The sequence below is a fragment of the Lampris incognitus genome, chromosome 2 (assembly GCF_029633865.1).
Source record: "Lampris incognitus isolate fLamInc1 chromosome 2, fLamInc1.hap2, whole genome shotgun sequence".
Lineage (NCBI taxonomy): Eukaryota > Metazoa > Chordata > Actinopteri > Lampriformes > Lampridae > Lampris > Lampris incognitus.
In genome coordinates this window covers 123954569-124098747 of record NC_079212.1, presented here as the reverse complement: position 1 = coordinate 124098747, position 144179 = coordinate 123954569, and the positions used below count along the sequence as shown (strand labels likewise).

Below are 144179 nucleotides of genomic sequence, written 5' to 3'. Positions count from 1 at the left end.
ATAGACGAAGACCGTCTCCCAAACCAACTGTACAAGGTAATTTTTTTTTTATTGCTAATAGTCAATCTTGACTCCGTGACCTACAAGTATATGGATTTTTACTACACCTGACCCAACACTGCCCATTTGAAAACTCACACATGCGTACACGTACTTGCACCTGATCCTTAACCTTACAACGATTTGGATTCTCCCTCTACACACACGCAGCAGTTCTATGAATAAGTCGGCGAATGAATGATTCTGAAGCGGATGCTGGATCAGCAATCCAGCTGCAGTCAGCCTGGAAGGAGGGTGCATAGTGAACCAGCATACACAGTAATAGTATTATGCTTTCTTATCTGGCTCAGAGGCTGTATTAACTATAACCAGCTAGGTAAAAGGGTAGACAAGACAAATGGTTTACCCCTTTAGACCACTAATCAGATTGTATGTAGGTTGTAGTTAAAGCGTGAAAGGCTTAACCTTATTAGTCAGCCTCCAAGGCTGATATTCGATGAATATAATGAGCCAGATCACATTCTGACTCCCTTTATGAAATACAAGATGTCTAGCTTTAACTATAATCTTCATATAAACTGTATAATGGACTGACACAACATGTACCCTCACTTTATAATGTTTGTGCATTGTGATGCTCTAATGTTACTGAGCCACCGGTCCGCAAGCAACTGTTTATAAATCTGTTTATACACGCAATCCACATATTTTTGTGAAAATATCAGACGATAAACCAGACTTGTATGCAAGGGATCACTGCATTTATGCTACCTAGATCTGTTGGCAAAAGTGATAATAGAATATGCTTTGGTTGAGTACTGGAACTGTGAAGGGCTTTTCCTTTTCTGATAATTACCTTTGACAATGTCCTTTCTATTAATGGAGGACAAAAACATGCTGAGGATGCCAGTGGAAAAATATCGTTTTGGCTGTTATTTCTGATAACCAGTATTAGGTATAAAACACCCTATAAAGCCAGAGGATCATTATCATATTGACACCATCCACTGCAACACGGATGAAGATTATGATGAAGCCCCTTTTAGCACTCATGTATCAGGCTGCAGGGCATTCATTATTTGACTAATTACCTGCCGTGAAAATGATCAAAATGAGCCGTATCAGCCTGTAGGAAGGGTGCACAGCGAACGAGTATACTTTCTTATCTCATGAAGAATTTATTATTTTTCCATATGCTCATGCATCGAGTTACTGCCACAGAAATGGTGACTTCTTCAAAGGCTAGTTATAATACGCAAAATGAGGCCTTATCAGTCAGTGATGTTGAGATTAAATAGACAACTTCTCGCAACGGCTCCTACTCTCACAATTTCTTTGAACACATAAACCCCAAAAAACATGGAGGAAATTATCACCCAATGCGAAAATCAAAAGAGGAAATGGTAAATAAATTACTTTATAGTCTACTACTAGGGAACATGCCAAAATGAAAAAGAAAATAGCAAAACAAATATCGATATTGTAAATGACAAATGGATATCATGAAATGGCAATTTGAAAATGAAAAGTGAAATCAAGTTGAAAACCCGAAAGAGGAAATAGAAAAGCTTGAATTGAAAATAGCAGTATAAATGCCAAAAGAAAACGTCTGAAAGAAAACGGAAACCGGAGAATGACCTGCAAGAAACAAAGCAGCCTTTTTTTTCATTTTGCACCCTCCCTTTAACATTTTCGCTACAAAAATTGACTTAATAAAAGTACAAAAGTATTAGGATCAAAATATACTTAAGCACCAAAAGTAAAAGTACTCATTATGCAGAATGGCCAATTTCAGAATAATAAATATTACTTTATTGTATTATAATTATTGATGCATTAATGTGTAGTTAATGTTGAAGGTGGTAAAGGAGGGGCTTATTTTAAGTGTCGTGTAAGTATTATTTTAAGATTGTGACCCCCCCCCCAATCAATATAGTCCTATTTTATCTTAAGCTATAATAATACATCCTATTTTTTTTAATTATATTTCATATTGTTAAACTCAATCTGCAAATTAATTAAAGGTATCAAATAAATTAAGTGGAGTAAAAAGTACAACATTTGCCTCCAAAATGTAGTGGAGTAAAAGTATATAAAGTAGCAGAAAATGGAAATACTCAAGTAAAGTACAAGTACTTCAAAATTGTACTTAATTAGTTGAGTAAATGTATTTAGTTACTTTCCACCACTGGATTAATCCCACAGTGAAACTAACTTTAAGGTGGTGTGACAGAAAGGTGTGGTCTTTGTCCACCTGGTTGAACACAACAGGTATCATTGACTTGGACACTGTCAGACTGAGTCAGATACATGTCGCAGTTGTAAATGGAGGAGGCTCATTGATGACACGTACGCACACATGGACCTTGACACAATATAGCATTGCAAGATGTGCGATAATTCTCGTATTTGTACAGTGATTTTGACCTTTGTAAGATAGTTGTAACAAAGTCCATTTGTACGTTAATTTTGCCCTCCCGACACACACACACACACACACACACACACACACTAAAATACTGTTTGTAACTGAGAGTAGCAGTGAATTCAGTGCATGAGGCATATTTGAAACCAACTGACAGTGCTCACATTCAAGATAGAGAGATTGCAATTTGATTTGGTAAATCAGACTCTAGATCTGCTCTGAATCACCAAATCAGAGACTTTGGTGGTACTTGCATTGTCCAATTACATTTGTGTGTAATGACATTGTAGTCATGAGAACTAAGTGATAGTGAGATCAAGCCGAGTTGCGATCTAGTAAAATTGCAATTTAAAAAGAAAGTGAAAAACATAAAAAATAGATGTGGGAAAAGGAGCAAGGACTCCATTTTCCATGGCTGTTTTCAATTTAAGCTTTTCTATTTTCTGTCAGGTTTTCAAATTACACTTTAAATTTTAAAATTGCCATATCATGATATCTGTTTGTCATTTCAGTTTCTATTTTAGTTTTTCTATTTTAATTTTCATTCTGACATTTAATTATGGGTTTATTATCCCTTGTAGTAGAGTAAAAAATACGTGATATGCCATTTTCTTTATGAATTTTCACAGTGGAGGAAAATTTCCTCCATACAAATGGGGCCAATGGTAACAATTAAAAATTGCTGCCTCTTGATCCATCAATTGTTACTTCAGTGTAGAAACACAAAAGTTCGATAGAGATGAGGTAGCAGCTTCCAGTTTTTATTAGTTCCCTTGAATAAATACTTCGTACTTACGTGTGGTTCTGTAGAAATTATATCCTCCATCCCTGTATTTTACAGGCAGCATTGTTGAACTCCCCCAGACAGCGGAGGAAAGGACAGAAGGGCACACCAACAATGAAAGGTACACTCAATTATGCTCTTTCATTCATTCATTATCCAAACCGCTTATCCTTACTCAGGGTCGCGGGGATGCTGGAGCCTATCCCAGCAGTCATTGGGCGGCAGGCGGGGAGACACCCTGGATAAGCCACCAGTCCATCACAGTGCCAACACACACACACGCACACGCACACGCACACACACACACACACTTAGGGACAGTTTAGCATGGCCGATTCACCTGACCTGCATGTCTTTGGACTGTGAGAGGAAACCAAAGCACCCGGAGGAAACCCACGCAGACACGGGGAGAACATGCAAACTCCACACAGAGGATTACCCGGGCCGACCCCCAAGGTTGGACTACCCCGGGGCTCGAACCCAGGATCTTCTTGCTGTGAGGTGACTGCGCTAACCACTGCACCACCATGCCGCCCCAGTTGTGCACTTACAATACAATAATGCTTTATTTTCTGAGTACTACAATTTCCCATAGTTACCAATATGCAGAAAACCACTATAAAGATGCAACTTGATTGATCTACATATACTTACATAACGTACACAGATAGGCGCGATTATCACCTCCCCCCTCACCATCACAGAAGTCAAGCGCATTGCACATCCTTATAGGCATCTGTGAACTACATCTTTGCTATGCCTATCTTGAACACAGCGCAAAAAATGAAATCAACATCCAGACACAGACTGTCGCCAGCTACACAGTGCAAAAAATGAAATCAACACCCAGACACAGACTGTGGCCAGCTGAGAGATGGTTCACAGCTGTGCCATGCCCTCCTTAAAGCTGTTGAACACCTCTTCTACTCTCCTCGTTGTTGTCATGCTCGCTTTAGTCAATCTTGATGTAACATCATTGTTAATGATGTCTTGTAGTTTATGCTGACAAAAATAACTCCAATCAAAATGTCTCTAAATGTCATTGTATTCAGCAGCAGCTCATTGCAATAAAGAAACTGCCTGCTGACCTGTAACTTCTTTGTTGGAGGGAAATCAATTAGGAATTTGAATTCTGTTTCATCGAATATTCTCATTTATCTCTCATTTTACATCATACAAGAACAGCAACAATAGGCGTGCAAGCACAAAATGGATGCTTCAAGATTTATCCTTGGCAACAAGGGCAGCACGATGGTCCAGTGGTTAGCGCTGTCAACTCACAGCAAGAAGGTCCTGGGTGCGAACCCTGGGGTTATCCAACCTCGGAGCATCATCCCAGGTCGTCTTCTGTGTGGAATTTTCCTGTTCCCCCTCGTGGTGGGTTTTCTCTGGGTGCTCCAATTTCAATTCAATTCAATTCAATTCAATTTTATTGTCATTAAAACAATGTGCAGGCACATGTTAAAAATGAAATGAGGGCTGTGGCTTCACCAAACAGTGCTAGACAGACACAGACAAACACAGCAAACACAGTATAAGATATACACACATGAAGTCCAAAAGCTAAAAACAAGTTAAAAAAGAGCTGGAGTACAAAATATTTAAAAATATCTACAGACTTTCAGTGGGTAGCCAGGTTCAGGTGGGCAACAGCTTGTGGAAAGAAGCTGTTTTTGAGCCTGGTAGTGCGGGCTCTGAGGCTCCTGTAGCGCCTCCCAGAGTGCAGGGGGGAGAACAGTCCATGGTTGGGGTGGGTGGGATCTCTGCTGATGCTCAGACCCCTTCGAAGGCAGCGTTTGTGATAAATGTCTTTTATGGCTGGGAGCTGGGTACCGGTGACATGCTGGGCCGCCTTGACGATCCGCTGCAGAGCTTTCTGGTCTACTGAGGTGCAGTTGCCATACCATACTGAGATGCAGATGGTCAGGATGCTCTCTATGGTGCAGTGGTAGAAGTTGGTGAGAATTTTGGGGGGTAGACGGGCGCTCCTCAGCCTCCTCAGGAAATGCAGGCTTTGTTGGGCCTTTTTCACAATGGCCTGGGTGTTTAATGTACACGAAAGGTCCTCGCTGATGTGGACTCCAAGGAATTTAAAGCTGGAAACACGCTCCACTTCCACCCCATTGATGTGTCTGGGGGAGTGGCTGCAGCTTCTAGATCTCCTGAAGTCTACAATCAGCTCCTTTGTCTTCTGCACATTAAGGACAAGATTGTTGGTAGTACACCATGATGTGAGGTGCTCAGTCTCATCTCTGTAGGCCGTCTCGTCATTGTTGGTGATACGGCCAATGTCTGTGGTGTCATCTGCAAACTTAACTATAACATTTGAGGGGTGAGTTGGCAGGCAGTCGTGGGTGAAGAGGGAGAAAAGGAGGGGGCTCAGAACACAGCCTTGAGGGGCACCTGTGCTGAGGGTCAGGGTGGAGGAGGAGTGGTCACCTAACCTAACAGACTGAAGTCTGTTGGTCAGGAAGTCCAGGATCCAGTTACAGAGGGAGGGGTTGAGGCCAAGGGAGAGGAGTTTGGTGGTTAGTTTGGCGGGGATGATAGTGTTGAAGGCAGAGCTGTAATCTATAAACAGCATCCGGATGTATGTGTTGTTAAGTTCAAGGTGGGTCAGAGCAATGTGTAGGACAGTGGCAATGGCATCTTCAGTAGACCTTTTGGGATGGTAGGCGAACTGATGTGGGTCGAATGTGGGGGGGATAATGTTTTTGATGTGAGCCAGAACCAGTCTTTCAAAGCACGTCATGGCAATGAGGGTGAGTGCTATGGGTCGGTAGTCATTCAGACATGTGGATGTTGGTTTCTTGGAGACAGGAATGATAGAGGTGGTCTTAAAGCATGCCGGGGCTTTAGATTGGGACAGTGAGAGGTTAAATACAGGTGTGAAGACCTCAGCCAGCTGGTCGGCACATTCCCGGTAGACCCAACCCGGTAAGCCTTCCGTGTGTTCACTCTGCGCAGTGATTCTCTGACCTCTGCAATATCCCCCACCAACAGGAAGACATGCATGTTGGTGTTTATACTCCTGTATGTGCCCCTGACTGAGGCGTGGCAAAATGAATTGGAGTTGGTCCCCGGGCGCTGCACGGTGGTCGTCCACTGCTCCTAGCTACACAGCTACACAGCTAGGCTGAGTTAAATGCAGAGCAGAATTTCCCCATGGGGATTAATTAAGCATATCAAAAAAAAAAATCCCAGTGACATATGGTATCTTGAGCAATACCAGTGGCATTAATACCATCAATGGTAGCTTAACTGCTTGGTTAAGTAACTAAACACATGTAACAATATGATGACTGATTGATGACAATGTAATAATGGTGTCAAATACTTACCTGTCAGGGGAGATACCATGATCAAGTAAGTAATGGTGTCAAATTTTCCACTTCCTTGTTAAATGCTAGTATCAAACTGCATCAGACCCTTGAATCAGTCATAGTCTCACGCCAGCAGAGGTGTTTCAGCAGAGTTGATTAAAGCATATACATGGTTTAAAATCAAACAATATCTCTAATATCTGGGTATACATGGATCCATTTGACAACTGGTCTGAGAGCTACTCTCCCAAACAACTACGAGTTCACTGCATCTGGTCTGGTGAGCTTTCACTTCCATTATTAAAAAAAAATAATCTAAAAAACCCCCCCCAAAAACAACAAAGTCATTCACATGCACCAGTTTGTAACACTGAGCAAAAATCTAAGTGTCTGAATTGTGTTTAGCCAGTTTTGACAGTACTTACATAAAGATAATTAAATAAAGGCATTCATAGTAACGTTTCTAACTTTGGAGCCATGCTTGTATAGTATGTTTATGATGGTATTGTAATGTGACATGAGAATCATGTCACATTAAGGAAGGCCCATGGCAAATGTAAAAATGGTACCAACGTGGCGCATCCATGAAATGTTTACAATACCACAAGGCAGTCCTCTAAAAAGAATCCAATCATAAATGAGTTTTTTAGAACCTCCATTTTTTGGATTAGGAGAGGTAAAAAAAACTCTGAAGGAGGTGATTAAAAAAAAAAGAAAGACATAAGATGTGATTGGACTAATTCCCCCCCAACCAAAAGTGTTTGACTTGTCCCCTCACGTGAGACAACTCTGTCTGACACTCTCTTCACCTCCAACACACTCTTGACATACTTATCCTTCAGAATTACCCCTACACTGGGGCATCTGTGTAGCATAGCAGTCTATTCCGTTGCCTACCAACACGGGGCTCACCAGTTCGAATCCCCGTGTTGCCTCCGGCTTGGTCGAGTGTCCCTACAGACACAATTGGCCGTATCTATGGCTGGGAAGCCGGATGTGGGGGTATGTGCCCTGGTCACTGCACTAGCACCTCCTCTGGTCGGTCGGTCGGTCGGGGTGCCTGTTCGGGGGGCGAACTGGGGAGAATAGCGTGATCCTTCCACGTGCTGCGTCCCCTTGGTGAAACACCTCACTGCGACTCCACATGTATTGGAGGAGGCAGGTGGTAGTCTGCAGCCCTCCCCGGATCAGCAGAGGGAGTGGAGCAGCGACTGGGATGGCTCAGAGGAGTGGCGTAATTAGCCAGGTACAATTGGGGAGAAAAAGGGGGAGGGGGGAAGAATTACCCCTACCCTATTTCTCCTCCCATCCGCACCATGGTAGAAGAGTGTGAACCCACCTCTGATGCTCCTCCTTACTGCCCTACCACCTGGTCTCTTGCACACACGGTATATCTACCTTCCTTCTCTCCATCATATCAGCCAGCTCTCTCCCTTTACCAGTCATAGTGCCAACATTCAAAGCTCCGACTCTCACCTCCATACTCCTACCCTTCCTCCTCTCCTGCTGCCTCTGGACATGCCTTTCCCCTTTCCTTTTACTTCGCCAACAGTAGCATAGTTTCCACAGGCACCCTGCTGGCCAACTGTACTGGTGGCGGTCATTGGTAACCCGGGCCTTGACCCATCTGGTATGGAAATCTGATTTATGATCCACATATTTGATTTGGCAAAGGTTTTACACTAGATGTCCTTGCTGACACAACCCTCTCCATTTGTCCAGGCTTGGGACCGGCACTAAGAATGCACTGGCTTGTGCATCCTTAGGGGCTGGGTTGTGGGACAACATCCAAGTGTTAATTATTTGAATGTTTCTAGGGTTTAATAATGACATTCTCTCAGCCCACAACATCCTTTTATGTGCTCAATCTATCCTCCTACTCTGACACCAATTCCCTCCAATCTCCCTCTTTCTCTGTATCATTTCCCTTAGGGAAAAGAGCTGTGTGTGTGTGTGTGTGGTGGGGTTAATTACTATGTTGAGTAGGAAAGAAGGGAGAGAGGGGTAAACATTTTAAGAGGAGAGAAGAACATGCATAGGGTTTCAGATTCACTTTACAAAAAGTTGGATAAATTACCACCGCCAATCTGTTATATTAAAAGAAAAACAATCTTCACAAAAATCTAATCTTCACAAAATCTCGATATGAACCAATTTAAATTCAGTGAGTAATTAAACGAGTGAAAGGAAAGATAAATGAAGTCAGAAAGCACATTTCCTTCAGACTTTCGTATCTTCATTCTTCCCTCACTTTCATCATCTCCCCATCTCCTTCTTCCTCTGACCTGTTTAACCTGAACTCACCTGTTCATCCGCTCTTCCCCCCATTTATCCATCTTCACCTCTAGTCTGTCCTCCTCTTCCCTTCCTCTCTCTCTCTCTCTCGCTCTTTCTCTGAGTTTTCTCTCTCTTGTCTCCCCCTCCATTTTTTCCTTTTCCTTCACTCCTCTCTCTCCTCTGTCTCTGCAGAGTTGCAGTTCCTGGTGGAGCACCACCTGTACAGGCAGCAGCAGGGGGCGGCAGGGGACGAGTGCTCCTCAGAGAGCTGCCTGTCAGACCGGCCAAGCCCTGACTCGGTTCCTGCAGGGGAGGAGCTCCCACATGATGATGAGGTGACTGCTGAGGCCTTTGAGAAGCTTCGCTCCCAAATGGAAGGTAGGCCCGGCAAAAAGAGGGAAGGATGGATGTAGTCACGAGTTCACAACTTAGGTCAGACACATGCTCTGTCTCGTTCCTCCTCTCAACCAATGAGATCTGTCACAACTCTGAACTCTCACAACAAAGCAGTGACTTTTCCTTTATGAGGAAAAGTAAAAAATGTCTGGTTCACAATGTTTTCAGGGTTCCCAAACATCCTGGGAAGCCTGGAAATGTATCAACTAATTTTCCAGTCATGGAAAACAACTGTAAAACAACAAAACTCATCAACTGTCCTGGAAATGTTATTTAGGTCATGGAAAATTGAGAAGTTAGGGCATAAAATTGTATTTTTACCTGCTGAGATTGCATATTTCCAGCATTTTTGTTGTTGTTGCTTAGATTGCATATTTTTAGGTATATTCCTGTTTTATCTGTGGGCTTGGTGATGCACTGGTGACCTGTCCAGAGTTTATCCCTGCCTCCTGCCAAATGGCAGCTAGGATAGACTCCAATCCCTCACAAACCTGACTTGGATTAAGTGGATATAGACACAGATGGGTACAAATACATCAAAAAGTAGCTTGTTACAAATTACTAATACTTTCTCATCAAATGTATCGAATTAAAATACAAAATACTGGTATGATAAAATGTATTCAATGAAAATAGAGAAGTAATTTGTAATTTGAAAATACAAAAATACATTCTATATAAACTGATATCACATTTTAGGCATTTTATTTGCCTCAGTATGAGTCTGACCTTAACCCCCCCCCCCCACACACACACACTGAAAAGATGAGCTCTGCTAATTTCCCCATTTCATATATTTGAAGTGGCCAATCAGGTTATCTTGGAGGTGGGAACCTGTGAATTCAGGGGTGAATGCTGGGTGGTTTCTGTCAGTCAAAGCGACCACTGACTGACTGAATGAACAGCCAATTGAAATGCAACTGGGGGAACTGAACAGTTAGGCCACAGTGATGCACTAGTTCTTTTAGAAGACAATAAGACTGGGCATTTAGTAGATGCTTTTTTCAAGAGTGATAAATATAAGTGCAGTTGAGTAAGTAAATTTCTGAGATCTCCAACTTCATAAGTAACCAGTTGAACGAGTGCAAAAGACACATAACAGTACCATTACAGCAGAGTACAGTACAAAATAGTAGAAGAGAAAGAGAAGCAACCCCTCTTCCCCCAATTCCAACAACAACCTAAAAAAGAGCATACTCTTTTGTGTACCTAACACTACAGTCCTTCCGTTTCCGTTATAGTTGCTTTTCAGCACAACTAATATCTAACATTTTTTTTACATTTCAGTTTTAGTTGTTTTTCAGCACAACTAATTTCTCCATCAGTTCAGCTGTTAATCACCTTCTGTGAGGGTGGTAAACCATGCCTGCAAAGGAGAAGAGACACTCAACTGGTGCCAATGATGGCAAAGTGGCATTGAATCTCACAATGATCAGTGGATATGAATCCAGCAAGGAAAGGTCCTTTCTGGGGTCCTCCAGAAATTGAAGGGTCTCCAACATTACTTTGCTGTGGCTGGGCAACATCCCAACTGGCTCTCAGTTCCTGTTGTTGGGATGGGAAACAGTAGAGACAAACAGAGAATCAAGGCTGTTATAAATTGACATTAAAATCAAGATTTTTAATATCACTAAATATTTAAAAACATGACATATAACTAGCTAGTCATTTATTTTTTAATTGATGAATATTCATATTTGATGATTAATTCATAAAGTTGCAGTTTAACCTTAAGACACTGAAGTGAGAGTAGTTTACCAGTACCCTGGTCAGAGAAGATGAAAAAACCATCTTCATTCTCTTCAGTAGTGTTTGATGAGGCATCTCACTTTCTGACATAAGGCCAAGCTCTTCAACTGAGTGCAGAAATAGGTGATGTATCATCTTCTTCTCTGCAGTTAATTTGGGAGGCAACCACCTCATCTTGAAAAACGGGTTGGTTGCTTTAGCCAGGATGGCTTCATTGACATGAGTCTTCAGCTGTAAGAAGCTACTGAACCTTTTCTCAAAGCCAGCTATGGTGGCTTGCAAGATATGTGAGCAGTACTGCAGGTTTGAAGCTTGCAGGTCATGTAGTTTAGCCTGAACAGCAAAGAGGGTAGGTATGAGCTCACCATAGTAGCATGAGGTCTGACCTTGAAGGTGGTCAATTGCAGTGGCAATGGGCTTGAGGACTCTGCAGTATTCCTCAAGGAAATCAAGCTCTACCTCTTTGAACGGTGGGGGTTGCAAGGAGGCATGATCTCAGGAAGCTTCTTCCAAAGAAATGTTAGCTGACTCAAACAGTCATAAAGACAATTCCAGCTACAAACGCAAGGTGTCTTGAGTTGCTGGTTGGTCAAGTCATTGAGTATTTCCGCATATTTTGGTCTGCCAGAAGCATTCCATAGGGCTGAACAGTTTGCCATGGATGACTGATTCAGTCTGGACAGAGTTGAATTGTCTTTAATTGCCCTTTTGGCATCAGTGGTTGAAACCAAAATCAGTGTGTGAGTGGAACACCTGATGTGAGGAGATAGAACGATAGCACACTCGGACACTTCTCCCTCTGGATCTATTATTACAAATAAAAGATCCTGTTCCTGCTCATCTGTCTGATCCTGTTCCTCTGAAATGACTGTGATATTGTACTCTCTAAATGCTTTTGAGAAGTTTGATGCATTGTCAGTTACAGTAGCCACAACAGTGTCAGTTGTGAGTCCACATTCTGAATGGATTTCCTCCAGTAGCTCTGCAATGCAATTGTAGGTATGTGGAGCAGCCAATTCACGTTGTAGCGTATCTATTTGTATCCAATGTACAGTGACTCCCATGTAACTTGTTTTTTTTTAGTTGACCAGATAACTGTAATGGTGCAAACATGTCACCATTACAGTTACATTACATTACCTCTCCTTCAAATTTGCTGTTTTATTATTAAAGTCTTCATCGATTCTTCTCCCAAGTGTCCTCCTGGACATAACTTTAGCACCTTGGCAAAGTCCCTGTGCCAAGTCTATAAATTCTTTATGCTCAAAAGTGGCCAACAGGTATATGCCTTTAGTGAGAAAGGATGTGACAAGAGAGTCAATTTTATTTTGTGTCACTGGACCACGTTCAAAGGAAGTAATTTGTCTGAGGTCCTGGTTATTTTTTGCTTTTCCCACTGGCAAATTCCTTTTTATTGCCTTCAAATTCCTTTATTTTGTCTGGGTGTCTTCGTTTCAAGTGGCTTTTAAAATTTGATGTCGCTGCAAGAGAGCCACATATTATGACCTTTTTGTTAGTGCACAGCTGACACTCAGCCTCTATCTTTCCCTTTGGATCTGCTTCACTATTTGGAAGTATTTCCTATTCCGCATTACACATTTGAGCATTGGTGTGACTTCTGCAGATGTGGCAGATGATGAGCCAGCCTGGCCAGGCTCTGATGGGTCATTGTCACTCATCCCCTGAGATGACTGATTTCTACCTAAAGAAAAGAGTATAAAAGTACGATTAAATTGATTATGCCTACCAGTTGCATCTTAAAAGCAACAGCATTCAAAAAGCACTAACAGCTCACATAATAGTTACTAAAGTGCAGTCATTTATGTGTTACTTAAGCATTATACAGGAATGAAGTCAATTCACTTTGAATTGTATTAACTCTCGATACTCCATATTTTAAAATGTTTTGTACAAAAAAAATGAACAACATTTAGCTTTAGAGTAAAGATGAGAATGAAAGATTTTTAATTGATCCATGACTTGCTTTCTTAAAATCTGTTTTTTGTTTTTTTTTACCTGAATATTAACCTGACCATCCCCTAGCATAGCAAACACTGTAAAAGGTTATCCTTATCCTCAAGAGGACTGCATAAGCTATTTCCTTGACAAATGGCCACTGTAAAACGCCTAATGTAGCAATGCTAGAAACTAATTTTGTCCTGAGTTACAGAAGTTGTTTACAATTAATCTCACTAATGAAGCTAGCTTCCCATATGATGATTAACCACGATATGCTAATGTTCCAGGCTGCCTGAGCGTGTCTGTGGCATTAGCTGGTATGCTAACGTTACTAGCTAGTAAATATATTTACCAGTTGTAGAGCACATGTGTTTGCTAATTGCTCTTTTCTTCTGTCGTATTTTAGAGTCATTCAGAAAGCTTGCTTTAGCATGCAATATCCAATCATATTTTGATTACATACCTTTATCTTAGGGGAAATTTGCACCAAACACAAAAGCAGCTTCTTTCCTCAAGCTACTGGTCACAAGGAACACAAATGAAATACAGTAGTTCACAATGAGTCTGTTACTGGACCTGACAGAACATGTCACGTGAGTCACTTGCATTTAACCAAAGACTGTGATTAGGCTAATTGTTGTACAGTTTTGTTTCGTTTGTTTTTTTCTAGACTTTAAACCTGGGGATGAAAATTTGCCTTATTTGAGAATAAAATGACATATTAAATATTAAATGTATTTTAAGTATTTCAAATACACAAATACAAGCTCTTGAAATTATTTAGTTACAAATTACATTTTATTTTTTTCTGTCCAGCAAAATACAAATTACAAAATACTCAAAAGTAATTAAATGCATATTTTAAATACATTTAATTGAAATACTGCCCATCTCTGGGTGTAGAGAATAAGGTAATGCACTTCTCTACCAGATATATATCATAAGAGAAAACCAACACCATTATTTGAAAAAAAGAAAAAAAACGTATTTTTGAAAATATGCTAGTTTGCTTGCAAGATCTTATCTTCCTACAACTTACATCAATCAGTAAGATAAAATACAGTAATTAACTGATGAGTTAATATATTTTACATTTTAAATGGACAGGTGACGAATTAGGGGAAAATCCTGAATGCTTGACCCCTACATTGAGGGGGTCCGGGGGCTCTGTTATGCTATGGAGGTGGGGGCATTTTCCTGGCATGGTTCAATTGTCCCCTTAGAGGGAAGGGTCACTTCAAATCAATACATAGTTATCCTGAGTGATCACCTTTATCCTATGATGAAACATTTCTATCCTAATAGGAGTGGTCTCTTCCAGGATGACATTGCCCCCATCCACAGGGCACGAGGGGTCACTGGATGGTTTGTTGAGTATGAAAATTATGTAAATCATATGCTATGGCCTTCATAGTCAGATCTCAACCAATTGAACGCCTATGGAAGATTTTGTACCAATGTGTTAGACAGCACTCTCCACCATCATCAAAACATCAAATCAATCAATCAATCAAGTTGCATTTTATGTAGCGCTTTTCTAGTTGCAACCGCCACTGAAGGAATACCTTTTGGAAGAATGGTGTTCATCCCTCCAGTAGAGTTAAGAGACTTGTAGAATCTATGACAATGAGCACTGAAGCTGTTCTGGAGGCTCATTGTGGACCAACACCTTCATAAGACACTTAATGTTGGTTGTTCCTTTCATTTGTCACCCATCTGTGTGTGTGTGTGTGTGTGTGTGTGTGTGTGTGTGTGTGTGTGTGTGTGTGTGTGTGTGTGTGTGTATATATATATAGTATATATATATATATATATCCATCCATTATCTTAACCGCTTATCCTGCTCTCAGGGTCGCGGGGATGCTGGAGCCTATACCAGCAGTCATTGGGCGGCAGGCGGGGAGACACCCTGGACAGGCTGCCAGGCCATCACAGGGCTGACATGCACACACACACACACACACACACACACACACACACACACACACACACACACACACACACACACACACACACACACATTCCTTTCTAGGAACAATTTAGTACGGCCAATTCACCTGACTGATATATATATATATATATATATATATATATATATATATATATATATATATATATAGATGTAGATTTTTTTTAATACATAGCAGTACACACACACACACACACACACACACACACACACACACACACACACATAAATATATGTATATATATATAAATATATATTATTTAAACATTTGTAAAACTATTCCAGTAAAAAGCTGGGGTTAAATTATTTTTAGTGGGTTAGCTCACATTTACATCTTTGGACACTTCAGCTGTAGGTCTCATAGATGGATGCACAAATGCAGCCTCTCTATAGTTATATTTCTTTTGACTCTTTCTTTTCAGGATAAAGTAGAGAAAAGAAAATAATTTACCTTAATAGTTTATTATTATTATTATTATTATTATTATTATTATTATTATTGTTGTTATCATCATCATATTTTTAAATTTCTTTACTGCTACCACACTCTTGTTCTATCAATAATGAGATGAAAGAAAAAGGCTGGGTGGATGGAGGACAGAAGGTATTTCTGCTAAGATTACCGCGATATAAATGGGTGGCGAAAGGAGGAGGAAAAGCTGCCAAATGGAGGAGATGTTGGCAGAAGAGATGGGACGGAGGAGGGGGGATACTGAGAAAGGGAGATGTGAAAGAGAGTGCGGACAGATAAGGTCAATGTAAAATGGAAGGGGGGGGGCATTGCTCATACTTGGAGTGAGATCGGAAGACTGTGACTGGCCATCTAACATGTATAAATTGGTGGCCTTTACTACAGTACTAGCTCAGTGCCTAATACTCTTAAATTGGAAGAGCTCAAGACCCCCGTCCCATGTCAGATGGATCAGGGATATTATGTTTCATCTCAAGTTGGAAAAGATAAAATTTACCATAATGGGTAACAGGGACAAGTTCAAGAAAGTTTGGATGCCTTGTCTGACTTACTTTGACACTTTAACCAGTATAACAGACTGGGATGTCTCTTGACTCGAGTCAGGAACGGCCCAACTAGTATAGACTGTAAACCGAGATATTTTTTTGTGCATAGGTGAACCATGCTGATTGTTTATTTTTCTTGAACTTTGTTTTTGTTTTTGTCGTCGATTTAGTTGTATGTAATTTAATTATTTCTTTAATCTGTATTTCTCCTTGAGGATCTGGGGATGTCGGGTGGGGGGAGGTGAGGGGTTTATTGTGTTAAATTATCCAATATGTGACTTGTTTAATATGCTAAAATTGTAAATGCCAATAAACATATTTTCAAAAAAAAAAGTATAAGGGCAGGAGGAAGCCAAATAGAGCTTATTAAGGGAAGGGAATCAAAAAGATTGAAGGAAGAAAAGAACGGGTAAATATTGAATAAGGGGAACAGATCCTGAATAAAGAGAAAAAGATTAGAGGAGAGAGAGCTGAAGGAAGGACAGAGGAGGGTATGGAAGGGAGGTATGCACATGCATAATAGTCTTGAGTAAGGAAAGACACAAGGGATGGGGTGCAGCTGATGACAGAAAAGGAAAGAAACAGATGATGACAGAGAGCATGACCAGACTAGAGACAGAGCTAAATGACGAAAGGAAAGATGAGCACAGCATGAGGCTGGAGCAGAAGCACAGGCTCACTACTCATTTACAAAAACTGCAGCAAACAAAAAAGAAAGTCATTGCAAATAAAGGCTACCAGAGGACCCTGTATGGGAAATGACAGCAGGCTTAAATACACTACTTATTCAGAGGTTACAATATTACAGTTTCATTTAGCAGATGCTTTTATCCGAAGCGACGTACATCTGAGAGTTAATACAACACAAGCAAGGTTCTAGCCAAGAGACAACAACGCAAGTAAGTGCCAAAGAAACAAGTTCAAGTCCAATAAGACATAGGTGTCAACAGGCAGTGCACAAAGGCAATGCATAAGGTGCAATAATAATGATAATCATTACATTTATGTAGCGCTTTTCTAAACACACGAAGTGCTTCACATTGAAGGGAGTAACTCACTTCAGCCACCACCAATGTGTAGCACCTACCTTGGGTGATGCATGGCAGCCATTTTGCACCAGAAAGCTCACCACACATCAGCTTTAGGTGGAGAGGAAGGAATCATTGAGCCAATTAAATAGGGGGATGATTCGGTGGCCAGATAGAGAGATCCAGGTTGGGAATTTTGCCAGGGCACTGGGGAACCCCCAACTCTTTGTGATAAGTGCCATGGGATCTTTAATAACCACAGTGAGTCAGGACCTTGGTTTAAAGTCTCACCCGAAGTACGGCATCTCCTACAGCACAGTATTAGTCCATGGGCCAGACGATATTTCGGCACACTCAAGGTGGCAAAACTTACTTATAATTTTTGAAAGGATCTATGTCTGTAGATGATATTTTGGTATGATAACCATTCCTGAGTGGCAGCTGTATCACAGTTATCAGCTCATGAAGTTAACCACCCGCTAAACTAAATTGCATTTTAGACGCTGGTGCATATCCTGGTTTAGCCTCATGGTCAGGACATTTTTCAATGTTCTATAATATTGTCTTTGGTATCATTTTAAAGGGGACCTTCTTAGCTTTCATTCAAGCCCTGTTGTGGATATTTCTCACAAATATAGAGGTCACTTGAGCTCTTCAACCCGTCAATAACACACATCTTTCTGCAATTTTCGCCTAAACTATATACTTTCTTTTAGCCCTGTGGCATCTAGGAATATCAGGGACACAAAACACAAAAACTGGAATACTCACAGGACTGTAACGATTCAGGAAATGTATAATATACCCATACTATTTCATTGTGTGAGGTGATTGTGAGCCTTAAATGAGAACTAGACCAAAGCCAGTTAGGTCACAAACTGGTCTCTATACATTTGTTTAAGTACACAATCAAAATACATGATAAAAAGGAATACCATAGTGAGGTAATGAACTATTTTAATATTTTAAACAACATTGACATTTACATATACTTAGTCAATGATACATGTAATCCCATATCATTAGTGGGTATATGTAATGGTAATGGGTAGGGTAATGGGTATATGTGAATATGGTTACATTATTGTTATCAAGCTCTGGGTAACCAGGTCCAGAATCAACATCCTGTGCATCAATAGACTACTACCACAGTAATACCATCAGAATCATCACACTGTCATTCATCAAACTGCTCGTTTCTCTCATCATCTGACTCCCCAAGTTCAAAGTCCAGTTCTGGACCATCCTGCTGTTTTTGGTTACTGCAGGTCTGTAACCTGCACATGTCTGTGCATGGAAGTCCATTCGACAGGCACATGCAGCTTGGCATTTTGTATGAATGCACACACTTGCATGTTAGCATTTCCAAGACCACATCTGGTGCAGGTGGGGAGCGCATCCAGTAAATGGCCAGCTTGCCTTCATCGTCTGTCCATCCATACTCAGTAGGGCTTGGCACAACAGGGTTAGCCTGCAGACAGCACTTCCATATTGCTGCCTGATAGTTGGCTCGTTGAACATGCATAAAGAGACAGTCTCTACATGGTGGCAGCTGGCTGGACTCAACCTCTCCCCTTTTGGTGCAGAAGAGCTGGTAACGCAGTTTGTTCACCCCAGCAGTGCTGCTATTAGCAACATACATCCGACAGGTGAACTGCTCAATTTTCTGGAACAGCTCATCACTCACATTCCATGTCTGTCCCAGTTGACTAAAAGTCTCTTGGCAGGAAGTGTGCTTTCTCACTATCTTCAGGGCATTCAGCTTCCCTCGACCAGCGAATGCACTGACAGTGTCGCAGCCTGTGAAGGCATGTAAGCCAATTAGGCTGTCACAGATGCTGTCTCCAAGTGAACTTGCCATTTTGGTGATGTCGACAAACCGTGTGCTGTTCTGAGTCCCACACTTCTGGTAGATGGGACAGGTGATGTCCTTCTGGAAGCCAAGACAAAGCACCATGACATCAGTGTCCTCAGCTGTGATGATAACTGACTTTGAGCCCGCATTTGCTGCATGCAATGCATGCAGGAGCAGCCGGGTGTCAGCTTCTTCATGTGTGGAGTGCAGTTCTGCTGCTTCCTCACACCCAACTTCTGTCAACTTGTAGCAGGTTTCCTCACAGGTCATGTACAACACCTTGCCATGCAGCATAGCTCTGTATCGTGGGAGTTTCCACTCTTCCACCAGAAACTTGATGAGACTGGTCTTGTTGGAGGAACTGCACAGAAATTTTCTCCACTGCTGGACGTGGTGTCCCCCTGCAAGATTCTTGTACTGGAGAGTGATGTCTCCACCCCGGTTCAGTCGTTCAGCATCTTTGATCGAAGTCTGGTGATAGACATCAAAAACAACATCAATCCTCCCACTCTGTGCTCCCTCATGGAGGACCTGGGTCAAGGCTGACTCTGCCACCTGTGCAAAGGTTTTGTTGTTGCCATTCATTTTTTGGACCAGGCTCATCCCATCAATGATGGAAGTAGATGGGATTGGGATGTCTTCTGCAGGAGATACATTCTTTTCAAGCTCTCTGGCAAGTGCAGCCTTGTTTGTTTTTCGTAAGGACCCATCAGCATTTGCCAGTGCCCATGGTAGTGGGCCCAATGGGTAGGCAAGGACATCCTTCAGATTCACCTTCCTGCTTTCAGCCACCAGGATCATGTGACTGAAAAGGTTTCTATCTGCCTTCAGAACCACATCCTGTGCTTTCTTTCCATGAGCTTGTTTTGTGCTGACATTGGAGAATGTTTTCAGACTTTGCTTGGTCATCTTGTCGTGGAATTTCACAGGTGGTGGGTCTGCATCTAACCTTGTTTGCTGGAATGCTTGGTAGGCCTCTTCTCCTTTCTCAAGAGCTCTCAAGAGATCTATGGTCACATCAGGTGGAGCCATGTTGCCAGTGGAGAGGCTAACCAAATCAATCTCATCAGGGGACATAGGATTGAGCCAGTTATTCTCCATAAGGTCCATGAGAGACTGGACATCTGCTTCATCTCTCTTGATCCTTGGACTCGGTAGATCTGGATGAGACCATTTGCACCTGCCTTGACCTGTCAGGTCTCTCAGCTGTCTGAGGTACATGCTTCTATACTCAGCTGTGAGATAATATTTGGTCACAGCTCCTGGCTTCAAGCTGAATCCCTTTGTCCCTCCAGCTGTTTGGGTGTCTTTGTTCACCGTTTCTTCTATAGCTTGGTCAACAGGGATTCGGCCAAAGGGATTGGTGGAGCCCAGTTGGACTGAGAAGCCTCCTTCCATGAATTCTGTGTACACATCTGGGTGTGTGATGGGCAGCTCAGACATCTGGGCGTAGTAGTAGGGGAGGTAGCGTGCATAATTCATCCTGTCATAAGCAAAGCACCATGGGATCATTGCTCGAATGCTAGCCAAGTGTAGCATCCAGTCTCCCTCTCTGGATGCTCGGATGAGCCCCAACAAGATTTCAACCATGTCCAAATAGGACATCCAGAAGTTCGAGAGGCTGCCGTTTCCACCTCTAAGGAACTCACGGTAGACTTCAAATAGATCCATGATGCGTGTACAAGAGCTGTTCTCGAGGACCTCCTTCAAAGCATGTTGTGAGACTTCTTTCCCAAGGCTGTCAATGGTCTTCAGTGTCTCATTCAGGTGAACCATGTCATTCCTGTGAGTTTCTTCCAACCAGGACAGGAAACCATTCAAGGTCAGTCGCATGAGAGCCTCATACAGGAGCTTGTGTAGTCGCACTGCCCTGTTGTACTTGCGGCCATCCATAACACCAGCAATTGAGCCTTCTGCAATCATGCCAGACTCAATGCAGAGGTCTTTGAGTCCAGCATCTTGGAAACGCTTTCCTATTATTGCCAGCAGTGTGCAGATGGTGTGGAATACCCCAAGCCTAACGATGATATCATGGAACTTGTCATGGTGTTTCCATGTGATCTCGACAGCCTTCGCATACAGGGCTTGGTCAAAGACACAGACAATCTTCCTCAGGCCTAAGCACTGCATGATGCTCAGTGACTGGTTAAGCACCTCGTTGACAGTAGACATTTGTGTCGCTGGAGCATTGATGGTAGGCAGATAGCCTATATTGTCGGGGATGACCGTCATCTCTCCTCGAGTCAGGATGTTGAAGCCTGTCCAGCTGCTGACTGACTGTTCTTGTTGTGACATGCGTGCTAGGACCCAAAGAAGGTTTTTCTCTCTGGCAAGCTTAGTATTGGCTGCAGTATCGGCATCTGACTTTTTGCTTTGTGGTGGCCCTACCCGTTGTCCAGCATTGTAAGTTGGTAACATTGGTGGGGGTCCATCAATGCTTCTCTTCTTTGTTTTGGGAACAGTGGGCATGGGTTGGACAGGAAGTGGGTTGACTGGCTTTGCTTGCACAGCAATCCCATTGACTCTGTGAGATGTTCCCTCACCACTGACAGTTTCTTCAAGACGGTCGATATTGTCCCAGGCTAAAGTTGTGAATATGCCAGGATGGATGTTAGCTGGAAGGGCAATGCCACTCCCTGATGATGAGAGTTTCTGGAGACACAGGGCAGTGTTGATCTCTTCCATCTGTGAATAGGACACACTGTGACCAAGTCGGTTGAGGATGTTTATCAACTCTACATTTCCTGTCAACGATTTGACACTGAATGGCAGAACAATGTGCTTGGAAGGCTTGGTATTTCCACATGTCACTGCATATACTATGTCATGGCCAAATGACTGCAGAAGGCACTGCACTCTCTGGGATGCATGATCAGGATCATTTGAGCCTGTGAGTAGAGAGTACAGGAAGATAATGAGCGACTCTGGAATGGTAGGACATTCTGCTTCTGGTTTGACTTCAGGCGGCCAGGTTTGAGGAACATCTTGACTTTTAATGTCTGCTCTCAATTTGATGGCTGCTTTGGCTATAACATCTTGTGCACTGACACTTTTCAGGGTCTGCAGCTCCCTTTTGAGAGACTGATTTTCTTTGGCAAGTTCCCTCATGGACAAGTTATCGGGATAGAGGAGGAATTTTCCTTTCTCATCAGGGAATATCGGCAAGGCTCCAGCAAACTCACTCTCCAGGTTTCGCCTTATGTGCTTCTTGGTTGATTCCTTGACTTGGGCAATGCCTTGGGAGTTCATTGAAGCTACCAGTCTAGAAGAGAGATCAGTCATTGTCATCACTTGAGGATTGCCAAAAAGCTCCATCCTGATGAAGAGGAACAGCTCATTGTATGCCTTATTCACAGCAGCTTCATACTGGGCTGCAGCATCATCATCTTCATTGCTGGCAACCTCTCCTTTGGAAACCTCTTCTTTGGTGTAAAGTCTATAGCATGACCTGTGGTAGTGCCCTTCAGCTGCTACAAGGTCTCTACTCACAATGGCAAGGATTCTGCTGTCCCTTTTCTTTGTGGCTGCACTCCTGATCTTTGCATCAGCTCGCAGTTCTCGACACTGCACCAGTACTTCTCTCGTATTCTGTCTCTTGGAATATTTGCTGTTTTTCTGACAAAATATGCACTCTGCATCATAAGTCCTAGATGTACTTGGAGCATGTCGAGCTACTCTCTTAGATTGTTTCTCTTCAGCAGAGACACAACTTTTCTTTTCTTTTGCAAGGAGGCCATCAAGAATTTGCTTCATAGTGAAGATACTGCGACACTTTCTGTGGTAGTAGATTGCTGGAATCTGTCCCTCAGGAATGTCTTTTGCCAGTTTCAAAACTGGTGCATGATTTCGTATCTGAGCTGCCCTGAGCAGAGTTCTCCATAAGTCGACACTTTGTAGTGAAACCAGCTTATCTCTATCATCAGAACAGTGGATAATGCACTCCACCCGTGGGCGCTTTGGTATTGGGTAAAAACTTGCTTGTTCACCAGTGGCCATATTCAGTCAGTTTTCACCTGCCACATACAAACAAATACATGTAACTTAGGTGTATGAACACTACTAAAACAAAGTTTACTTTGCTTCACCAGCGTCATATTACCATTATTTATCTTACATAGCCACAAATAGATACATTACCTAATTGCTATGCAACAGCTGTATTTTGTCCACATGAGGCCGCTAAAATCAACACAAGATGAAAGTTCCTCGTAGCCACTTTAACTAATCATATTAACATATACATTAAAAGAACATGCTAACATTATGGGAAATTAGCTTACAATCTTCTCCAGAGTGAGACAAGAAGATAGATACCAGTTTCCTCTATATGTGTTTAGTAGAAAGCTATCTGGCTTCACGTTAGCCTAGCTTAGCACAATGAATGGAAGTACACAGTACTGGTTATCCTTGGTTGTTGGCCAACTAAGAACTGTCCCAGAGTTTAAGCTAGGCTAATCAGTACCAGGGGTGTTGAAATGCTATATTTGTAAAAATCTGGGCAAATACACAATCGTGAGAGGCACAGAAACAGGTTTCCTGAAAGAAAAATGAAATAGCTGCTCATTTGGAAAGGTTATCATGTATTATTTTACTTCTGTTAGTGTACCAAATAAAATGGCACCAGTGAAGTTGTGTCACCTTGGGTGATATCGATATCTGGTCTGACCCATGGACTAACTGGCTTTGGTCTAGTTAGTTTCTTAGTAATAATGCCCTTCTAATTTAAGGTTCACAATCACCTCACACAATGAAATAGTATGGGTATATTATACATTTCCTGAATCTTTACAGTCCTGTGAGTATTCCAGTTTTTGTGTTTTGTGTCCCTGATATTCCTAGATGCCACAGGGCTAAAAGAAAGTATATAGTTTAGGCGAACATTGCAGAAAGATGTGTGTTATTGACGGGTTGAAGAGCTCAAGTGACCTCTATATTTGTGAGAAATATCCACAACAGGGCTTGAATGAAAGCTAAGAAGGTCCCCTTTAAAATGATACCAAAGACAATATTATAGAACATTGAAAAATGTCCTGACCATGAGGCTAAACCAGGATATGCACCAGCGTCTAAAATGCAATTTAGTTTAGCGGGTGGTTAACTTCATGAGCTGATAACTGTGATACAGCTGCCTCTCAGGAATGGTTATCATACCAAAATATCATCTACAGACATGGATCCTTTCAAAAATTATAAGTAAGTTTTGCCACCTTGAGTGTACCGAAATAGGAAATTTTGGGCTCTGGCCCATGGACTATATCCTCGTCACTGCACTGAGGCATTGGGATTTGATATTTACTTTTTAAAAAAAAAAAATAGAACCAGAGAGAAGACTGCCCCCTACTGGCCCACCGACACAACTTTTGGCAGCAACTCAAGTTTTTTCAGGAGTTCTTCCATCCAAGTACTAGCCAAGCCCATACCTGCTTAGCTGCCGTCATTTGGCAGAGCCAGGGTACATGTTGGTATGGCTGCTGGCAGTTTCGATTCTATTATATCACTGACAGAGGAAGTCAGTGGCAGTGATTTCAATACCACACAGGTGTGGTATTGAAATCACCAGACCTAGAAACATTGGGTGTGCTAACTCTTGAGGCTATCTTGGGGTCATCTCAAACAATTTTTTCAAGTTGTCGACAAAGTAGTTCATTGTGAATGATGGTCAGTGAATGATCGTTCAGTGTGACATGGTTAAGTTAAGCCGACAGAGTGCCAGTTCACAGTTGTGGTCTCTGACCAGGTTCTAGCAGTTTAAGAAAATTTGGGCCGTGATTGTGTTGTGTGGCAGGGGATACGACTAAAAACTATGGCTATGACACCATCCGGGTGAGTGACCAATAGGTGCATGGTGGAAAATAATGACATCCTAATGCACCAGCTTTGGACAGACCATAAATATATCAAATGGGTCCAAATCCTCCTTTTCTTTTTTTAATTTTCCTTGAGGTAACAAATTGCTGTCATTAATGCAATTGCATATTTTTTCTGCAAGTCCATTTTGAATGTCTTTTTTTTTGCATCATAGGGCACAGTTGGCTTGCCATTGGCTGACAAAGGTCACAGCCTTGTTGTTTAACAAAGTGCCCAGTGTGACAGGTATCACACAAGGGAGGCTGTATCAAGAGTTTACTTTTTTCCCCTCATCTTTTTTTTTTCTTCTTCTTCTTTTTTTTTTTGATTTTGAGATATTTTATTGATCTTCGTGAGGAAATTACGCTCTGCATTTAACCCATCCTAGCTGTGTAGCTAGGAGCAGTGGGCAGCTGCCGTGCTGCACCCAGGGACCAACTCCAGTTCATCTTGCCATGCCTCGGTCAAGGGCACAGACTGGAGTATTAACCCTAACATGCCTGTGTTTTTGATGGTGGGGGAAACTGGAGCACCCGGAGAAAAACCACCGCAGACATGGGGAGAACATGCAAACTCCACACAGACGACGACCTGGGATGACCTCAAGGTTAGACAACCCCGGGGTTCTAACCCAGGACCTTCTTGCTGTGAGATGACAGTGCTAACTAACTACTGCACCACCGTGCCGTCCATCAATCGTACAATTTGATTTACTGTAAATTTTCAAGACGACAGCAATCATGCAGTCTGCGGGGGCCAGTAGTGAGATGCTTCACCTTGCATGCTTCAGGGGCATTTTGCCAGTCGATTGAGACAGGCCCCAGGTAATTATTCACTTCACGTCAGATCGAATAAAAAGGATGAATGATTATGTTGTTTGGGAGCCCTGCTATGTAAGCAAGCCGGTAGAGGAATACTTCAAATGAAGAGACTCAGATGTCCAAAGTGCCACCTTGGCAGTTACAGCCCCCTTCAGTGCCAAGTACTGTACACATTTAGAGACAAAAGACAGAGCTCAGCTCCACAGCCGAACCACATTATTCACTCTGGTGACAGACACATCGCACATTCACATTACTCTGTAACTACCCGGAGCTAATGCACCTTGAGTGGATTGGGCAGAGTAGTAGCACTATGGATTTTTTTTTTCTTCTAATTTACTGGAACAAAAAAAGGGCTTGGAGGTGTTTACAGTACATCTGTCAAAAGGTCTATAAAGGCCGGTTCTTTGTATTACAGGGTAGGAGATGGAGATGCTTCTGTGGTTTGTTCAAAGGAGGCACAAATTAATTTCTCAAGTCCAGAGTAAAAGCATAGAGCAAACTGGGGGAAAGAAATCAATGGTCATTAACACCAGTAGTCCAGTGGGATGTGGTCTTTCGTTAAAGACCAGCCTTTTAAACCTGCTCAGCATGAGTAAATAGCACGTAACCATAAATGTCAAATGGGATTGACTGAGGAGTCAAGGTGGGGCGAATTGGATGCTATGCTAACAAAGAAAACAGTAGAGCAGACAGGCCGGTGATAGAGCACACAACCAAAATATTTTCTCGAGGACACTGTTCAATGGCAGAAATGTCTGTCTGTCTGCCTGCCTGTCTTTCTGTCTGCCTGTCTGTCTCACTCTCAAGGCTCACCTGGATCTAGCCACAGCTATTCTATGTTTGCAGGTTGAAATTTTAGTGCAGTAATTTATTGTGTCCAAATTGGTTTGTATATTTGATTTGTTAAAAGTATAGTTTTAGGGGTCTGGGGGAGGGTTTTTCCTCTAAGTTATTTGTGTTTGATCCAAAATATTCAGCCAGGAAGAAGAGTGTCCATACACTAATGAATTTCATATCTGGGACTGCCATGCTGGCCATCTGATGAACATGAAAAAATGAGACACAGTGTGTGAGTTGTGTGGACCCTGTAGACTTTAAAGGACTGGTGTTGGCTCACCTCGGGGTTGAATACACCTATTACAAGATGGTGGATAATCATATGGGCTGTAAGAAAAGTATTATGCATTGTGGGGGGGATGACTGGGATTTGATCGTTAACCTGATAAGTGTATGAAAAAAAGCAAAAACGTTTTGTGCTTTCCTTTTTTAAGCTGTGATTTTGATTAGATGATTTTTGTGTATCCTTTGCAGAAAAAGGGGTCTGTTTAATCTCAGTCTCTCACCTTCTTTCTAATTGTCACTCTCTCATTCTCTCTCTCACCCTCAGCAGAGTTCTCTTGGGAGAGTCAACTTGAAGCTGCGAGTGGAAGCGAATGCCCCGTCTCCAAAGAGGAAGTGGGATGCTCCGGTGTCTCCATGGCAGCGGAATCCACCTCATTGCAGCTAAACAACATGCCAATGGGTACGTCAATATACATACATATGTCCATAGGAAGTGATGCGCTCTCCCTTCCTCAGCATCCCTCCCTGGCCTCACCCCTGGGGTAGCAGTCAACATAACCACACAGTGTTAGTTGTTTTGGAACTACCAGGTTTAGTGGTGTGTAATCCGAATGTCTGTGACATGGCTTTGATCCTCAGTGACTGGAATATCCTGGGAGGCTGCCACGAGTGTGAGTGTGTGTGTGTTTGGGGGGGGGGGGGTACATGCCACTGAAACCAAGACCAATATGTTCAAAGATTTGAATTTTTATCAGTGCTACATAAGATTTTACTGGCGATGCTTGTTTGAGGATGTGTCTGTTATTATTGCCCCTTGTTTTTTATTATTTTTGCTGCCCTTCTTTTCAGCTCTTTGCCTGTTAATACATTTTCTTTCTCTGTTCCTTTTTTTCTTTGTCTTTGTTAAAAAAATGTATTCTATGTTTACTTCTTTCTACACTGGACATAAAAAGTTACATGCCTCTGTTAAAATGGCATGTTTTTGTGATGTAAAAAAGTGAAACCAAGATAAATCATGTCGGAACTTTTTCCACCATTAATGTGAAATTGCACCTTATAAAATTCAAATGAAAAACAAACAAACCTTTAAGGAAAATAAAAATAAAAATCTTACGATAACTTTGTTGCATGAGTGTGCATGCCCCTAAACTAATACTTTGTTGAAGTACCTTTTGATTTTATTACACCACTCAGTCTTTTTGGGTAAGTCTATCAGCTTGGCACATCTTGACTTGGCAATATTTTCCCACACTTCCTTGCAAAAGCCTTTTACATCTGTCAAATTGTGAGGGCATCTCCTGGTCAGCCCTCTTCAGGTCACCCCACAGATTTTCAATTGGATCCAGGTCTGGGCTCTTGCTGGGCCATTCCAAAATGTTGAGCTTTTGGTGAAGCCATTCCTGTGCTGATTTGGATGTATGCTTAGGGTCATCGGCTTGCTAAAAGGTGAAATTCTTCATCTTCAGCTTTCTAGTAGACGCCTGAATCTTGTGCACCAATATCGACTGGTATTTGGAGCTATTCATGATTCCCTCCACCTTGACTAAAGCCCCAGTTCAAGCTGAAGAACAGCAGCCCCAAAGCCTGATGCTGCCACCACCATGCTTCACCATGGGTCTGCTGTTCTGGTGATGTGCTGTGTTGTTTTTACACCAAACATACCTTTTGGAATTATGGTCAAAAAGTTCAGCCTTGGGCTCATGAGACAATAACACATTTTTCGACATGGTTTTGGGAGACTGGCTGTATTTCTTTGCAGAATTTAGCCAAGCTTGAATATTTTTTTCTCATATGAAAAGGCTTCCTTCTTGCCACCCTACCCCATGGTCCAGACATATGAAGAATACTGGAGATTGTCATCACATATAGGGATCAAATAGAACTTGCCAGAAATTCCTGCAGCTCCTTTAATTTTGCCATAGGCCTCTTAGTAGCCTCTCTGACCAGTTTTCTCCTCGTCTTCTCATTTTGGCAGGACATCCTGTTCTTGGTAATGTCAGTTGTGCCATATTTTCTCCACTTGTTGACAATTGTCTTCCCTGTGTTCCATGATATATTTAATGCCTTGGAAATTATTTTGTACCCCTCCCCTAATCGATAGCTTTCAACAATGAGATCCGCTTTTATGCTTTGGAAGCTCTTTGTTGACCATGGCTTTTGCAGTTGGATGCAACATAGACCATGTCAGGAAAAGCCTACTGAAACAGCTGAACTTTATTTAAGGTTAATCACAGTTACTTTAATTGATGGCAGGTGTATACTATTATTGAACATGAGTTTGAATGTGACTGGTTAATTGTGAACACAGCCACATCTCCAATTACAAAAGGTTGTGCACACTTATGCAGCCAGGTTATTGTAGGTTTTGTTTTTGTTTTTCCCTAAAATGTTTGATTGTTTTCCACTTGATTTTTACAGGTTGTAACTTGTAATTTCACAGTGGAAATTTTTTTGACATGATTTATTTTGGTTTCAGTTTTTTACATCACAAAAGTCTGCCACATTAACAGGGGTGTGTAGACCTTTTGTAGCCACGGTATATGTATATATGTCAGTTTTATTCTGCTCATATATGTACATTCAAACCCCTCTGTTCTCCACCCTCCATCCCTTCTTTGTCCATTTCATGTGGTAGACACAAAAGCAGCAACATCCAGCATGGCTCAGTTGGCAGAGGAGAAGACGAAGGAATCCAGTTTGGATACGCAGAAATAGACCCAGCCTTCAGTGCAACATAATGCTGCTTAGATCTGAGCCAGCGCTGCTCGGTGACTGAAGATTGTGTCCACAGTTTTAGATACAGGACCATCAGGGTATCTTTATTTCTCTATGGTCAGGCCTTAGCTACCACCTCAACAACAATGGGAAAAAAAAAGGTTTGTAACACTTATTTTGCCTCAGACTCTTTAGCGAAGTTATGACGGTTTCATTATTGTTAATGTGTTTTCTATAGCTGTCCCTGCACTAAAACCTTAACTAAGTATGAGGCATAGTCTAACAGGCTGTTTGGTAGATTGGGTGGAAAAATGAGAGAATATTTCTTATATCACAATTGTACACAATCATAATGCTAAAGAAAAATGACACACATGCCTAATGTCCCCTTTGATGTCCAAAGACAAGACATGCTCTTATCTGCTATCCTTATAGATTTTTTTTTTGTTATTGTTAAATATGTGCCATGACTTTTGCATTATTGTTCCATATCACAAAGCAATAACATGACTCACTTCATATATCACCATAATTGGATGTGTTGCTTATCAAATTTATTTATTCATATTCAATTTCAGTACACAACAATCTAATTTTGCTCTAACCATTTGAACTAGACTACTCGCTTGTTTGAAAGTTGAATTAAATCCGTTGTGTTTCTCCAAAAATAAACTCAAGAGGACATTATTGGGATTGTATTACGAATCAGTTAATTTTACTCTTATCACTGAGGGTGATGTGGCATGGAACTTTACAGTAGTTCGGCAAGTAGGTTTGTCTATCTATTTAAACCTACATTTTCAGCGTAATGTAGGTTTAAATAGATAGACTGATGAAATTTGGTTAAACTTGTAAAACTCTAATAAACTAGTAGGAGCCACTGAATGTTTTCATTAATCAAGGAAGATAAACAACCCTGGGCCATCTTGCAGTTTCACACCCAAAATGCTTTTGGAAAACTCAGTCCATATCATTGTAACACCTCTCCTACAGTACAATATCTCCCGTCTCGCCAGTCATCACTGTACTTTGGATGAAAACGGAACTAAAAAATACTCAGTAAAACACTTAAAATAACAGACACAAATAATTATCTTTTAATTCTGCTTTAGTTGGTATCAAGAGCAGTCATCATTGTGAACTTCATAAGCTGTCAACACATTTTATCTCCACTAATTAACTATTATTGAAATGGCATTTGTAAGTAGATTAAAGAATGTGACAATCATTTCGAAACCTTCACAATTATATTTCAGAGCATTTTTAAAGAAATAAATAAATGTAAGCCTCACTAAAACAAAACTTGAGCCACCTTAGGGTTGATGTCACTTTACAAGTCTTGTACCTTACAGGAACACTATGAGCAGTCTAATTCCTTGTTGCCAACAAAGACCACTATGTCCACTATCAGCAAAAGAGAGTAAAACATTCCTATGTGACTTTTTTATTTCTTTTTATTTCTTTTGCAGTGTATTTAAGTCCTATATAAAGTTTTTCCTGTTTTGAATAGTGTACATGAATTAGACCTGGGGATTTTTGTTCCAAGTTTATTTGAAATGATTATTGATTACATCTGTAATCTAAAGTTGTTTGATACAATAAAACGTTTAAATTGGTGAAGTGTTTGTTTTGTTGTTGTTGTTTTGTTTTGTTTTTTTGTCACGCTAATCCATTGCATATCTTTTCCCTTTTCCCTTAGTGCCAATGCTTGATTAAACTGATTTTAAAAATGTTTAAACACGTTTTAAAAATGACAAGATTATGTTGGGTAGTCAGTTTCTTAGTGGTGTCTGCATACTTCTATCTTTAGGAAATGGTCCATTTTCAAGTTCAGGACAGAGCATAGCACTTAGTATTGAGTTTAACAAATATGAACAGAAGATTGCAGTTTGACATCATTGCACCATCTGTCATGTGCTTTGTTGATTGTGGCTTCGATTATACACCTCAAATAGCCACCGTGCTGATTAATAATTCAACAGACCAAGGGCCTTATAGAAACATATTCATATTTCATAAATGGTACCAGTTTCTGCAAATTTATTTTGTAATACTCTGCTAGTATGGATAAGATAAGGTGAGCTGGCTCTAGTTACACTTTAAGGTGGCTTGTGTAATAATGTCAAAGCTCTCATGATTGCATAACAGTGGGTATTACAGTGGAAAGCATATTGACATCAATGTAGACATACTGTATATCTCTTGAAAATGTCTTATCTTTGAGACTGAAGTTGTAGTCCTGTTTCTTTTTTAGTGAACAGAGAGAGAATTTCTGTATAAAATAAAACATACAGTCTTACACTTTACCTGATTATTTGTGCAATGGCGTAAGTATGTCTAAATCTACATACACTAAAGATTTTTTTCTGTGAAATGACCCCAGAACTTCACTGTTATTCTACAGTATTCACTCACTCCACTGAAACTGCTGTAACTCCACTGAAACTGCTCAAACCAGAATCGTAAATGATCTTCTACTTGCTATGGATGCTGATTCCACCTCTTGTGCTTTTATGACTGGACCTCACTGCAGCCTTTGACACCACTGATCACAAATTGTTATTTTGGTGACTCTTGCCTAGCTCTCTCTTGGCTTAAGTCCTACTTATCTGAAAGAACATGATGTGTCTACTATAGCAATATTACATCGAAATTATCTGAAGTTAAATATGGCATACCTCAGGCTTCAGTTCTTGGATCTCTACTTTATATTTCACCTCTTGGCCAAATTATACAGTCATGGAATAAATTTCCATTGCTATGCGGGTGATCCTCAGCTTTATGTGCCTATAAGGACTGATGATGGTACTCAAATGACTAATTTAGAGGCCTGCTTAGCTACTGTGAAAAATTGGATGTAACTAAATTTGCTGGTTTTAAATTTGAATAAAACTGAGATGCAGGTTGTTAGCCCTGCAAGACACAGTAAGTAACAGTAACACTCGACAACTCTGTGATTTCGCAAAGTGTGGTAGCCAAACATGCTATGTTACGTTTGATCCCAGCCTTTCCTTTGATAAACACATTAAGGAAATCACCAAGACTGCCTTTTTTCCCCCACTTACATAACATAGCAAAAATTTGGTCTTTCTTGTCCATGGCTGACGCAGAGACTCTAATACATGCATTTGTTTCATCCAGATTTGATTACTGTTATGTTGTTTTCAGATCGGCCACATGCTAGTACTAAAAGTCTTCAGATGGTTCAACATGCTATAGCTAGAATCCTAACTAAAACTAGAAAATTTGACCATATTGGCTTCCTATCCATGTTGGATCAGACTTCAAGGTGCTCCTGCTGACTTATAAAATCCTAAATGGGCTTGCCCTATCATACCTGTCCGATATTCTTAAACCATATATTCCATCTCGAGCTCTCCACTCTCGAAATACAGGGCTCGTAAAGAAGTCAGCTGGTGGTAGGACCTTGTCCTATCGAGCCCCGTTCTTATGGAATAACCTGCCTGCTGCCGTCAGACAATCAAAGTCTGTTGAGTCCTTTAAATCCAAACTTAAAACATCTTTTTTTCTTAACCTACAATTAGTTGCCTAATAATAACAAAAGGGGCTGTGACAGGCCGGAACTAACCATTGCCTGGACTTTATGCTTTTTTCCCCGATATCTAATTTCAATGGCCACCACCGGATACATGTGAATATCCCCATGCACACACCAAATTTCCACCCGCAATGCCCCAGGTCGAACTAGGGTTTGGTGGATCAGCGTCTGCATGCAGCCTGTATCCACCAAAGCCTGATACATACCCCCTTACATACGTACCAGTATGCTGTACCTCCCATCTGGACTGGATGAGGGGGCTTACGGACAGCATCACCTGTCCTATCTCCATCAGTGGACAATGCTTCCGCCAGTTGCCCAGCTTTCCACACTGCCAGCATTCTTGGCGTGATGTCTGAGGCCCTTCCCGACCCACAGCCCCCTGTGGGCTGAGGAGGGCAGAGGCTGGAGCTGGGCCCTGTGGATTAGGGAAGAGGGAGGGGTTAGATCGGGGATGAGGTGTGGGGTGTATGGGCTGCTGCGTGGGAGTGTGTGTGTCTGTGGGGTGCATACTATGTGTATGTGTGTGGGTGCATGTGAGTGTAGTCTTCTGCTTGGGGCTGGGATGGGATGACCTGGCGGCTCGCCATGTCGGTCCCAGGTGGGAAGAGCAAGGTGGTCCTCCACCAGGGCAATAGCCCTGGCCAGGTCCTCAGGACGGTGGCACTGGACCCAGTCGGCCATCACAGGGGGCAAGCAGGTAACAAATTGCTCCAGTGCCACTTGGTGGATGATGTCGTTGATGTCCTGGGGACCTGGTGGTAGCCAACGTCTTGCCATGTCGAGGATCTGCTGCACCAGGATGAAGGGGCAGTCGGGGTCCTACCAGACTCAGTGTCCTGAACTGGCACTGATTTCTATCTGGCATGAGCACCAGCCAGTCCAGGACAGCTCGCCTGATAATTTTCCAAGCCGGTCAGCTGTGCACGGCAGCTTCAGCCTCGTAGGTGAGCAGAGGGGAGCACACGCACAGCCCATGATGATATTGTGGGGATGACTATTGGTACTGTGATGTGATGTATCTGTGCTGTGATGTGATGTATCTGTGATAGCCTGGCGGCCTGTCCAGGGTGTCTCCCCGCCTGCCACCCAGTGACTGCTGGAATAGGCTCCAGCACCCCCCCGAACCCTGACAGCAGGATAAGCGGTTAATACCACCAAGAATCAGATTTTTGATAAATAATCATCAGTAATGCCTATATGATAACTAAATGGGTAAAGGAAAATAATAACAGCTAGAACAGTCATGATAAGATCAGAAAATTACATCACTTTACTGTAATGCAGCCTTTACAACCAGGAAAAGACAACACTTATGCCATACCACGATATTACGATATCCAAAATCCCAGATGATAGCTAGTCTCATATCACAACATCAATATAATATTGATATATTGCCCAGCCCTACTCAAGTTAGCCATTATTTTGGAATAAAGAGTAAGAATGGTGAAGAATTATCATTGCCATGGACAGTGTACTCAGGCAAGGGGTCGTAATCTACCAGATTCTCCTGATTGAACAACAGTAGCTTCTCTGCATCATTGTAAAGCTATAGATACCCATGTCAGGAAGACGCATGGCATGCATGGCATGATATTTTTCAGCCGTAAAATATACTGCTGGGGTCCGGGTAGCATAGCGGTCTAGTCCATTGCCTACCAACATGGGGATCACCAGTTCAAATCCCCATGTTACCTCCAGCTTGGTTGGGTGTCCCTACAGACACAATTGGCCGTATCTGCAGGTGGGAAGCCAGACGTGAGTATGTGTCCTGGTTGCTGCACTAGCGCCTCCTCTGGTCGGTCAGGGTGCCTGTTTGGGGGGAAGGGGGAATGGGGGGAATAGTGTGATCCTCCCACGCACTACGTCCCCCTGGCGAAACTCCTCAATGGCAAGTGAAAAGAAGCAGCTGGCGACTCCACATGTATTGGAGGAGGCATGTGGTAATGTGCAGCCCTCCCTCGGCAGAGTGGGTGGGGCAGTGAACCAGGATGGCTCGGAAGAGTGGAGTAATTGGACGGATACAATTGGGGAGAAAAAGGGGAAAATATATATATATACACTCACCGGCCACTTTATTAGGCACACCTGTCCAACTGCTCGTTAACGCAAATTTCTAATCAGCCAATCACATGGCAGCAACTCAATGCATTTAGGCATGTAGACATGGTCAAGACGATCTGCTGCAGTTCAAACCGAGCATCAGAATGGGCAAGAAAGGTGATTTAAGTGACTTTGAACGTGGCATGGTTGTTGGTGCCAGACGGGCTGGTCTGAGTATTTCAGAAACTGCTGATCTACTGGGATTTTCACGCACACCCATCTCTGGGGTTTACAGAGAATGGTCCGAAAAAGAGAAAATATCCAGTGAGCGGCAGTTCTGTGGGCGAAAATGCCTTGTTGATGCCAGAGGCCAGAGAAGAATGGCCAGACTGGTTCGAGCTGATAGAAACGCAACAGTAACTCAAATAACCACTCATTACAACCGAGGTATGCAGAAGAGCATTTCTGAACGCACAACACGTCGAACCTTGAGGCAGATGGGCTACAGCAGCAGAAGACCACACCAGGTGCCACTCCTGTCAGCTAAGAACAGGAAACTGAGGCTACAATTCGCACAGGCTCACCAAAATTGGACAATAGAAGATTGGAAAAACGTTGCCTGGTCTGATGAGTCTCGATTTCTGCTGCGACATTCGGATGGTAGGGTCAGAATTTGGCGTCAACAACATGAAAGCATGGATCTATCCTGCCTTGTATTAACGGTTCAGGCTGGTGGTGGTGGTGTAATGGTGTGGGGGATATTTCCTTGGCACACTTTGGGCCCCTTAGTACCAACTGAGCATCGTGTCAACGCCACAGCCTACCTGAGTATTGTTGCTGACCATGTCCATCCCTTTATGACCAACGTGTTCCCATCTTCTGATGGCTACTTCCAGCAGGATAACGCGCCATGTCATAAAGCTCAAATCATCTCAGACTGGTTTCTTGAACATGACAATGAGTTCACTGTATTCAAATGGCCTCCACAGTCACCAGATCTCAATCCAATAGAGCACCTTTGGGATGTGGTTGACCGGGAGATTCGCATCATGGATGTGCAGCCGACAAATCTGCAGCAACTGCGTGATGCTATCATGTCAATATGGACCAAACTCTCTGAGGAATGTTTCCAGTACCTTGTTGAATCTATGCCACGAAGGATTAAGGCAGTTCTGAAGGCAAAAGGGGGTCCAACCCGGTACTAGCAAGGTGTACCTAATAAAGTGGCCAGTGAGTGTATATATATATATATATATACACTACCGTTCAAAAGTTTGGGATCACCCAAACAATTTCGTGTTTTCCATGAAAAGTCACACTTATTCACCACCATATGTTGTGAAATGAATAGAAAATAGAGTCAAGACATTGACAAGGTTAGAAATAATGATTTGTATTGGAAATAAGATTTTTTTTACATCAAACTTTGCTTTCGTCAAAGAATCCTCCATTTGCAGCAATTACAGCATTGCAGACCTTTGGCATTCTAGCTGTTAATTTGTTGAGGTAATCTAGAGAAATTGCACCCCACGCTTCCAGAAGCAGCTCCCACAAGTTGGATTGGTTGGATGGGCACTTCTTTGAGCAGATTGAGTTTCTGGAGCATCACATTTGTGGGGTCAATTAAACGCTCAAAATGGCCAGAAAAAGAGAACTTTCATCTGAAACTCGACAGTCTATTCTTGTTCTTAGAAATGAAGGCTATTCCATGCGAGAAATTGCTAAGAAATTGAAGATTTCCTACACCGGTGTGTACTACTCCCTTCAGAGGACAGCACAAACAGGCTCTAACAGGTACTATTTAATGAAGATGCCAGTTGGGGACCTGTGAGGCGTCTGTTTCTCAAACTAGAGACTCTAATGTACTTATCTTCTTGCTCAGTTGTGCAACGCGGCCTCCCACTTCTTTTTCTACTCTGGTTAGAGCCTGTTTGTGCTGTCCTCTGAAGGGAGTAGTACACACCGGTGTAGGAAATCTTCAATTTCTTAGCAATTTCTCGCATGGAATAGCCTTCATTTCTAAGAACAAGAATAGACTGTCGAGTTTCAGATGAAAGTTCTCTTTTTCTGGCCATTTTGAGCGTTTAATTGACCCCACAAATGTGATGCTCCAGAAACTCAATCTGCTCAAAGAAGTGCCCATCCAACCAATCCAACTTGTGGGAGCTGCTTCTGGAAGCGTGGGGTGCAATTTCTCCAGATTACCTCAACAAATTAACAGCTAGAATGCCAAAGGTCTGCAATGCTGTAATTGCTGCAAATGGAGGATTCTTTGACGAAAGCAAAGTTTGATGTAAAAAAAATCTTATTTCAAATACAAATCATTATTTCTAACCTTGTCAATGTCTTGACTCTATTTTCTATTCATTTCACAACATATGGTGGTGAATAAGTGTGACTTTTCATGGAAAACACAAAATTGTTTGGGTGATCCCAAACTTTTGAACGGTAGTGTATATATATATACTGCTGAATCCTTATGAACGAGAACCACTTTGATTTTTCCAATTACAAGCCCTTCATCGTCATCATTGATCACAATGAACATGTTCTTTTTGTATTTTGGACCCTTCATGGTCACTTCATGGGCTATCAGTGTTTACAGCCTCAAATTTATGATTTACAACCGCCTCTCTGATGTGATCATTGTAGTTGACTGAGAAAAATGGTGTGCCCTTCTCCACTAAAACAGCTGGAGGGAAGAAGTTGTCAACACTCAAAAATGCCTGTAGAAGCTGATGTCTCTCTGCAAGCGTAGCACATGGATTCTTAAAGTTACCCAATTTCCTCAAACACTGTTTAAACATACGTATGAGTGTTTCGGGGCACCCCAGCAGCTCACCTGGTAGAGTGCGCACCAAATATAAGGTTGAGTCTTTACCGCAGCGGCCTGGGTTTGAATCCGGTCCTAGCCCCTTGCTGCAAATCATCCCCTCTCTCTCCCCTGCTTTTCTTGTCCCTCTCTACTATCCTATCAACAACAACAAAAAGAGCAGATAATGCCAAAAATAAAAAAAATGTTTGTTTGTTCTCAAATCTTAATGTCCATAGAATGAGCTCTGGATAATGACAATGAGCTCTGGATAATGACTGATATCATGATGTGTGGGCTTCAGTGGGCGGCCAGGAAAGGCTTGCTTTCAGCAATGCAAATATTCATTACTCAGAACTCTCAGATATGTTGTCTGGCCAGTTGAAATGGCTGGTGCACAAATGAGCACCACAACTCTTAATTTGTAAAACCAACTGCCATTGTAACATTAACCACCTATTCTTCTGAATAGGTGGTTAATGTACAATGCCAGATCAGAGGATACAATGACTTCAAATAGATCATGGCCAAGACATGGAGGTAACCCTGGCTGACATACATGGAAGTATGTGAGCATATTAAACACAGTCAAATTTAACAACTCCACTTGATGAAGACTGTCCTTCACTGCTCTGAACATGATCACTGCATGACTGCATTGCGCGGTTATTGCCCTGGATAGGAGAATCTGCATTGAATGCCTCTCTGTTTATATCACAATATCTGCAGAAGTGTGAACTCTTGCTGAAATTCTCAATGAAGCCTCTTATGTTATGTGAGCCTAGGTTGTCCCCTGCAATGGCACACAAAGCTCCCTTGTAGACCTTTCCACCAGACAGGGTAACGCCATTGAGCTCAAGATCTTTTAAGGTCTTTGACCAGGGAGCCCAAACACAAGTCTCGACCAAAATACTTTGTCCTGTTCTCTACAGAGAAAAATAAGTTGCATGTGGTCAGTTCTCGGTCTACTATTGTGTGGCATTAAATCTGCAAGCATGAGATACACTGCAAGTATCTTGTGTTCTTTTCTTCCCAGATCCCACTGGGTTTACCACTTCCAATGCATCCTGATATAGGATCAAGCTCAATGATGAGCCCTCTGTCTGGAAGAACACTTTCTCTGCAATATTTCTGCGATCCCACACATCCCAAAGAATATCCTTAGAACCAATATTGGAGTGAATTTGCTTATATTGTTCCCACACTGACTCACAATGAAAGATTCAGTTGTCTAATAGGACCATACTGAGCAAAACACTCTTTGCCTGGCTCATTCTGACCTAGACAGATCTGAACTGGCTCAGCATAATTGAAGCTGTTCTTGAAAAGTTTTCCTTTTCTGGTCAGTTTTCAATGACATTTCAGGACATTGATCACATTGGTTTTGTCAGCTTCTGAAACCCCATGTGTAACCAACTTGTCTTTCAGTTTGAAAAGCAAATGTGTCTGGCTTATGTCATGTATTTCCTGAAAATCTTCAACAGCTGTCTGAATGACAGAGGACAGAAGCAACAACTTTGCTTAGATAGATAGATAGTTAGTTTTTATTATACATGGACAACAACAGACACACCACATATCATCATGAACAATACAGTTACACAATAACAGAAACAAAAATTTCAGGCATAACAGGTGAATGGTGGTATTTATGCCAATGGTGTGCGAGGAGGGGACTATAGGGAGGAATTCAGAGTCCTGATGGCTAGGGGAAAAAAAGCTGTTTGTGAAGCGTTTAGTCTTAGTGGACAGTGACCTGTAGCGCCTCCCTGAGGGAAGGAGCTGGAAGAGGTGATGAGCAGGACGTTAGGGGTCGGGGATGATCTTCTTTGCTTGCTTTACAGTCCGGTTAGTATGTAGAGATTCAACTGAGGGGAGTGGGTTGCCTATGATTTTGGATGCCTTGTTGACAAGCCGCTGCAGTTTTTTTCTGTGTTTGACTGTCTGTGCCGCCGTACCATACTGTAATAGAAGATGTTACGATGGACTCGATAATGGCTGAGTAAAACAGAATGAGCAGGTGATGTTTGATCTGGTATTTTTTAAGCTGCGTAAGAAGGTAAAGTCGTTGTTGAGCTTTTGCAATGACATGTTGTTCAGTGTTAATTTTCCATTTCAGGTATTGCTGATGTATGTTCTAAGGAATTTAAAAGAGTCGGTGTTGGTGTTGGGGTCTCCATTCATTTGTATGGGTGTTTTAGGATTCAACATGCATCGCAAGTCATTAATGAGTTCTTGGGTTTTGGCTGTGTTAAGCAGAAGATTGTTGAAGATTGTCTTGCAATTTCAAATAAAGCAGGACTACATTTTTCAAGAACAGGGATTCATCAACATTTTCTGCATAAACCTCTGATGGCTCATCATCACCTGCGTCACTGGGAGGATCAATATGCATATCAGACTGCTCTTGTTCACACTCATGGGAGATGCCAGGTTTCACAATTGAATCAACCAGATTTTCCTCAGCACCACTGTTATGTTTCCTACTCATGTGAGACGTGAATCTGGATAAAACAGTAAAGCTTTTGTCACAGTGTCTATAAGGACAAGCAACCGTTTCCCCCTCTCTGATGTGTATTTTCAAATAAGAGTAAAAGGATTTCCAAGTTCTCACACCTTGTGTAACTGACTAACAACTGTTTTCTGTCTCTGCGTTGAGTAGTTGAGTGAGACACATACACCATCTTATATAGCAGGAAAATATAAGAAACATAGTGTGGTAGTATTTAGTAGCATCGACTGTTATTTTGCGGATAGCAAACTGCGCTTCCGCCTGGGCGAACCACGTCGTTGCCGATGACTCCCAGAACTCTGGCAATTTGAGAGAAACCGCGTTGATTTCGTCAACCATGTTCGTTCGAAAGATTGTCTCTGATAACTACCAAGAGACAAACGTCGGGGTCACCAGTGTAGAGGAGCTCATGCAGGAGTCGTGACAACTTTCTCTTTCGGCTACACAACGTGCACCATTTATTCCTTCCACCATTACAACAAAAAACCCGCGCAGCGGAAGTGTGTCACTGTAAACCCGAACCGAGGAAACAGCAGCTGTAAACTAATGTTCCTACTAGCTCAATAAGGGGAATTATGTATCCCCATAACCACTACAATAGGCTAAATATTTCAAACCAGCATACCTTCACAGGAAAAAGAAAGAAAAGAAACACGGGCAACAGTCACATATCTTTTCCTTAGCATCTCTCCATACTACAATAATAATGTAACGTGCATGGATAAGAAGACACGCTGGCCGCTGGCTCGCGGGTCTGACCCTTTAGTCGAGCGGTTAGCGATGTCTCCTGCGGCTGTGGCGACGGTATCTCGGACTGCCCCCCGAATTCGCTACATTGGTGTCAGAAGTGGGATGGAGCGACCGTAAGGCCATCGGAAGCGTAGGCGCCCTGAGGCGTGAAGGAGCTGATATGCTTAAGCGCGGGGACGCGCTTCCCGAAGGAGGATGGTAGTGTAACGTGCATGGATAAGACACGCTGACCGCTGGCTCGCGGGTCTGACCCTTTAGTCGAGCGGTTAGCGATGCCTCCTGTGCGGGCGATATGGGTTCGCGTCCCGGCCGCGGCAGTTCCTGTGGTTACGTTGTCCCCCGAATTCGCTACAATAATAATAATAAAACTACAAAACTCACGTGAAACACGCTACAAAACATCGCATCACCTACGAGGAGATGCTATTAAAATCCAACCATTGCATGCTGCCTATTAACTTAAGAGACCAACGTGCACAAAGCCCCGTTGAAGCTAGCACTATGCTAATTAAATTAGCCAAATTTACACACACACATGTATAATATGGTCTAAATCAAAATTACAAGTTATTTATACAATGAAGGATAAACCAATAAGCTCGTTAGCACCTCACATTACTGTGTGTAGCACCATAATATAAATGTAAGCAAAAAAAAAGTAATGTAGCCGGTTATTTTCTTACACGGTGCGGGATTCGGTACGGGATGTACTGCACCACAAGGCGACATCACAAACCGCTCGGCTAAAGGGGCAGACCCGTTACCTAGGGGCTAACGTGTATTATTAGTAGTTTACAGTAAGATAATTGAGTGGGCATTAGAAAATGTTACCCACCAAGCATACGCGCTCACAGAAGCTAGGCTCAGAGGTGTCACACCAGAACAGCGCCCCCAGGGCAACAAAATGTGTGCGATGAAAACCGCTAGGGTAGAATCTAGTATTTACAGGTAGGAACTAATTTGGGGGACGTTCACAACAATTAACAAATATTTCAGGGAAAATAAAGAAATTGAATAAAATAAGAAATTACCTTCGGCTGCTGCAATGAACGGCGACTTTTATTTTGACACGGAAGGAAGTTGAGTTTGGCAGTTGTCCATAGGCCACGAAGAAGAAAAAAACAATTCACGAGGAAGAAGAAAGACGAGAAGGAGCTTATTTAATTAAGATTTTAGAATTTTTATTTTTATCCATTTATTTATTCAAGAAGAAGAAGAAGAGTGTGGCGTGAGCTGCAGATGCGTGCTAACTGAGAGCCAACTAGTCGCAATTAAACCAAAATTGGAGCGGGGAGGGCGTCATCCGGCTGGCCGTCTACAGGGATGCTACTGGTGGGCTAATTAATCCTTTTGTGTCGTTAGAATTCATTGCTGGTTAGCGTTACTATTATAATTCACTGCTAGTTAGCATTCTGGTATTAGGCTAATGTTTAAACGGTTAGCTATTCACTCAGATTGCCTTGCTGTGTAGTTTATCTCGTGTAATTCAGTTAGCTTGAGGTTAGCCATGTTCTGTGCAGTTAAGTGCAATGTGTATGGTTATAGATCGATTTAATTTGGTAAAGGATGTAGAATATGAGAGATTCATTTTGGTCATACCCTTAAAAAGAACAATTAAGTAAAAAAATCAGTTTTTTTTCTGTACTTGTGGAATGGAATTAGCAGTAATGGCAGAATTTCCCCCCCACTCTCCTTGTATTGTAAAGGTTTTCAACCTAACAATACGATCATCAAAAAATTTGAAAGTTGAAATAATTAAATTAAAGCAAGACTAGCTATTGCTGTTTGAGTTGTGCCATAAATTCCCTGTGGTTGGCCAAAGCCTTTTTCAAGTTTGGGCAGGAGCTGAAGCAAATTCCCTTAACTTGACAGCTACACTTGCTCTGCAGAAGTCAACATGTTAGTTCAACAACGTAGGTCCTAGGCCTAACCACATACTTTTCTTTATGTCTGTAAATGTGACACTTAAAAGTTGAAAAGTTTTGAAAAGTGCAACTGCAATCTGGCAAAACACATAAAAGTTAAATTAGGTGTATTTTTGAATTCCCATGTGCCTTACATAGGCCAATATCGTGGCACAGTTAGGACCACAGACCTGACAGGGGAACATTTTTGCTGCCAATGTGGGAAAAATAAAGCAGCCCACACAATTGCCAGATTTAAGCTCCAGACTTTCAATTCCATTTTATCATGAGCGTGGGTTTGGTTAGGAGGACATAGTTTCAACTGCTGACATGACACAATCATATCACATGCACAAGCTGTGTTTTCACATGTGAGGATGTGATATATGGGGGTTAAATGTCCTGTTGTCGACTCAAAAATGTTCTAAGTCTCTCATGTGTGAAGGTGTTTGTAGGCCCAATACAGACAATTGGTCATGATTATTAACTGGTAACAGTCTTTTTTTTTGTCAACGAATGAGCAAAAGACAGCATATGTAATACAATTCCAACAAAAAAGCAACAGAGTGAAATTATTTTATGAATGTCAGTGACGCATCACATTTGGTCCCCCCCCCTTTTCTCCCCAATTGTATCCGGCCAATTACCCCATTCTTCCGAGCCGTCCCGGTCGCTGCTCCACCCCCTCTGCCGATCCGGGGAGGGCTGCAGATTACTATATGCTTCCTCCAATACATGTGGAGTCACCAGCCGCTTCTTTTCACCTGACAGTGAGGAGTTCCCACGTGCTACCAGGACGTAGTGCGTGGGAGGATTACGCTATTCCCCCCAGTTCTCCCTCCCCCCTGAACCGGCGCCCCGACTGACCAGAGGAGGCGCTATTGCAGCGACCAGGACACATGCCCACATCTGGCTTCCCACCTGCAGACACGGGCAATTGTGTCTATAGGGACGCCTGACCAAGCCGGAGGTAACACGGGGATTTGAACTGGCGATTCCCGTGTTGGTAGGCAATGGAATAGATGCCATGCCGCCGTCAACACCCCATTGCTCTCATTGACCAATAGAACAAGAAGGAAACAGTCCATTATTATGACATAAGAATGTATTCTTAATTCTTTAAGTTTTTTAGTCTAAAATTTTACAGCGACCAGGACTTAAATTTCACTTTAATGCAACTCCATGTCTAATAATAAGATAGAAAAGCTGAAATCCACAGGCTTTAAATTGGTGAAAGAAAACAATCCCTCTTTACACTTGCTGATGAAGTTCGTTCAGAATTAGAATTTTCTCCTCCCTCATTTTCTTTAAAGAGGTAGTAAACCCTTTTTTTGCGCTGGAAGCTTGTTGGTATGACTCTTGGGTGGAAGGCCTGGTTGCACTGGTGAAAAATAAATTCAGCAATAAAAAAAAAAACCCCATCACATGGCCACTTTGAGGGTGGAAAACGCACATTACAATCAACCCCCTTTGGAGATTGCGTACATATTTCATTCATTCATTATGCAAACCGCTTATCCTTACCCAGGGTTGTGGGGATGCTGGATCCTATCCCAACAGTCAAGGAGACGGGGAGACACCCTGGACAGGCCGCCAGGCCATCACAGGGCCGACACACACTTTCACACCTAGGGGCAATTTAGTATGGCCAAGTCACCTGACCTACATGTCTTTGGACTGTGGGAGGAAACCAGAGCACCCAGAGGAAACCCACGCAGACACGGGAGAACACGCAAACTCCACACAGAGGAAGACCCGGGATGACCCCCAAGGTTGGACTACCGCTGGGCTCGAACCCAGGACCTTCTTGCTGTGAGGCGACTGCGCTAACCACTGCGCCACCGTGCCGCATTTAGTATGGCTGATTCACCTGACCTACATGTCTTTGGACTGTGGGAGGAAACCGGAGCACCCGGAGGAAACCCACGCAGACACGGGGAGAACATGCAAACTCCACACAGAGGACGACCCTATGTAATATGAGGGCAAAAACCCAGAGGCTCATATTCTCTTGTGCTGGCGTCCAGCATGCTTGACTGATGAAATGTAATTGTAATGAGTGTTTTCCATGGTTTTCTCCCTCAAAGCGGTCATGTTAAGCCGTCTCTTTATTGTTGAATTTATCGCCAGCACAATTGTATCTGAAAACAAACATTTGTAATGTTGCGCTAGTGTGCATACAGTATGAACCCATCAGTCTACCATGTGTGACCTCTTGCTTTTGCCCTGTAGATATTTGTATCGCCACTCTAATTGGAAGACTCAAATCAAACTAAAACACACACAGTGGAGGAGAGGGCAACCTGGGTACCAGAGGGACAACATCCTCTTCAGGGGTCCCCTTCTGGTTTCAGTTCTCAGGGTGTGTCTTGTGTGGAACTAGAGCTGCTTCAGCTTTTCATGGTGCCTGGGATTTTTGCTCTCTCCAATCAGGGCAAATTGTATCAGCTGAATGTAGCGGTCTATTCCGTTGCCTCCCATTACGGGGATTGCCAGATCGAATCCCCATGTTACCTCCGGCTTGGTCGGGCGTCTCTCTACAGACACAATTGACCTTTCGCAAAGTCCCACCCCCCTTAGTTACTGTTGCTATGCCTGTCAAGCATTTTAGAACTATCCAGGAAGTAGCCGGAAAACACCAAAACATGAAGGAAGAAATCAGCGCATTGTGTGGGTAAAAGTAACAGTAATAATACGTTAGCTGTATTAGCTATCAATAATAGCTAGTAGCAAGCTTAGCTTGGAGCAGACAGGTGTTTTTGTTGATTTTGGATGGATTAAGCTGGCCATGGGGTTTGCTATACTGCGAAATCTATTGCCGACATTGCGCTTCTTGTGTTCTGGATTTCGGGAAGGGAAAGAAAATTACACCCCCTCCAAACCTTTCAGATATCTAGTATCCGATTTGCAGATCCCATAGGCACACCGTTTCAGCATTTTGTTGTGTGTTTGAAAGCTTGACGGACCGTTGCTAAGGTAGGATTGGACAAGCACCGTTCTGGGGCGTTACTTTGCGAAAGGTCAATTGGCCGTGTCTGCGAGTGGGAAGCTGGATGTGGGCATGTGTCCTAGTGTTCATGTTTATGCCACTATCACACCAAACTAAAGTTCTGCATTCTGTGATCATCTTTAGTGTGACCAGGGCTCAAACTCCTACAGTATTGGCCCTGGGTACAGCACAGCAATGTTCTCAGGAACTGGCACAGCATTTTCCCTAAATTGTGCCACTGTGAAAGGGCCCCAGAGAATCCCTCCATCCTAAATTCAGTGTGAATTTTTTGACACGCAAGTTAAACATGCAACAAAAGAAAATATAAATGCTAAGATGCATTTGCATTATGACCAGATGTTGTTTGTCCCTGTTCTGCTGCACTGCAGTGTGGTACTGATAACATGGCCTAAAGCACCTGCGTGTTGTCTGAATACTATCAACTATGAACTCTAGCAACTTCAATAGTCAAGTGCACACATTTTCTCCAAACTCAATATAAACAAGTAGGTGACTAGTACTGGATCAGAGAATAGGCCAGGGTGCGACATAACTAAAATGCCGGGATTAGATGGATGCATGTTAAAAGGGGATTTTCTAGGAAGAAAATGGAATTGATTCAGCAGTTTGAAAGTGGAATTTATCAGCAAACCCACGATTTGAAACCCAGGCAAATGCCAGGATTTTGGTGTAAAAGACTAAGGAAATTAATGTTGATGTGAAGGGCATTTCTCTGACAAAGACTTTGATGTACCCTCCCATAATGCTTTCATTTATTTACTCTCTCTCTCTCTCTGTGTGTGTGTGTGTGTGTGTGTGTGTGTGTGTGTGTGTGTGTACACATACATGTAGTGGTAGACCAAAGCATTCAGCAGATATATAACTAAACATGTCATTAAAAAGGTTTGAGTCATAAGACATGACAGTTGTACAGGGGCAGACAACTCAGCTTCAGCTTGTCTATTCCTGTTTGCTCTATAGTCCCTTCTGCTGGTGGAGCAGAGAACTAAATCGAACAGCCAGCTCTCACAGAAAAATGACACAGAATTTCCCTTTAATATTTACATAGACAAGGCCTTTGCTGATTGTTAATAAGAGGCACTTACAAATAACAAGCAGGCATTGATCCTGTGTCTTGCTCAAGACATGACAGTAAGGACAATTTTAGTTTAACCCGTTATGATGCCCCTTGATTTCTTGGCCAGAAAGGATGTATTCATCTTAATTTAGCTGTACATTTTTAACACTTTTGAACATATGAATAATCAGAAAGGTAACTCTTTGTAGTTTGTTCCTGAGGTGCCAGATGTAACCTGACTTTTGTTGAAATTGAGTTGCGGAGGCTCAAAACGATAAATAAAAATGTATCTTTGTAGGGCGTCCGGTCTATTCTGTTGCCTACCAAGACGGGGATCGCCAGTTCGAATCCCGGTGTTACCTCCGACTTGGTCAGGCGTCCCTACAGACACAATTGGCCATTTCTGTGGGTGGGAAGCTGGATGTGGGTATGTGTCCTAGTCGCTACACTAGCGCCTCCTCTGGTCGGTTGGGGTGCCTGTTCAGGGGGGAGGAGCAATTGGGGGGGAATAGCGTAATCCTCCCACACGCTATGTCACCCTGGCAAAACTCATTGTCAGATGAAAAGTAGTGGCTGGCGACTCCACATGTATAGGAGGAGGCATGTGGTAGTCCGCAGCCCTTCCCAGATGGGCAGAGCGGGTGGAGCAGTGACCGGGAGGGCTCAGAAGAGTGGGGTAATTGGCCGGATACATTTGGGGAGAAAAAGGGGGAAAAAATCCAAAAGTATCTTTTCCATATAACAGAAATCCTTATTTGAGTGAAGCCTTAATTTAATGGAACTACTGCCATAAGTCTTACCAGTTACCTCTTCAAATTCAAATAATATGCTACCAGAATATAATTTGCATTGTTTTTACTATGTGTTTATGATGAAGATAGTATGAGTGTATGGGTATATACTATGGATACTGTATATAGATGGATCTCCAAAATTCCCATTTGGGGCCACTTTGTGACAAATCATGTTATGGGGTTTTTGGTGTGTGCGAGACAACATATTTATGTGCCTTTCATATATAGGTACATAGTTAACACAGTCTCATTTCTGGACCCACACAGCCAACTGAAATATTAATACCATGGTTTTTTGATAAAGTGAAGGTCTCATGAACCACTGGTTGATATCTAAAGCAAGTGTATATGTGTGTGCACATGCAACACGTGCATTCGTTTACTTTTATGTTCCAGAATAAGGAATAGCAAATCAGTCCCAACCCAATGACACAAAATATTATATTATTGTTTTTTTAAGAATAGCCTTTGTGCTAGAAAAAAATTACTGTGAAAATGTCAATATTAATAATTATACTCCACAATATAAAGCTAGACTTGTTGAGAGTTTATATGACTCTAATAACACATATATGACACACCACACAATACATAAGGTTTATTACAGTACACAGTTAAATGATTGGTGCACTACAGGTAAAATGTTTCCTACAAGTGTTCAGGTGGCAAATTAAATTACATGACATATACTACAACATGGCCAGCATGTAGGTTTTGCATTAAATATCATAGCGTACTCGGCATCATATAAGACCTGAAAACATAACTGTGACTATAGAGTCTCACCTTGAGAAGATGATCACTTATCCCTGACCTCAAGCAATACCTCCCCTTTCTCCTGTCTCAGTTTCCTATCCTCTCTCTCTCTTCTCCCCCCCCCCTCTCTCCATGACCTCCCCCCACCCTTGCAAGATAAACACATGAATAAGGCATCATGTTTTACTGCAAACAGTGATGTCAATATTAACTTCTTTTGACCACTGTAGATTCTTCAGGAAATAGCACATAGGCATCAGACAGCAACCTGGTCCCCGTCTACTGTTTCGTGTCATCAGTGGGGGATTGCATGCGGGTTTCAGACAGCTCCTCCTGTCTGGATCTCTGCTCTTTTGTCAGGGCGGGATCTGAGAACCCTGGATAGCATAAAGAGGATTGGAGGAAAAAAAAAGGACTGGAAAATTCAGGCAGACTAGAAAGGAAACCTTGTGTGCGGCTGTTTATCTCTGTGTAAGATCACTGTGAAATAAATGGAGATTAAAAAAAAAGAAAAAGAAAAATCAAAGTGATTGAGAGAGTTTTACTGGAACAAAGAGGCTTTTCTTGGAGCAAATCAGCAAAGCATACCAAATAATCCACTTATAGTATGTTAACGGCAGATGTCAAGCTTATCATAGATTATCAGCATAAATCAGAATTCTTCAGCTATTCAAGAGATGACAGAAGAAGACACATGCTTAGGCTCTCCTTAACTGATGTCAGGCTCCATTTATCATCGTAAGATGAAACGATAGCTGACAACGTGGTGGTTTAATGCATTGCTATGTACGCGTTGCACTTCTAAAGCATTTTCTACCTATTCACAAATGTAAAAAAAACTTATCTGGCCATTGTGCTGTCCATGTAACGCCATAGGGACTGCATGCCACATTGAAATATGTGTTACAAGTACAAGATGAATCAAAAGAATCAGAATCATCTTTATTTGCACATGTATGTTTACACACACATGGAATTTGACTCCGGTTTAGTGGCTCTCAATGTATTTACATGGAATAACGACACAATAATCTCCAGGAATATATACAAGGAATGACTATACACAGGTGAAACAGCAAGACCATAGTGAAATGGTGCAGAGCGCAAAGATGCTGGAATAAATATGTTAGGAGGTAGGTGGACATGATTGAGTATGCATGTACAATATACAGTATATGTTGTATGTATTAAATGTATTAAAATACATCATCGTACCGTTGGAGCCACTTTCCTTCCATTTAAACTTGTTGTCCTCAGTGTGTCGTGTCCAGGTGGAGCGGAAGCTCACTAGCTCCGCTGTTATGTGGGCCAGGCTCCACTGAAGACCTCTGGAGCTCTCCTTCCAAAGATTACTAAGAAAGAAAGAGAAAAAAAACCACAAAAGGAATGATTTAAGAGTAACTTTTATTGATTTTTACTTTCCTTATTTGAATTCTTCCTTTGTTTTCCCAACACGGGACTACCTGTGTCTACTGCTGGGGTCCGGTGGGCCTGGGTTCTCCTCTACCAAAGGAATGACTACCTTTTCAGCCATGTCCGTCAGCAGGCTGAAGGTAGGATCCACAATGAAGTCGATGAAACCTGTAGGAGCAAATGGCACCATTCTGGCAAGTGAAAATAAGCTTTCATTGGAAGTGTCAAAGTCAGATTCCCTCCATTTACCCACTGAGACGACTTACGGCTCTCCCTGAGGACAGCTAGCACACCAACTATTTTCAAATCCATACTGGAAACGAAAACCCTTTTGCTTTTAAATTTTTTTTTTCTTTAGTTCTATTGTTCTTTTTTGTGAATCCCCCCCCTTTTCCCTAATTGTATCTGGCCAATTACCCCACTCTTCTGAGCTGTCCCGGTCGCTGCTCCACCCCTCTGCTGATCCGGGGAGGGCTGCAGACTACCACATGCCTCCTCTGATACATGTGGATTTGCCAGCTGCTTCTTTTCACCTGACAGTGAGGAGTTTCGCCAGGGGGACATAGCGCGTAGGAGGATCACGCCCCTCAGTTCCTCCTCCCCCCCAAACAGGCACCCCCGCCTGACCAGAGGAGGCGCTAGTGCAGCGACCAGGACACACACCCACATCTGGCTTCCCACCCGCAGACATGGCCAATTATGTCTGTAGGGATGCCCAACAAAGCCGAAGGTAACACGGGGATTCAAACCGGCGATCCCTGTGTTGGTAGGCAACGGAATAGACCGCCATGTCACCCGGATGTCCTTCTACTATTCTTTGACTCTGTTAATGGTCCCTGAGCACCACAAAGGCGCCATATAAATAAACTTGTAATCATCGTTAGAAAAAACAAACAGTCATGCAGTTTGATTGTTTATAATGTCACCAAAAAAGATGGATCAGCAGAGGGAAGTTGTATTTTCCCAGAGACCTACCGATCTGCGACTCGGCGATGAGAGTGCTGTTGCGATCACACAGTGGAGAGAAGGGCAGGCCCAGCTCTGCCTCTCTATCACCCTCACAAAGACATGGAGAGAGAGCGAGAGAGAGAAGACATCTTAAAGTTCAACCCACACATCAGCCGAATTGAGCTTTTCAAACACTATTTAAGTCCATCCGGACACCTATAGATTGTTAAGACTTTTATTTCAGACTACAGCACAAAGTTTAAAAGGTATTTTTAGTGTTTTCTGTTTTTCCCCCAGCAGGATAGAAAAAGAACAAGGACGTCCTCAGGCACCCACTTTTCCTTTTGAGAAGAGTTGGATGTCCGCTGCCTCCCCCCTGCGCTATTTATTTCATAAAACAGCACAGCAAAAACAAGGAGGAATGGAAGAAAGAGAGGGAGAATGGCAGCATAGAAAGAGTTATAAGTGGATTCGGATGCATTTAGTCACAGTGCTTGCCTCCCATGCAAACACGAGTCGACTGAACTGGAAGCACACCCACAACCTCTTTTTCCTCTGGTGACTCCATCCTGAAGCCATTTAAGAGTTTATGTAAAAAGTTCTTCTCACCAACTAGCCCTCATGGGGTGTGTGTGTGTGTGGGGGGTGGAGGTTGTGTCTTTTAAAATGTCCAACTCCCCCTGTCAAACTGGGGTGAATTACCTATAAACCTGCAAAATTGTTATCAGGCCCCAAACCCACTAGCAAGTGGTTGTTAACAAAAGGAGAAGACAGCAGATTAGAACAGAGTATAACAGAACTAGACAGTATGTCTAGATGGGACTACGTAACATGACTGGAGAACAGTGTAGGGCTGCAAGGAGAAGAGAAGACAAAACGAGGAGAGGAGAGGGAGAAGGAGAGAAGAGAGCATGTCACATAACATAACAAACTGGCTTTGTCAGGTTCATTAGTGTCCTACCTGTCTGAAGAACTCCTCCATCAGAGCTTTGGTCCAGCGGGAGTGCAGGGCCCAAGGTTTGGATGGGTGGCTGATATCCGCCGTGTGAAGTAATAAGGACAGTGCTTTTGGTTTGTCAATCCTATTGAAAAGAGAGTTACTGATTTGCTAAAGCACACTGTGCAACTTGAAACACGTCACTTTGAAAGTCTACCCCTTTGTATGGGGCATTTTATATATATATATATACTACCCATAATGCAACTGAAGTACAACACAGTAAAGAACAGTGCAATTTGCATTACCGTTCCTGTTGCTGTAGGCAGGATTTCATAGCTTTTACTTGGAGGAGGTGAGAAGACATGTCTGTGGCCAGCACCATCTCTATTACCAGTGATCGCAGCTCCCTGGCAGCATGCACACACACACACACACACACACACACACACACACACACACACACACACACACACACACACACACACACACACAAAACATACAGAAAAGGAAAATCAACACATACAGAAATGTGCTCAAATGATGATGGGAATAAAGCACAGTGGTGTTGATTAGTAAAGATGGCTGGCAGGAAGAGTCAGGGAAGTCATCACCCATTTAGATTTTCTGATGAGTTCTCTTGTTCCCATGGTAACACCGATTGCTATCAAACCCACTTTACAGCTAGCAGTGTTTCATGGTTTCTGCAGTGCTGTAGCATGCACAATAAAGACCCTTCTCTGTTAATGCATCAAACAACAACATGGGTTACAAAATGACATGAAGTAGTTGAATTTCTATCTCAAGCTCTTACAGAGTATACAGTGGAAAGTTTAAAAATGAGGACAGTGAGCTACAGTATTTTTTTAATCATCTATAATGAAATGTATTTCTTATTCAGCTGCCACTACTGTTTGAATGTGCGTACTAACAAAAGCATATTTCTGCTTATGCTGATATTGAATGTAGCTGAAATTTCCTTTCCATGTTGTAAAATATGGTCAGTGGAGGGTAACTGTCTCTGCAGATTACAAATAGCCAGGGCGTTGGGTAGCGTAGTGGTCTATTACATTGCCTACCAACACGGGGATCGCCAGTTTGAATCCCCATGAATCTCCAGCTTGGTCGGGCGTCTCTACAGACACAATTGGCCGTGTCTGCAAGTGGGAAGCCGGATGTTGGTATGTGTCCTGGTCGCTGCACTAGTGCCTCCTCTGGTCAGTCAGGGCATCTGTTAGGGGGGCAGGGGGACTGTGGGGAAATGGAGTGATCCTCCCACATGCTACGTGCCCCTGGTGAAACTCCTCACTGTCAGGTGAAAAGAAACAGCTGGCGGCGACTCATGTATTGGAGGAGGGTTGTGGTAGTCTGCAGCACTCCCCAGATCGGCAAAGGGGGTGGAGCAGTGACCGGGGCGACTCGGAAAATAGGGTAATTGGCCAAGTATAATTGGGAAGAAAAAGGGAGGGGGGGTTGCAAATAGCCAAGAATTTACATTTTCTCAGATTGGAAAAAAATCACTTACTTTAGCTTCTTTTGTTTACCTTATATTGTTCCTGCAGTAAAAACTAATTTTAGCTCACTGCATAAAATTGTTTTTCTGCATGTTGCCTCATTGAAAAGCTGCACTGCCAAATTTGGGAAAATTTTTGTACTTCCTGACAAAGCTTCCTTATTAGCCTTATTTTAAAGACAGACACAGTAAACATTATATGGCACCCACAGTATGTGGATATTGATTTGAATGATAAGCTATTGCATACAAATCAAGTTGTTTGATCAAAATTTTTTTCCTAAGTTCCTACATTTTTGGGCTGGACCAGCTAGCCCTGCAAATATGAATGTCCCTGAGTGATCACTGGGTGATCATGTTTGGAGTGATTATGTTTGACATGATTGGGCTGTTGGATCAGGTGACCAACAATGTCACTGAAGTTACACAATTGGTTGGCTGAGCACCGAGAGGCATGAGGGAGAGCGCACAGTTACATTTTTGAGTTTTTAAAAAAAAAAATTCTTTTGAGATACTTTATTGATCCCCGTAGGGAAATTACACTATGCATTTAACCCATCCTAGCTGTGTAGCTAGGAGCAGTGGGCAGCTGCTGTGTAGCACCTGGGGACCAAATCAATTTTGTCTTGCGATGCCTCAATCAGGGTCACAGACAGGAGTATTAACCCTAACATGCGTGTCTTTTTTTTTTTTTTTGATGGTGGTGGAAACTGGAGCACCCGGAGAAAATCCACCGCAGACATGGGAGAACATGCAAACTCCACACAGAGGACGACCTGGGATGACCCCCAAGGTTAGACAACCCCGGGGTTCGAACCCAGGACCTTTTTGCTGTGAGGTGACATCACTAACCACTGCACCACCGTGCCGCCCAAAGTGCACAGTGAAAGCGCCCCAAATAACAATCACTGACAAAACACTCACTGGCAAATTCACAAAAGGATTACACGGCTTTTTTGGCTGCTAAACCTGTACAAAAAAGACAAAAAGAAACCGTGTAATTCTCAAAGCATCCACAAAGGTTGATGTGCACCCCTAACTGCACTGCCAAGAAAATTTCTATGCAAATGAGCCTCATTGCAAAAAAAAAAGTTTAATTCATAAGCATCAGCACTAACAGCCACTCACAGTTAGAGCAAAAATTATTAGCGTCTTCCGAGACTTGCTGGTAACTCACGCCCAGACTTCCCAGTGATCATAGCAGCAATGATTGTAGCCGGGCGAAGACATCATCATGCTAGGTGTGCTCGTGAGTGGATATATTGAAGGAGAATATCACTTTTTTATTTAACTGAGACCGAAATCCTTTGCAGATACAGGTTGCCAGTTCAAACAATTCTTGCTATACTTGATGACATCAAGGATGACATTGAACCTGCCTACTGTGTTCAAAGCCACAATTGCAATTAGATGCAAAACAAGGGCAAATTGCACTTGGCTGCAAAACTTTATGGGCGTGTTTGCACTGTAATATCATTCGCGCAATATCTTTTGTGACCTTGAGATGGGGTAGATAGCAGTTTCAAGTGACGCACAATTCATGGTGCTACCAGACGCCAAAATCCATTCTTTGTGAATTCAGAGTGAGTCTTAGAAAAACGAGCTATATCCACAGATAGAAACAGATGAAAGGGGAGGGGGAGTTAACAGATAATTAGAATAGGTACGTATACTTACAATTAAATTAAGCTCTCTTTCAAATCAAACATCCCAAGATATGAGTGGAAAGTACTGCTCTTGAACGTAGCTTAGCCATGTCATGTGATGTGCTACTACAGTATAGTTTAAAAACAAATATAACATTAAATATCCAGGATTTCACATTTTAGACACTACCACTGACTATCCCTGTAACAAATTTGCCACAATTCCAAAAATTAATCATACACGGTCCAGCCATATACTAGGTTTTGACCTAGTTTTGTTTGATGTCAAGGATGCTGTCACATACAAGAAATATGACTCGGTGTGATGTTCAAATGAAACAAGAGACCTGACGTAACATTCTGAAATTAGACAGACTAAGACTATCTAAGTATATAAAGAAAAGAGGATCTGACAATCTGTAAGTTTAAGAGCATTAAAGGTGAACAAGCATTTCAAAAAAACTGATATGTGGTAGATGGTCTAAAATACTGCAACTTGCTAATGCATGCACATTTTGCGTGGGTGCTCCAGGAAACCAACAGATAGATGGCAGCGTCATCACCGTGAAAAGCAATGGCCTCCCGATAGCAATATGACTAGAGTATTGAATTTCAACAATAAACATGTCACCTTTTGACGCTCTTTTAAGTATTTACAGTTCCAATGTGAATCCATTAGAACAAGAAATCCATAACAGATTTTCTGCGCATGTCCTTATGTTCAATGGCATCTAGTTCCCATATGTTGAATAACTTCATCTAGCTAAGTTCATCCAAATAGAGTACTTAAAAGAGATTTAGAAGGCTTGTTAAAGAGTATGTTTATTAGAATTGCAAATATTGTTAACATTCTATATATCATTCATATCACCATGGGAGGAGCTGCTGCTGTTAATGGTGATGATGCTGCCTGCCATCTGGTAGTTTTCCAATGCCCCGGCACTAAATGTGCATACAAAAGCAGGTAGCAGAATTTTATCTTTAATGTTTTATACACTCCAGAATAATATTATTTAAAAAAAAAGAGGCTGGTGTTACCCTTTAAATATGCTGGATATTAAAGGACTTTAGGCAGTAATAAGTATATTTGTGTAGAGAAAAATAAATAAATAAATAAAATAAAATAAAAATAAAAAAATGATAGCACATCCCCAAAACAGAAAATCAAGTGAGTCTCTACAGTACATTATTCACACATTAAATATTGTACTTTGAGTGAATTACATTGCGCTAATAAGAAAACAAGAGTGACAAAGTGGAAAGGGAAAATGTTTAGACATGCTAAAAGTGTTGTTAAGGAAGGCGGCTAGTACTAGACGTGTGCTAGAAACCTGTAAACAGCCAACCAGAAACATCCTACAATGCAAAAATCCATGTCCACATCTTCTAAAGCACATGAATGAACAGCTTTTACAGTTTTACACATTTTACACATGGACTGGCTAGAGTCCATAGATCTTCAGGGGAAATGATGAAGAGAAAAAATAGAAACAACAACATGTGTTTACTAGCTTTCAGATAACTGGCCCACTAATGAGTACACATTGCCTGAGCTGAAGGGTAAGAAACAATCATCTTACATCCACTCCTCTCGTGTCAGGTTGGTGAAGATGTTCATCTGGTCCTCCTGCAAAAGGCGAAATGCAGCACTGAGATGATGGCTCTCCTGTACTGCCCGGTCATTGTAGATCATTGCAAACTCTGACCTGTGACAGAGAAAAAGGATGAGGGATAGAGAGAGAGAGCGAGAGAGAAGAGAGATGGATACGAGAGCGAGAAAAACGAGAGGTGTTTTGATAATGCAATTAAATCTGGAATTTGAATCTCGGCAGGAAAAGCCCTCTATTTCACTCTCATTGTAGTAGATTTAATTTTCTTCCTGTTACTTGTTGTGTCGGTGCTTACATATATTTGGGTTTATTTAGAAAAACTTTACTGCGGCTTCCCTCTTTTGAGTAAATCTGATTGTACTTAGTTATTTCTAGATGTGCCATTACTGATTTAGCATTATTGTCAATAAAGCAAATGCCAGACTGAACTGGGAGGAAGGCTGAGACGTATAGAAAGAAAAATCAGTAGTTAGGTCTTTGCCCCTTATCACCAAGTGCTTTCATGAGAGAGAGAGAGAGAGAGAGAGAGAGAGAGAGAGAGAGAGAAAATAATACCTAAAGAAGTTAAAACGTGTTTAAAAATGAAGGATGAAGGCAAGCACAACAAGGGGAGGAAAAAGAGGGTGAAGTGCTCCACCGAGACGAGTTTAATCTACATTTCTGTAGGTGTGCTGAAGAAATTTAATAGTAATGAAGGGGGTGAGCGTAAGGTGATTAAAACTGAGGACATATGGGTATTAATGACTTAGCAGAGGTGAGTTAATAAACTAATTTCTCCATCATGGCTTCCTGTCTCCACTCATTTCCATAATCTACTCTACTAGACTCATAAGAACGAGTAACAAAGTACATAATGAAAAGTTTTCCAATTAGCGATTATGGAAAAGCCTCCGCATTATGCCAAAATCTCCCCTCGTGAAATCCTTGCAGTGGAGAAGCGCAAGTTGTGTTCTTATTACACAAAATAAAGTATATGCTAACTTTGACCGCTAGGACTTGTGCAATTGTTTGCCTTACGAAAGCACTACTTGCTCACTAAATGTCATCCTATTGTAGACAGGCATTTATGTTTTGTTTTTTTTTGTTTTTTATTCCCAAAATAAAGCATAATGATGATGATGATGGGTGCCAAGAGACTGCGTTCTTCAGTGCTCCTGTGTGGAAAATTTGTGTCTAAAAATATTGTGTTCCCGGGCCACCATAAAGACATGTTTGCTTTTGAGCACTCGTTTTAGGCAGTTGAACTAAAACCGATCTCAGACTCTCTCTCTCTCTCTCTCTCTCTCTCTCTCTCTCTCTCTCTCTCTCTCTCTCTCTCTCTCTCTCTCTCTCTCTCTCTCTCTCTCTCTCTCTCTCTCTCTCTCTCTCTCTCTCTCTCTCTCTCTCTCTCTCTCTCTCTCTCTCTCTCTCTCTCTCTGTCTGTCTATTTCACGTTGTCTATAAATTGTCCAAATGCCTTTAGAGGTAACTTTACAACATTCAATGACTTCTCTAGCTATTTTACAATGTCACAGCAGGATGTGACATATATAGTTTGAGCGGCATGTTACTGTCACACAACTTACTTTGTGTGAATGTGGAAGTTGTTTGTGGTTCCTGTGTGTTCGTAGTCATGGATAGCCGCTGCAAACAGGGACGCCATGACCTCCAGCTCAGACAGCCAATGCTTTGCAGATACAAGAGATCAGAGCAAATAAACGTGAATACAAAAGCACGCATTTAATCGTGTAAACACAAAAACTGACACATACCAGTGTTTTTGATGCTGCTGGTCATTATGAGTCAACTAAAATTATGTGGAAAATATTCATTTGGGAACAGACCACCCGACTGGGCTCAACTTTCCGGATGGTGCAAGGCCGGCGGTAATGCTAACGCAGATGTAGTGACAATTTGGTTGGGCGCAGGGTGTTTTTTCTCTTGCCTGGGCACATTTGCTCATTTCTGGACTCGTCATGACATTGTTTACACTGAAATGGGCCTGGGGTTGCAGTAGAGGGTGTATAAGTCAAAATTAGGTGATGCAATGCTAGTTTGGTGTCAAATAAAACCAAATATTATGCCTGGGTCTCCGCCTGGTCAGACCAGGTCTTAACGCAGATGCAGGTATTGCGTGGTAATTTCCGGACTTAAGATGAGGGTGAACGAAGCATAGACTTATCCAAAATCACACACACAAATTTTGAGTATGTTATGTTGGCCTATTTAGTGAATAATTTAACTAATGATGTTTTAATGTCCTTAAACTTTTCAATGACAAAAGGAAAAACATCTGCACGTGTAGCATTGTCTTCCAACATAAAACAATCAACGTGCACCATTACGCATGGAAAATAACATGGTGACGAGGATTTCAATACTTAAATTAACCTCATTTGACCTGATAGTATTGTAGTGAATTCAGGGGGCAGCCAGGAATCTGCTGCAGCCGGGATGCGGTAACCAGTCAAGTGAAGGGTCCGACCCGTTAGCCAAGGGCTAGCGAGTCTAGTCATACGTGATCGTTACCCCCCCCCCCTTCGCGAAGTGCGTCTCCGTGCTTCAGCAAATCAACTCCGTCACGCCTCTGGGTGCACACGCTTTCGGTGGCTTCACAGTCTCACCATCCCACTTCTGACACCAATGTAGTGAATTCAGGGGGCAGTTGAGAAGCGAACCCGGGTCGCCCGCAGCACGGGTAACTGCACTAACCAGTCAACTGAAGGGTCCGACCCGTTAGCCAAGGGCAAGCGAGTCTAGTCATACGTGATTGTTACACTACCCCCCTCCTTCGGGAAGTGCACCCCTGCGCTTCAGCATATCAGCTCCCTCACGCCTCTGGGCGCACTCGCTTCTAATGGCCTGGTCTCACCATCCCACTCCTGACACCAATGTAGCGAATTTAGGTGGCAGCCAGGAAGCAAACCCGAGTTGCCGACTGTGCTAACCAGTCAACTAAAGGGTCGACCTTTTAGCCAAGTGCTAGTGAAAGCGAATCTAGTCATACGTGATCATTACACTACCCCCTCCTTTGGGAAGCGCGTCCCTGCACTTCAACTCTCCTTCATGCCTCTGGGCACACATGCTTCTGATGGCCTCACGGTCTCATCGTCCCATTTCTGACACCAATGTAGTGAATTCGGGGCAGCCGGGATGTGAACCCGGGTCGCCGTGCTAACCAGTCAATTAAAGGGTCCGACCCTTTAGCCAAGGGCTAGTGAGTCTACACATCTGTAGCCGTTACAGTATAAACTGATTGCCTAGGCTAATTGATCCATGATCACAACTATTCAAGGTCTCCTGCTGTGTTCATAGAATGCACAGGTAAGAGAGTGATATGCTGGTGAGAACGAAGACACGTTTAACAGTAGCCTGTCAATTAATCATGTTTGCGTGTTGTCTCATGTCACATTGTAATTGGTGTTAATGTCTGTTGTATGCGCACTTGGCAACTCTGCATCTCCCAATGAGGACAACAGTTTCCTCCTGAGAGAAGCTTTCCTGCCTTAGCCGGTCTGGACGTCCACCGTCCATTACGGAATTGACAGTCCGCCATGACAGAGCGCGCGCTGGTTTTAAAGGGAATGAGAGGAGCAGATCTGATTGGCCGTAATAGAAGACAGCCCCAACCACCCCTACTGATAATGTATTCCTTCTAATCCAACCCTTTTACAACTGGGCCTCCGTTGTGCCCGATTACCGCCAGTGCAGCATGCCCCAAAATTAGAAAAAAAGTATTGGCCACACCTTAGATCGACATGCTCCGTCAACTAGCACCAGCACCTTCGACTGTGCTATGACATGGAAACTAGAGCCTACTGAGGTAGCAACACCTCACATCCATTATTTTTCATCATGGGAGTTCATTTATGGGCAAATAACTGTTCCCTGCCTTATATGTAAAAAAAGAGATTGGAAAAGGAGTGAAGCAGCCAGATAATAAAGGGAGAAGTGGGTAATAAATTCAAGTCAACTGTACAACTAGTCCGGTGCGTAGGAGCAGGCAGTGTAACGTCTGCGTGACATCGGCAGCGTGCACGTGACTGTGGTAGGGATTGCTGTGTTTGCAGTAGCCTCTCTCCAATGCAGACAGGAACTCAGTTAAACAGGTGATGGGGATCTGTAAAATACAGCATATATCATCAGCGGCACAGGGGCATAGGTTGTGTATGTGTGTGTGTGTGTGTGTTTCTTTTGGATTCCCCCCCCCCCTTTTTTTTATCCTCCCCAATTGTACTTGGCCAATTACCCCATTCTTCCAAGCTGTCCCAGTCGCTGCTCCACCCCCTCTGCCGATCCGGGGAGGGCTGCAGACTACCACATGCTTCCTCCGATACATGTGGAGTCGCCTGCTGCTTCTTTTCACCTGACAGTGAGGAGTTTTGCCAGGGGGACGTAGTACGTGGGAAGATCACGCTATTCCCCCCAGTTCCCCTTCCCCCTGAACAGGCGCTCCGACCGACCAGACGAGGTGCTAGTGCAGCGATCAGGACACACCCACATCCGGCTTCCCACCCGCAGAAATGGCCAATTGTGTCTGTAGGGACGCCCAACCAAGCCGGAGGTAACATGTGGATTCGAACTGGTGATCCCCGTTTTGGTAACCAACGGAATAGACCACTACACTACCCGAACGCCCTATAGGTTGTGTTTTAAAGTCCATTCATGCCTGTTTTTGTCTGCAAAATATAAGATGACATAAGATGACATCACATCATATAGGATAAGATAAACTTAATTTTTTCCCACAGTGATATCGTAACGTAATGGTCATGTTTAAATTTTTGTTCACAGCAATCACATTCCTCTCACGGGTATGTTCGTGACATATAATCCGGGACTGTGTCGGCCAAATTGGGTCTGTAATTTGGTTGAATGACAAAGTAAATACCCCATAAAATCTGAACTTAAAAGACCTTGAAACGGCCGTTGAGCTCATATCTGATGATCAGCTCAAAAAACAGGGTCCGTAACGCATGGTCAGAGCTGGCTGCATTCAGAGCGAATATGTCAAAGTTCCAGCGGTCAACATCCTGAAGAGAGAGAGAGAGAGAGAGAGAGAGAGAGAGAGAGAGAGAGAATAAGTTATTATGTTAGTGAAGTCTTTCTTTTCTTTTTTCTTCGATGTTGCTGTGTCTTTACGAGGTGAAAATGTAGCTGCACTCTGTATACATTCCCATTTTTGTGGTGTCCAATTTATGGCTCAAAACCACCGAGAGTACAAGGAGATTTATGTGCTAAGACTTACCCTGAGGCAGTTTACGACAGCTACAGGTTGGTCTGGTATGGCTGCTGTGTAGGCCCTCTTGAACATCCTGGAATAATGGAATGTTTATGTTGAGTTCAGTCAAAGTTCAGGTGTTGATGCTGTACAGCTAGCTAGCTGTTTATACAGTATAAATCCTTTAAAGATGACCCTGTCCCTCCTGCACAGGATGTTTTTCCAATGAAAGGCAGCTAAGGTTTTACAGCATGCCTTAACTCATTATCTTCTCTGTGATTAGGATAGCAATACTAACATATCATATGATGGAGTTATTGTATGAGCTTGAAAATCAGTCAATAATAATTGCCTTGTTACAGTGTTAAAGTTTATCTGAGTGTCGTGTGTACTCTATAGCTACAGCATGACTGTTGAGGTTCTTTACCTACAGTAATTGCAATGTCTTATACCAATACACATGATATGATGTAACAATCCTTGTGCCATACTTCACAGTGTTAGACCCAGTACAACAGGTCAACATAATTAACTGCCTGGCAGAATAGTAGTATATAATAAAAATACAAGCAATACTGTGGGTCCCAGAGAACAGGCTTGAAAACCGCTGCCATAGAGGACATAAGGCTGTTGGTGAATCTGGTGGTCCATCTCGCGGGTACAGTCTCTTGCTAGATTATCTAAACCAGCTATGAGAGGGACAAGCTAGTGTGTGCTGGCATGTCTTTTAGGGCTACCAGGTGGGCACCTTCCCCTCTAATATTTTGGTGGATTGGGTCCATTAAAGGCTTAACAGTACATTACAGTATCCTGGAACAACTCCCTTCTGAACTGAAACAACTCTCAGGAGGCTCGACAAATCTATGCCTGTATCTATTGTCTGCATAACATCGACCTTTTCATTCCACTTTAAAAACTAACTATACTTGGGCTGACAGCTAGCACCCGATGTAACATCACAGTCCATCTACTAGTTGACCACTGGCTTGAAATTACAAACTTATGAAAACGTTGACAGAATAAACGGGGGGTTTGATAGATAACTGAGCCAAAAGTGAGCCATGTGTCGTCAACTTAGTTATATTTTGATTTAGATATGCAATAAAATGGGTTTGAGATGGGACTCTCCATCGCCACTCAACTGTCACTGCTCAACTACACAGTCAACACAACTGAGTGAGTGGCAATGCAGTAGAGTATAGCCCATGTTCATTGTGTTAATGTATTGTTTCATTCCACTAATATTAATACCTTATTTCAAGTGCATAATTGCACATTCACATACACACATTGTATACAGAAAGTCCCCGGATTACGAACGAGTTCCGCTTTTGAGTCTGTTCTTATGTCGAATTTGTATGCAAGTCAGAATCATTATGTACCCTTCAAATCTAACGTCAATTAGTCAAACGTTTGTCTTAGTATATAGCATATATTTTACCTAAAACATAAAAAATAATGCAGTAATAATAATAATAAATATAACTACAATACAGTATTTATAACTGAGAGAAAGAATGTATATATAGGTATAAAAAACGTTAAAGAAACATTTCTTACATTTAAACCTCCCCACCTGCCACTGTCCCGGGAGCAGATCGTGACCGGCGGAGGCCGGCCATTTGATGCCAGAAATGAGAGCCCACTAGGGGCTCGCCTCTCCACCTCACCGGGTAAGTGAAAAAACACTAAGTTTTCACTTCTCTCTGAACGCTTTATTATTTCCTTTTTCGTTTCAATCGTGATCATTTTCCTTTTCTTCAGTGCATCGCCATCACTTGCGTCAGATTTATGCTTTGAAGCCATAATTACGAGGTAAACACGCAAACATTTTAAATCAAAACACAATGTACACAACAACAGTACACGATCCGAATTAAAATGGTGAGGACAGCATGGCGTTGTTCTTCCTCGGGCCGACGAACTGCCTAATATGTGCAGTGCAGTGTTTTGAGCATTGCGCAAAGTAGTCCATCCGTTCATTAGTACGAACCATTGTGTGTAACTCGATTTTTAAAAAAAAGGCTTTACGGAGGTCGGTTCATAAGTAAAGTAAGTCGGGCTTTCGTAAATCGGCCGTTCATAACCAGGGGACTACCTGTATATGGAATGTACATTAAGGACAGAGATCTTTACCATCTATATTTTCTATCCTTTATATTATGACTTAAGGTTTCACCTTTATTTCTATAACTCACCTGTATTCAATAATTTTATTCTTTTACATATATTTTCATCATTCTGTCTTTTTTTTCACAAGTAAATATTTCATGTCATTGCACTGCATTGTGGGAAACTGTTGCGTGTGACAAATAAACTTGAAATTTTAAAAGGGGATGCCAGACCTTTCCACAAATATCCCAGCTTGCACTGCATGGACAATGCTGCGGAATTTTGGCTTCTCGTCAGAGCGGCGGGTGGGACGGCGGGCTCTCTGGGTGAAGGTGGAGGCTAGCCAGTCGGTGATTTCTGAGGGCATGCCCTCTGAGTGCAGCTGCTGGAGGTCATCCTCTGAGTCCAGAGACTGCCTGAGAGAGAACATGCACATACTTGCATAATGGCAACACTCTGTCCCCAAACCCCTAAACCTTTAGGTAAATCATCCATCCATCTATCCATTATAACTTCTTAAAGAGAAACAAGTACAATGATCAAAATATTTCTCACTCTCTCACTCTGTATATATATATACGTGTGTGTGTGTATGTGTATGTGTATGTGTGTGTGTGTGTGTGTGTGGTAGAGACGACACTCCATTAGTAGCCATAATACTGTGCAGTGTTCTTTGTGTCTCTGAATCAGTGATGACTAATCCCTCAATGTGAAAATTTACTTCCTGGTTGGATGGTAGACTGCAATGTATAAGAAAGTGTAAATAACAACACAAACATCACTCAGATGCATGTAGCATTTTTATTCGTATTTTCTTATATACAGCTATATGTAGCACTGATATTTGCATTTTCTTATACAATGCAGCCAGCCTATTGGTAAACCAGCAAGTCAGTTTTCACATTCATGGTGTTTTGTGTCACCGGCCTTAATTTTGGCGGCATTTCTGACACACAGAAGTCTGCTCAGTACTGTGGCTGCTAATGGAGTGTGATTCTCATAATAGTATAAAGAGATAATGTTGAAATCATGATTGTGTCCCTTTAAGACACATACATCAGCACACACACACGCGCACACAAGTGCACATCTGCCTCTGCTTGCACTGACAAAGATCTAAGGAGACCTCACACCACAGAGAGTGAACAGAAAAATCCCTGCATCCATCCTCTTTACCTTGTTTTCACGGTGAGCAGCACACAGGCACACCATCACCCCTATCTCACACTCCTATCACTATCAATGGGCCATTCAGAATTCAGAGTCTCTTTCATGTCACTCGTGTCTTTGGGCTATGGGAAGAGACCCACCCAAACATGAGGAGTGCACGCAAACTCCACATGCGGGGGGGGGGGGCTTTAATTTGCAAATCACATGTTTTGGAAGCTGGAGTTATCTTATTATTGCCAAAGCAAAAAGTAAAGGGGTGCAGTTAATGTTTAGCACTGATAAGTCACCCCAGCCCCACATTTATGTGAAAAAAGATTGGGTTTTTTTTAAATTCAAAATAAATAAATGATTAAACAAAGGAAGAGGAAGTACTGTAAATCCCACTTAAAGTTGAGGCAGATGCAAAATTAATACTCTACCTTGTTCCATCAAGGCACACCGCCTCTAGTAATGATGCGGTGACATCTAAACTCCTTTTGATTTCCTCAAAGTTCACATCCTTCTCATCCAGCTGCTTCAGGATGCTCCTAAGCCTGAGAGGAAACAGAGAGACTCATTTGAGAAAAAAAAATGCAATACAACTTGGAAAAATTAGAAAGCTGATTTATTTCTTGCAAAAAAAAAAATAGTGAGAAAAACTCGAGATAAATAACTCCCTATCAAGTTTACACATAGTAGGAGTTTGTCTTGGTTGGGTGCTCATCATAAAGCCATGAGAACATGAACTCAGCGTTTTAAAGCAGAACAAAAAAAAAAAGGAAAACCAAACCTCAAAAACCGTATCTACTTAAAAGCACTGAGGTATCTAAGTATCTGATTTGTATCTATGAAAGGAAAACGTGAACGCGGTGTGAATGCGGCTCAAAGGCCGTCCCGGCATCTCGGCGGGAAAGCCCTGAGATGAAGTCGTTTGAGGTAAAGCACTAAAGGTTATGGCAACAGAGGAAAAAGTCACTGTGGACAAAACGGGGTCTGTGTGACATGCGCTTTCTAAACACCATTTGATGGAATGGAAGCACTTGAGGGTTGTGAGTGAGTAAGCGAGCGAGCGAGCTGGCTCTCGGGTGCTGAGGGAAAGAAAAGGTCCGAGAAGTGCTTTGACAACAGGTTGAAAGAGCCCCGCTGACGGGGGGAAAAGAGCACTTTTAATGCCAGGCCTTCCAAAGACGGCCAGTGGCAAAAGGGCATCATTAGTGCCAAATTTTCCATGAGAGGAAAAACTTCCCATGGTTAGGGGGCTTATGTAACCAGCATTTCGTTAAAGCGGCCTTGATGAGAAACGATTGAGTTTTTTTAAGTTTTGGCCACATTCCTGGCGTTAGTACTTGGGGCACACTCTTAATGCCATAGCTTTGCTGTAAATCTGATACAGAGCAGACGGAAATCTGTCAATCCTTTACAATGTCTGATTGGAAATTGGGGAAAAAAATGTTTTAAGTGCACAGCACCTATAGTGCTATTTCTTTGTAATCTAATGGTAAACACAAACGCATGGATAATACATGCACACACACACTCACACACACGTACGTAGCGTTGCATACACAAACACACAAATATGCAAATAACTACTCGCACATATACACATTTATTAAGGCAGGGCCTACACACACACACAGCACCTTACATACACCACACACTATCTACTATTATTACTGCTTTTTTATTTTATTTTATTGTTATTGTTGTTGCAATGTTGAGGAGCTGAAACACAAGAATTTTACTCTCTAATACTTGTATAGTGGGATGTACAAACAAAGGATCTCGAATCTTGAATACACCTGACAAAAGTCACTGTTCACTTTCGGGAGTTCTACTTGAATACTGATGTTTTGAAAAAAATAGATAATTTTGACATAATAACGACAAACATGAGGGCCACGGATTCTTACTCTGAAACCCTTTTGGATGATTTGCCCTGGCGGTGCAGTGATCAGTATGGCTGTGATCAAGCCGTGCCGTGCTGTGCAGCCAACTCCGAGTGATGAGAGGCTCACAGATTTTTCAAGCATTTATCACATTGGCAGAGGCTTTCAAAAGCTTGTCGAGTCATAAAAATAGCATGCAAAGGAATGCCACAGCTCATTTTCGATCTAGGCTGACCCATCATTCTGATAACAATGGCTTGGCTTTGCATCAACTCACAGTAAATAGCATTTGAATTGAGGTGCAAGTGAAAACTAATAAGTGCACTTACTGGGAATGTTATTTTTAGAGCCAAACAGATTGCTGTTTTGTAATGTGTGCACACACTGCACAGTGTTATCTGTATGCCTACTACTGCATGCACTGTCATCCTTCCTAAATATGTGTGTAGGCAGCAGCTTAAGATTTGATAATGTGGGTGGGTGGCATCCTCCCTGTAAGCATGCATTATTGAAAACTGAGTAAATGCATTTTTTATTGCTATGGCAGAAGGAGGCAAGTATATGTGCTCGGGAAATCCTTCTTTTTTAATATTTAATACATCAATTCCCTCCTAATTTCAGTATTTTAAGTTCATAGAAATCACAAAAATGGTTAATGTGTCAGATTTGAGAGGAAATCACCCATGCCATGTTGTTTGGGGGACTGATCCCCAGACGCTGATGCATCAGTGTGTTAACCAAAACAAACCGCATGACCCGTCAGCTCTACTGCAGGTCCTCCACCCACAGCCAAGACAGACAAGTGTTTACATGTGGGGTAAAGAGTGCACATCTGGAGTAAAAAGTGCTTGATCTAGACACTTGCAGTGCCAAGTGGAGCCAAACGGCTCAGCAGGGCTCAGAGCCTTGTTCAGAAGTTTGGTGGGTGTCTTGAAAGACAGTGATGGAGGATGGGATTGCCTTTAACCCAAATGTTTTTGAACTTTAGCTTATGAAAGGTGAGAAGGGAAAGCTGACCCACGCTGCCCTTTGCGATGGGTAGAGGCCTGTAGTTTCACTCAAATAAAACAACACAAGGACTTGTCACTCATCATCTCCTTGAACTGTGGTGAACACAATTTGTGTAAGGGTGAAAAACAAAACAAGCAAACAAAAACTTGAGACTGCTATCAAAATGGCACAAGTTATTCATGCAATTTAGGAAGCTTCTCCAGTTTATCAATTTTTGCATGATCATAGAAATACAGTGTGGGGCATACAGGCCTCCAGCAACGTGTTATTATAACCTGTCCAGCACCAAATTTAGCATGCAGCCGGCGCCCGTGTTATGGCAAATTGCGTGTCCACGGTAGAATGTGTACCCCTATGTATTCAATTAAAAAGCAGAGGACGTTAAGGACAGCGACATATAGATTGTTTAACTGCTTTTTGTATTATCAACACAGTTTTCACAACTAAAGTTGAATACCGAAAAGCTGGTGAGTTGCTTCTCGCTCGTCTGCATCCTCTTAAATGAACGCAGTGACGTTACGTCAACGTGTGAAGCAAAGGTAGTGTATTAACTCTGCACGAAGGCACAGCGGGTTATCCATCACGTGGGTTTAGAATGTGATGCAAATCACATTGTTTTGATGGGCCTATCTAACGTTATTAATTGCGTTGACTTAAGAACGTCTACTCCCAAGCAAAAACCCCTTTCGCGTTAAAATCCGAGGTGGTCATGTCTTCGGCATACATGTTCGACAGGGGATACAGAATTTAACAATACACCGGTCTTACCTTGAGATGGGAATCTGCAGCCTTTTTTTACGAATTCGCACCAGCTCGGCCATCTGGAATCTTAATTTTAACCCCTCGGACCCGCAGTAAAAAAAAAAAAAAACAGAAATTTAAAAAAAAACTGTCGTAGGAAACTGGTTAAAAGAAAAGTTCTCCCAAGCAGGAACACAAACTTGTGCGTCCCGACACAGACTTCTGTTTCAACGGCTCTTCCGCCCACTTCTGGGGGGACCTACTCCACTTTACTGTGATTGGTTAGCCGGGCTCAAAGTTTTGTGTCTTTGTGTGTGCGCGCACGCGTGCTTACGCGTGTGAGTGCGTGTGCGTGTAACGCTGTGAGTGTTTGTGTATAGGCCCATGTGTAAACCTGGGGTTCTGAAGTGTGAGTGAGTTGACCTCACTGATGAAGTGTTGACTGCAATGCTTTCAAGCAGTGTGTATTCTAAACCCAAATGAGAATTTTCCACTGCTGCCCGCAAATTAGGGAACGACATAGAAAGCCTTTCACGGCAGCCAGCCAGAGACACCCAAACCGAAACATGTAAACAAAGCCTGTCTTCGAAAAGCCACAGGAAACGGCTCTATAAGTTAACAGCTGTTGTTCTTAGCAATGGCATGCACGCGGCTTTTGAGGGGTAGCCGCCTTGAATCGAGGAAAGACAGCCGAACCTCGGCTTACTCTGGGAGAGGTGAATAATACCCTTTATTCCTGCCCAGTATCGGATCGAATGATGACATACTGTGATCAATAAACAAAAGCAGTAAGAAAAAAACGTGACCACCTTCGAAAGGGATCTGAGCATGTGCCCGCTGGTGCGCTGTTGCATTTGTTAGTAGACAAAACAAACCTTACAGTCACAGCAGCGGAAAAAAGAAAAAGAAAAGCACAGTGCATAGTATTGTGACAACTTCATTTAACGCCCCACCCCGTACAGATTAAGATGCTGACCGAATTATAACAAAAACATGTGCTTTAATAATAGCAGTGTGTTACATAATATGACATAGTGTAGCCCACCATATAAATATATGTATATATATATAATTTTTTACAGATACAGTGTAACGTACTGAGTTACCTTTTACTGAGAATTACTTTTTTTTTTTTTACAAAGGCACAACACCTGATAAAAAAGGTAATTCGCCACCTATCAAGACACTGTGAAACCATGTCATGAGAGCGATGAGATGTACAGGCTCAGAGCAGACAATAACAGTCACCTCAGAACACCTTTCACAGTTGTGGGCCTTTCATTCATTAGGGGTCTTTTTATAGAGCGGTGTGAGAGCAATGCAGCGGCATGGCTTGGGAAAGCCCCTGCCTGCTCCCCATCTCCCTGCTTGCTTGTCGTGCTCGGGCCGCTGGGTCAGTCCGACTCTCATGCTCCCATGCTCTTTGACATGGCACCGCACATTGCAAAATACACCGGATAGTAACATTATATAGCACGGCATACTAATCTCCCTTGTCACTCTGAGTCATTTTTCCATCCATCACGGCCGTCTGTGTCACAGCCATTTGAACAGAATGTTAACTGAGATTGAATAGAAAAGAAGAAAAATAAAATGCCGGGAGAGCTGAAGAAACCAATGCATAGCTGTCTTAGTGTGCTTTTGCAAGGCCTACTTATATCAGTAAAGTAGGCCTAATTCGCATTTCTGTTATTTGCAATCTGTCATCAGCGACTCAAATCTGTTTTCCTCTGGGCACTCGCCTCTGTCCTCGCTCACAGTCTGAACCACAGATGTATTTGTTCTCTCTCTGTCCATCCTCCGTATAGTATACCAGTCCCCTAACCACCACCACCAGCACCCGCCACTGATGACAAACGTAAGCTCTCTGCTCTCTCTCCATCCAGTCCATGACCCCATCCAGCCATAACTCACAGACTATTTATTTCATAAGGAGATATCTGACTTTTGACATTATAAATCTTTTTTTGGGGGTCGTAGGCCCCTGCATGGGAAACTGGAAGCCTGCATGTATTCGAGAAGAGGAACGGCAGAGTTCATCATCATTTCCGTAACAAAAAAAAAAGACCATTTAACACCCCGAGCCAAAGGATCTCTTCTGATTGGAGTATCACCCCAACTGTCAAAACAATTTAGGCTGTACCGAGACTTGTGTTTTCTGAACACGTTTCCTCTCTCTGAAATGTGAGACGCTGGAGCATTTGCAAGTTTGGACTCTCATCAACTCCAGTAAAACAAATTAAGCACCATGACTTCGATAGCTGACAACAAATGAATGTTTCAGAAAGGGCACAGAGTTTTCTTTCTGCCTTAGCAAACGTTGAATATGGGATTGTTTCTGGTACATTTTCAGTTAAACGAGGGGTGCAAATGCAACACATAATCTATAGTATGTTGCAGAAAATAGAAAATATCCAATGATACCTTCCAACAAAACCTACTTTAAGAACCTCCATTTGACTATTGCAGCAAGCTAAAAAGAATATTGTATGTCATTTTTCATTGAAAATCAAATCAAATATAATCTGTCAAAAAGCAGCACCTTTAAAAAAAACGGATTTTACTCAGCATTTTAAGGAAGAAGAGATTAAAAGGCTGGCAAATAGAATAAAACAGGAGGAAACAAAGTTAAGACGAGTTTTCAGGAGTGTTTTGAAGGAAAATGAAGAGGCTAGCCTGATCTCTCAACGTACTGAGCTGTTCCAAAATCTAGAAGTGATGATACCAGAAGTACATTCAACTTTTAGATCTACTGTAAGAGCTGCACTGAAAGTAAACTTGCCATCCCAGTGGAGTGTCCAAGTTGTACGTGCAGTTTAGAGCTCGGTGTCTACTGTGAACAGGTGCCAGGATACCTGTCTGGAGACACACGCAAAGACCCTCCATGTGGATGTAGTGTGGATGTGGGAGAGTAAAAATGAAGGTTTTGTTACTTTTAAAGAATTTGTGTGTGTGTGTGTGTGTGTGGGTGAGTGCGAAGTCAAGTCAATTTTATTTGTATAGCCCATTATCACAAATTACAAATTTGCCTCAGTGGGCATTGCAGCAATACAACATCCTGTCCTCAGACCCTCACACATGGAGGGTGCTCTTGTGGCTTTGTGTGTGAGTGTTAGGTTATTAAGCTTGCTCTATAGTATGCACAATGTTCTGCCATTTGAGAATTATGTTTCTATATATGTAAGTGTTTGCCTGTATTACACGCATATACTCTGTGCTCTTTGAATGTGTGTGTGTGTAAGACAGTGTGTGAGTGAGTGTGTTTGTGTGTGTGTGTGAGGGGCCATACCAGCCATAATATATTCTGGCCCTCTCTTATACATACGGACATTCTTCTTTCACATATACATATATTTTATCACTCTCACACACATACATTCTCCTTTCACATATAATTATTTTCACTCTCACACACATACGTATATTGAGTTAAAATATATACATATGAGAATAAAAATATATGTATGTGAAAGGAGACTGTATGTGTGTGAGAGTGAAACTATACTTATGTGAAATGAGAATGTATGTATATGAGAAGGCCAGAATATATTATGGCTTGTATGGCCCCTCATACATAAGACGGATTGTTCCATAAGCCAGCAACAGTAGCAGCACTTCTGCATCATACACACAATCAGCAGTGGGCATTTATATCAGTACCAGAGTTTCCACCATTAGGTGTGTCTCGGGACCGGTCAGCCATGCACTGTGGAGTATCGGGATGATAGCTCATTTGTGTGTAAGGCCTCTTTCCACACAGCAAGAGAAAGGAACACATCTAGAATGATAGACTGACAAATAAACATCCTGTGAGTCCTTTATAAAATGTGAATGCATTTTCTCTACAATGACAAGTGCGTGGTGCATAGTGTAGTGGGGAATGGAGCCAGCTTTATTTCAGTGAAACCATCAATGTTCCTGGGACAGGGCCATCTCCCTCGGTCCAACAACACGTGTGCATGCGCACACACACACACACACACACACACACACACACACACACACACACACACACACACACACACACACACACACACACACGTGAGATTTCATGTCTCTGGTGTGGCAACCAGACAATAAAGGCTATAATTGCAGAAGAGGAGAGAAATCGAATGAAGAGAGACAGAAAAAAGGGGCAGAGGGAGGGACAGTACTTATGGTGACAGAAATCACCAAGGGGACAAACTGAAATGAGCAGTGGGGCTCTTCCTGCTCTTTATGTAGAATTAGATCATGTCATAGGAACCATAAAACAAGACTTGGCATTGCTTAGTAACAGCTGGACCAAAGTGGTTGAGTGGCAATGTTGTGTTTATGTACTATGGCTAAGAATACCATGTAGACTTCCCTGATGATACCGCATATAAAGAATTTGTTTTGCAAGTACAGCCACTATGCCAATGAGAGCTACAGCAGTAAAACCTTTATTACAAAAGAATGAGCCGAACAGAAGAGCAATGGTTGTTTTGATCACTTCTGGCAGTACAAGACACAGGGGTTCACTTGCGGTGCCAGAGCTGTTAAATCATCTTACTGTTTAACTGTTTTAACAACATGTTGCTTCTGTATCATCTGAGTTGTTTGAAGACCCCAAAATGGGCCCTTGCAGCACAGATAACAACTAGTTGTCCAATGTGGTTATAGGACTCAAAGGCTGCAGTCCCCCCCCCCTCCCATAAAACTGCATTAACTTGAACTGACAACTTTTTTTTTTTAAATTTCCCCCTTTTTCTCCCCAATTGTATCTGGCCAACTACTCCATTCTTCCAAGCCATCCACCCCCTCTGTCGATTTGGGGAGGGCTGCAGACTACCACATGTCTTCTCCGATACATGTGAAAACACCAGCCGCTTCTTTTCACCTGACAGTGAGGAGTTTCGCTGGGGGGGGGGGGTGTAGCGCGTCGGAGGATCACATTATTCCCCGCAGTTCCCCCTCCCCCCCCGAACGACCAGAGGAGGCGCTAGCGCAGCGACTAGGACACACACCCACATTCGGCTTCCCACCCGCAGACACGGCCAATTGTGTCTGTAGGGACACCCGACCAAGCCGGAGGTAACACAGGGATTCGAACCGGCGATCCTCATGTTGGTAGGCAACGGAATAGACCGCCACGCCACCCGGACGCCGACAGACAACTTTTGACAACACAATGAAAAAGCCTACATGTGACGATGACATTGTCTGTAGCATCACTGCTCCCTAGCTGATCAACTAAGCCTGCTTCTACCTTTCAAAACCTTTCGCTCCATCTCTATTGGCTGTGAGGCTCGCAAAGCCAAAAAGTAAATGTTACTTCTCTCATTGTGGTCTGGTAAGGCTCAATAGGCATTCGTCTGTGTTAGGGGCATCGTCAGTGGGTATAGACCAAATTACATTGCAGACGATTGGATTAGCCTTTAAGCGCTGAGAGCACCATGGCGTAGAACTGGAGCGCCACATTTCCACGCGTGTTGAACTGTTAGCAGCAAACACAACTGTCACTAGCAGGTCTTTTCAATGAAGCAAGTTATCATGTCTATAGTACATAATTATTGCTGTATTTGTAGACATCTGTCATAAAACTAATTATATTGCAACATTGATGCTAAGCTCTCCTACTGCAGCCATTGTTTTAATTTTTCATAACATGGCGCCGCTCATTGTCGTCAAACTATTGTAACGATCACGGATGAGTAGGCTCGGTAGCCCTTGGCTAATGGGTCGGACCCTTTAGTCGACTGGTTAACGTTGTCGCCTGTGGTGTGGGAGACACAGGTTCGCGTCCCGGCTGTGGCGGTTCTCGGGGTGTGATCGTATAATTCATCTTGTGATCGTTACAATATAAACCGCTGCCCGCTGATTGGTCCGGCTTCCTGCAAGGCACGATTGAATCTCAGTGGATGCTTGCCAGACTACATCTCACATAGCCAAAGCTGTGCTGGCGAGATTTAGGTGAGCTGTGTAGCAGGCTGTATAACTTCAGCTGAACAACAAACGTATTAAGACTCAACAGCATGTGAAGATCCATGCAGAACAGTGGTGGTTTCTGCACTGTTGTTCTGCAACCATGTGCATGCACAGTGAACAAAGCCTCATCTGGAAACAATAAGATACCTTTGAAACGGCACACAAGGGGTGGCATATCCATTATGCATTCCCTTGGAGACTGTTTGGGCTGAAGAAATAGCCAAATACAGAAGCAGAACCTGCTTGTCCGGCTTACAACCCCCCCCCCCCCCAAAAAAAAACAAGCTGCTAAATCCCAACCCGGGGGGGGGGGATGTTGGATGGCACAGACAGGAATAGACTCTACGAATGCACATGCCTCCAACACTAAAAACAACAATCATTCTTTATTCATGGAAAATTGGCATCAAAGGAGGTTAAAAAACACATATATAACAAATTCTAAAATTATTTTTGCTCTTCCTCTGACATAGCAGTTGTGGTTCATGGTTGCTGTTTGAACTGGCTGACGTCAACAGTGATCTCAGAAAACCAGAGAGTGGATGTGGAATAGTAAGTAAGTAGTACATTAGTAATACATGATACATCACATAAAAATACATCAAATTTCAATAAAACATCATGAAAAAAACATTAAAAATACTACAAACCAAAACCCTTTTGTTTGTTTTTGTCAGATGGCAATAATGGTACATTGTTCATATCTAAACTGTCTGACAATGATAGCTTTCCCAGAGAGAGGAAATTTAAGAGTGAAAGGTCAGACTATGACTACTCATTCAGTTATTCTTTAATATTGTAGGTGTCCTCGGGTCTGGAATGATAATACAAGCAGCCTAGTGCCAAAGAAAACCTGCCTAATGTTTGGAAAACAAAAACAAGGGCAAGTCTTTGCTCTTTCTGTTATTCTCACTCATTAATTCATGGCTATACCTGCTTATTCTAAATTAGATTTGCAGTGGTCTGGAGCCTATCAGGCATTAGGGAGAAGGCGAGGAGACATCACGTATGGTTTGTCTGTCCATAACCGGCCCCAGACAAACAATGTCGATGGTCAATTTACAGTCACCAAATAATCTATCATGCATATCTTTGGACTGTGGGAGTAAACACACAAACACACTCCATGCTGACAGACTCTCATGCTGTGAGGAAACGGTGCTAATCACTAAACCACCATGCACCATTATTATGCATTCAAGATGGGAGTCAAATGGACCCACAGGAAACATCAATAACACAAACAACTGAAAACAAACAAACAAAAGAAACAAGCGTCACGCTGCTTGATGCTTATGATTTTGAGAGTTTAGGCCCCTTTTTAAATAATTTTGAGTTTGGGCCTTTTAGGACATGGGTTCAAATGGGGCAACAATTTGTGCATATGTAAAAGTATCTGTATTTCCTGTCATAACGTTGTCAACATTGTGCAGTTCTGAATCCTTTCATTTCCAAAATCTTTGTGCACAAACACATCACAGATGCAAAATAAAATATAATATAATGTGACCACCCTCCACTATTTATAGAGACAGTCTGACCCCAACCAACCACTTCCCCTTTCCTGTCTGTGATAACGGCACAGACTCGACCCCCATAATGTCCTATTTCTGTGCATTTTTTTAAAAGTTAAAAAGGGGCAGAGCACACTGGTACTGGGGGGGGGGATCTCAATTTAAGCATTTACATGGTTCAAAATAGCATGGTTTCTCTAACACTAATGTATATATGGATCTGGTTCACTGCATATGGAGAGCTTTTATATGCACAGTTTAAAAAAAACTAAAGGAACCCAAATTACTATGTTTACATGCGCCAGTAAATGAAAGCATTAAACAAAAATCCACTTTAAAAGGTAAAATGGTAAATGGACTGCATTTATATAGCGCTTTTCTAGTCTACCGACCACTCAAAGTGCTTTACAGTGTATGCTTCGCATTCAGCCATCCACACACACATTCATACACTGATGGTGGAGGCCTCTATGCAAGGCACCAATCTGCTCAACAGGAGCAGTTAGGGGTCCAACGTCTTGCTCAAGGACACTTCGACATGCTACTTAGTGTCTTTAATCATGTTATGCTTATTCTGACATTGACCTTACCCCAATAAAACTAATCAGATCAACATTACTGTTTTTGCAGTGAAATAATGCCTTTATCGGTTTATGATCGTATAATTAGTCTGCATGTGAATGTGAGTTTACCCCTTTGCAAGCGACTACCATAAATATGCATCAACGCTGACCTCGACAGTTCCTAAATGTGGAAGTAAATAAATGTGCAGTGCAAATGTGAAGCAGGGCAGGGGTGAAAACATGTACTCTACAGGACCCTTCCAATATGAAAACATGGTAAAAAAAAGTTAAATAAATACAAAAGTTCAACCACAATGGAAACATCCATCCATCCATTATCCAAACTGCTTATCCTGCTCTCAAGGGCCACGGGGATGCTGGAGCCTATCCCAGCAGCCATTGGGTGGCAGGCGGGGAGACACCCTGGACAGGCCGCCAGGCCATCACAGAGAGAGAAACATCTAGATTTGAAATAATTACTGGGGAAATTAAAATGATGGACAGTCCAAGATTTGGCATTGACCCCGTATATCATAAATTCATAGGACAGGGGTGGGGGGGTGAAGTTGGGGCAAATGGTTGCTTAACACTAAAAACACAGTGCTAAAGGGATTTGTTTGATTGTTTGATTGGCAGGTTTGAATAGATGCCATTGGCTAGGTAGAAAGATCTGAAAGATTGTAACAGGGTGGAGTGATCCCTTCACGGAAAACAGGAGACTGTCTCTGAATAGAGGGAAAGCCGAATGAGGAAATTAAGGTATTCATGACTGACCTTGCACCTTTACCTTCATTAATCAAAAAAGGGGGAAAAAAATCAGCCCAAAGTGACAACGAATGCCTTGTACACCTCTCTGTAGGCGTTCCTCAGCAGTACATATGGGAAACATTTCTCCATCATGTCTTGGCTCAAGAACGGAGACTCTTCCACAATCTAGGATGTAATCATACATTAAGAGGGTGAGCTAGATAGACATAAATCATCATTTTGAAACATGTATATTTGCAGTTTTGGTCAAAACCTGATCAACCCAGCAATCTCCATAAAAATAAAAATTACAATAATAGTCTTTATTCATACAGCAGGTCTCAAAACAAAGCAGCAAAGTGCTGAACGGCCAAAGTAAATAACACTATTGAAACTATTAGTAAAAAAAAAAAAAGTAAATGTCCCAGCTAAAGGGAAAACAGGGTACCTAGAATGAATAGAATAACAGAAAAATCTAAAAAAGGGGACAAAAACAAAATCCCAGAATGGCAGAAGGGTGTCCAGATGAACAGATTCAACCTTCCTGGGATTTCTACACCTGGATTATTAAGCATGCATTAAGACAATGAAAGTAGTGATTTAAAAAATGAAACTTTGGCTCAGTAAACACCCTAGGCGATGATAAGTAGTAGTAATACTGTGTGTTTCCCAGTAGTAAAGTGGCTGTGTCGGGTGTTGTACCACTAAACCTACCATGTGTAGGAGAACATAAACGGAGTCTCTGTTTCTGCTCTCATGTTTCTCCACACTCTGGCCAAGCTGCAGCAGAGCGGAGGAAGCCAGCTACGCAACCACAAGTAGAAAAGACACATCGTGTCAATGAAAACTTCTTTGTAGCGGTTGATTTGACCTAAAATGGGGCCAATGTTGCCACTACCTGATACACATTTTCCTCAAAGCACAGACAACAAAGTGAGTATGGTGCCTCTGCATTGCACTACACCTACGGAATTTGCTTTTATTTAAAAAGCTTTACTTAAAATCAGAAAATGGCTAACCATAAGATGGTTTCCCCATTCAGAAAGCCCCAAATATGATTAAGTTTGACACATTCCTCAAATGTGTAAAAAGATGGAGTTTCATGAAAGTTAATATGCATCACCCACCAGGAGGAACTCTTTGAGGTGCTGCTCAACGTCCTTCTTCTGTGAGGTGAACATGGCCGCAGCAAGCTGGTTAATGCCTGTTGCTAAACAGTGGATGTTGTTGTTGTGTCCTGTGAAGTGTAGAGGCGGATAAAGACTTACAGAAAGGAGAGCAGATAGGGCACAGAACAGAGCAGCAGCTGGATGGATAGCTGTTGGCCGACCATGGTGTAACAACCAGTGATGGAATGTAACTAAGTGCCTTTACTCAAGTACTGTGCTTGAGTACAATTTCGAGGTACTTGAACTTTACTTGAGTATTTCCATTTTAAGCTACTTTATACTCCTACTCCACTACATTTCAGAGGGAAATCCATCCATCCATCCATTATCTTAACCGCTTATCCTGCTCTCAGAGTCACGGGGATGCTGGGGCCTATTCCAGCAGACATTGGGCGGCAGGCGGGGAGACACCCTACACTTTTTTCTCCACTACATTTATTCTTTTATTTTTTATTTCGGATTTTCCCCCCTTTTTTCCTCCATTTGTATCTGGCTAATACCCCACTCTTCCGAGTCATCCCAGTTGCTGCGCCACCCCCTCTGCCGATCCGGGGAGGGCTGCAGACTACCACATGCCTCCGCTGATACATGTTGGAATCGCCAGCCACTTCTTTTCACCTGACAATGAGGAGTTTCACAAGGTGGACGTAGCATGTGGGAGGATCATGTTATTCTCTCCAGTTCCCCCTGCCCCCCGAACAGGAGCCCCGACCGACCAGAGGAGGTGCTAGTGCAGTGACCAGGACACATACCCACACCCGGCTTCCCACCCGCAGATATGGCCAAATGTGTCTGTAGGGACGCCCGACCAAGCTGGAGGTAACACGGGGATTCGAACCGCCGATCCTTGTGTTGGTAGGCAATTGAAATGACTGCCACACCACCCGGACACCCCTCCACTACATTTATTTGACAGCTTTAGTTACTAGTTACTTTGCAGATTTAGATTATTAATACAAATTATAAATCAATTAATGAATTATGGTATATTTTTATAGGCTAAGCTACCCAGCATTATTTAAAGTAATTAATATTAGCTCCACCTTTAACAGCTGCACCATTAAAGTGATGAACATATTAATGCATCAAAAATTATAGCCCAATAATATGATATGTGATGCTGAAATGGGCCGTTCTGCATAATGAGTACTTTACATTTGCTACTTTAAGTATATTTTGATGCTAATACTTTTGTACTTATACTTAAGTAAGATTTTGAATGAAGGACTTTTACTTGTAACAAAGTACTTTTACACTGAGGTACTGCTCCTTTTACTAAAGTAAAAGATCTGGATACTTCTTCCACCACTACTAACAACTTGACAAAAATCCATAAATGCAACATTCCACAACAGAATAGAATATAATACAATACAATAGAGTAGAGTAGACTTACAGCTGTAGCTGCAGAGGGGATGTTGCTGTTGTGGTCTGATGGTTAGAATCAATGAACCACAACAGTTAACATGAAACCCTATTTTCTCAAGCTCTCGGGGCAGATCTCTGTGCAACATGGCAATGGAAAATCGAGACAAAGAAAATAAGCCGAGACAAACGCCACCCTCTGCCCTCTGATAGAAATCTCATCTATTTGATGCTCTAAAGGTTTGAGTCCAGGCTTTGGGCCAAGTAGTTAAGGTCAGCACGGCCACATGCCAAGAGTAACTGCATCGATGCACGTCACCCACAGTTATCTGTAAACAAACGTCTCTCAGCAGAAACATGGTTCTCATTAAGCACTATACTTTGTTGTGGACCACGCAGTCACACAGGAAAGTACAACACACAGAGATGCCGGTGAGCCGATTTCTTTGCGTAGAAGTACATTTTTTTTAAACCAGATTAGACACAATTAAGAGGGAATGGCTGCCGGAGGTAGTGGCCCCTAATTGGTCTATAAACCAATTATTACCACTTAACTATTTGAGTGAATGAAAGACCGAGTAAATGAATGACAGTGACAAACTGTTAAGTTTTAAGGTTAGTTAAGGTTATACGAGTTTTCATCCATTTTCTTGGGACGTAAACTGGATCCATTAACCAAGTAGATGACTGACTGACTGAGTGAGTGAGTGAGTGAGTGAGTGAGTGAGTGAGTGAGTGAATGAAATCACACCTCCATGCTCTCGGCTATAGAAGGAGTTGGGGTCCAGGGCAAGTGTAGGCAGGGATGCAGCGATATAGACAAGCAACAAATAGGACAATTTGTACTCCTCTTCAACAGACGTGTTATCTGCGGAATTATAAGAGAATAAGATTAATCAATGAAATAACATTTGTAGCAACAGTGAAAAAGAGGAAAATAACTTCCAACTCTGGTTGTTAAAATGCTATTTACAATTCATAGAGTAAGATTTCAGGTCATGGTTTCTTAAGATTTAACAGTAGAAGTAGAGTGGTTATGGTTGTGTACCTGTGTGCATCCTGGTGATTGCTGAGACAAGGTCAGGGTCAATATCACATTTCAGCCCTGCATTGGAGGCCAACTCAAAAACACTCAGAGTTGTCTGCAAATTCATCAAACATCAAAGTGCAGCTAAAACAGACCTCTATCTTCAGTCGGCCAATCAGTTCATCATTCAAATTTCATTATTATTGCACATTTTGTAAAAAAAAAAAAGTATAAAAATGCAATTTAATACAATTTAAACAAATTAAGAGAGGCAACTAGACAAGGATTTACCTACACAGTAAATGGGATTGGGGGGGCAGAGAGAGAGAGAGCGAGAGGGGGAGAGAGAGAGAATGACAGGAGTCATCTGCATATGTATATGTTTAATGAATGTGAGCGTGATGATGTACAGTGTTGGGGGTTAGTGCAAGAGGAGTTAGGAGTTTTGCCCTGTATGACTAAAATACCAAACAGTTCAGACATGACACGCCATCAGAATTGCTGTAAAGTATGTTGCACTTTAATGTGTCATGCAAAAGAGTGTCACAAGATTGTTGATGTGTGCACCAATCAGCGCCGTTGTACTTTCCATTATGAAGAGCTGCCATATGAATGACATTTTATTTCTGAAGGGTATTAGGGTATGTCTGCGTCCTGACACACTTGTCTTGATTTCGTCCTATTTCTGGCTGCTCGCTGATTGGCCTGTCTGGGTAGAATGTTTCCACTGATTTGGACTACAGTGCAGAGTTGCATTTGCGTTTCTCTCACAGAGGCATGGGTGGGGTGGCAGTGGGGGTGGGGTGGGGTCACTGACGTCTTTGGGGTTATCCTGACTGTGGCATGGCTGTCATGTATCACTCGCAGGGCCCAGACATAAGCAGTGAGTGTGTTTGTGTGTGTGTGTGTGTGTGGGGGGGGGCAGGGGGTCATAGACTCACAGAGTGTTTCAGAGGAAGATAAGGGCATTTTCAATTAAGTGTACTTTAGAATTCTGAATTTACTTTTTGTCTCCAATCAAAGGCATGAATTTCCCCTGTGTACTATTCTGTGGAGGAGTAAAAACATAACATTCTGTTACACATGACGTTGTGTTCTACATTTGTAGTCTGGTGATAAATGATAGCTCCCCAAAGACCCAAAACTAAACAGACATTCTCATTAGTGTCAAAACAAAGATGTTCCCTTGACTCTAAGCATTAAAAATACAAAACCCTGAAACAGTGTATGCCGTATATCCTTCCACATTAGGATTGCCTTGTGAAAATAAATTGTATGGCTGAAAGGAAGTGGCACATGCATTGAGAAACACTGCTGATTCCACTGTTGATAACAATCATAATTTGTTTAATTTACCAAGTAACACAAACCTATTCAATAGAGCTGTTTAAAATTTGGATTTGTGGGGCATCCGGGTGGCATGGCGGTCTATTCCGTTGCCTACCAACACGGGGATCGCTGGTTCGAATTCCCGTGTTACCCGGTGCTTGGTCGGGCTTTCCTACAGACATAATTGGCCATGTCTGTGGATGGGAAGCTGGATGTGGGTGTGTGTCCTGGCCGCTGCACTAGCACCTCCTGATTGGTCAGGGTGCCTGTTTGGGGGGGAAGTGGGGGGAATAGCGTGATCCTCCCACGTGCTACGTCCCCCTGGTGAAACTCCTCACTGTCTGGTGAAAAGAAGTGGGCTGGTGACTCCACATGTATTGGAGGAGATATGTGGTAGTCTGCAGCCCCCCCAGATCGGCAGAGGGGGTGGAGCAGTGACCGGGACGGCTCAAAAGAGTACGGCAATTGTCCGGATACAATTGGGGAGAAAGGGGGGGGATAAAAAAATTGTATTTCTGACTATTAAATTAATACAAATACTAGGTAATGTCAATTACATGTTACACAAGCAGGGAGAACCACCATGTATCTAATAAATGAAATAATATGAAAAATGTATGACAGTAAATAAACATGAGGTAATGGCTCTCTATAATATCACATTTTGAGCCATGAGTATTGCAAGAATTTACAAGAGCTGCCTTTCTCTTTCCCCCATGGGTCTTCCACATTGAAAACTTTTTTTTTTTGGCATGTTATACTTTTATTTGACAATGACAGAGGAGGCAGGGTAGAGAGAGGGGATGACATGCAGCAAAGAGCCTGATTCGAACCCAGGATGCTGCGATAAGGACTCAGCCTTGTGTAGTTCATGCTCTCTACCAGGTGAGCTACCAGGATGCCCCTGGAAACACTTTTTAATGAGCAACTCTTGTCAATGTGGGTGAAAAGATGTTTTACCTCAATGTCAGTTTCAGGTGAGATGAAATCCCTCAGATATTCGATGGGTCCCATTAGGTAAAGGCAATGCTTCTGCAGGATCTAAATATAGCAACATGCAACATGATGTAACATTGAATGTACATAACATGCTGATGCATGCACATATTTTACCCTATTAAATCTGTAAAGCCTTATTCAATAGTGTCACAGAGTCAGTCGGGTGACACTTTATGGTGCATAAAGCCCTACATCCATTGATAAGTGATTCTGAAAATGATGACAAGAGACAGAAGAGACAAGAGAAGCCAAGACACCAGCTGGTTAATTGGACCGTGGCCTTTGGTTGGTTGTTACAGCCGTCTCTCTTAAAACACAAGAATGCATTCTGATGTTCAGTGCTTGTGTTCTCCTAAATCTTAAGATCTGTGGTTTTTATTCTTGCCTGCACTGCAAAAACATTATGCAAATCATTAACTAGGTCTTGAAATTCTAGTTAGAGTAAAAAAACATGTTTTAAGAGTAGTTGCTATACACTGAAAAAGCAAGATTTAACATTTAAATAATATATAGAGGCCTTCACATATTTTTGTAGTCTAAATCTTTCTTTTGATAAATCTAGAGGTCACAAAACCCAGTAAACTGTGAAATCAGTATTTCATCTGTCGCTAATATTTTTGAATGGATTTTTTTCCCCTCTTACATCCTTCAGACCCTCTTTTGTCATCGCTCTGAAAGTCAGGAGCATCCCGATAATGGTCATTCTCTTCAGCATGTTTTCCCCACCTGGACAAGAGATGATAGAGATATCATACAAGATATGATACGTCTTGATTGTTAAATTCCATTCGTTTGTAAATTGAAAATGCATGCCATTGCACTTTGAAAAAATAATTTTGAGTGTCATGAAAAAAAATCAATCTGGAGGAAATTGATCAACTGATCAGGTGCTACCATTTCATTGAGAAACACAGTAAGAGGAACCAAAGGAAAAAAAGGACTTGACAAATTCAGGAATCATTGTGCTGCTCTCATTATTGATGCATTCCTGACAGCAGTAAATTATATGTAGGGCTATTATATCCATATTCATATTTATTAATTTAGACCTAAATAGGTTTGACCAATTGATTGATCAAACCCCTCGCCAATGGACCAATGGAGCATCTCAGTGGCCAATCGCACAAGACTGTTGCTTCTCTGTTAGGCTCTGATTACTAACCGTAGTGGACAAAGTTAGTATGATGTCACCCATTGGTTTCTGAATGGCTGTTTTGAAGCCAAGAGATTGTGTTTCTGAACACGGCCATGTTGTATGTTTTGAAGTTTAAACAGTTGGGTTGGAGGTTGGAGACTGGTGCACAGTGGTAGCAGAGACAGATGGGCTATTGCCATTGACATGTGTTGCAATACTGTATTCAAACGATATTGTGTCATCACAACATAAACAAAGCATCTTAGCTATCATCTTAATAGCACAATTATTTCAAAACTCCCCATAACAGAACACAATCCAAGACTTGAAAAAGCAAATGAGATGATAAATTCTTGTAGAGAAAATTTATAGACTTTATATTTTTACTGAAAAGTTGGGTTGTGGTTTCATTGATTTGAATGAAGGTGGGTGGGGTTTTCAAGTTGTACCGCATCCGAACAGCAGAGGGCAATAGCAGGAGTGCCTCTGCCACCATTTCTGCGCTGAGATCATTGGGATACCAGAAAACCCCATCTAGGATGTCTGGTCCCAAGTACAGTCAACTCACTTAAAACATCCTGAATTAAGATGAGGAAACTGGGCGTCAGGATGGTCTAATGGCTAGTAAGATCTACTCCCAACTGGAAGGACAGTTGTGATTGGTGTACAGTGAATACAAGGCTGAGGCCAACTAAGGCAGCCTAACTGAACTTGCTCTACCCATTACTCTTTCATCTGTCCCTTCTCATTATCCACACCTTCTCATTAATCCTCATTGTCCTGCTTCATCCTCTCTTTTACCCTACATTATTCTCCTTCCACTGTCCCTCAATTCTCGCATCTTCTTCCCCACTTCCTCCTCCTTCCTCCGTCACCTCTTACCTGGTAGTCTCTTATGATGATCTGCCATCTTGTCAAAGTTATTTCTCATCTGCACCAAGACATCCATGTTCTCGATGACTAGTTTCTGACAGGAGAGAAAGGAGAGAGATAAGTGATTAAACCGCCAACGGCATGCTCTCTGTGTTGTGATTATTTAGTTTGGACTGCAAAGCGTATCAGCTGTCAAATAGTTTCAAAAGGTAGGGAGACTGTGAAATGAGGCATCATGTAGCTAAGACATGTGGAAATTCATCCTCTGCATTTAACCCATCCTAGCCATGTAGCTAGGAGTAGTGGGCAGCTGCAGCACCTGGGGACCAACTCCAGTTCTTCTTTCCATTGCCTTGCTCAGGGGCACAGACAGGAGTATTAACCCTAACATGCATGCCTTTTTGATGGTGGGAGGAAACCGGAGTGCCCGGAGGAAACCCACGCAGACACGGGGAGAACATGCAAACTCCACACAGAAAGGACCTGGGATGACCTGGGGACTGGGGTTCAAACCCAGGACCTTCTTGCTGTGAGACAATAGTGGTTTTGCCTGTACAATGTAAGCATGTTTGGTATATCAAGATGTGTCAAGGGAATCTTTGGTGACATGGAAGATTTTTTTTTTTTATGGTAAAAAATGCTTTTTAAGTGTAAATATTTTGGTCTTTTAGATATCTGGTACAGGCTCAGTCTCAGAGACAACCCCACACTAAAATAAAATATTTACTGATTTCCAGCAACATAAGATCTTATAGGAAAATGGTTAGTTGCATCATAGTAGCAAAGAACAAAAGTTGATGTTCCATCATTTTGTACCTTCAGCTCACTGACTTGGGAGGTGATGTGCCACAAGAGATTCTCACTCAGATATTTCATCCCATATGGGCCGATTATTTCTGCCAAGGCCTGTAGTTCTGTTAAGAAATAACATGTAATTTAGAAGAAAGAAAAAGAAGAAAGCCACTTTATTTTGTCATTGTATTCTTACAACAAATTTGTTCTCTGCATTTCACCCATCCTATTGTATAGGATCAGTGGGCAGCTGCGGCACCTGGGGACCAACTCCAGTTCTTCTTTCAACTGCCTTGGTCAGGGAAACAAGACAGGCGTATTAGCCCTAACATGCATGTCTTTTTGGTGGTGGGAGGAAACCAAAGCACCAGGAAGAAACCCACGCAGACACCAATTACTAATGTGCAAAGAGCATTTTTTCCCTATTACACACACTGTAGGAACAAACAGCAGTAAAGTAGGGGTCAGCTGATCCCTTTCCTTATCTGTATAGGAAAGAATGTGGTATTCTTATTGTAATCGGATGTGCCGTGAACTTGCTTTTCAATTTTGAGGGATTGGTATGTGTCATCATACACAAATAAAAATAAAATGTAATTCAGGTGTGTGTGTGTGAACCTAATACTAATCTTGTAACTCTCTCTAATGTGTACATACAACAAGACATGAGCTCAACACGAGCTGGTGCTTTTCTTCATCAGGAGGAAGCCATAGGACGTGACTGCTCGGTATAAACTCAACCAAAGCTTGGAACATTTTGCAAACCTATGAATGTCAGTGAGACACAGATTGAATTTGGTTGGTCATCACGCTAGTGTTTTTGCAAAAGAAAGAACATCTTAGTGATTCTACACGGACGCAGTACTGAGGAGAATCTCTCCTCTGAGGTGAAAATATAGACAGCTCACAGATGATATCAGTCTGTGGGATATCTATCGAGATGTTTTCACATCACCTCGAGTATAGGTGTGTGTGTCTGCGCAACTCTGTGAACATGCGTGTACAAGTAAAGTATCTCCATCTGTATCTGTGGGTTTGTGTGTGGGAAAATATGTGCAGCATCCCTCTGTGCAACTTGTGTATACCAACAAGTCTGTGTGCAGGAGTATGGCTCTGCATATGTGCATGTTTGTTAACGTGTCCAAGCGTGTGCATGCGTGTGTGTGCATGTGTGGTCATTGCCTGTGTTTCTGTGTTTCACAAGGTATCGACCAGTAAATTAAACTTTGTCAAATTCAACCTTAACTTGATCTCCCCTTTTCACACAAGCAGGAGGTATTCGAACATGAGCATGGGAGATGACAACTCAAGATTCAAGATTTAGTTCATCATTTTCCCTGTGTACCTGCATACATTAAAAAAAAAAAATGAAATGCTGATCCTCCCAGCCCACAGCAATGCAACAGAAAAGATAATAATATATATCTAAAATTTCCCTGATAACGATGCCACTAAAAACAGGGAGAAAAATGAAAACCCACAAACAGTTAACAAGAAGGCCATTAAAGTGCAACACAACACAATCCATTAAAATACAGTTTCAGTTCAATGTTGACAACTGACGTCTGTCAACAAATGATGAGGTTGGTTCGGGGGGGGGCATGACCGTGGGGGAGACAGTTTGTTAATGATCCTGACTGCTTGTGGGAAGAGGCTATTTAGCATTCTACTGGATTTAGCACAGATGCTCCAGTACCTCTTCCCAGATGGCTGGAGGGAAAACAGATTTCGAGAAGGGTGTTGGGGACCCTTAATGATGGTGGGGGCTTTGTGAACACAGCGTAGATGGTAAATCTCCAGCAGGAAGGGACAAATGATCTTGTTGTCTTTCTTCACTGCCCTGTTCAGCTGGTGTTGTTTGGTCACTTTGTAATTACCGAACCAGGAAGTGAGACTGTAGGTTAGCATGCTTTCAATGGTGCCCCTGTAGAAAGTGGTGAGGGCTAGAATTGGGCTCTATAAATAACTTGACTTGACTTGACTTGACTTGAGATTTGCCCTTTTAAGTCTCCGGAGGAGATGGAGCCACTGTTGGGCCTTTTTAACGATGACCAAATTGTTAATGGTTGAAGTCAGGTCATCCACCAGATGCACTCCAAGGAACTTGTTGATTCTAACCCTCTCCACATTGGTGCCATCGATGGTCAGCAGTGTATGATAGTGCCTGCCAGCCCTCCTAAAGTCAATCACCATCTCTTTTGTTTTATTTACATTAAGGGAGCAATAGTGGGATTTGCACCATGCTGTTAGCTGCGCCCCCCCCCCCCTCTTCCCAATTGTACCCCACTCTTCTGAGCCATCCTGGTTGCTGCTCCACCCCCTTTGCTGAGCTGGGGAGGGCTGCAGACTACCACATGCTTCCTCCGATACACATGGAATCGCCAGCCGCTTCTTTTCACCTGACAGTGAGGAGTTTCGCCAGGGGGACGTAGTGCGTGGGAGGATCACGCTATTTTCCCCAGTTCCCCCTCCCCCCTGAACAGTTGCCCCAACCGACCAGAGGAGTCATTAGTGCAGCAACCAGGATACATACCCACATCTGGCTTCCCACCTGCAGACACAGCCAATTGTGTCTGTAGGGGACGCCCAACCAAGCCGGAGATAACACGGGTATTCGAACCAGCAATCCCCGCGTTGGTAGGCAACGGAATAGACTGCCATGCTACCCGGACTCCACCTCCATTCTGTATGCAGATTCTATCATCATCTATCATCATTATTGCTGATGAGACCCACTACTGTTGTATCAACAGCAAACTTGATTATGTGGTTGGTGTCAAATTTGGCAGTACAGTCATGGATTAGCAGGGTGAACAACAAGGGGCTCAGGATACAGCCCTGGGGTGAACCTGTGCTCACTGAGATGGGATTTGATGTTTGGCTGCCCACCCTGAGTGTCATTTGCCTCTGCATCAAGAAGTCAAAGACGCAGTTACAGGTGCCAGCAACCTCGGTTTCTCCACCAGTTGTTATGGTATGATGGTATTAAATGCCGAGCTGAAATCGATGAAGAGGATCATGGCGTAAGTGTTCTTCCCTTCCAGATAGGACAAAGTGAGGTGGAGTGTGGTAGATATTGCATCCTGTATGGATTGGTTGGCTCTATATGCAAACTGTAGGGGATCAAAGTTTGCAGTGAGGTGGGCCTTGATGTGCTGCATGAAAAGCTGCTCAAAGCACTTCATAACTATGGGAGTGAGGGCCACAGGGCGGAAGTCATTCATACAAGCTGGGTTTGACTTTTTGGGCACGAAAATGATGGTGGCCCTTCTGAGGCAGGTGGGCACTACTGCTTGACTGGGGAAGATGTTGAAGATGTCTGCAAAAAAATCTTTCAGCTGTTCTGCGTAGTCCTTAAGAACATGCCCAGGTATGTTGTCCGGCCCCGCAGTTGCTTGGGTTGACGCTGGCAAAGGCCTTCTTTACCCCAGCTGTAGACAGCTGGAGTACCTGGTCGTTTGGTGATGGCAGAAGTATCTGTGCCCCCTATTTTTGTTTACCCCACAATGTGCAAAAAAGTCATTGAGTTTTTCTGGTAGGGAGCGATCTTTATATGGAGGGTGCTTGTTGACAGCTTTTGCTTGAAAACCTTGCCAACTAACATTGAAGTCAACACATAATTTTGAGCTCATCTTAACTTTGGATTTTTTTTTTATGACCCATATTTCTCGGCTGTTGTCGACTGTTTAATAACTATAAGGCAGGATATGTGATTGCTACTAATAGGCAGTTCATTTAAGTTTAAAGTAACAGTCTGAGAAATTTAGACAAAAGCTGCAACAATTAGGTTTTTTTTCAGACATTGCCCAGCAGGAAGCTATAATCTGATCAGAGAATTACACATAGTTATCTGTCATTACTTTGAGGTTCACAGCAGAATGAGGGTGGAGAGAGTGTTATCAATGTTGGTGCACCAGAGTTGCAATGTAACATGGAAGAAGATAGGGGGGAAATTCCTGACATGACTTGAACACGCAACCTTCTGATCTGGAGTCAGATGCGCTACCATTGCACCACAAGTTCATGAGCAGGTTCATGTAATTCGAATGCTTTATTTTTGAAAGGAATCCTTTCTCAGACTGTACTATATACGGTCTGTGAAATAGTTGTTTAATTATGCTGTATTCTGTCCCCTGCACTGTTTCAGCCTGCAACATTTAGTTCTCCTACAGGGATTTCTACAGTTAATCTTCTTCCATCTTACTCTTTGGATGTTATAAGAGCCAGGGGCAGAAAAGGTTGAACCACAAGGGATGTGAAAGTACACTAGCACAGTTAAAAATCTTGCTGTCCTTCTGAGCCCTAAATGATCCTTTGCACAAGATGTCAAACAAGGGGAGAGTGTCTGAAAGTAAGGTAAGTGAGTCATCACAGGATGTGGGCCTGAATTCATAAAAGCTCTACGTGCAGGGGCCAAAGTATTCATAGTATTTGTTATCGAATGGAAACCATTTAATTGAAAAAGAAAAGTTTTTGTGTGTACGTGTGTCCTGAAATTACACAATTGGTCATACTCAGGCTCTTAAGGGTGGATGTGTTATGATGTTCACTAGCGATATTCATTCATTAAAAATTAATTTAGTCATTTATTCTCTACACCTATTTAATCCAGTTCATGGTACCATGAGCTGCTTGTTGGAAGGCAAGGCGACACTCACTCAGGTTGTTAGTCTATCACAGGATCTATGCATGCAGCCACTCATTAACCATTCATCTCCATGGGCAATTCAGTCTCTAGTTCACCTTACATGCAAACAAACATACTGATCATCAAAAAAAAATTGTTGATTGTTTGATTGATTGTCACAAAAGGAGCACTGTGTATTCTAGTATGGCAAAGTGACTTTGATTTTTCTGGATTGCTCACAGGTATAATTCTCATTTCTTTCTAAAATGAGGCCCCGATGGCCTCATTTTATAGATGAGGCCGTCAGGATGAGATGGCGGTGCGAACTCACATTTGCCGTGGCCTTACCCAGTACCGGTGTGGGAAGATGGTGGCACGAACTTACATTTACAGAGGCTTCACCCAGTACTGTCCATACAGTGTCTTTGTCCATGTCTACGTCTAAATTGTCTTCATTTGACGGCTGGGAGAGCTGGCGCTGGATCAGCTGGGAGAGCTTGGTCTGCTGCTTCATGTGGGCCCAGGGACCATGGCCCTGCCCGGAGCTGCGCCCAAAGAGGAAACACCGAGGGCGGTCTGACAGGACATGGAAACAGGGCAGGCTAAGCTAACTGCTAGCCTATGCAGACCGGCAGTTCTGATAACACCGAGGGTGGTCTGACAGGATGCGGAAACGGGGCAGGGTAAGCTAACTGCTAGCTTATGCAGACCAGCAGTTCCGATAACACTGAGGGTGGTCTGACAGGATGTGGCAGCGGGGCAGGCTACGCTAACTGCTAGCCCATGCAAACTGGCAGTTCCGACAGTCATCCTAGCTGGCATTCACTCTCATGGACAGTGACATTTATGTATTTATTTTTTGGATATGTTGGATATATCATACAAAACTACAAAAACACACGTGTTTTTGTAGTTTTGTAGGTTTTTTTTTTTTTTTTTAGTTTGGACATACGTATGCGTTCTTGTATTTTGGATATGTGTTTTTGTCTTTGTGTTGCACTGCTGTGGGCTGGTGGAAATGATATCTTGTTTCATTTTGTGTGTGCAAGTGCATGAAATGAAATGACAAACAAATGTCCCTGATTCCTGTCTTGATGCATGCTCAACAATCCAGGTAAGAAAATCAAAGAAGGTTGAATCAGTTCACCTGGATACGTTTATAAACGTATCCAGGTGAACTCATTCAACCTTCTTTGAGTTCCTGATTACTAATTCCTGACAAGAAAACTGTAGTAGTCATGTATAGCATTGATAAAATCTGATTCAAAAAGCTTATTTAAAGAATTGCAAGAGTTTTAATTGCTATGAGGAAATTAAGCTCTCATTGTCACCAATGACCATCAGCTCCCCTGCAATGAAAATCAATATCTTCCAAATATTCTAAAATTCATTTCAGTAACACCCACCATTAAAATGACATGTGTATGCCTTTTCATTCTGCAACCCATTGCACTATTTTTATCTGATTAATTAATCATTAAGATGTTATTGATTATACGTTATAATCATGTGATTCATCATATAATCATGTTTCCTTGTCTGTGTAAAACAGAGGTAACAGAAAGTTTACACTGTGTTGTGACTGGTTTCGAGGCCTGATAGAATGGATTGTCACTCAACAAGTGATAATTATAAATGTCCCAATAGGAAAAGCTGTGAGGATGGCTTCATTTGAAATGTTTTTTGTTTTTTGGTCACATTTCATGCAAGGCATTGAATGCTCACCTGATATATCTGAATACTCCTCTGCTCGGAAGCTTGGCTCATTTTCAGAAGCCTGATTGACGAAGTAATGCATCGTGGGACAGTGCACGATGAGGCTGCTGCTGGCCTGACGCAAAAGACCCTCCAGATACCTGATGATAAATGACACCTCATGAGCCTTCACACAAGCATCATTGTCTGTGTATAAGTGTGAAAGAGAGAGGCAGGGAGGCAGCAAGAGAGCGAGCGAGAGAGAAAGGGAGACAGAGAGGGAGAGCGAGAGAGAGAGAGAGAGAGCGAGAGAAAGAGCTGATGTGTGTATGTGTATGCTGTTAAATCATGCTTGTGTAACCCTTGCAGGGCTGTGCTTGATGTGTCTAGCTATTAGTGGTGGTGGTAAGGGCATGTCAAAATGCATAAATATCTATCTGGAAATGTGTCTGCATAATGTATACAACATATGTATAGCTACATACAAAATGTGTGTGTGTGTGTGTGTGTGTGTGTGTGTGAATGTATTTACACATTAACAAGAGAGACCAGACATGTCAGAAATTTCTTAATATCGTAGGTGGTACAATCACTTGCACCAATTTTCAACCGCAGGTACTAACTGAGATAGGGGCAAAATGGCCACCATAAAACAAGCCATGAGGACATCTGTTATATCAACCTTGACACTCCTCACAAAGACATATTTTGTGTTTTCTCAAGAGTCTGCAAAATTTTGCAGATGTGGACTCTTTCTAACAAAAGGTGCAATCGTGTCTCATGTTTTCTAATTATTTGTAAGTCACATGCTCTCTAAATCATAAGTATAGGTTAATACTTGTCTGTTTTCTCCTCTCACTTTTTTCCTCTCTCATTTAAAGTGCATTTTATGAACTGGACAAATAGCTTGATTGACTGGTGAAGTAATATATATTGATGAACTGACTGATTGAGTGATTGCATAACTGAAGCAAACCTATACTTCACAACATAACACAACACAGACACACACACACATAGACACACACACACGTGCACGCGCACAACACAACACAACACAACACAACACAACACAACACAACACAACACACCAGTTGGTATAGAGGGTGGTGATGGTGGCCTTTCCTTGCGAGTCCAGTGGCTGGGTCTGCTGCAGCAGCACACTCCTCACCAGGCGGGTGACATCCACATTGATGTAGCTCGACAGGGTGTGCAGGCTGGTTATGTAGGCCCTTATCCCCGCCAAAAGATCCGAGGGGCGGGTAATGTTACGGGTGGTCTGGTTGTAATTGGCCAATTTCACGATTATCCTGGAGCGACAAAATTAGACCACATCACTTTGGATCTAGATATGGAATGGATCGGGCTGAACAGAAAAGGCTATGTAAAACAAATCAAGTGGGCCTTGGGGGTATGATACTCCTCTAATTTAAGCTTGAGCTCCTTTCTAATTCAGGCTTGAAACAATTTTGTACTATTCTTTAATTCTTTTGCTCCTGCTCCATCTTTCTCTCTGTTGTCCCTCTTTCCCTCTGGCTCGCCACCCGTCACCCACTTCTGCTTGTTGTATGCCTCTTGCTGTGTCTGCCTTTGTTTTTGGTGTTCCTGTCTGTCTGTCTGTCAGTCAGTCAGTCAGTCAGTCAGTCAGTCAGTCTGTCTGTCTGTCTGCCTGTCTCTCTCTCAATGAGGGGCAATTGGTATTTAATTCTGTTTTTGCATAATATTTAGTATGTGACTTGAACCACTTTTTTTTTAAAAAAGACCTTTTTGGGTGTTTTAATGTAAAGGAGTTGCTTATGTTTGATGTTGTGAAATGGATATGTTATTGTTGGGTTTTGTTTTATGTAAAATAAAGAGTTGTTTGAAATTCAATTCTCTCTCACTCTCTCTCTGTCTCCCTCTCTCTCGGTCTCTCTCGGTCTCTCTCTGTCTCGTTCTTCACTTCTGTCTTTCTATCACCCACCTCTCTATGCTGTTTGTCCCTACCTGTCTCTTCCAAAGCATTAGGGAGCATGTTGAGCATTAGGCTCTCTCTCTCTTTCTCCCTCCCTCCATCTCTTGGAGGCCGTCTCAGACTGAGTTTGTATTTCTCTCTCTCTCCCTTTCTGTCTCTCTCACTTTCTCCCTTTTAACCTTTCACCTCTGTCTAACTGCACTGTCTAACTGTATTCCTGTTTACAAAAGGAAGAGTCAATTACAGTAAGTTCACTGCCACTCAGGGGGCCCTAATATCAGGGCTGGTAACCATCAGCTGGGGCACAGAGACTAAGCAGAGCCTGTGCACAGTGACATCAGTTTGCCCCGGTACCAGGCTCTAATCTAAATAACAGTTAGCATTGACATGACACAGAAGTGCGGTGTGTCACGGTAGATCTCCTCTCAGATTCTAAGTGGGTGAAATGTAGCCTGACACTGAGGAATGAGATCCTCACGCTAAGTTCACTGCAGTTATGGCGAAGCTGAAGGAGGTGAGGAAGCGTATTATTAACGCACAAGCTGCAAAATGACGCTCCGATAGTGTGGAGACAATTATGCAAGAAACTTGTTTCATGTCATTTATGCACCTGCATGACTGAAATGGCAAGCAATAGACTTGGCTTGGCTTGAAATAAGACATTTAAATATGTCAGTGGTTGAAAAATTTAGAGAAACTGTTTTGATTTTTCTTTACATTACCTGCAGCTTTTGCTCAATATGTCTCTGAGCTGTTTCAAGTGTTTCTGTTTCTCTACTGCTTCCTGCTTGGGGCGATTGGATTTTTGCCAATTTAAACACAGTAAATGTAGTATTAGGGGGTGTGTTCACCATCTGTATTCAACTCTGAGGCTGCTTACTGTATGCAAGCCTGTAGACATGCCGAGCTACGGGTTATTGATAGTAAAGCGAACCTGATGTATTTTAAACTCTTCGGGATCTTTGGACATTGATGCTATTTTATGCAGTAACTTTTTGCTGTTAACAGGAAAACCCACAATACAAACACAGTATTTTAATGCAATTATTGTCTTTCAAAGGGGATGGGGGCATTATCTTTTTTCTCAAACTGGCACCAAGTAAATATTTTGCTTTAACATGCCTTCATTAAATTAATTTTGGTTGCATAATATGATGGCTATGGGAGAATGACACGATCGCCATTCAGATTCCTTCACTAGATGCCTCATTTGCACTATGCATTTTGTCTGCCAACATGGCATGAAACCTCCCAGGAAATACAGGGATTGCTTTATGGCACACATATAAGTACAGCAATTTTACTGTAACTTGTCTGTGAACTTAACTCGTCTTCTTCTGTGGTAGTCTTTTGAGCTACGGCTTATGAATAAATACACATATCTTGTTGCTATGCTATGAATAAAACAAATAATCTCTGTGTTGTCTTTGTGACTTTGCGACAAAGATACCTGGTGCTACTTCAATGAGATGGCTGATAATCGAAACCCAGTTACCTTTAGACACGTTACTCCAACAAGTTACCCCCACCCCCCCTTTTTTCCCTAATTGTATCCGGCCAATTACCTCACTCTTCTGAGCCATCCTGGTCGCTGCTCCACCCCCTCTGCCAATCTGGGGAGGGCTGCAGACTACCAAATGCCTCCTCCAATACATGTGGAGTCGCCAGCCGCTTCTTTTCACCTGACAGTGAGAAGTTTCGCCAGGGGGACGTAGCGCATGAGAGGATCATGCTATTCCCCCCAGTTCCCCCTCCCCCTGAACAGGCACCCCAACCAACCAGAGGAGGTGCTAGTGCAGCGACCAAGACACATACCCACATCTGGCTTCCCACTTGCAGACACGGCCAATTGTGTCTATAGGGATGCCCGACGAAGGTGGAGGTAACACAGGGATTTGAACCGGCGATCCCTGTGTTGGTAGGCAACGGAATAGACTGCTACACTACCCAGATGCCCCCCAACAAATTACTTTTCATTCATAACAATATTCACAGGTAGGTGTTGAATTGTTCAATTTCAATCACTGCAGGGGTCACAACCCCTCCACCCATCATCCCTCTGAAATCCACATCCTGGGTGTCTGTGTTGGAACTATGACTTTACCACATTGATTTGTCGCTCTTCTTTAAAACTAACACTATTATCCACAGTGATTTTCTCTCTTTTTTTTGGACAAAATTCTCCATCCCTGCTTGAACACCCATCCCTGCTGTCTCAAAATATAGCTCATTTGATTCAGTGTGCAGCCTACTCAGAGAGGCGTGCCTCCAGTTGAGAAAGGAGAAACTCAGTGGGAACGATGATGTGGTTGAAGACGACAAAGTCATTGCAGAGACTGTAGCAGGAGCAGAGCTCAGTCAGCGCCAGATGCAACTTGTCCATGCTGGGGGGGGGGGGCAGGGGAGAGGGAGAGAAAGAGAAAGAGCAGATCAGAGGAAAGGGGAGAATGTGTGTGTGTGTGTGTGTGTGTGTGTGAGAGACAGAGACAGAGACAGAGAGAGAGAGAGACAGATGGGGGAGAGGGAGAGAGAAAACGAGAAGATGAGAGGGGGTCAGAAAGACACAACTCTTTGAGAATTAGCAGCAAATTTTTTGACAGTGACATTATTACATCTGTGCTTCTTTTAGCTAAGTTAGATCATAAATGTGTTGTTTTTAGCACAAAATACACCCTCACTGAGATGGAGGGGAGGGAGACAGCGGGACAGAGGAGAGACAAAATTACAACTGTGGAGGATTAGAGGCGCCATGATGTTGAAGCAGCACATCGTCATTTCTGAATTCAAACATAGTCCCTTACATGTGACGTCAAATACAGCCTAAACATACTTTGAGTGATTCAAGTGATTTAACGATCGCATACGGGACCCTCAGTGGCCCGAGGCGGAAATGACCCTGTGACAGTAGTGGGAGGTGCAAAAGATTATCAAGTTGCACAGTAAGTTTGCACATTCATGGAATTTGGCCTGGTGGGATGCCCTTACAGAAGATCTTCTCAAATAATATAAGATGACATAACGTAAAACCGTCAAATTAGGAAGGCAAAGATTGGCTGAGAATGTCTAGAGCAGAGTATCTAGAAATCTACTAGCACCTGTATCTAGGATCAAAAAGCGGGAAAGAGAGTGAAGTGACTTATGCAATAATGAGTATATTCATGCAAACTAAAATACCCTGACAAGAGGCATTTGCTTGAAGTATTTGATAAATTGTCGCAGCAAATTCTAGTGTTATATAGTCAAGTTGCTATATTCAGAGTATGAGCAAGTTAATGGAAACATCACCCCTAAGTCCTCCCGCGCTAACACGGTCTCTCCAAAAGTAGAGAGTATTATCTTCTGGCACGATTTCTACTGTTGTTTTGGCTCCTTCATCTCCTAGGAGACATTTTAGCCCTCTCTCCTCCTACGTAAACTTTTCCAGTGCCATGATTTTGTAGGAAAAAATTGCCTCAGATGACATTCAGGACCAGTTTTTACATTGTAGGTAAATGCACTGTGATCCCAGGAGATATTATTTTCGTCAGGAGAGAAAAGCATCATGGGTCAAAGGCAATCTCTCATAAACTAATATTTGGAGCCAACTATATGAAATTATCATCATGAGATGACGCCAGGGATCACATCCCAAACCTGAACAACACCACTGCAATCCTACTCTATTCTCTTCTATCCTGACCACTTGACAGCATGTCCATTGGCCCTAATGATTGACAAGGGCAAATCTGTCATCCATCCATCCATCATCCAAACCGCTTATCCTGCTCAGGGTTGCGGGAAAGCTGGAGGCTATCTCAGCAGTCATTGGGCGACAGGCGGGGAGACACCCTGGTCAGGCCGCCAAGCCCTCACAGAGCCGACACATTTAAACCTAGGTATAATTTAGTACTGCTGATTCACCTGATTTACATGTCTTTGGACTGTGGGAGGAAACCGGAGCACCCGGAAGAAACCCACACAGACACGGGGAGAACATGCAAACTCCACACAGAGGACGACCTGGGATGACCTCCAAGGTTGGACTACCCCAGGGCTCGAACCCAGGATCTTCTTGCTGTGAGGTGACCACACTAAACCGCTGGGCCACCGTGCCGCAGATCTGTCACCCGTTTTTTCAAATTTCTGCTTATTCATTATCACGCAATTAGAGATGCTGTGAGATGTTGTCAGTGTTAGTGAGAGGGGGAGACAACCAGAGATAAAAAAGAAGTGGGGATTAGAGAAAGATATAGAAATAACAACTGACTTGGTGACAATGAAGCGGTCTTTCCTCAGGCTTTCGGCCCCTGGTTTCTGTTTCTGCACCTCTCCTCTCTTGGGTACGGCCTTCTTGAGTTTCTTGTTGCGGGCCACGCTGATGGTCTCTGCACAGTGTTTGGGCAGTAGCTAGTGGGTTTTCAGATGGAGGTAGACGAAGGTAGAGAGAGAAAATGAGAAAGGTAGATAGACAGAAAGACAGAGAGAGATAATTATTATAATGAAGACAAAGACGACGGGGTGACACATTGTGAGTTCTCGGTTAAAAACATGTTTTCAATTCTGTTTTCTGTTTTTGCATTACAAGTGGTTACTCAAAAAGCTAATTACCTAGTCCTACTTTCCTCAGAGGAGAAGTAGAAAAACACAAACCCACTGTATCGCCACCTGATTTGACTCTATCATCATTTCATTCACATCATCTGGTCTCTCCACTCCATCTACCGAAATGTAATGATGTCCAGCCATGACTCGTGCAATTGTACTTGTCGGAATCAATGTAAGTCACATAATTACTTTTTTGGACCAACAATAGACTAAGAATTCACCTGGTCAGCCAGGTTGTGCTGCTCGGCGCATATCTCTAACACAACTTGGCTGGTCTGTTTGGCTAGCTGCTCCAGGAAGGCCACACACAGACGGAGACTCTTCTTCTCAATCGCTTCTGTCTAGACTCACAACACACACACACACACACACACACACACAAGTGTATGAGTAAACACTCATACACTGGCAGGTTTGCAAGTATTCATACACACACACACACACACACACACACACACACACGCACGCACACACACACACTCACGCACACACACACTCACGCACACACATACATACACTGGCAGGTTAGCAAGTATTTATATATGTATGCACACACACACACACACACACCCACCCACATAGATGCACGCACGCACGCACACACGTACGCGAGTACGTGTAAACACTCATACACTGGCAGGTTAGCAAGTATTTGCACACACACACACACACACACACACACACACATACACACGCGCGCACACACGTATATGAGTAAACAGTCGTAAACTAGCAGGTCAGAAAGTATTTGTACACGCACACGCACACACACACACACACTCCCCCCCTCATTCACACACAACATAATTAGGGAGAATGTCTTCTCTCATGACTACTCCCACTAATACAATTAACTCAAACAGTACATTATCTAATTCCCTTTTTAAACCATTGGTTTTTCCTGTGCTTTGGGGGGACTGATAACATTTATTTCTTTGTGTTTTTATCATCCTCGTCACACGCTTGGGGAGATTTCAGTCATAAACACTCCTTCCCCCACTACCCTACCGCCACATGTCAATATCTCCATAAGGTTGCATAGTAATTGAGAGCGGAGAGGAGAATGCAAGAAGAAGAGAGCAATCACTTCAAAACAATACTGTTTTATATACATATAAAGGCGCCACAAAGAAGTGAGGGGTTCTCGAATAACACAAATTGAAGTGGCCATGTTGTCATATTAAAGGGACATCTAACAAAAGTTAACATAACATTTAAAACACTACCTATGAAGGTTACCCTGACCCAGAACCATTATGAGGGAAGCTATCAGATGTTAAGAAGGCATTGCTAACAGGAGCTCATGTTAGTGACTCTTGTTGTTCACGGTTCAGCCAGCCAGCGTTTCAATACTGACCTCCTCTGGACAGAGATGGTGCCCACAGTGGACAAAATGGGAGCAGACCACCGGGAAGGCCATGAGATAACGTTTCATGGTGGCTTCCTCACTGCTCTGGGTGAACATCTTCTCAAAGACACGCGGAAAGAAACTGAGAGACCACAGGGATAAGGGAGTGAAGAGAGTGAGGATCATCAAAGTCGGGGCATGAAAGGCTTCAGTAGCCGAGCAAAATTAACTGGTGTTTACGTACATCACATGTATAAGATACTCATTAAGAGGAAAGATGCAAGAGGGGTTATTCTAGGGAGAAGAGAAGAGAAGAGAAGAGAAGAGAAGAGAAGAGAAGAGAAGAGAAGAGAAGAGAAGAGAAGAGAAGAGAAGAGAAGAGAAGAGAAGAGAAGAGGTGGTAGTACAACTTTATTTGTCACCAGAGGGGCATTTGGTTGTACAGCAGTGTGAACAGTTATAACACAAGATAAAAAACATAAGAAGCAATTAAATACAATGTGTAAACAGAGTAGCAAAAAAGCATTGCATACATAAGCTAGAATAAATTAAAACAATGGAAGAAAAAAAAACAAGCATGCTTGAGTGGAAAATGAAGAGAGAAGCCAGGAAGAGAAAAACACATGAAAATGGAACAGAATAAGAATAAAAAGAAAAGCATAAAAAGGGGAACGCATCAGCGTAAACCTGACCAATGACTGACCAGAGTATGGAGAGCTGAGAGGTCTCTTGCAGCAGTTCCTCCATGTTGTCCACCATCTGGGTGTGGAACTGGGTCATGATCATTACTTTGGCCAGGTCAGGGTAGTCCTTCAGTGGGAGCGGGGCCTTGCTCACACTACAGTAAGCCTGGAACAAGGACAGGGACGAGGTTCAGGGTTCGATAACACGCAGGCATCTGCTTTACTATGTCAAAGTAAAACCAGGATCCTATTAACAGGGCATATACGTCTCCATTTTTTATTGCTTCCGTAAGTGCGAATTCTGAGCTTTTTAGTTACTGCAAATTCATACATTTTAATATATTTTTTATTTACATGTTGGTTAATCTGTTCTGTTGTGGTAACTTTAATTTTTGTTAAATTTAAAACTGTCCATCATTTCTATTCACTGTACACTTTTCTACTGATATCTAAATGTTTATTTTTGTACAGGGTTAGTACATACAGACAGACAGACAGACAGACAGACAGACAGACAGACAGACAGACAGACAGACAGATATATAGGTAGATAGCTAGCTAGCTAGATAGTAGTACCTGTAATCTTAACCAGTCAAGTCTGAGAGCTTTGAAGTCAAACTCCTCTTTGTTTTCCACTGTAGAGAGAAATGTTATATGTTATCACATGTTCTATTTTCACTGTCATTAATGATGTATTTACTCTATTATTATTACGTTGTTATTGCAAAACTAATCTGGATGAGTTTTCTAAATTGACCACACTACAAATCAACAATGTCTTCTCTGTACTTATTCAGAACCTATATGGTCTGTTCTAGCGTATTGTAATGATTGGTGAATGATGTGTTTTACATTGTACCCTGTTTGACTGAGAGTGCTGAGAGGGTTGATACAAATGAACTCAACAGGACTGACTCCTCCTCTGGGCAGACACACAAGTTCTTCATGGCAGAGAGATGCAGAAAAAACAAAGCAAAACCCAGTCAAAGTTGTTCTTTCATTCCCCATCCCCCCACTTAAACCTATTCAGGGTTGTGCGGGTCTGGAGAAGATCTCAGCAGACGTTGTGGTGGAAGGCGGAGATAGGGCCAGTCACTCACTCACTAACGAGGCAATGAAATGCAAACTCCACACAGAAAGGCTGGGCTCAAACTCTGGACCCCTGAGTCAAACCTATTATTTATTTGATGAGTATCTTGGTGTTTTACTGTGCCTCAGTTGTGGGACACAATGTTGATTTTCTCAACAACCGTTCATCTGACCGACTTCACACTTGGCGGATGTGTTGCTGAGAACCCAAAGAAGTGCAGTGTCAAGTGTGAAGCTGTTTGGATGAGAGGTTTTCGAGAAAGCTGCCAGCAGCAATACTGGAGGCCAAGTAATTGCCCGGTCCATTCTAGTTCTATGTAATGTAAGAATCTAAGAATAATGTAATCTAAGAATATTCGCTTTCTTATTTTTTCAGTTTCTAGATTTTTGTGTTTTGATGCATCACACACACACACACACACACACACACACACACACATGCATACACATGCATACACATACATACCATGTCACCCTATACTTGTGGGGACCCCTCATTGACTACATTCATTCCCTAGCCCCTAACCCCTAACCTTACCCATCATAACTACATGCCTAATTTTTACCCTTAACCCTTAACCTAATCCTATTTCTAACCTTAACCCTAAAACCAAATCCTAACCCTAAAATAGACCCTTTTCCTCATGGGGGCCTATAAATGCCTCCACAAGGTAGCTGGTTTCAGGTTCTTGTCCCCATTAGCATAGAAAAACCTGGTACACACACACACACACACACACACACACACACAATACATTCTCTACCGGTACCTGCATGGTGTCGTTGAGTACCAGGGCATCAAATTGGGCCAGGTACTGAACGTGGTAGCGCTGTACTACATAGCTGTGTTTGGACATCAGACTTCTTAGCTTCTCCGTGTAGAACAGCAGCTGTGCCATCTGACTGGGAAAGTAAGATAACCGGCATATGAAAATAGAAAACAGAAAACAGCCTTTGACATTTCTTCCCTTTTTCTCCCCAATTGCACCCGGCCAATTACCCCACTCTTCGGAGCTGTCCCGGTCGCTGCTCCACTCCCTCTGCCGATCCGGGGAGGGCTGCAGACTACCACATGCCTCCTCCGATACATGTGGAGTCGCCAGCCGCTTCTTTTCACCTGACGAGGAGTTTTGTCAGGGCGACCTAGCGCATGGGAGGATCACGCTATTCACCCCAGTTCCCCCTACCCCGAACAGGTGCCCCAACCCACCAGAGGAGGCGCTAGTGCAGCGACCAGTACACATACCCACCCACATCCGGCTTCCCACCTGCGGACAAGGCCAATTGTGTCTTTAGGGATGCCCGACCAAGCCGGACGTAACGCAGGGATTCAAACTGGCGATCCCCATGTTGGTAGGCATCGGAATAAACCGCTACACTTTCAGGATTCATAAGTAGGCAGACTGAGCTGTTTTCTCGTAGTGTTCACCATGCTAGATGCACTAAGAGTTAGAGAAGAGTACTGACTTTTGGCTCTCTATAAAGCCACTACTCTGCACTCACCACTAGTCACTTCTGTGATTTTAATAGTTGCTAACAAAATTAGATAGTTCAAAATATAATGGATAATGTTAACTAATTTACCTTTTACTGTTTGCATTTACTTGAAACAGTTCAGATTCAGAACAATTTATTTTTTCATTCCATTATCCAAGCTGCTTATCCTGTAGGGTCACAGGATGCTGGAGCCTATCCCAGCAGTCATTGGGCAGCAGGCGGGGAGACACCCTGGACAGGCCACCAGGCCATCACAGGGCCGACACTTTCACACCTAGGGACAATTTAGTACGGCCGAGTCACTTGACCTACATGTTTTTGGAAGGAAACCGGAGCACCCGGAGGAAACCCACGCAGACACGAGGAGAACATGTAAACTCCACACATAGGATGACCTGGGATGACTCCCAATGTTGGAAAACCCCGAGGTTCGAACCCAGGACCTTCTTTATCTAAGGCGACCGCGCTAACCACTGCACCACCATGCCGCCCCAGTTCAACGCGTACTTGTCTGGGACGTGCCGTCCATATAAGCAAGGTAAGCAGTGCTTACCCAATGAAAAAAGGACGAAAAAATAACTGTGAAATATTAAAATAAAAGTGCTAATATAAACCGTTTGTTTGTCTTCATTAAAAGAGTTGTCATCTTTGGTTCCAGTGCAGCAGTAGTCATTAATTGTGTCTTAGCTTTTTGGCGCCACCCGCAGGTGTAAGCACTCTCTCTCGCTCTGCCCTCTCTAGCGTCGATTCGAATCCATTAGAATCCACCACGGGCGTTGAACTTGTTCCCTCAGCCCACTACTAATATACCCAGGGCAAACATGCTTACAAACCAATCAGTAGCTCTTTCGTTATCAACATCATCACGCCCACGCAACGGACCTGCACGCTAGCTCACCACTGTCAACTAATTTTAACGTTACAGTGAAAATGGACAGAAGTACTGTAAACATCAGCGACCTTCAGGGGTTTCGCAAATTGGATTTCACGGGAAAAATTTTAGTTACTTTCTAAAGGCCGCCCGAAACCAGCGCTGAAAGACCTTCAAACTGAAAAGGGAAGGATCGTGAGGGGATTCCAACAAGCCTGGTACGAACGTAAGAAATGGCTATGTGGCTGTGCAGCGACTAGCCGCCTCTTTTGCTTCTCCTGTACGTTGTTTTCAACGGGTGATTATATGTGGACTCAGGCAGGCTACGGGGACCTTAATAACCTGACAAACGCGCTTAGTAAACGAGAAGATCACAGTGCACATCAGAAGCCAAGTAGCATTGAAAACATTTGGCACCAGCCGTATCGATTTAGCTGTCGATGAGCAAACGAGATTATCAATCGATCTTCACAATCGAAAGGTTAGGGAGAATAGAGCTATTCTAAACTAAATATAAGACCAGAGAAAAGAGATATTCTAAACTTAATATATCTAATTATATATTCTAAATTGATTGATGCCACCTGCTATTTAGCTAAGCAAGAAATAGCATTTCGGGTAGGGTGACCAGATTTTCAAAATCCCAAACCGGGACCCCAAAAAGTGTACTGCACGTTCGGCACGCGCATATGCACGCACTCACAAGCTTGTCTGTTTCGCCGGACATGATACAGTGAAGGTTTTTTATGCCCTCCCACCAAAAAAGACAGGCTCGAGTAGCCGGGACTCGGGACACCCAGCTTGAAACCGGGACAATCCCAGAAAAACCGGGACGTCTGGTCTCGGGCGATGAGGAAGGCAATGACTCTTTGAACCGTGGCAACTACGTAGGACTCACTCATCTCATTGCAGAGTATGATGCGTGGATGGCTCATCCAGCATGATTTGGTTGAAACAGTTCCCGAGGCAACAACGTTGCTAAAATTAGTCTTAACTATACCAGCAACAACGGTATCTGTTGAGGTCATTTTCAACGATGAAGGGAGTGAAGACCCTCCGTCGAAATCGCACCGGACAAGGATGCCTTTCATTGCTAGTCCTGATTTCAATTGAGAAGCAGAGACTTTCGAAACTCCAACAAGCAGGAGACTTTTACAGTAAAGACACGGAGGTGTTCATTCGCAAGGAGAGACGCATGGATTTCGTGTTCAGGTAAAGTAAGATATAATTTCTATATCTTAATGTTATGGCTGCTGGTTCATACAACTACAATTTATATATTGATGATTTGTCCAAGCAGCTGAAAGCCTGTAACACTGGGTGCATGACTGGTAATACCTTGGTGAACCATATTATGTATGCAGATGACCTTGTCATTCTTAGTCCCTGTAGCGCTGGTCTCTAGCAGCTCCTTGATATATGTTCTGTGTCTGGTATGCAGCATGATATCAAATACAATGCTAGTAAGAGTGTTGTCATGATCTGCAGAACCAAAGAGGTCAATCATCTAAAATTTCCTGATTTTAAATTGTCTGATAATAATCTTGTGGTATGTAATAAGGTGAGATATCTTGGGCACTATATTACTGAACAAATGACAGACGATGATGATATTTATAGGCAATGCTGCATTATGTATGCACAAGCAAACACTCTGTCACGCAAGTTTGGTATGTGTTCAGTTTGTGTGAAGATGTCTCTGTTCAGAGCATATTGTACAACACTCTATACTGCACACCTGTGGTCAAACTATAAAAAAGCAAGCTTACAGAGGCTTCCAGTGGCTTATAATGATGCCATGAGAATACTGCTAAAAAGACCTAGATGGTGTAGTGCAAGTGAAATGTTTGTGGCTGCAGGAGTCAGTACCTTTCAAGCTCTTAGAAATCTTATGTATAAATTTATTTGCTGGCTTAATGACTCTGATAATGTAATCATCAACAGTTTGACTAATATAAGATTCAGTGCCACATGCTACCAATCCTGGCTGTGGGACCACTGGTATAGCTGCCTTCTTTTAACACACTGACTTGTTCCATTTATGTAATTTTATTGTGTTTACTCTATGTATTGTCTAGGGATTGTCTTGTCTGTTATGGACCCTGAGTCTGCAATAAAGTTTGAATTGAATTGAACACTGTTCACTAGCCTGATAAGCTGATGGCGATCTGATTTAACTGCTGTGCTGCACTGGACACTTTATTGATTTAAGACCACCATGTCTAATTTGCATTTGAATGTATGCTTTGTGCTATGAAGTGGCGATCTGAGTTGACTGCTGTGCTGCACCGGTTATACTTTATTTAAGACTGCCTTCTTTACCTTTTGAATGTAGGCCTATGCATTGTACATTGATGTTGAGAACGTTGTATTTGGAGAGAGATTAGTTAGGCCAGAGCAGATTGTCTATCAACGGCTCTGAGTTAGGCTAATTGTCGCTGTCCATCCCGGTGGTTCTGAATCAATCGATGAGCGATGGCCCTTGATTTGAAACATGATATCGCGACTGGCAATTTTTTTTTGTTTGTTTTTGGTAATTTGATCATAAAGTCCGCCACTGTAACACTCCGCTTACTGTTTATTAGCGGGTTCCAGGGCATCGATTTACCTGAATGGCATTTCCTTGACACTGCACTCTCACCTATAACATTTGCGCTTGGCACAATGTGTAATTAATTATATCAAAATATTTTATGCTTACCCAATCTCACAGCTCACGGCACGTGCCTGGTACTTGTGTGTATTTCGTAGTCACTAATAACAAACATTGGGTTTGTGTCACAATCTAATTGTTCCCCGGAACAACTAGGAACAACAATCCTATTGTTACAAACACTATTTGTACTTCTACTTTTCCTGTTCTCGTGAGTCAAAAATCAAGCAACTTTTATGAGTCAATTAAATTTCCTTTATCATTCTCCTTGGGTAAATTCAGTTACTGCAAATTAACCCATCCGAGCTGTGATCTGTGTAGCTAGGAGCAGTGGGCTGCCATCTTGATGCAGCACCTGGGGACCAACTCCAGTTCTTTCCCCATTGCTTTGGTCAGGGGCACAGACAGGAGTATAAGCCCTAACATGTATGTCTTTTTGATGGTGGGAAGAAACCAGAGAACCCAGAGGAAACCCACACAGACATGAGGAGAACATGCAACTCCATACAGAAAGGACCTGGGATGACCCCCAAGGTTGGACAACCCCGGGGTTCGAACCAGGACCTTCTTACTGTGAAGCAACAGCACTAATCACTGGGCCACCATGCCGACCAATTCTATGAGCTTACACCGTTTAGATATACTATTCACCCTCCCCCCCAACATTTCAACCAGCACTAGTCTATTATCCAATCCCTCCATCAAATCAGTGACTAGCGGCTGTTGTAGTGTTACAAATGTCTATTTTTACCAACCTACAAAATTTGATAAGTTTTATCTGAGAGAATAGCTGCTGGTCAGAAAAATAACAAACAAGTGGTGAATTCTTAGTGATTAGTGCGTTTTAGAGAATAAATGAGAAAAACAGCCTGATGTACTACTTCACAGTCTCTATATGGGGAATATCTCATAGTGCTAATGCTGGAGGATGGGATGTTGGCATTTTAAATGGCTGATTAAAGTTGTGCACGTAAAAGCCACTTTTATGAGCACAAACACAATTGTGTTGTTATGTCTCTCATACTCTGTGCTGAGACAGTCAAATTAGAACCAGATTGATGGGAACTGATAGAGCAGAGTATGTCCACCTGCTTTCTGTCTGTCTGTGACCTACTTGTCTACATAATCCTCCAGGTTCTTGATCTTGGGCATGTTCTCGGAGTGCCGGACAAGCCACAGAACCTCGTCACGGGAGAACGACAGAGCCATGAAGACGAGCAACGCCTGTGGGGAGCAAAGTAAACAGGAATATTAGGAAACGTTCATCTTGGACTTGAAACTTGCAGAAGAGTTAAGGCACAGTTTCCCAACCTTAGGGTCACGACCCCAAGTGGAGTCGCATTGAACTGAAATGGGGTCACCTGAAATTTCTAGTAATTCATCAATACAAATAATTATTATTATTATAATAATAAACACACCACACACGATTTAAAATAACTAACTTCCCCTCATAAAAATCGAGTTCTCGGCATATTTCGATTCCCACGATCACAAGTTACCAACGTGTTGATTCCCACGCTCAAACAAATAGTGAGCGAAGTTTGCAAGCAAATCAGAGCGACAGAAAATGGAAAGATTTCTTCACCCCCCTGTGCCCTCCACACCTTTGAGTGAAACGGAGAAACTGATCTCAAAACGACAATTTGCTCTTTCACACAGAAGCACGGTGGTTATTGAGAGGTAGGGTGCTGGAGCGATTTTTCAAGTTGAGCAATGAACTGTTGGTGTTTTCCATGGATGTGAAAAAAAACAAAAAAAGATTTTGTCGACTTTCTGTGTGACCAGCAAAAAATGTGCCTCCTTGCATATGTAAAGGACATCTTTAGAAAACTTGATGAACTGAGGGGAAAAACAAGAATATCATGCAGGTGAGTGACCATATTGATGGATTCGGGGGGAAACTCACATTCTGGAGAGAAAGCCATTCAAAAGCAAACTTCACCCCTTTCCCCCAGCTGAGCAAGTTTCTAACAGACAACAACATCGATGACCAGTGCTCCACAAAGATGATGTGCGAGCACCTGAAACACACAGAAGAGCACTTTTCCACTTACTTTCCAGACTTGGATATGTCAAAGTTTGGCTGGGTGAGGGACTCATTCCACTGTGATGCAGGCTCAGTGGACCTACCTGCCACTGCTGTTGAATAGCTGATTGAACTGACGTGATAGAATGCAACAGGGACTGCATTCGCGAGTGGCGATGGAGGAATTCTGGTTTGGAGCAAGAGACGATTACCCAGAGCTCTCACAGTGTGCTTTAAATCTGTTGGTTCCTTTTGGAAACACATATTTGTGTGAAGCTGGATTTAGTGGTCTTGTGTGCATGAAGTCAAAGTACCATTCGCGACTGGATGTAACTGCAGTGATGAGATGCACTCTGTCTACTACACCACCAAACTTTGAAAGGCTGCAGCGAGATGTGCAAGCTCAACTGTCCCATTAAATAGGAAAGAGACACCAATCATGGGTCTTGTGGGGAGGGGAGATGTGAGCAGTCTGAGTATGTATGTATGTATGTATGTATGTATGTATGTATGTATGTATGTATGTATGTATGTATGTATGTATGTATGTATGTATGTATGTATGTATATGTAATTTCCGTATATTTTATGTTTTTTTTGTATTGTGTTTGTATTGTCTTGTGTTGGGGAAAAAGTAGATGACTAATAAAAATATTGATCACAAAAAAGAGACAAATCATAATACATAAAATACATAATAAATATACAGAATTGTCATGGGTAGAGCCCAAATGTGGTCTAAAATGAACATTTTCTTGCAACAAATTAATTCTAGCATAATTTTAGAATGTCTGGGGTCACTAGGATTTTGTGACTTCAAAGTGGGGTCACGAGCCAAAAAAGGTTGGAAACCCCTGAGTTAAGGCATGAATTTTTTATATATATATATATATATATATATATATATATATATATATATATATAGGAATTTCCTTCAGCTCTGTTGCTCATGGGAAAAAATAATGGGGTTTTTAGTTGAATGCCTGAAATAAAATCTGTGGTCAACTCAAGCCTGAGACATTTTGATGATTTGCTCTCCGTCGTGTGACCCATTACCACCAGGATCAGAGGTTTTGAAGCATAAATATCGTTCAGATCAGTAAAATGCTAAGATTAGGCTAATCTATGATCGGTGTTTTCCATGCTTCAATTTGCTGGCAACTCACTCTCCTATGCATTATAGATGCTTCAAAAATCAAAAAAAGAAGGTTTACTGGTCGATTTCGTTTAAATAACCCTGGTGAGCTTGTGTTAATTACAGACTATTCAATGCATTTAATGAAAAAGTCATGAATTTTTTCCATTAGAGGAACAGCGGTGTCTAACTTTAGGGTTTCTGGACTCAAAATTGGACCACTCTGTATAAAAGGATGAAACTCTTCATGCAGCACTGATTTGCAAGTCATCTCTACGTACCTTGGGTCCCAGTAGTCCGGGCTCATCCTCCAGAACTTTAAACAACTCTTTCAAAGCTCCCCTCAGATAGTGTCTCCTCTCTCTGTGCATAACCCCACTGATAATGAAAGGGATGAAGCGGACATTTGGTTCAGAGCTGTCGTTTCAAGGTGATTCTACAAATAACTTCATATAACATTAGAAAGTTATGACTCAAAAGTCACAAGTGAAGATTGCTCCGTCTGCCAGGCCCCACCTGTTAGCTATAGCATGCTCACGGCATTCCTTGATATCTGCAATTCGCTTCCCATATCTGAAATCAAGTGAAACAGTCAAAAGGTCAGCAGGAACTTTAGAAATGATAACAGTATTCACAGAGGGACAATGGTGTGGGTTCACTTGTTCATTTATTCTCTGTAGGCCAGTCATATTTAGGGTTGATGAAGGGTCTATCCCTGCAGGCATTGAGCAGAATGCAGGGAGATGCTCTCGACGGGTGGTCTCCAGTTCATTACAGGGCCCTCACACTCATAATTACTTAGACCATTGTTCACATATATGGCCAGTTTCCAAAATCCATCCATTCATTGTTTATATTCGCTTAATCTAATGTAGGGTTACACAAGGTTGGAGCCTATCCCAGCATGTGCATCAGATATTAAGTAAACACCCGAGACAGGTCACCAGTTCATCGAAGGGCCCACATGCCAGAGTTACTTGGACCCAATTTACACTTTCAGGCAGTTTGAATTCTCTGAATCATCTAACTATAAACTCAACACTTTGAGTAGAAACTTATATGAAAAAAGGGGAAACATGCAGACTCCATACTAGGTCTGGAATCAAACCTAGGACCTTCTCCATCTCTGTTTTGGCCTGTCTTGGGTCATCAACCCACCTTATCGCACCTCTTCCCCCTTCAAGTCCTCCAATGGTGGGATAGGGTTAGATGCACATTCCCCATTGTAAGTTCATGACTCGTCTTTTTAAGACATCACCTTCTACGGTCTATTCCATTGCCTACAAACACAGGGATCGCCAATTCGAATCCCCGTGTTACCTCCGGCTTGGTTGGGCTTTCCTACAGACACAATTGGCCATGTCTGCGGGTGGGAAGCCGGATGTAGGTATGTGTTCTGGTCGCTGCACTAGCGCCTGTTCAGGTGGGAGGGGGAACTGGGGGGGAATAGCGTGATCCTCCCACACGCTACGTCCCCCCTGGTGAAACTCCTCACTGTCAGGTGAAAAGAAGCGGCTTGTGGCTCCACATGTATCGGAGGAGGCATGTGGTAGTCTGCAGCCTTCCCTGGATTGGTAGAGGGGGTGGAGCCATGACCGAAATGGCTCAGAAGAGTGGGGTAATTGGCCGGGTACAATTGTGGAGAAAAGAGGGGGAAAATCAATTAAAAAAAAAAAGGCAGTTGCATGACGTCACATGACCCCCCCTTTTCTCACCAATTGTATCTGGCCAATTACCCCACTCTTCTGAGCCGTCCCGGTCGCTGCTCCACCCCCTCTCCGATCCAGGGGAGGACCGCAGACTATCACATGCCGCCTCCGATACATGTCGAGTCGCCAGTCGCTTCTTTTCACCTGACAGTGAGGAGTTTCGACAGGGGGACAGGGGGATGTAGCGCGTGGGAGGAACATGCTATTCCCCCCAGTTCCCCCTCCCCCCCGAACAGGTGCCCTGATCGACCAGAGGGGGCGCTAGTGCAGTGACCAGGACACACATCCACATACGGATTCCCACCCGCAGACACGGCCAATTGTGTTTGTAGGGACGCCCGACCAAGCCGGAGGTAACACGGGGATTCGAACTGGCGATCCCCGTGTTAGTAGGCAACTGAATAGACTGCTATGCCACCCAAATGCCGTCCCTTGAATTTCTAATTTAATCATCACACCAAGTCCAATTCTATGTATGGGCAGACTCACTTTACAATCAGTAAAAGTTTACCTAGATTTGAACTTGAGGACATGTTTTCTTAAAATGCCACTTTTTCATGATCACTGCAATCCCATAGGAAAGTTATAAAGACACATAAAGGCTTTCACACAGTGCCAAGGCCATATGAAAGCCTGATAATTGCTACGTGTACAACGCGATGCACAGAGTACGGTCTTATTATGCACAAGTAAAAATATGGATGAATTGGTACGTCATACATTACCCTTTGAAGTTGTCAAAGAGGTCCTCAGAGACCTTGTGTACGTTGATAACCTCGTCCCTGATGAGGGTGAGGAACAGGCCACTTCTCAGAGCCATCTTCCAGAGCTCCTGGGAGGCCTGGTTGGTGTTCAGACTACTGTGGCACAACAGCAAACCAACTGCAGAGAAGACGACGACATCAAAACATCTTAACTGTGTTTATTGCTCTCTGTTTAAATATTGCTACATTTCTGCTGTCTTTCTTCACAAAGTTATATCAGTCAGATTATAGATGGTTTTCTTCTCACCTTAATTTGCAATCTGAATTTTGAACAGTGGATTAAAAAGGTTTCACATGTTGAGCTGCAGTATGACCGTGGAAGATGAATGAAAAAGACATTGTTTGCATCTTCAACTGAAGATACCATATATTGCAGGCCCAAGATGAATGGGGCATTCTGTAGATGTCCACTCCATCACATTCTTGCATTCTGCGTTTTTATATACATGTGTGTGTGTCTACTCAAATGGACAGTTCATCCATGAGCATCCAGGAGAGGCAATACTTACTGATGATCCACCGCTCCATCACTTCGAGAGAGAGGTATTCACACGCCATCTGTGATGTGAACATCAACCTTATGAACTCAATAGAAATACAGTGTCCTTCAGAAAGCATTTTGTTTTGCATTTTAATTGTGCAACCCCACGTTTACAAGACTGCATGCAGTATTCATAGTGTTATTCCAAAATGCTCTGTTCCATCACATTTCACCCACAGAGATAATCCTCAGAAAATGTAAAATTTCGGAAGAATGAGCCTCTGTGGTTGGAGTATTGGCACACATATGGTGGAGCTATAGGGCATGGGAGTCATGACGTTGGGTCAGAGGGACTTACAGCTGTGTTTAAAGGAGGAGGGCAGCATATTCCCTGTATGAGTTGAAGGACTGAGAGGAGAAGGTTGGGAGGTTAAGTGAGGATGAAATTACATGATGCTTAGGAGGAAGGTGGAAAAATAGAGAAATATTTGTCAAAACAAGAAGAAAAACGTAAAAAGAAAATGAAGGAAAAGAAACGGAAGTAAGATTCTAATTTTTTTCATCTGCTGATTTATTCTTTTTGTTGTATTTTGTTGTTTTTTTTTTTCTTCCAAATAATTTGTAGCAGATATTTCATGACTACCATTTGTGTTTGTGGTATTTCCTTTGTGTACACTGAAAAAGAGATAGTGATATCCTTGGCACTATTAATGTCAAGTAGACACGTGTTCGAATCTCATTTCAAGCCTCTCACATTTCTTCCCTTGTCTAATTAATAACATATTGAGGCATATTGCCTTGCTCACCCATTACTAAAAAGAGGGATGTGGGAGAGTAGCTGGTGAGAGAGGACACATAAAGATCCAGCATTGCATACTTCTGACACTTTTTACATTTCATGTTACCTCTGACTTTTGTACTGCTTTTAATACTGCTTCTCTTAAATGTATACTATTTTTCTTAAATGTTACCCTATTCCTGGTCCTGTGGAGGTTTGGGTCAGAAAATAAAACAGATTCTGACCGACTAATTCTCTGACTCTGATTCTGAGTGGTGTTGTGATTGTTGGAGAACATGCTCACAGTGTCACAGCAGGCAGGCTCTAACATGCTGGTGGGAGAGCTGAGGAGGCTGAGGAGCTGGATGCCCCTCCACTGCTCTGCTGGCAGGTTCCTGCGAGGGTACACCATCTGCAGAGACAGCACTGCCGCTGTCACCGACTGACAGGCACACAGACAGACAGTCAAAGAGAAGAGAGGGGGACATGATTGAAAAAGTGGAGAAAGAAAGAGTTAGTGCTGGTAAGTACTATGTTTGATATCCAATATTTTCTTATCCATATCTATATCCATATCCATCTATATCCATGTGCCATTTTTTCTGGTCTTATCATCTAGTGCTGCATGGGGACTTGTATAACAATGTAACAGACAAACAGACAGACAGATTGATAAAGAGATAGACATATAAATAAATAGACAGACACACACACACACACACACACACACACACACACACACACAGATAGATAGATAGATAGATAGATAGATAGATAGATAGATAGATAGATAGATAGATAGATAGATAGATAGATAGATAGATAGATAGATAGATAGATAGATAGATAGATAGATAGATAGATAGATAGATAGATAGATAGATAGATAGATAGATAGATAGATAGATAGATAGATAGATAGATAGATAGATAGATAGATAGATAGATACTCCCACCCTTGTGTGAGGGCCAAACTCCTGAGCAAGCTTCTTCCAGGGCTGGTCATATTCGATGAACATCTGGCCCAGTCTTGGGTAGGATGGCTCACTGCAGGATCCAAACAAATTATTTCTCAATAAATGCAGAAGAAGAACAATAACAGCAACAACAGAACAATACATCTCATTTTCTGGGAGACCCAAGATGAGAGAGATGAGATAATTGGCCATACTGCATTCATATTCAGATGGATGCATTTGTGGTGACATTTATATTCATGGCTCTGTGTTTGTGTTTGCGGCTCATGTCTGCAGTGCAGATGTGCATCATGCCATTTTGCAGTGTAGAAAAACACAATATGAAGTGGAGGGGTTCAAAATGCCAAAATATCGCTTGGCACTCTGAACAGGTTAGCTGGGAATAGTTTATGTCTCTGGAAGATTGAGTCTACTAAATGAAGGGGGACAGCTATGTCCAGTCCAAAGATACATCTTTTTTTTTGTGTGTGTGTGGGGGGTATTTTCCCCCCTTTTTGTCCCCAATTATATCCGGCCAACCCCACTCTTCCAAGCCTTCCCGGTTGCTGCTCCACCCCCTCTGCCGATCCAGGGGGGGTGCAGACTACCACATGCCTCCTCCGATACATGTTGAGTCGCCAGCCGCTTCTTTTCACCTGACAGTGAGGAGTTTCGCCAGGGGGACGTAGCATGATCATGCCATTCCCCCCAGTTCCCCCTCCCCCACGAACAGACGCCCCGACCGACCAGAGGAGGCGCTAGTGCAGCGACCAGGACACATACCCACATCCGGCTTCCCACCCACAGACAGGCGCCCTACCAGGCCGGAGGCAACACGGGGATTCGAACTGGGATCCTCGTGTTGGAATAGACCGCTATGCTACCTGGACGTCCCATCTAAAGCCAATATTGACAGATGAGTAAACTTTTAATGGCTTCACTTAAAACATGCATGAACTACTTTACATGGAATAACATATCGAACGCCATCTTTTGTTGACCAGGTGGAAACGTTTGTGAATAGCACTCGGTGAATGGAAAACAGATACCAGAGGAATGAAAACAAGTTTGAGGGACATGTTTTCATTTGCATATCAGCTAATCTATGTTCTTGTCCACTTCAAAGTTATCGGCTTTGCAATTTAAATTGAGATTCCCTTCTTTTTTTTTCATTGCTATGCATTTTTAAATATTGTAGCTAGAAGGTAACAACTTATTTTGAGGAATGCTAAGTTAAGTTTTTGGAATAAAACTGACCTTATCAATTTCTATTACTAAGCTGCCAAAATGCAAAGTTAGATTTCATTCCAGCATGCATCAAATTTTTATTTTTATTTTCTATATATGCTTTGTCAAATCCCACAGGAGGAGGGAAATTATCTTTGGGGAAGCAATCTAGTGCTGCATTCATGGAGGAAGTAGGGTTAGATATCTTGCTCATGGACATTTCGGCAGGAAATGTGTTACAGGCATTGAACTAGTACCCTTGACTAGAGGTGGTCAGCCTCGCTAACATCTGGACTAGCCTGCTGCCTTAAGGGGACAGAACTGAGAGTCCATTAAGCAGTTTAATATCTCCTTACTTGCTCCCAGTGGTCATCTCATGGGCACAGTTGTGCAAACCCACCAAGGCCCTCTTGTCCTCGATGCGAGAAAGCATTACGATTACAGAGGTGTAGATGACGATCAGGTCCAAGTAGCTCTTGGTGAAGTCAAAGTTGATGGTCTGATGAGGACAAAGAGCAAAAGAATCACTTAAGGGAGAAGTAAAGCGAAGACAATTGGGTTGATTTGTCCAAGACTCAAATTGAAATTTTATACAATGCACATGGCACATTTAGGGTCCACAGCTTTAGTTTAACAGATAGGAAATTTCAAGTCAGACTGTTTAGCGATAATTATCTTTGTTATTCGCCACCGGTTTGGGAATAGAACCCAATAGATTTTTCAAAAGTGGGGATAAACAGTTTGAATTTAAGCTTGACTATGCTACATTTGGTACTTTGATACGATAACCAAACTATAGCCAAAACAGTCATGAAATACTTACAATATCAAAGAAGCACTGGCAGGCATCAATGGTATTAAACAACTCATAGACATGGTCCTGAAACCAGAATCAAAACAGGGAATGTGTTAGATTAAGAAAGAAAAAAATAAATCATGCGGAGCGTCACACCTGCAGATAACCTGGCTTATGCCCTGGAAATGTAAATGTTCTAACTGTACTGTAAATCTTCCAGGTAATACAACTATTTTAAGTATTATTTATATTCATCTCCCTGTGATATCAGTGCTGCATAATTCACAACTAGCAATAATGTGTTGGCCGTACTGTGCCTCCCATTATGGAAAAATGAGAAAACCCTGGGAAGTGTGACAGGAAGTCCAGCAAAAAATCGAGTATGATTCTCCCTGATGCTTGGCACCCGAGTCTATTATTTTCCCTCTATCAGCATAAACTACTCTGCATGCAAATATCTGAAATTATGGAGAGAGAGAGAGATAATCACCCTAAACTCCATGACATCCAGGAAGGAGTTGTAGTAACTGGCTGTGGCTGACATCACCTCAGCCTTCTGTCTCTGGATGTTGGTCAGATGTTGCTGCAATAAACAAGGCACACTTAGATTTCAGCAGATGTTGCATTTAAATTTTAGTCTTTTAGCAAATGGCTTTTTAATGAGCAGCAGGATGTGGCTTTACATTGCCTGAATTTAAGTGAGTTATTACTTGTGATCTTCAGTTTGCATGGGCATTAACGCTAGTGAATTCTGCTTCAGTGAAAGAACCGCGGCACAGTAATCCAACAGTTATAATGGAATAAAATGTCGTCTTGTATGTCATAAAAAGAATTGCGGCTTTATGAGCAAAGGACAATCTTTTTTTTTTCTTCTACATTTGTGCCTGTGAATATGTTGCATGGTTTTTCTCTATAACTCTCAAAATGCTGCAAAAATACCCCTGCAAAATCTCTGCAAAATCTTGGCATATGTCATTTCATCAATTGTCTAATCAAGTGCACCTTTATTTTTTCCTACTAGCAAAGTCGCATTTTGATTTTTTTCTCAGGCTATTTATTAACAACTGTGCAACTGCTTTGGAACCAAGTGGGATCATTATATGTTCAATATGAAGATTCAATAAGCTGTTAAGATTTTGCTGGGTGCTTTATCAAGCTCTGGTGATTATTCGTTTACAGAATTTGAACAAGGTTGGTTGCTATAACATCTGAAAAGCCACAGTGCAGCAGAAACGTTCAGTTCTTCAGGTGAACTATGAGTTAAAAGAGAGCGTACTGTATACTCACACTGTTTCCTCTGATGTCGATGTTGGGGAATTTCTTGTTAATGTATTTGATGGCTGGCTCCGTAGCTTTGTCTGACAGGATGGATGGTCGTAGCTTAGGGTCTGAACATGTCTGTGACCAGAGGAGTGGAGTCAGTCAGCATCAGATTGTGTTGTGGTTATGACACCCATCATCCAATACAGAATTTGTCAATGAATATTGAATGTCAACATTTTTTTTTAGCATTTTCCGCCTTTATTTGATAGTAATAGTCGTGAGAGAGAGAGAGAGAGAGAGAGAGAGAGAGAGGAAAGGCAGGGGAGAGAGAGGGGATGACATGCAGCAAAGGGCCCGGGCCAGATTCGAACCGAGGCCACTGCAGTAAGGACTCAGCCCTATGTGGTACCACTCTACCAGATGAGCCACCGGGGCACCCCGAGTTTGTCAAATTTAACCATGACGTTAAAGTTTGTTTTCTCCTTCCTAATTTATAGCTAACGTTAGACATACAAGCCAGGCTGGTCTGGGGAGTTGATCACATCAGTTATATTCAACCAAAAGAAAGACCATCTGAGGTCATCAGTTCACAAGATTTGTGTGGCTCGCAACTCGAGGCTCAGCCAGCATGAAAATGCATTTTGTGTGTGTGTGTGTGTTGGGGAAAAGGTAACCCCCTTGACACTTTACTTCAGATCAATTCTAATTCATTTTTTGGGGTGACAGTTGCCCAAAGGTTAGACAATTTAGCTGGAAGATGAAATCCCAGACCATCTTGGAACACTGTGAATGAATGATGTCCCCCACTGCTCTCCCAAGCTTCAACAACTACTGTAGTCTTGACTTTGAACAAAGTACTCCACTTTGCTGCTCCCTTGTGGGGGAAGGCCTGCACCCATACTGGGCAACTTCTAGATGGGAATGTGTGCAGATGAGCAATTGAGAAAGAGGGTATTCGAAGAAAAGAGAGAGTGAGAGCTATGCCTTAACTGGATAGATAAGGCCACATGCGTTCTCGCTCACTCGCGCTCTCTTTCTCACAGATACACACACACACACAGATACTGCACATACAAAGAAGCATGCGCGCGAACACAAACATACACACCTACGTATACAGTCTAGATTCTTCACCAGTTTACATGGTGCAATTATCAAGGCATAAAATTGCTTCTGTGTGAGTGTGTGTGTGGTGTGTGTGTGTGTGTGTGTGTGGTGTGTGTGTGTGCGTGTTTGTATGTGCAGTGTGTCTGTGTGGTGTGTGTTAGTATTTGCAGAGTGTGTGTGTGCTTGTTTGTATGTGCAATGTGTGTGTGTGTATTTGCAGTGTGTGCAGTGTGTGTGTTTGGATTGCAGTGTGTGTGTGCGCGCGTGTGCTTGTTTGTATTTGCTGTGTGCGTGTGCGTGTGTGCACATCTGCCAACCTCTACGCATTCTGCGTAGTCACTCCGCATTTTGAGACCAAAATACGCGACCACGAGTTTATAGTCCAAAATACGCAAAAGAGCTGCCTTTAAAATAAAGGCTCGGCCGCTCTGATGACCGAGCGGAATAAACCGCCGTTCTTGCAACTGCTTGTCATGTGGCTGGGAGGTTCGTATCCCAGACTCGCCGTAACAGGTCACGGCCAGAGCGTCCACGGGGTAAGGCATTCATTAGGCCACCCTTACCCGAGGGATAGTGGGTGTAGATCGGTGTAGTGTTCGGGGACTCGTCGTTCTCCTGCAACCCCTCTGGACCATCCGGGCGCCTGTAGCCAAGCAACTGAAAGCGTTCTCCCCCACGTCTCCTTCGCGGCCTGAAGGTAACGCAACCCATGCGCGGCTTCAGCGGGTAAACTTTTTTTTTTTTGTCAATATTATACAATCAACAAGGCACAACATATTCAAGAGCATATCTTTTACAACAAAAAGAAACTGAGCAAGCATAATCATAACAAAAAATAAATTACAAAAAATAAAATAAAAATAAAACACAAGTGGTCAATCAGGAATTAAGGTACATAGATATTGATAAAGACATAGGGCTTTTTGAGTTTTACAACATTTTACATATTTTTATATAGTATTATCTCATTTTGATATGCAGCAAATATTGGAATAATTTTTAAAAAGCGACATTTGTGTATGAAAAATTTAGCCAAAATAATTTAATTATTATTCCCAAATTCTGTTTTCTTGTCCTCCAATTGTAAACCAAATCTTATATTTTCATATGTTAAAATCTGAGGAATTTGATCACTGCAGGTTATCCAATTTTGAAAAGCATCCCAAAAGGCCCTAATTAAGCTACACGAGAAAAAAAGATGTTCTATTGTTTCAATGTTTGCATTACAGAAAGTGCAACTATTTAAATCTAAATTAAACCTTTGGTGTAAGAAGTCATTACACGGGTAGATCTCATTCAACATTTTAAAGTGAACTTCTTTAGCCTTGGGTGGGATTGGAAAGGAAAGGTAACTGGTTCTTATCTTAATTATAAAATTTCTGGTGTATTCTTTGAACAAAAATTTCCTCTTCAAGGGTGAAGAGAAACAAATTGAGGTGAGATTGGTCCTTCATAATTTATTATTGCATTTTTTTATCTAAAAAACTACATCCATCTATGACTTAAGTAGGCATTGGTGGAATAACCACAGAATAAGTCAGCATGCCTTTGATTAAAATAATCATTGCTTGTGGAATTGCCTTGATTACTGCGTTGTATTGTTTATTAGTACAAACCAGATTGTATTTTTCAATGAAAGCGTCATATGTTAAGACATTTCCACAACTATCCAATAGATGCTAAATGGACCAGATACCTTTCCCCATCCAGTCTTTGTAACAGAAAGATTTTCTCTTGATTAATATGTATCTGTTATTCCATATTGGGACTGTGTGTGGGGTAAAGTTATGCTTGTATATCAATTTCCAATAACGGAGGACTTGTTGATGAAAAGCAGCTAGCTTAACAGGTAGTTTAGGAATATCATAATCACATCTTAATAAGAAGTCTATACCACCAAAATTCCTGAAGATTTTGGATGGAAAATCAAACCAAAAACTTTCACTTTTTTTAACAAAACTTTGTAACCATTTTAGTTTGATGGTACCATTCATTGGATCAAAGTCAATTGCACTTAGACCCCCTTCCTCAACAGATTTCACAATATCACCTCTCCTTAAATAATCATGCTTATTTTTCCAAATAAAGTTGAAGTTATTTAATTTTTTTGATTAATTTATCAGGTATATCTAATGAATAGGCTGGATAGATGAGTCTAGATAAACTCTCCATCTTGGTAAGTAAAATGCATCCAAAAATGGATAAGTCTCTTTGCAGCCAACTATTAAGAATAGCTCTATAGTTCTGTATATTATTTACCACATTAGATATTTCCCTAATATTTTTATCCTTTGTAATTATGATTCCCAAATATTTAAATTCACTCTTTACTGGAATATTGTGCACATTAATCAGAGGGTGATCATGAACAGCCAATAACTCACACTTCTTCATATTTAAATGTAAACCAGAAGCTTTTGAAAACAGAGACACATCATTCAGTGCTGCAGGAATCAGTGCTGTTTTCTTTAAGAATAAAGTGATGTCGTCTGCTAGCTGACTAATAACCAAAAAATTCCAATAACGTTTAATAGTTGGACATCTAAACTGTTTTTTATAAGGATAGCTAATAATTCCGTCACAATAATAAATAATAAAGGTGAGCATGGACAACCTTGACGAATACCTCGTTTAACTTCAAAACGCCTTGATGTTCCAAATGGCAGAGAAACCAAACTATTAATATCGTCATATAACATTTCAATTATCTTTATAAATTTTTCCCCAAAACCAAAATATTCCATGGATGTTCAACCATGTCAAAGGCCTTGTAAAAGTCGAAAAATAAAATAACTCCATCATCAACAATTAAATGGCTATAATCTAATAAGTCTAATACCAATCTTATATTATTATGTATAGATCTGTCAGACTGGGTGTCACTTATAATCTGTGTCATACCGTCCCTTAATCTGTCAGCAATCACATATGTAAAAAATTTGTAGTCAGTGTTTAGCCGCGTAATAGGGCGTATAGATTGTCAATATATCTTTTATCTTTACCATGTTTGGGTATACGTGTTATTAATCCCTGTCTCATTGTAGGAGTTAGTGTCCTATTCCTAATCATGTCATTTATAGCATAAAAAAAATCCCTTTTATATCCTCCCAAAAGAATTTATAGAGATTGGAGGTCAGACCATCTTGTCCTGGAGCTTTTCCTACTGCTATCCTCTTAACTGCATTGTCTAATTCAACCATTTGCATTTCAGACTCACAAATCTCTCTAAACGTTAAATCTATTTTGGGGATATGTGGTTTTACATTTTCTGGAAATGCGATCGAATCGTCAACAGAGTATTCTGATGAATACAGTTTAGAATAAAATCTATACACTTCTTCAGATATCATTTTATGATCTGTGCATTCAACATCATTGATCTGTAATAAATGTTTGATAGATTTAACATACGCCTCATCTTTTAGGAGGTCTGCATTAAACTTCCAAAAATCTTTTTTATATTTCGTCCTACTCTCTGGATTCAATACAATATGAATTAAACAATGATCTGTTAAGGGAGTGCTAGAAATTGACACGTCTGACACATACTTTACAATTTCAGATGTTGCTAACCATAAATCTATTCTGGATTTACAACTGCCGTTTGGTTTAACCCACGAAAATTGACTAACATCTTCCTGTCTCTCCAAACATCTATTAGAGCATTGGAGTTAATACAATCAAATAAAATGTTATTATACTGGTTAGTACTGTATATAGAAGGGCACCTGTCCTGCCATTCATCAGGCGTCACATTTAGGTCTCCACCAATCAGAATAAATTCAGTATGATAGACTTCCTTATATTCAGAAATAACATCAGTCACTTTCAATAACAACAATTTGTTTTGGTTACTATTGTTATATCCATAGACATTTATCAGAATAACAAAAGTTTCTTCAACATTTAACACAACTGCAAGCCAATGACCATCCTCATCATTTTTGAAATTAACTACCTATGACACCTATTGAAACATATGGCTACACCACCAGAATGCTTAGAGCCATGGCTGAACAGGATTTTCTCTCCCCTTTGGTTTGACCAGAAGGTAGCATCAGCGTCACATGAATGAGTTTCCTGTAAAAAAGTGCAGTGGGCTTTTTGCCCTTTACAAAATAAAAATATAGCCTTCCTCTTCACATCTCTTGAGACCCCTTGCGTTTAATGAAATAAAAGATAAACTTGTTTTTAACATCAACAATGGAACAAAATGCTATTTTCAAACTCAGCAATAACAATAAAAATAAAAAGCTGTAAAAGTTTTCTTAACTTTAGAAATTAAGAGTGAACGTTCCTCCTACATCAACTAAACAACAACACAAAAAACCAAACCCCCACCTTTAAACTCGTATTTTCCGTCGTCCTCTCATGTCGCTAGACACTTGCCTCCCTCTCTTTAGCATAATGCGGCGTCCATTTATGAATCCAAACGATCCGCGGAAATACGCCTTTTCACCAGCCTTCCTTGCTTGTTCGATCTGCGGCCAAAGTCTCTCCCTCTCCACCTTTTCATCCTTGGTCAAGTCCTCGGCGAAACGGATCCCTGCAGCATCCGCGCAGACCTGCGACTTTTTAGGCATCTTCCAGATGCCATCTCTGTGCTGTCTTTTGACGAACTGTACAATCACCTGGCGGGTCCTGTTTGCCTCTTTCTTCCCCAGGCGATGCACAGTGTCCCCACATACTCATCCATTTTCTGGGACCATTCCGGGGTGATTTCTCCAAGTAGCCGGATCACATCCTGCCTGATATTTTCTTCCATCTTCTCCCGTCATTCCTTTAATTCTCAAATTCCACCGTCGTTTGTACCGGTCCTGTTCTCGTGATCTCTCTTTGAGCTCGTCGACTTCTTTCCGTAGGGTGTACACTTGAGTTTCCAAAACCGAAATCTGCTCCTTGCATTTCTTCACCCCCCGCTGCGTTAAATTCGATTGACTTGGTCAGACTAGCAATCATCACTGTGTTTTGTGTCATCTTCGTGTCGAACTCCTCCATCGTTTGCTCTTGGTTGTCAAATCTGGTGTGAAGTGCTTGAATGGCCGCTAACAGCTCAGCAGAGGATGGAAGTTGCCTGGCTATTTTTCGAGCAGGATCTTTGGTTGGTGTTACCGGTGGGGAGTCGCTCATCTCGTCGAGACTTCCGTTTCTCTCCGACGTACGCTGCAGACTCCACCGCCATCACATAATCACGGTCCGTCAGAGACGAGGACCCATGGCTCCCCGCGGAGTCCACCTGCGCTTTTAGTTCGGTTTTTTGCTTATTTTGTTCCTTGGACATGGTCAGACTGTCACTTTTAACTATTTAGTGGGGGTTTATAAAGTAAACCAATAACTTACTCTGAGGAACTGTACACTGCTCTGACAGTATGCGGCTGCTCAGTCCGCCATCTTGCCCGGAAGTATTCAGCGGGTAAACTAGCACGAGCAGCCCACACGAGTTTGAAGCTGGTGTTACGACTATGTCCTTCCTGTAGAGACGTGAGCCAGGGGAGTTATTCGACAAGAGTTCCGACCATATGCCATTGGGTTAATCGGGTGGGATAAGGGGAAAAACTAGAAATAAATTTATATTGTAGTGGGAAATGCCTGGGGATGTACTTTGAATGTTGCACTGGGCTCGTGCAGCTAGAGGACCAATCACAGGTTAGCTCGCGCTGTCACAGACGCAACTATATTAGACACCGCGGGAGAGACAAAGGCCAGAACTGTTTAGTAACCATATCGTAGACTGTCACCTTAGCGTGGGATAGAGCAGGGAAACCTAGCGTATCCTGGGCTAGACAGTAGATACGGTGGCTAGCAGTGGTAGTGTTAGCAGCAGACTGCCTCGGTACCTGTAGCTAGCTGACTACCCCCGAGAGCTTCCCCAGAGAGACTGAGAGAGACATTCACCCGGTCACACCGGAGCCAGAGTACAGAGAGAGAGAGAGACACGCACCCCGGAGAGCAGCCATCCATCTCCCGCCCCGCCTAGAGCTCAGCCGCCCTGTTCCATCACCAGCCCTGGTCCCAAGGTGAGCTTGCTAACCCATTAGCACACGGCTAACTAGCTAACTAGCAGGCTAGCCCTAGCATTGGCGCAGCTATCTAGCTAACGGTGGTGAAGCCCGGTTTGTCGCACCTAAAAGTCCCCGCCTCCATCCATAGTTATCCGGGCTATAGAAAAACCGCGACAAGTGGTGTCAGAAGTGGGATAAAAGGTTGGGATTCGCCATAATCTCAACACCGGAGGATCCTGCCTCGGTCACATGGCGGCATAATTCAGCCTGCACACTGTGAGCTAACCCAGCTAGCAAGAAGCCATTTTGTACTTCTTCGTGAAGTAGAACCCCAACGAAAAAAGTGAATAAGAAACTTCTTTATGAAGTGGAACCCAAACGAAAAAGTGAATAAAAAGACTCATTAGTTTCTCAACGCCATTCACACTGTGAGGATATTGTTTTTCACCGAGTTTCACCCTGAAAGTGCACAAAAGGACGTCCAGTGGCGCTAGCTAATTAGCATTGACATTCTGCAGCATTTCAAAGCAGCATTTAGCAGCTTTTTGGCGGCATCGCTATAGCTAGCTAGCAACTGAGTGAGTCAGCCATTTTGTGAAGCACTGTAATTTCTTCAGTAGTCACGTAAATCAGTGGAAAAATAAAAATGTCACAGGACAAAGAAAATGTAAAAGAACAGTCTGAGTTGAGTCTGGATGGTGCTGGTGTGGGGACAGAAGACCCCGGAGAGCACGCCTGGATGAAGCTCCTCCTGGCGCAGATGGAAACCATGAACCAGACCCAGGTTCAGATGCAACGCCAGATGGAAAACATGGAACGCCAGACCCAGGTTAAGATGCAATGCCAGATAGAGATGCAGATGGAGGCCCTCACAGCGCGTATCGATGGACTAGCGGAAGCGGTGGCTAAGCGATCTCGTCCCCCCACACCTCCCATTCAGCGCACCGATTGGGCCCGTCATCGTTCAGATATCCAAGGTGAGCCTCCCGGTTTGTCGCCCATCGCTCAAGTAGTGAAGCAAGGGGTTTCTCCTAGTAGCCCTCAAAGCGATAGTGGTGTAGGGTCGGCAGGGGCTGTGCTCGGAGAACGAACTAGCAGAACGGTGCAAGACATGAGCCTACTCTCGCAGTTCACCCCGGCCTGGGAGAACCCAGGGGCCAGACAGCGAGACGGCGCTGATCACCTGTTGCCAGCAGCTATGGCCGCAGTGGCTAACTTGAGCGACTGGCGCAACGAGGAGACGCCAGCCAGGCCGAGCAGCAAAGCGGCCCCAGCAGCCCTGCGCTATACAGGAAATGGACCCAGTGAGCCCGCACCACTTACCAGCACTCCGATCGGTCATGGTGGAAAAAATGGAGCGACTGCAGTACCACCCCCCGACGGGATGCAGGGTGGCCAAATGTCCCTGGACAGCAACGGCGGCCGAAACCTGCTGGATGACAGCGTTGGAGGGCAGGCAGGTTCCTCTAGAGGTCAACAGAGCCAGACAGGAGACCTTCAAAGTCGGAGCGGCAACCGAAGCTCACAAGGTCCCGACCGAGGACACGAAAATGACATCAAGCTCCTCGCCACTTTTGATGGTAAGGGCGACTGGGATAGTTTCGTTGGACCATTCGAACGGATGGCGAGAAAGAGGGGCTGGACCGACGAGACCTGTTTGGACGCCTTGTATCTCCGACTGAGGGACAACGCCATGTCTTTTGTCATCGCGCAGCCGGCTCCGATAAAAGATGACTACCACGCGCTCATCACCCAGTTACGCCGCCACTACGGTAAAGAGCTGCCTGAGGGAACTGCGCGCCGTAAACTCAGCGAGGTTAAGCAGGCCAGAGAGATGACCCTCTATGAGTTTGGCGAGGAAGTGAGGAGACTTGTCACACTGGCATACCCGCAGGTTGGTGTTACACTGCAGGAGGCCTACGCTGCAGAAGCCTTTCTGCGCGGGCTGAAGAACCAAAACATCGCGTATGAAGTCCTGGGGGCAGAACCCAAAACACTAGCTGAAGCAATCAGGAAGGTTGAGGCACGCGAGTATGACTTTAAAGCGACGCTGGGGCGAGAGGTTGAAGGAAAAGGGAGAATCCGGCGAGTAGCATGGGAAGACGAGCGGCGTCGCGATAGCTCTCCAAGTCCTCCGCCGGTAGGAGACAGCATGAGCACCCCCGAGCTCAAGACCCTGGCCAGGGGCATCGACAACATTAACAAGGTGAAGTTGCACAGGCACATCAGCCCAGACCACCTACTCCAAGTGTGTTCTAGAGTATGTCCACTGCTGGAGAAAGAGGTTCCTGCCAGCGTGCCTGGTCTCCACAGCATCCTGGGAGCCGGCAGGCAGAACCTCCTGCGTACCAACAAGAGCTGCAAGCATGTTGTGTGGAAGGGCTCAGCGCTGGCTGCTCTGCACTGTGGACGACCCCCAGAGCCTCCTATTATCTATGGGAGTCCACCCAATATCGTGGAGACGAGCAATGGGCGTCGGCTCAATGGCTCCTACCGTCTACGCCAGCTACTGCCTACAGCTGTCTACCAGCACATGAAGATGCACAAGAGGATTCTGGGACATCTCTCCTCTGTCTACTGTGTCACCTTCGACCGCACCGGGCGACGCATTTTCATGGGCTCAGATGACTGCCTGGTGAAGATCTGGGGCACAGATGACAGGCGCCATGCTCTGTTGTCTGCTCCAGCACCAGCCATAGGGCCGCAGGAAACACCTGAAGGAGGTCCTCCCGCTGCTGACATGGAGGAGCCGGGGGCGCAGAGAACAGAGGAGTACGAAGGAGTGACAGAGCAGGAGGAGATCGATGAAGACCTTGATCTCCGGCTGGAGGACCTGTTCCACGCAAACGACGATGGAGGACCCAGCACACCAGGCTCCCCGGCTCGGTTCCAGCCGCTCCAACACACTGCTGCCAGCTACTCTTCAGGCGAGTCGACAATCACCCAACGTCGTGGGACAGCAGCCTGTGCTCCGGGCGGGCAGTCCAACGCCCCTGACCCAGAAGGAGACGAAGCCGACGCCGCTGAGTCCCATCTCCCGTACACCACCAGACGGGGCCGGCCAGTCCGGAGGCCCGCCTGGCTCCTAGACTAACTTTGACGGACGTGACTAGTTGACTTGGGGGTTACTAGGCTAGTCACAAGAGTCCAGTATGGATAGCGACCACCCACATTTGTTTGACGCCCTTTGTTCCGGGCCTAGTTCATTTCGCGGGTGTTCTGTCCCATTTATCGTGTTAGATTAATCAGACTGATCTTTGTAGTCTGTTGTTCATTTATGTTGAAGGGACTCAACAGTGCTGGAGGGGGGCAGTGTAGTGGGAAATGCCTGGGGATGTACTTTGAATGTTGCACTGGGCTCGTGCAGCTAGAGGACCAATCACAGGTTAGCTCGCGCTGTCACAGACGCAACTATATTAGACACCGCGGGAGAGACAAAGGCCAGAACTGTTTAGTAACCATATCGTAGACTGTCACCTTAGCGTGGGATAGAGCAGGGAAACCTAGCGTATCCTGGGCTAGACAGTAGATACGGTGGCTAGCAGTGGTAGTGTTAGCAGCAGACTGCCTCGGTACCTGTAGCTAGCTGACTACCCCCGAGAGCTTCCCCAGAGAGACTGAGAGAGACATTCACCCGGTCACACCGGAGCCAGAGTACAGAGAGAGACACGCACCCCGGAGAGCAGCCATCCATCTCCCGCCCCGCCTAGAGCTCAGCCGCCCTGTTCCATCACTAGCCCTGGTCCCAAGGTGAGCTTGCTAACCCATTAGCACACGGCTAACTAGCTAACTAGCAGGCTAGCCCTAGCATTGGCGCAGCTATCTAGCTAACGGTGGTGAAGCCCGGTTTGTCACACCTAAAAGTCCCCGCCTCCATCCATAGTTATCCGGGCTATAGAAAAACCGCGACAATATATTGAAAAAAAGAGGCTTGAGTGATTTTAAGGCCTCCATAAAACTGTCTAGTTTATTTTCGACTTCAAACTGTTTTTTTTATCCGATGCAAGCCTACTAACATGGTGAACAGTCATGAATCCGAATGACTGGCGGTTTTGTTTTTTGAGTTCGGTATTCAATAAATAAGTGTTTTTTCACAATGTACTGTGTGATGTCTTTTTTTCAGCATGTACTTTCGGCATGCACGCAAACACAAAAAAAATTGTATGCGCGCGCACGCAAAAAGGACTTAATTTTTATTATTTAGGGTTGGCAGGTCTGGTCTGTAGCAAGAGTAGGGTGATCTGTAGCAAGAGTAGGCTGCAGGTTGAGGAGAGCCTGGAGAGGTGGAGATATACACTGGAGAGAAGAGGAATGAAAGTCAGTAGGAGCAAGACGGAATACATATGTGTGAATGAGAGGGAGGACAGTGGAATGGTCAGGATGCAAGGAGTGGAGGTGACCAGTGGCGCCCCCAAGGGGTGGCCACGGCCACCCTGATACTATCCCTGGCCCCCCCCGCTGGCCCCCCCAACCACGGGTCGCATATGCAGAATATGCTTCTGATTATGCATAATATGCTTTTATCTGATATTTTGCATTAGGTGCTGTTCATTTAAATCTATAATGTATATTTTTCTTAACTCTCATATTGACAGTTTTCCACTAGGCTATACAGTATACTACAACAGCATCATAGAATTCCCGAAATTCAGTCATGGCTTTTGGTTTTGGTGTGCCACCCCAAGATTTTCAGTGGCCCCATTTGGCCAGCCCAATGAAAAATTTCTGGGGGCGCCACTGGAGGTGACGAAGGCATATGTTTAAATACTTGGGGTCAACTGTCCAAAGTAACGGGGAGTGCAGTAGAGAGGTGAAGAAGAGAGTGCAGGCAGGGTGGAGTGGGTGGAGAAGAGTGTCAGGAGTGATTTTCGACAGAAGGGTACCAGCAAGAGTTAAAGGGAAGGTTTACAAGATGGTTGTGAGACCAGCTATGTTATATGGTTTGGAGACAGTGGCACTGACGAAAAGACAGGAGGCAGAGCTGGAGGTGGCAGAGTTGAAGATGCTAAGCTTTCCACTGGGAGTGATGAAGAAGGACAGGATTAGGAATGATTATATTAGAGGGACAGCTCAGGTTGGACGGTTTGGAGACAAAGCAAGAGAGGCAAGATTGAGATGGTTTGGACATGGGTGGAGGAGAGATGCTGGGTATATTGGGAGAAGGATGCTGAATATGGAGCTGCCAGGGAAGAGGAAACGAGGAAGGCCAAAGAGGAGGTTTATGGATGTGGTGAGGGAGGACATGCAGGTGGCTGGTGTGACAGAGGAAGACGCAGAAGACAGGAATAAATGGAAACGGATGATCCGCTGTGGTGACCCCTAACGGGAGCAGCCGAAAGTAGTAGTAGTAGTAGAAGGCTGGCAGGTCTGGTGTGTGTGTGAGAGAGAGAGAGAGAGAGAGAGAGAGAGAGAGAGAGAGCGCGCACGCATGTGCGTGGTGAAACATTGTGCAGTTACTTTCACAAGAGTAGAAAACTACCACCTGTACCTTATTTCCAGAGCTGTTGGGTAATTGAAAACAAATCATATCCACAACAACATCCAATTTTATTCTCCTCCATACTGCCCGCAGTCACATCTCACTATGACCTAGTAATGCAGAGAGGATCTTATAAAACTAACTTCCTCAAGTTTAAATAACTACGGGATTGTCCACTCAGTCTTTATGAGTGAGCGACAGCATTTACGGTTCGTTTTTAGTGAAGTGCAAGGGTGGATGGTAGTTCAGAATGACATCCTGTTTCCATTTCCTGTTAGCGAGCTCAGTTGAGATGTGGTGGAGTGGCTGTGCTGCATGAGCTACCAAGCAAATATACACAAAACCTGTTTTATAAAAAAAAACTCATAACTGCAACCTCTAGGTGATTTCTAACTACAAGGGCTGGCAGTGGACACTTGTTACAGTCAGTGTTTATTGCCAGTTTTGCCTTCATATCTGTGAACTTTGATATTAGCGTGCTCATTTTATCTTTATCCATTTCTGTGCTCATATAGTACAGTTTAAACCTATGGTAAATTCTTCTAACATGTTTACCTTACAAAGTCATAATTATTTGTGCTGTATTGTATAGTATGTAGGAGCAACCTTTTTTTTTTACTTCTTAGAGATTTTCCAGTGCAGTAAAAATAAAGATGTGACGTTTTATATAGTGGCAGTCATAATCAACCATTTCTTTTTATCATTAAGTACACATTTTCCACATGCTTTTATCTATGTCATCCCTTGGCGTACCCATATGTACAAATACGTTGAGAGAGAAAACCACTGAGACACAGCACATGACACAAAATCAAGTTCCTTATTCCAGTTTTGCTGCTACCGCAGCTTGCCTTTGTAAAAACGCCCTGTTCTCCCTCACCTTCTTAATGTAGTTCATGCGTATCAGGACCCCGTTGCCCCTGTTGTTGAGGATGGTGAGCTTTTCAGCCAGTTTCTGTTGGTAGGCCATGGCTCTGGACAGTGCTGCACCTCTCCCTCCTCTCAAGCCTTGGCCTCCTGATTAGGGGTTTACTGGAGCAATTGAAACAAGTGCACCCATATCACCACACCCTGACTCGGAGTCACATGGGTCTAGTGAATGTAGGTGGAGCTATTTCTTTTTTCGATTTCTTTTCAGTTTAGTTTAGTTTAATTTTATATATTTTAGTTTAGTTTAGTTAAGTTTAATTTAGTTTTATGGTAATCTTGAGGGGGTTTTAGGCATTTTGAAGTTTTTTTGCTATATTGTGTTATGTATTGCACATTAATATTTCTGCCCTTTCAACTCTCCACTGACACTTTATTCACAATAATTGTATATTTCATTTAATAGAGCTTCATATCGCCTCACTTTGCCCATGTATGTAAAGTCTGCAATAGACAGGCAGGAAACACGCAAATGCTACGATTGTCAAATGATTTTAATTTTCCTACAAATCATGTGAGCACTGTGGATGAAACTGTTAAGTGAATGTCAAATAAACATATAATACTTTGACACAGACAAATAATTGTAATTCTACTCTTTACCACTAGATGTCAGTCTTTACCAGCTGCCGACTCTCTTGGCGTGTTGTCAGACACTCAGCCACCAGATTCAAAGGTCTGGCTCTCAGCCAGTTTTAAAGTTCCCCAAAATCACCTTTACATTAAAATGGTTTGATATACGCTGACTAGTGATACATATGTCATCAATTTATAGCCAAAATCTGTAATAATGAATAGAATAATCAATAATGAAGATAATAGCACACAAAGGCTTTGTTACACAGCTCTGCCGTACAGCGTTTTGTACATACATATACATTCAACGTTTCATTTCAAAATGTGTTAATCATTCATGATCTTTTGGCTTTCTTCGTCTTTGAATGGGTTTTGGGCCTCTGTTACCTTTCAAGCAGCTTTGGAAGGCCTCTACTTACAAAATGCAGCTATTTTCAGACTAGGTATAATTACGGGCTAAGGACTTCGCCAAGCAATCTAGAAAGTCCCTCAGGTATTTGGCAACCACGTGTCGCTCTCTGTTTCCCCCATAAGACCCCAACCGGCACTCTTGGAGTTTGGTCAGAGGTGGGATAAAGAGTGAATTGATAAAGAGTGTACGGAGAGTAATTTCCTTGATGAGAGTCAGTGAAGTCAACCACCACAAGTGCAGCATAAAGCAAAACAATGATTGATGTTGATACAACTCGAGGCAGTAATCTGTTTATTATTTCCCCCCACTGGCAGAGGCTCAGAGAGGGGTAGACATGTTAACAAGGCTGTCTGGGTAAGCAGACAGGAGGATGTGGATGTGGGAGGAGGAGGAGAAAGAGGAGGAGGAGGAGGAAGAGGAGGAGGAAAGAGGATGAGGGAGAGGAGGTGAGGAAGGGGGCTGTAATGGTGGAGTGAGTAGAATTTTTTTCAATTTTTCACTTCAAAGTAATAGTTTGTGTGTGTGTGTGTGTGTGTGTGTGTGTGTGTGTGTGTGTGTGTGTGTGTGTATGTTTTCTGTCTAGGACCTGAATGAATATACACAGTCCTGTGTATCTTCCTGTTAGTATGATCTTCTCACAGGTGTAACATGAGTCATTACAGTGTGATAATCAATATGGGATTTTTGCATAGAAAAGTACCACTATCCAAAGATTTTCTGTTGGATGCATTTTCTGTTGTTATTCTTCTTTTCCTTTTTTTAAAATTTTTATTGTGCATGCCGAACAAAGATGGTTTAAGTCTAAATGCTTTTACTGCCTTGTCCTCTTTACATTCCTAGATATGCAGACACTCTTAGCGTCCTATTATAAGAATGTTGTACATTATATACTTTTGTGTTTTTAAGCAACCATTTACACCAAGTCAAATTCTTTGTATCTTCCTGTACAAACTGACTTGTTAAGGGGGGGGGGGGAAAGAAATGTTGTACCTTGCCATAAGGCTTACCAAATAAGACTCATGACCTATTCTAGGAGTGGGTCCATAATTAAATGAAACCAGGAATTAGTGTAAGAGACACATGTTGTAGGTGGGACAGGAACAGGAGATGGGAGGAGGATATGAGGTCACAAATACAGATGAAAGAGTGAGTTTGGACCAGTGGAAGATGCAGCAGTTAATAAACTGTGTGTAGGGGGCAGAGTTGGCTTGGCTTTTAGCTGGGCTCTGTTACTGGTTCCTGAGGGATGATATAGGTTGAGATGAAATGTACTAATAGCATGGAAAAGGAAAAAGTGTTGAATTTTAAATCTAATTGTGTATAATTTTATGACTCCAGAACACTGAAAAAGCTGGCTTCTTCATATAATGTGTGAGGAAGAGTCATCCCCATCTACCTTACAGCTACAGTAGTGCAAGATTTTCCAAATATTTCTTCTTCGGTATGGATCAACAATGCAATCACAGAGAAGGGAACATATAAGAGGTGTGCTGTGTTCAATTCATGGTATGCAGCTTTTTCTAAGTACTCAGTACAATAATGAAGAAGTTACTGGGGTATCAGGATGTTGTGGGCCTGGCTGGCTTTACGTAGGCGGGGCTACGGCAGGGTGCATGGGCAGATATAGAGGAAGGGTTGGGGGAGGGCCTCTAAGCGCAGGCTGCAGCCCAGATGTCAGAAACACATGGTCCTGCCTTATAAATATAAAATAGGGAAAGAGATGGATGCTGTGGTATGAGTGACTATGGCCCCTCTATCTTAACAGCAGATGGGCAAAAAAAAACCAACTCCACTTAAATTGGGGTTTAGAGGTTCGATGTGTGATTTGATGTATTCTCTATTATCATTCCGATACGATCAGTCAAGCACCTTGAAAGATTTTTTTTTCTCAGTACTGCTATACCTGCTGTGCCAGGGGGTGGGTGTCACCTTTACAACCCATACTTCATAATCACAGAGTAGGCTTGCCAAGCCATACTGTACAATTCAAAACACTGTTTGTATAGAGTCATCTGCTCCTAAGGCACTGCAGAAAGGTTGCAATCAACCAGAGAGCCCCAGACTGCCAAATGTTGCAAGGTGGTGACATTTAAATGGAAATCCTGTAAGACCTCTGGTCTAAAAGACCAGCCATTACTTACCTGGTCTCAAGACACTGACCGTATATCATCAAAACCACCACAATTTTGTAGACATCCAGTATTACTGAAATACACTGTCATTAAGATTTAGGTATGACAAAAGTAAATCAAGATGCACACATTATAATATTCAGAAAAATGTGCAGCATGTGAGCAGTGTGTGACGACACGGCATATGCCATATCTGCGGTGCAAATGTACATTACATAAGCTTGCTCCACCCTCTGACTTGACCAACTATGGCCCTTCCAGGTATCAAAGGATCTGACGTTCTCCCTTCCCCAAAAGAGTTGGAGCTCATTTCGCCCCCGGCTGCAACATTTCGCATAGCATGTAATTACAGATTTAAATGGTTAAGCGTACAGAGGAGTTAAAAGAGACGCCATTCTTCCCTGGCACGTTGGAACATGGCAAAGAGACGAGAAGAAAAACCGGGAATTGGAAGTAGCGGCCTTGACGAACAGCGTATGAAACGCTGTTGAAAGGCACTGACAACCTAAACAATGTGAAACGTCACCAGAGCCGAGGCTATGTGATGAGTGAATGAGGATGCCACGCTCCTCAATTCAAAGGTGCACCTTATTATTATTTTCATCGTTATTATTAACAACATTGATTTACATGACATTGTTACTAGCACATGGCACAACCCTCTAAGAAGAATCGTGTAGAACAGATTTGCCTTTTACTTCAGCAAATGTGCCCCAGGGACATGATGACAAGTTACTGCATCAGAATAATTCATGTAGAGTACACGTACCCTGACAAGTAGGGTCTCTCACTGTGGGCCAATGCCAAACATGCAGATGCTGTTGCCACACTTCCTAAAGGCATGCTGAAATAAAAAAATGTCTCTATCCCATAATGTAATTCTATCTAAGGATGGATACCTGAAAATATACCACATTTTTATCCTCTTTTTTTTTATTACCCCCCCCCTTTTCTTTTTTTTTTCTCTCCAAGGCTGCAGCATCCCCGCGACCCCAGAGAACAGGATAAGCGGTTGGATAACAGATGGATGAATCCAGCCAATTACCCCCACTTTTCCCGAGCCGTCCCGGTCGCTGCTCCACCCCCTCTGCTGATCCAGGGAGGGCTGCAGACTACCACATGCCTCCTCCGATACCTGTGGAGTTGCCAGCCGCTTCTTTTCACCTGACAGTGAGGAGTTTCGCCAGGGGGACATAGCGCGTGGGAGGACCACACCATTCTCCCCAGTTCCCGCTCCCCCCTGATCAGGCGCCCCGACCGACCAGAGGAGGTGCTAGTGCAGCGACCAGGATGCATACCCATATCTGGATTCCCACCCGCAGACATGGCCAATTGTGTCTATAGGGACATGTAACACGGGGATTCGAACCACAGATCCCCATGTTGGTAAACAACGGAATAGACCGCCATGCTACCCAGATACCCCGTTCCATCTTCTATTTTTAGATCAACTCAGTTCGTCCTACCCATTTTTTTATTTTTTTTGTTCCTTGTCTCATTGTGTAATTATGGTGATGGATCAAAATCTAAACCAAATGAGATAAATCGAAGGTATCTGTACCATCCCTCCCCCAGCCTTTGTCATATGAAAACCATCACCACTCCCACCCATTTTTCAGAAACTTGTCAGCAGGCTGTCAATCAATGGGAAAATGGTCCGGTGATGCACTTTTGGCTTCTTACCCCTGCAAACACTCCTCCTTATTCCCTAAATAAAATCCCCTGATGGCATTCCTTTTAACGAGATTTTAAACAGGTTGCCATGTCCCACCCCAATCCACCATTTTGACATGATTTATGTCCAAATACAGAGGACAAGTGATTCTAAAAATTAATTTCATCATTTCTTTAATGCATACTTGCTAAAGCAACTATTGCGCTTGCACTCTCTTCCCAGGAGGAATTGATATTGGGGTTACACTATATAATCTAAAAGGTAGATTTACTCCGACACAGACAGTTTATCCGTTATTCAGATGTAATCATCATAATTTGGTTCTGCTCTGTGGTATTTGGGTGGTCGAGGATTAAGGGATTAGCACTGTTCCCTCGTCATGAAAGGGTCTGGGGTTTCATTCCTTGGAGTTTGCACGTTCTTATCGTGTTTTTGTGGGTTTCCTCCAAAAAGCCCGAGGCCTGCATGTAAAGTGAAATGGAGACTAAAGTTGCCCATAGGTGGGAGTGTATGGATTGTGAGTGATTATGTGTGCAGGTGCTGGAATGGTGATTTGTCCAGTGTGTCCCTCAGCCACCTACCCAATGCCTGCTGGGATAGGCTTCAAATCTCCCAAGACCATTAACTGGATTTAGCAACATATTGCATTTAATGTGTCCTAATAGAGGATGAATGCTTTAAAGAGAGTGGGGAGGGGGGGTTGAGGGGGCCGTAAAAGGAAAATATACAGACACACACATACTCTTATGCTTAGCCACACACACACACACACACATGCATACAGACACATGCGCACACGCACGCACGCGTGTGCACGCACGCACGCACACACACACACACACAATCAGAGATATGCATATATTCACACATGCAAATAACTATGTGCATGCTCACAGACACACATGCACATACACAAACACACCTACACAAATAGCAAAAACACACCTATGTGCATACCCATAAATGTAAAAAACACACACAAGACACAGGAACATTACCAAACAGAAATATACACACATGTACATAGACACAAACATATTTTAGCTTCTGGATGTGCCGGTGGGCAACCAACTGCAAGGCAGAATGACACTCTTGTTTATGTACAACAGCCTGGCACAGCATCATGGAAACTCAGACCACGAGAGAGAAAGAGACAGCCAGACAAACTGACACACTGTACAGAAAAATGGCATGGCATGGCATGGCATGGCAAAACAAACAAAATAGAGGCTTGAAAGTGTTGCTGTTATGTTTTTCTTTTACTTCTCCATCTAGAAATGCCTGAGAGGATGCAGATTACACACTTCCGATAACACCGAGTTTAAAAAAGGCCTTTTACTCCCCCGCACTCAGAAGGCAAAGAAACAAAAATGGAGTTTAGAGTTGACAGAGAGAGAAGTTAGACATCAAGTGGAAAACGACTGTGCCAAGGTAAAGCTAAGGGGTGGGTGTGAGTGAGTTTGGGGTGGGTGAGTGAGAGTGTGTATGTGTGTGTGTGTGTGTGTGTGTGTGTGTGTGTGTGAGGGAGTTTGGGGGAGGGAGTTTGGGGGAGGGTGGATGAGTGTGAGGGAGTTTGGGATGGGGGGGAGTATGGCACTGCCCTCTGAAAGATTGGGTCAGACAGTAATCCCCTAACCCGGTGTGGGGTTCAGAAAATAACCAAATGTTTTCACCGTTTCAGTCTGGGGAGAGTGACCCGCGGCATCTCGCCAGTCCAGACAACAGAAAGTCTAGTCAGAGCCGAGACAGAGGAAAAGTGGACTGATTAGCAAACATTCACATCACTTGTTAATGTCAAGCAAATGCACTTGATAGAGTACCTTTTGTGGGGGTCCTTATCTACATACAGCTACCCTGGATGTGGATAATCTTGAAAATAAAATGCACATAGTGGAGACAGGAACCCGTGTGACACTACTCATGCACATGATGAATTCAGTTGGATTGACAGATCACATGACTCTATCTAAGTTCAGTGTGATAAACCATTTCAGCTGTGTGTTCTGTAAAAGCATTCATGCAAAAGACAACACAGTTTTTGCAGCACGCTCTGTGAAACCTTTCTCTCTTTTTTTTATGAGTTTTTCCCCCTTTTTCTCCCCAATCGTACTTGGCCAATCACCCCACTCTCTGAGCAGTCCCGGTCGCTGCTCCACCCCCTCTGCCGATCCGGGGAGGGCTGCAGAGTACCACGTGCCTCCTCCAATACATGTGGAGTCGCCAGCGCCATCGTCTTCTCACCTGACAGTGAGGAGTTTCGCCAGGGGGACGTAGCACGTGGGAAGATCACGCTACCCCCGTTCCCCCTCCCCCCCCCCGAACAGGCGCCCCGACCGACCACAGGAGGCGCTAGTGCAGTGACCAGGACACATACTCACATCCGGCTTCCCACCCACAGACACGGCCAGTTGTGTCTGTAGAGACGCTCGACCAAGACAGAGGTAACACGGGGATTCGAACCGGCGATCCCCGTGTTGGTAGGCAACAGAACAGACCGCAATGGTACCCGGATGCTCCACCAAGCCTTTCTTAAGAATGTGACCAACTCCCAATCCTAATTACCAAACATAGGATATAACTTTATTTTCATTAGCCTACTTTATTTTATTCCATTTTGTTTTCGCTTAATCTTCATTGCTTTGTTTTACTACAACGTGTTTTCATTAATTCTAAATAAACTACATTATGTTTATGAGTCAGTACCTTTTTTACACAGATCTAGGTCATCTCTTGAATCCTACTTGATTGTTGACTTTGCTTTCATTATAGCTCTCACAATGCCTCCAATAACCCAAAATGGCTGCTGGCTTGTCTCAGAGCCCATCAGGCCTCATTTAATCTGGGTGTGTCACGTTAACGCACTTACATAGGAACTAATTTGACGGGCCAACTTCTCCCACTTCGATGAATCTCCACCTCTTCAACAATTTTCGCCCACTTTCCTTCTGCGTTATAAAGAGAATGCTTACTTTGTTTGAAAGAACTACACACACACACACACACATATACATACATATCTATATCTATATATACACACACCTCAAAAGGCTAGTTTTTCATAAATAACTGAAAAAGTTATTTTTGTAACTAGTCACCGAGGCCCAGTCACATTATGACTGGTCCGGGTGTCTTTGCGGCTGATGTACTTTCTTTCATTTTTTTAATGAGGTGGTTGAGAAGTCATGCCCTCAGAGAGAAGAATGAAAATTGCTCACAGCCTCGGCCGGCGTTTCGGAAACAGGTTAGTTGTCCGCCAGGCGCTCAGCTGGTAGCACAGATTGAATAACAGGTGCTCTCATTTGACATTTTCCTTCCCTCTCTTTTACGAGTGCCACTGAAAAAAAACTGACCATGCCAGCTCCTGCACAACTAAAGACAATGCATTGTGGCAGATAGTTGGAAACTTGGAGAGGTTTGTGCATGATGATGGGGAAGTTCACAGATTTCGATACTGTTTGATATGGTTTATGATTTTTTAGAATTGGCATTTACATCGATAACCCAAAACATTAAAACCACCTGCCTAATATTGTGTAGGTCCCCCTTGTGCCGCCAAAACAGCTCTGACCCGGTGAGGAATGGACCCCATAAGACCTCTGAAGGTGTCCTCTGGTATCTGGCTCCAAGATGTTAGCAGCAGATCCTTTAAGTCCTGCAAGTGATGAGGTGGGGCTTTCATGGATTGGACTTATTTTTCCAGCACATCCCACAGATGCTCGATTGGATTGAAATCTGGAGAATTTGGAGGCCAAGGCAACACCTTCAACTCTTTGCTATGTTCCTCAAAACATTCCTGAGCAATGTTTGAGGTGTGGCAGGGCACATTATCCGGCTGAAAGAGGCCACTGCCATCGGGGAATACCGTTGCTATGAAGGGGTGTACCTGGTCTGCAGCAATGTTTAGGTAGGTGGTGCGTGTCAAAGTGACATCCGCATGAATGTCAGGACCCAAGGTTTCCCAGCAGAACATTGCCCAGAGCATCACACTGCCTCCGCCGCCTTGGCTTCTTCCCATAGTGCATCCTGGTGCCAGCTCTTCCCCAGGTAAACAATGCACACGCAAACGCGGCTGTCCACATGATGTAAAAGAAAATGTAATTCATCAGACCAGAACACCTTCTTCCATTGTTCCATGGTCCAGTTTCTGACACTTATGTGCCCATTGTAGGTGCTTTCGATGGTGGACAGGGGTCATCATGGCATTTTGTCTGGTCTGTGGCCACACAGCCCCATACACAGCAAGCTGACATGCACTGTGTGTTCTGATACCTGTCTATCATAGCCATCATTAACTTTGTCAGCAATTTCAGCGACAGTAGCTCTTCTGTGGGATCGGACCGGACGGGTTAGTCTTCACTCCCCACGCGCATCAGTGATCCTTGGGTGCCCGTGACTATCAGTGATCACTGGTTGGCCTTCTTGAGACCCATTTTGGTAGGTACTGACAACTACATACCGGGAACACCCCACAAGTCCTGCCATTTGGGAGATGCTGTGACCCAGTCATCTAGCTATCACTATTTGGCCCATGTCAAAGTTGCTCAGATCCTTACACTTGTCATTTCTCCTGCTTCCAACACTTCAGCTTCAAGAACTGACTGTTGACTTGCTGCCTAATAGATCCCACCCTTTGACAGGTCCCATTTTAACGAGATAATCAAGTCATTCACTTACCTGTCGGTGGTTTTAATGTTTTGGCTGATCGTGTATGTTTGTGCTAAAGGGCAATGCATGTATTTTTGCATGTTTTAACACATTTATGACAAATCATCTATATTTTATATTGGGCTACTACTGCCTTTATCTAAAGCATAGACCTAACATACTAGATTAAGATTTTGTTGAATGTGTTTTTCCTACCTTCCAGGAAGCCATTGGTCTCTATTCATTTCAGTGTGGTATGGATATCAACTTGCAGAGACTTGAAACGTGCTTGATATGGGTAATGCATCCCCATGAACAATAAGTGGCCATCATTTTTGGTCAAAATTACGTTATTGTTGCGGGATAATTTCGTGGATTAATTTGAGAAATGTTCCTGCCATCATGACATAACTAGAATGTGATTGATTGCCTGTCTCGAACAAGTTTCAAGTCTCTGCAAGCTGATTTTCATATCCAACTGGAATGAATAGAAACAAATGGCTGGTTGGAAGATAAGAAAATCTCATTCAAAAAAAAAAAATCTAAAAAACTGCATTATGTTTTGGAAAATGGTCACGAGTAACGTAAAGTATTCACCATTTGTAGTTAATGGGTTGTAAAATGTGTGAAAACACTGCCGTTTTAAGGAAAGAGAGGGAGTAAGTAACCGTGTCAGAGAGAAAGAAGGACACAGACAGAGGCGGTTGAGAGAGAGATGAGTAATTATTTTTAGCTGCGGTTTTTATAGTGCAATATTTTGGTGAGTATAGGAGAATGATCATAAAACACTGACCATGCTGACCACAGATTCGACCAGACTGAGAGCAGAAGTTTTTGCCATGGCAATAAAAACTACAGTTGCCAATTGAAGATAGTTTTGCCGAATCCCCTATTTGGCAGAAGGCCAGCCCCTTAAAAAAATAATAAAGTTAATGTTAGCTGACCTGGATCAGATCTGTGGTGAGAGTTAACGGTAGCGGGGAGAGCTGAGAGCATTTTAAAAATGTGGGGTCGTGGGGTGGGGGCGGGGGTTGTCTGGGGGCGGTGGGGGTGGTTGAAGGATGAGAAGGGAGAAAAAAATGGCGGCTGATAGTGAAGGGAACAGGCTATGGTTAAAGAATGGGAAGGCGGGAGGAAGAAGAGAAAAAATAGGTGAGAAGGAGAGAGGGGGAGGAGGTAGAGAAAAAGAGAAGGGGCAGTAGAGAGAGGGGGGGGGTTCTCGGCGAGAAATCCAAAATTCGGTGATCAGGGGTTTCCTTCCTGACAAATAAAGAAGAAAAAAGTCTTTAAACATGGAATGTGGATTTGCTTACAATACATTGTCGCTGTGTAGACCTACTTTTTAGTTGTTCTTTCTGGGACACCTGGTTTCCGTTCAAATTCCAAAAGCAAAATGTTCCATACCGCCCCTCTCTCTTCTCATCTCCCCTCTCGCCTGCCAAAATGTCTCGTCACGAGAAAAGAGTTAAGGTATGCCAAAAGGAAATAGCTCCTGCAGTCAGGCATCCAAACCAACTCAGAGTTGCTGCAGAGACAATCCCTCCTTGATAAAATAGTGGAAACAACTGTGCGGGAGATGGCGCTTTGCTGAATGACTGATGGTTAAAAGGCCTAATAAAGGATTAAAATGTTTTTTTGGTTCATGAACCAAGTTAACAATGTGTTATATTTAGGCTATATCCACATGACTGTCTATTTTTTCTCTCTCTTCCTCTTTTCCAGTCTGCCCCAACTTCAGTGATTGTGCAAATGTGGCTATAACCTTTTGTGTCAAGTGAGAATAGCTGTCTGCTTGTCTGACTCTTTTTTTGTCAGGTCACAATTCTGTTTGGGGTCTACATTATAGTTTTCCTGGATATAATACAAAAAAAAATCACAATCACAAGGATCAATTCATCCATTCTCAAACACAATGAAATGTGTCCAACAACTCGGGCCACACCACATTCTATTCACAGCCTCTGTCCATGATGGTTAACACCTGTAGGTGGCGCAATCTCACTGGCAGTGGCTGCGGTTGAGCATTGAGGCTTGTGGCGCTGGCCGGGTGTCTGCTGTCTATGAGGCCATTGTATCAGTGAGGTAAAGATAGCATCTCCCAGTAGCTATCACCTCCAGAGACACAGAGCTCCCAGTGTTCAGGTCCAGCCACCCATGAATGAGAGCTCGGTGGACGGGTGAAAGTTCCGCTGTACATCGTCTGTCAGCTCTCTCTCTCTCTCTCTCTCTCTCTCTCTCTCTCTCTCTCTCTCTCTCTCTCTCTCTCTCTCTCTCTCTCTCTCTCTCTCTCTCTCTCTCTCTCTCTCTCTCTCTCTCTGTCTCACTCTCTCTCTCTCTCTCTGACTGTCTGAAGCTCTGTCTGAGTCTGGACTTGCTGGCCATATTACACCAAGCCACTGCCCTCAACAGCCGCCCAAGCCACTGCCAGCCCCCCACCCCACTGATTCACTACTAATTACTTGCTTGTAAATTCCCATGCAACCTATTGTTTAAGATGGCCACAAACACCTACACACAGTGAGCAAGCACAGATTACCATATGAATAAGAATTTGCAAGATATTGACTAAGACTCCATCCGGGACACAATTTTTAAGCGGACACACAGAGCTATCTATCATAGTAGTAATGAGTTAATTCAAAGAGATGGCAGTGTTATTTAACAGAAACAAGCATGGATTATAACATCTGAGGGGAAGGGAGTGTTGTTTTCATTAGGCTGGCCAAGTGAAAAGGCCCTTGTCTCTTGGTATCTGAAAGTTTAATTTGATTGAATTTTTGGTCTTTCGCCAACTTGTTATGAAAAAGTGTTGTGTTTTTCACCACCATTTTCCATGGTCACACCCTCCTCTGAGAGCGACAGTCCATTTAACAAGCTGAAGGTCAGGCCAGGTGTGTATGAAGTCCATTATTATGGCTGTGAGGAATAGTGAAGGGGAATGATGACGGAGAAGGCCAGACCTGATAAATCAGGTGGTTCATTCTGAAATCTGGAGCTGGCTTCAGTGCCATATCAGCTCTCTGGC

The 144179-nt window shown here is 42.9% G+C and overlaps 3 protein-coding genes across 4 annotated transcripts in view; 1 reads left to right on the top strand and 2 right to left on the bottom strand.

Moving 5' to 3' along the window:
- The window catches only part of LOC130107904 (protein phosphatase 1 regulatory subunit 1A-like), an 82077-nt gene extending 51231 nt beyond the window's left edge, over positions 1–30846 (top strand). Inside the window, exons 3-7 of one of the 2 annotated variants that reach the window (XM_056274702.1) lie at positions 1–36; positions 3267–3330; positions 9002–9187; positions 26844–26975; positions 29151–30846. The exon at positions 1–36 is cut by the window's left edge and continues 2 nt beyond it. In XM_056274702.1, coding sequence (XP_056130677.1) covers positions 1–36; positions 3267–3330; positions 9002–9187; positions 26844–26975; positions 29151–29230 — 498 coding nt within the window. In that variant the 3' untranslated portion in view covers positions 29231–30846. Of the gene's footprint in view, positions 37–3266; positions 3331–9001; positions 9188–26840; positions 26976–29150 lie in introns of both variants that reach the window. The other variant, XM_056274701.1, reaches the window with a different exon arrangement.
- Positions 30847–48263: 17417 nt separating this feature from the next.
- LOC130106779 (dual specificity calcium/calmodulin-dependent 3',5'-cyclic nucleotide phosphodiesterase 1B-like) lies at positions 48264–68825 on the bottom strand. The gene is made up of 14 exons (XM_056273029.1): positions 68627–68825; positions 65399–65512; positions 64043–64225; positions 61725–61791; positions 61393–61509; positions 60456–60596; positions 58063–58163; positions 56468–56593; positions 52037–52138; positions 51753–51873; positions 50819–50900; positions 49894–50011; positions 49646–49782; positions 48264–48807 (listed from the first exon to the last, which is right to left on the bottom strand). Exons 1-14 carry the CDS (start codon positions 68677–68679, stop codon positions 48710–48712), a joined length of 1560 nt encoding a protein of 519 aa, XP_056129004.1. The 5' UTR covers positions 68680–68825; the 3' UTR covers positions 48264–48709.
- Positions 68826–74948: 6123 nt separating this feature from the next.
- nckap1l (NCK associated protein 1 like) lies at positions 74949–131770 on the bottom strand. The gene is given in 31 exon segments (XM_056273717.1): positions 74949–77558; positions 78087–78176; positions 78500–78609; positions 80658–80774; positions 80955–81048; positions 83223–83303; positions 83905–83987; positions 85279–85363; positions 86086–86183; positions 92414–92544; positions 93475–93693; positions 96590–96721; positions 98584–98723; positions 99143–99262; positions 100279–100411; positions 100973–101118; positions 101529–101587; positions 101812–101893; positions 102812–102940; positions 108173–108286; positions 110508–110604; positions 110743–110799; positions 112661–112817; positions 113209–113257; positions 114263–114400; positions 114915–115005; positions 116498–116640; positions 116965–117021; positions 117428–117520; positions 118225–118335; positions 131669–131770. Coding segments are annotated over 31 exon segments (3363 nt in total). The 5' UTR covers positions 131759–131770; the 3' UTR covers positions 74949–77441.
- Between the last annotated feature and the right edge of the window lie 12409 nt (positions 131771–144179).

Excerpts from the sequence above, each read along its gene's own strand:
- LOC130106779 (XM_056273029.1), bottom strand. The coding sequence starts at position 68,679 with ATGGCCGAGCTGGTGCGAATTCGTAAAAAAAGGCTGCAGATTCCCATC. Across the intron at positions 61,510-61,724 it reads CTGTCGTAAACTGCCTCAGG|GATGTTGACCGCTGGAACTT; the intron begins GTAAGTCTTAGC and ends CTCTCTCTTCAG. Across the intron at positions 58,164-60,455 it reads TCCTACGCACCGGACTAGTT|CATTGGCTGTCTGAGCTGGA; the intron begins GTACAGTTGACT and ends GTATCTGCAAAG.